Genomic DNA, 137,991 nt, shown 5'->3' with positions numbered 1-137,991 from the left:
GGGGCAACCATCCAGTCGCCGCTAAACCCTTTTTGCTTCTTCATACAGTTCATCGCGCTTCTTGGAGCATGGCTGTATCCCTCGACATGCGCATGTGCGGTTTCACCAGTTCTCATCTATAATGACTCACCGACACCGCTGCCAGTTCTGCTATCTGACGCAAGTCAAGCTCTTTGGTGCCAGCACGTAATCCAGGGCGTCATCTTCATACCTTTGCACACGCATTCACAGCCGCCAGGAGCGACATCTCCCTTCTGGTTCTACTTAAGCAGCTGCCTTTGTCCGGCCACTTTCAGTGGGCACGGGATAACGGCAACCATGCAGTCGCATCTAAACCCTTTTTGCTTCTTCATGCAGTTCAACGTGCTTCTTGGAGCATGGCTGTATCCCTCGACCTGCGCATGTGCGGTTTCACCAGTGCTCATCTATAATGACTCACCGACACCGCTGCCAGTTCTGCTATCTGATGCAAGTCAAGATCTTTGGTGCCAGCAAGTAACCCAGGGCACCATCTTCATACCTTTGCACACGGATTCACAACCGCCAGGAGCGACATCTCCCTTCTGGCTCTACTTAAGCAGCTGCCTTCGTCCGGCCACATTCAGTGGGCAAGGGATAACGGCAACCATGCAGTCGCATCTAAACCCTTTTTGCTTCTTCATGCAGTTCAACGTGCTTCTTGGAGCATGGCTGTATCCCTCGACCTGCGCATGTGCGGTTTCACCAGTGCTCATCTATAATGACTCACCGACACCGCTGCCAGTTCTGCTATCTGATGTAAGTCAAGATCTTTGGAGCCAGCAAGTAACCCAGGGCACCATCTTCATACCTTTGCACACGGATTCACAACCGCCAGGAGCGACATCTCCCTTCTGGCTCTACTTAAGCAGCTGGCTTCGTCCGGCCACGATCAGTGGGCACGGGATAGCGGCAACCATGCAGTCGCCGCTAAACCCTTTTTCCTTCTTCATGCAGGTCTGTGGAGCTCCGTCTATTTACTCTAAACGTACAAGTAACGTCTGTCTGCTGCTTTTCCTGTGCCCAAGTGTATTTTTTGCCTCACTGTCTGAATGTGCGTTTGTTGCAAGGCTACTCAACCTATGTGGTGACGTTGAACTTAATCCGGGACGCGCAACTGACACGCAGTACAAAGAACTTCTCGCAGCCATTCCTGCCCTTTCAGCAAAAATAGATTCACGACACACAGAGGTAATGAGTGGTCTCGCCGAATTAAAAGAAAAGCAAGCTCAATTAAGTAATCAAGTGTCCGATTTAACCACTAGATTAACGACAGTTGAATCACTTGAGCTTAACCCGTCGTCAGCTGACATATCTGCAGTTATAGCTCACGCCGTTAAAACTGAAAATGCCTCCCTCCTGACACGTCTCGATGATCTAGAAGATCGCTCCCGCCGGGATAACTTTTATTGTATTTCTGACACTCCGTCAGAAACATGGACGCAGTCCGAAAAATTGGTATGGGAAATTTTATCTCATCTTAAGCTTGAGGTACCCGAGAATATGGTATGTAGAGCCCACCGACTTGGCTCGTATACTGCTATTAAGACTTGCCCGATTGCAATGAAATTTTCTTGCTCAAAACTAAAGGATAAAATTCTGGCACTAAAATCTAATCTGAAATCCACTGGGGTATCTGTGGGTGAAGATTTTTGCCGAGCAACGCGCCAGTCTAGGAAGAAGCTGCTTGATTTTGCTAAGGCATCGGGCCAGACATAACTCAATACGGCTAAACAAGTTGTTTTTGAACAAGAAGTGCTGCATTTACTGTTCTACCACTGACAATGTATGCGAAGTTAATATACCACGTGCAGCACGCTCTTCAGTTCGGTCGCATCAAGCGGTCGAAGGAAATGGTTCCGCATAGCTAGCACATGCGCAATCTAATAACACCATATCTGTTTTTTTTTTTTCACTAACGTGCGAAGTCTACTAAATAAACGTGCTGCAGTGTCCTCACTGATTATTCATGCGCTGCTGACATCGTATGTCTCACCGAAACATGGCTCTCTGCTCGGCTAAAAAAAGAGCGAAATTTTTGATTGTGAGAAACTGCATTCATGTTATCGCTGCGATCGTGGTGTGCGATCAGGTGGAGGTGTCTTGATTGCAGTTACTGAAACGCTCACTTCGAACTCAGTTTCCATAGAAACACCACTTGAACTTGTTTGCGTGCGCATCGTACTCGAAAACAGAGATATTTTTTGCACATGCTATCGCCCTTCAACTGCTTCGACATCATTTTGCGATGACCTTCATGCCGCATTGAACAAATTAGTTGTCAGATACCCTAACGCGCGCCTTTTTCTTCTTGGTGACTTCAACTTTCCCGATATCATTTGGCTTAACGACACGGCAACGTCCTAGTCTTCTCAGAGTACCCGGTTTATAAACACTTGTTTGGATTTCCACTTCACCCAGCTTCTACTGAAACCAACGTGCGTGCCTGCCTCTTCATCTAACATACTAGACCTGATTCTCGCTGCGAACTCTGACACAGTTTCCCCAATTCTTTACTTAAAAGGGTTAAGTGATCACCTTGCACTCACTTTTCATATCAACACACGGGCTCCTGTTAAGAAAACTACGAAGGTGATCCGCGATTACAGCGAAGCCGACTTGGCTTCCATTACCGCTGAAATGGAAAATTTCGCAGCTTCTTACATCGCTAATTGCGATCAGCACTTTGTTGAAGAAAACTGGTGCATTTTCAAAAATAAATTGTCACTAATCGAACGTTTCGCACTGCAAAGAACAGTCGCTTGCAAGCCACGGTCCCTTTGGTTCAACCCCTTTTTGAAGCGACTACGTAACAAAAAAAGCGGTTGTTTCGTCGCGCAAAAGCTTCACGCAGTGACGTTACTTGGTCCGCTTGCTACCGCACTGAAAGTGACTACAACGCAGCCGCCGCTAGTGTGAAACAGCATTTTTATTCTGTTACACTTCCGTCTATCTTGCAAAGTAATCCTCGTAAATTCTGGACCATAGTTAACGGTACTCCAAGCAAAATAATCCAATTAACATACCCAAATGATGAACCTGTTGCTTCTCAAGAATGCTGTAATGTATTTAATGATGTGTTTTCTTCCCATGTTACCGCAATGCCACATAGATTACCGCTTGTATCCAATTCTGGTTTTTCGCCCATGGATTCAATCTCTATTGACTGGGTTGGTGTTAGCTGCCTAATTAACAATCAAAAAACGTCCTCTTCGGCCGGCCCAGACTGCCTGAATTCAAAAATTTTGAAGTGTACTAATGTGTTTTCTGCTGTTATTTTGTCGCACATTTTCACTCAGTCATTACAGCAGTCTGTTCCTCCACACGACTGGTGCGTGGGAAAGGTGATTCCAGTTCACAAATCAGGTAACACACACTTACCCAGCAATTACAGGCCTATCTCACTAACAAGCATTTCATGTAAAATTTTTGAGCGTATAATATATTCACATTTGGCTGAGTTTTTAGAATCAAACTCCTTTTTCAACCCATGTCAACATGGTTTCCGTAAGTTCTTTGCCCATAAAACACAGCTCTTATCATTTACTAACGATCTCTTTGCAATTTCTGATCTAGGTACCGACAATGACTGCGTATTCCTTGATTTTGCTAAAGCCTTTGACTCTGTGACCCATGATTTAGTTCTGCTTAAGCTGACTGAACTTGGACGTAAATGTACTCGATTGGATAAAAATTTTTCTTTCTAACAGGACGCAGTTTGTAAGCACTAACAAGTGTAATTCACGTTTTTCTAATGTACCAGCAGATGTTCCTCAAGGCTCAGTCCTGGGTCTACTTCTCTTTCTAATCTATATTAACGATCTTTCGAAATGCGTTCTTTCCTCTTCCATAAAGCTTTTCGCGAATGACTGTGTTCTTTACCGTAAAATTACTAATCTTTCAGATTCACAAGAGCTGTAGGACGACCTTAACCGCATGATTGAGTGGTGTCCTAATTGGTGAATGCAACTAAATTCAAATAAATGCAAGGCCATGCGTATATCTCGTAACACTGCCACGCACACGTACTTTGTTAATGGTGCACCTGTGACGTCAGTTGCCTCTTACTAGTATCTCGGCCTTCACATATCAAATAACCTTTCTTGGCACTCGCATATTGACTATGTCACTAAAAACTCTAATCGCATGCTTGGTTACTTGCGCCGTAATTTTAGCTCTGCCCCTTCTTCCCTGAGGCTAACTCTTTATAAAACTTTAGTTCGCTCCAAAATGGAGTATGCTTCAGCCTTTGGGATCCGACTCAGTCTTCATTAGTTTCTACTCTTGAAAGTATTCAAAACCGCGGTGCACGCTTTGCCTTATCTAATTATTCTCGCTATGCAAGTATCTCTTCAATGAAACGAACTCTTAACTTACCTGATCTTTCGTCACGCCGCAAATCTTCCCGTCTCTCCCTTTTTCACAAAGTTTTTCACTTGAACCCCCTTTTAAAAGAAACCCTTCTTGCCCCTCCGTCTTATATTTCGGCCCGCACTGACCACAGACTTAAAATTGGGGTGCCATTGTGCCGTACAAACCGGTACTGTGACTCATTCATCCCTAGGACAAGCACGGACTGGAATCGCCTTCCCGCATCAATCGCACTCATCACCGGCCCTACTAACTTCAATACCGCTGTTCAGAATGCCTTCTGTTAATATTTTGTTAATACTTTTTGTTTGTATTTTTACTGCATTACTTCTTGTTTTGACTCCACTCCTTTCTGTAACGCCTTCGGGCCTTGAAAGTACGTTAATTAAATAAATAGCCCACGAAAATATTCGTTTCAGGCAGGTAAAATAAATTCCCTCCAAAGAGCGGTTTGCTTACATAGATCGCTCCGCACGCTTTCGCGGACGCCGATTTACGCGATAACGATACCAATGGCCACATATTATTTTCCCGAAAAAATGATCAAAGGAAAATATCCGTTTCAGGCAGGTAAAATAAATTCCCTCCAAAGAGCTGTTTGCTTGCCTAGATCGCTCCGCACACATTCGCAGACGCCGTTTTAAGCGATAACGATACGAATGGTCACATATTATTTTCCCGGAATAATAAAAAAACGGGAAGCGCATTAAATATTATTTTCCCGACGAAAAATAAGGTGTCTCGAAAGCGCTGGTTCTCCGCATATCTCAGTCCCCGGGACAGCGCAGACGCTGTTTCATGTGATAAATAAACGATTGGGCACAAAATAAATTTTCCCCCAAAATCGAAAAAACAGTAAGCCTATAGCCTATGAAAATATTTTTCCGACGACACTGCAATTTCAATGCGTGCAACAAAAGTATTGTTGTAGTTCCTGCAGGACACCAAGCTCGCCGAGCGGCTCTAGCGAGGCAACTGTCTCATGTACATAAGCACTCACCACTTCTCTAATCATCATCATCCATCCCAATACTTTCACTCCCCTTCCCTCTTCCCCAGTGCAGAGTATGCAGAGTAGCAGACTAGAGCGCACAAGCTCAGCTCGACTTCTCTGTCTTTCCTATCAATAAATTCTATTCATTCATTCCGACGAAAACTAAAGTGTCCCGAAAGCGCTCGTTCTCTGTATATCTCAGTCCCCCAGACTGCGCAGACGCCGTTTCACGAGATAAATAAACGATTGGGCTCAGAATAATTTTTCCCCCAAAATCGAAAAAATGGTATAGCCCATGAAAATATTTTTCCGACGAAAAATAAAGCGTCCCGAAAGCGCTCGTTCTCTGCATATCTCAGTCCCTGGAAATGCGCAGACGCTGTTTAATGCGATAAATAAACGATTGGGCACAGAATAAATTTTCCCAAAAATCGAAAAAATGGTAAGCCTATAGCCCATGAAAATATCATTTTTCCGACGAAAAATAAAGTGTCCCGAAAGCGCTCGTTCTCTGCATATCTCAGTCCCCGGGAATGCGCAGACGCTGTTTAATGCGATAAATAAGCGATTGGGCACAGAATAAATTTTCCCCCAAAATCGTAAAAACGGTAAGCCTATAGCCCATGAAAATATCATTTTTTCCGACGAAAAATAAAGTGTCCCGAAAGCGCTCGTTCTCTGCATATCTCAGTCCCCTGGAATGCGCAGACGCCGTTTAACGGGATAAACAAACGATTGGGCACAGAATAAATTTTCCCCCAAAATCGTAAAAACGGTAAGCCTATAGCCCATGAAAATATCATTTTTCCGACGAAAAATAAAGTGTCCCAAAAGCGCTCGTTCTCTGCCTATCTCAGTCCCCGGGATTGCGCAGACGCTGTTTAACGCGATAAATAAACGATTGGGCACAGAATAATTTTTCCCCCAAAATCGAAAAAACGGTAAGCCTATAGCCCATGAAAATATCATTTTTCCGACGAAAAATAAAGTGTCCCAAAAGCGCTCGTTCTCTGCGTATCTCAGTCCCCGGGATTGCGCAGACGCTGTTTAACGCGATAAATAAACGATTGGGCACAGAATAAATTTTCCCCTAAAATCGAAAAAACGGTAAGCCTATAGCCCATGAAAATATCATTTTTCCGGCGAAATATAAAGTGTCCTGAAAGCGCTCGTTCTCTGCGTATCTCAGTCACCGGGAATGCGCAGACGCTGTTTAACGCGATAAATAAACGATTGGGCACAGAATAAATTTTCCCCCAAAATCGAAAAAACGGTAAGCCTATAGCCCATGAAAATATCATTTTTCCGGCGAAATATAAAGTGTCCTGAAAGCGCTCGTTCTCTGCGTATCTCAGTCCCCGGGAATGCGCAGACGCTGTTTAACGCGATAATTGAACCATTGGGCACAGAATAAATTTTCCCCTAAAATCAAAAAAACGGTAAGCCTATAGCCCATGAAAATATCATTTTTCCGACGAAAAATAAAGTGTCCCGAAAGCGCTCGTTCTCTGCATATCTCAGTCCCCGGGATTGCGCAGACGCCGTTTAACGCGATAAATAAACGATTGGGCACAGAATAAATTTTCCCCTAAAATCGAAAAAACGGTAAGCCTATAGCCCATGAAAATATCATTTTTCCGACGAAAAATAAAGTGTCCCAAAAGCGCTCGTTCTCTGCGTATCTCAGTCCCCGGGATTGCGCAGACGCTGTTTAACGCGATAAATAAACGATTGGGCACAGAATAAATTTTCCCCTAAAATCGAAAAAACGGTAAGCCTATAGCCCATGAAAATATCATTTTTCCGGCGAAATATAAAGTGTCCTGAAAGCGCTCGTTCTCTGCGTATCTCAGTCACCGGGAATGCGCAGACGCTGTTTAACGCGATAATTGAACCATTGGGCACAGAATAAATTTTCCCCTAAAATCAAAAAAACGGTAAGCCTATAGCCCATGAAAATATCATTTTTCCGACGAAAAATAAAGTGTCCCGAAAGCGCTCGTTCTCTGCATATCTCAGTCCCCGGGATTGCGCAGACGCCGTTTAACGCGATAAATAAACGATTGGGCACAGAATAAATTTTCCCCTAAAATCGAAAAAACGGTAAGCCTATAGCCCATGAAAATATCATTTTTCCGACGAAAAATAAAGTGTCCCAAAAGCGCTCGTTCTCTGCATATCTCAGTCCCCGGCATTGCGCAGACGCTGTTTAACGCGATAAATAAACGATTGGGCACAGAATAATTTTTCCCCCAAAATCGAAAAAACGGTAAGCCTATAGCCCATGAAAATATCATTTTTCCGACGAAAAATAAAGTGTCCCAAAAGCGCTCGTTCTCTGCATATCTCAGTCCCCGGGATTGCGCAGACGCTGTTTAACGCGATAAATAAACGATTGGGCACAGAATAAATTTTCCCCTAAAATCGAAAAAACGGTAAGCCTATAGCCCATGAAAATATCATTTTTCCGACGAAATATAAAGTGTCCTGAAAGCGCTCGTTCTCTGCATATCTCAATCCCCGGGATTGCGCAGACGCTGTTTAACGCGATAAATAAACGATTGGGCACAGAATAAATTTTCCCCTAAAATCGAAAAAACGGTAAGCCTATAGCCCATGAAAATATCATTTTTCTGACGAAAAATAAAGTGTCCCAAAAGCGCTCGTTCTCTGCATATCTCAGTCCCCGGGACTGCGCAGACGCTGTTTAACGCGATAAATAAACGATTGGGCACAGAATAAATTTTCCCCTAAAATCGAAAAAACGGTAAGCCTATAGCCCATGAAAATATCATTTTTCCGACGAAATATAAAGTGTCCTGAAAGCGCTCGTTCTCTGCGTATCTCAGTCACCGGGAATGCGCAGACGCTGTTTAACACGATAATTGAACCATTGGGCACAGAATAATTTTTCCCCCAAAATCGAAAAAACGGTAAGCCTATAGCCCATGAAAATATCATTTTTCCGACGAAAAATAAAGTGTCCCAAAAGCGCTCGTTCTCTGCATATCTCAGTCACCGGGAATGCGCAGACGCTGTTTAACACGATAATTGAACCATTGGGCACAGAATAATTTTTCCCCCAAAATCGAAAAAACAGTAAGCCTATAGCCCATGAAAATATCATTTTTCCGACGAAATATAAAGTGTCCCAAAAGTGCTCGTTCTCTGCATATCTCAGTCACCGGGAATGCGCAGACGCTCTTTAACACGATAATTGAACCATTGGGCACAGAATAATTTTTCCCCCAAAATCGAAAAAACAGTAAGCCTATAGCCCATGAAAATATCATTTTTCCGACGAAAAATAAAGTGTCCCAAAAGCGCTCGTTCTCTGCATATCTCAGTCCCCGGGACTGCGCAGACGCTGTTTAACGCGATAAATAAACGATTGGGCACAGAATAAATTTTCCCCTAAAATCGAAAAAACGGTAAGCCTATAGCCCACGAAAATATCATTTTTCCGACGAAATATAAAGTGTCCTGAAAGCGCTCGTTCTCTGCGTACCTCAGTCACCGGGAATGCGCAGACGCTGTTTAACACGATAATTGAACCATTGGGCACAGAATAATTTTTCCCCCAAAATCGAAAAAACGGTAAGCCTATAGCCCATGAAAATATCATTTTTCCGACGAAAAATAAAGTGTCCCAAAAGCGCTCGTTCTCTGCATATCTCAGTCACCGGGAATGCGCAGACGCTGTTTAACACGATAATTGAACCATTGGGCACAGAATAATTTTTCCCCCAAAATCGAAAAAACAGTAAGCCTATAGCCCATGAAAATATCATTTTTCCGACGAAATATAAAGTGTCCCAAAAGTGCTCGTTCTCTGCATATCTCAGTCACCGGGAATGCGCAGACGCTGTTTAACACGATAATTGAACCATTGGGCACAGAATAATTTTTCCCCCAAAATCGAAAAAACAGTAAGCCTATAGCCCATGAAAATATCATTTTTCCGACGAAAAATAAAGTGTCCCAAAAGCGCTCGTTCTCTGCGTATCTCAGTCACCGGGAATGCGCAGACGCTGTTTAACACGATAATTGAACCATTGGGCACAGAATAATTTTTCCCCCAAAATCGAAAAAACGGTAAGCCTATAGCCCATGAAAATATCATTTTTCCGACGAAAAATAAAGTGTCCCAAAAGCGCTCGTTCTCTGCGTATCTCAGTCACCGGGAATGCGCAGACGCTGTTTAACACGATAATTGAACCATTGGGCACAGAATAATTTTTCCCCCAAAATCGAAAAAACAGTAAGCCTATAGCCCATGAAAATATCATTTTTCCGACGAAATATAAAGTGTCCCAAAAGCGCTCGTTCTCTGCATATCTCAGTCACCGGGAATGCGCAGACGCTGTTTAACACGATAATTGAACCATTGGGCACAGAATAATTTTTCCCCCAAAATCGAAAAAACAGTAAGCCTATAGCCCATGAAAATATCATTTTTCCGACGAAATATAAAGTGTCCCAAAAGCGCTCGTTCTCTGCATATCTCAGTCACCGGGAATGCGCAGACGCTGTTTAACACGATAATTGAACCATTGGGCACAGAATAATTTTTCCCCCAAAATCGAAAAAACAGTAAGCCTATAGCCCATGAAAATATCATTTTTCCGACGAAAAATAAAGTGTCCCAAAAGCGCTCGTTCTCTGCATATCTCAGTCACCGGGAATGCGCAGACGCTGTTTAACACGATAATTGAACCATTGGGCACAGAATAATTTTTCCCCCAAAATCGAAAAAACGGTAAGCCTTATAGCCCATGAAAATATCATTTTTCCGACGAAAAATAAAGTGTCCCAAAAGCGCTCGTTCTCTGCGTATCTCAGTCACCGGGAATGCGCAGACGCTGTTTAACACGATAATTGAACCATTGGGCACAGAATAATTTTTCCCCCAAAATCGAAAAAACGGTAAGCCTATAGCCCATGAAAATATCATTTTTCCGACGAAAAATAAAGTGTCCCAAAAGCGCTCGTTCTCTGCGTATCTCAGTCACCGGGAATGCGCAGACGCTGTTTAACACGATAATTGAACCATTGGGCACAGAATAATTTTTCCCCCAAAATCGAAAAATCAGTAAGCCTATAGCCCATGAAAATATCATTTTTCCGACGAAAAATAAAGTGTCCCAAAAGCGCTCGTTCTCTGCATATCTCAGTCACCGGGAATGCGCAGACGCTGTTTAACACGATAATTGAACCATTGGGCACAGAATAATTTTTCCCCAAAAATCGAAAAAACGGTAAGCCTATAGCCCATGAAAATATCATTTTTTCGACGAAATATAAAGTGTCCTGAAAGCGCTCGTTCTCTGCGTATCTCAGTCCCCGGGATTGCGCAGACGCTGTTTAACGCGATAAATAAACGATTGGGCACAGAATAAATTTTCCCCCAAAATCGAAAAAACGGTAAGCCTATAGCCCACGAAAATATCATTTTTCCGACGAAATATAAAGTGTCCCAAAAGCGCTCGTTCTCTGCATATCTCAGTCACCGGGAATGCGCAGACGCTGTTTAACACGATAATTGAACCATTGGGCACAGAATAATTTTTCCCCCAAAATCGAAAAAACGGTAAGCCTATAGCCCATGAAAATATCATTTTTCCGACGAAATATAAAGTGTCCTGAAAGCGCTCGTTCTCTGCGTATCTCAGTCCCCGGGATTGCGCAGACGCTGTTTAACACGATAATTGAACCATTGGGCACAGAATAATTTTTCCCCTAAAATCGAAAAAACAGTAAGCCTATAGCCCATGAAAATATCATTTTTCCGACGAAAAATAAAGTGTCCCAAAAGCGCTCGTTCTCTGCGTATCTCAGTCCCCGGGATTGCGCAGACGCTGTTTAGCGCGATAAATAAACGATTGGGCACAGAATAAATTTTCCCCCAAAATCGAAAAAACGGTAAGCCTATAGCCCATGAAAATATCATTTTTCCGACGAAAAATAAAGTGTCCCAAAAGCGCTCGTTCTCTGCATATCTCAGTCACCGGGATTGCGCAGACGCTGTTTCACACGATAATTGAACCATTGGGCACAGAATAATTTTTCCCCCAAAATCGAAAAAACGGTAAGCCTATAGCCCATGAAAATATCATTTTTCCGACGAAAAATAAAGTGTCCCAAGAGCGCTCGTTCTCTGCGTATCTCAGTCCCCGGGATTGCGCAGACGCTGTTTAACGCGATAAATAAACGATTGGGCACAGAATAAATTTTCCCCTAAAATCGAAAAAACGGTAAGCCTATAGCCCATGAAAATATCATTTTTCCGACGAAATATAAAGTGTCCTGAAAGCGCTCGTTCTCTGCGTATCTCAGTCCCCGGGATTGCGCAGACGCTGTTTAACGCGATAAATAAACGTTTGGGCACAGAATAATTTTTCCCCCAAAATCGAAAAAACGGTAAGCCTATAGCCCATGAAAATATCATTTTTCCGACGAGGTATAAAGTGTCCTGAAAGCGCTTGTTCTCTGCGTATCTCAGTCCCCGGGATTGCGCAGACGCTGTTTAACGCGATAAATAAACGATTGGGCACAGAATAATTTTTTCCCCCAAAATCGAAAAAACGGTAAGCCTATAGCCCATGAAAATATCATTTTTCCGACGAAAAATAAAGTGTCCCAAAAGCGCTCGTTCTCTGCATATCTCAGTCACCGGGAATGCGCAGACGCTGTTTAACACGATAATTGAATCATTGGGCACAGAATAATTTTTCCCCCAAAATCGAAAAAACGGTAAGCCTATAGCCCATGAAAATATCATTTTTCCGACGAAAAATAAAGTGTCCCAAAAGCGCTCGTTCTCTGCATATCTCAGTCACCGGGAATGCGCAGACGCTGTTTAACACGATAATTGAACCATTGGGCACAGAATAATTTTTCCCCCAAAATCGAAAAAACGGTAAGCCTATAGCCCATGAAAATATCATTTTTCCGACGAAATATAAAGTGTCCTGAAAGCGCTCGTTCTCTGCGTATCTCAGTCCCCGGGATTGCGCAGACGCTGTTTAACGCGATAAATAAACGATTGGGCACAGAATAATTTTTCCCCCAAAATCGAAAAAACGGTAAGCCTATAAGCCCATGAAAATATCATTTTTCCGACGAAATATAAAGTGTCCCAAAAGCGCTCGTTCTCTGCATATCTCAGTCACCGGGAATGCGCAGGCGCTGTTTAACACGATAATTGAACCATTGGGCACAGAATAATTTTTCCCCCAAAATCGAAAAAACAGTAAGCCTATAGCCCATGAAAATATCATTTTTCCGACGAAATATAAAGTGTCCTGAAAGCGCTCGTTCTCTGCGTATCTCAGTCCCCGGGATTGCGCAGACGCTGTTTAACGCGATAAATAAACGATTGGGCACAGAATAAATTTTCCCCCAAAATCGAAAAAACGGTAAGCCTATATAGCCCATGAAAATATCATTTTTCCGACGAAATATAAAGTGTCCCAAAAGTGCTCGTTCTCTGCATATCTCAGTCCCCGGGAATGCGCAGACGCTGTTTAACACGATAATTGAACCATTGGGCACAGAATAATTTTTCCCCCAAAATCGAAAAAATGGTAAGCCTATAGCCCATGAAAATATCATTTTTCCGACGAAATATAAAGTGTCCTGAAAGCGCTCGTTCTCTGCGTATCTCAGTCCCCGGGATTGCGCAGACGCTGTTTAACGCGATAAATAAACGATTGGGCACAGAATAAATTTTCCCCTAAAATCGAAAAAACAGTAAGCCTATAGCCCATGAAAATATCATTTTTCCGACGAAATATAAAGTGTCCCAAAAGCGCTCGTTCTCTGCATATCTCAGTCACCGGGATTGCGCAGACGCTGTTTAACACGATAATTGAACCATTGGACACAGAATAATTTTTCCCCCAAAATCGAAAAAACGGTAAGCCTATAGCCCATGAAAATATCATTTTTCCGACGAAATATAAAGTGTCCCAAAAGCGCTCGTTCTCTGCATATCTCAGTCACCGGGATTGCGCAGACGCTGTTTCACACGATAATTGAACCATTGGGCACAGAATAATTTTTCCCCCAAAATCGAAAAAACGGTAAGCCTATAGCCCATGAAAATATCATTTTTCCGACGAAAAATAAAGTGTCCCAAAAGCGCTCGTTCTCTGCGTATTTCAGTCCCCGCGATTGCGCAGACGCTGTTTAACGCGATAAATAAACGATTGGGCACAGAATAAATTTTCCCCTAAAATCGAAAAAACGGTAAGCCTATAGCCCATGAAAATATCATTTTTCCGACGAAAAATAAAGTGTCCCAAAAGCGCTCGTTCTCTGCGTATCTCAGTCCCCGGGATTGCGCAGACGCTGTTTAACGCGATAAATAAACGATTGGGCACAGAATAAATTTTCCCCTAAAATCGAAAAAACGGTAAGCCTATAGCCCATGAAAATATCATTTTTCCGACGAAATATAAAGTGTCCTGAAAGCGCTCGTTCTCTGCGTATCTCAGTCCCCGGGATTGCGCAGACGCTGTTTAACGCGATAAATAAACGTTTGGGCACAGAATAATTTTTACCCCAAAATCGAAAAAACAGTAAGCCTATAGCCCATGAAAATATCATTTTTCCGACGAGATATAAAGTGTCCTGAAAGCGCTCGTTCTCTGCGTATCTCAGTCCCCGGGATTGCGCAGACGCTGTTTAACGCGATAAATAAACGATTGGGCACAGAATAATTTTTCCCCTAAAATCGAAAAAACGGTAAGCCTATAGCCCATGAAAATATCATTTTTCCGACGAAAAATAAAGTGTCCCAAAAGCGCTCGTTCTCTGCGTATCTCAGTCCCCGGGATTGCGCAGACGCTGTTTAACGCGATAAATAAACGATTGGGCACAGAATAAATTTTCCCCTAAAATCGAAAAAACGGTAAGCCTATAGCCCATGAAAATATCATTTTTCCGACGAAAAATAAAGTGTCCCTAAAGCGCTCGTTCTCTGCGTATCTCAGTCCCCGGGATTGCGCAGACGCTGTTTAACGCGATAAATAAACGATTGGGCACAGAATAAATTTTCCCCTAAAATCGAAAAAACGGTAAGCCTATAGCCCATGAAAATATCATTTTTCCGACGAGATATAAAGTGTCCTGAAAGCGCTCGTTCTCTGCGTATCTCAGTCCCCGGGATTGCGCAGACGCTGTTTAACGCGATAAATAAACGATTGGGCACAGAATAATTTTTCCCCCAAAATCGAAAAAACGGTAAGCCTATAGCCCATGAAAATATCATTTTTCCGACGAGATATAAAGTGTCCCTAAAGCGCTCGTTCTCTGCGTATCTCAGTCCCCGGGATTGCGCAGACGCTGTTTAACGCGATAAATAAACGATTGGGCACAGAATAATTTTTCCCCCAAAATCGAAAAAACGGTAAGCCTATAGCCCATGAAAATATCATTTTTCCGACGAAATATAAAGTGTCCTGAAAGCGCTCGTTCTCTGCGTATCTCAGTCCCCGGGATTGCGCAGACGCTGTTTAACGCGATAAATAAACGATTGGGCACAGAATAATTTTTCCCCCAAAATCGAAAAAACGGTAAGCCTATAAGCCCATGAAAATATCATTTTTCCGACGAAAAATAAAGTGTCCCAAAAGCGCTCGTTCTCTGCATATCTCAGTCACCGGGAATGCGCAGACGCTGTTTAACACGATAATTGAATCATTGGGCACAGAATAATTTTTCCCCAAAAATCGAAAAAACGGTAAGCCTATAGCCCATGAAAATATCATTTTTCCGACGAAATATAAAGTGTCCTGAAAGCGCTCGTTCTCTGCGTATCTCAGTCACCGGGAATGCGCAGACGCTGTTTCACGCGATAAATAAACGATTGGACACAGAATAAATTTTCCCCCAAAATCGAAAAAACAGTAAGCCTATAGCCCATGAAAATATCATTTTTCCGACGAAATATAGTGTCCTGAAAGCGCTCGTTCTCTGCGTATCTCAGTCCCCGGGATTGCGCAGACGCTGTTTAACGCGATAAATAAACGATTGGACACAGAATAAATTTTCCCCCAAAATCGAAAAAACAGTAAGCCTCTAGCCCATGAAAATATCATTTTTCCGACGAAAAATAAAGTGTCCCAAAAGCGCTCGTTCTCTGCATATCTCAGTCACCGGGAATGCGCAGACGCTGTTTAACACGATAATTGAATCATTGGGCACAGAATAATTTTTCCCCCAAAATCGAAAAAACGGTAAGCCTATAGCCCATGAAAATATCATTTTTCCGACGAAAAATAAAGTGTCCCAAAAGCGCTCGTTCTCTGCATATCTCAGTCACCGGGAATGCGCAGACGCTGTTTAACACGATAATTGAACCATTGGGCACAGAATAATTTTTCCCCCAAAATCGAAAAAACGGTAAGCCTATAGCCCATGAAAATATCATTTTTCCGACGAAATATAAAGTGTCCTGAAAGCGCTCGTTCTCTGCGTATCTCAGTCCCCGGGATTGCGCAGACGCTGTTTAACGCGATAAATAAACGATTGGGCACAGAATAATTTTTCCCCCAAAATCGAAAAAACGGTAAGCCTATAAGCCCATGAAAATATCATTTTTCCGACGAAATATAAAGTGTCCCAAAAGCGCTCGTTCTCTGCATATCTCAGTCACCGAGAATGCGCAGGCGCTGTTTAACACGATAATTGAACCATTGGGCACAGAATAATTTTACCCCCAAAATCGAAAAAACAGTAAGCCTATAGCCCATGAAAATATCATTTTTCCGACGAAATATAAAGTGTCCTGAAAGCGCTCGTTCTCTGCGTATCTCAGTCCCCGGGATTGCGCAGACGCTGTTTAACGCGATAAATAAACGATTGGGCACAGAATAAATTTTCCCCCAAAATCGAAAAAACGGTAAGCCTATAGCCCATGAAAATATCATTTTTCCGACGAAAAATAAAGTGTCCCAAAAGCGCTCGTTCTCTGCATATCTCAGTCACCGGGAATGCGCAGACGCTGTTTAACACGATAATTGAACCATTGGGCACAGAATAATTTTTCCCCCAAAATCGAAAAAACGGTAAGCCTATAGCCCATGAAAATATCATTTTTCCGACGAAATATAAAGTGTCCTGAAAGCGCTCGTTCTCTGCGTATCTCAGTCCCCGGGATTGCGCAGACGCTGTTTAACGCGATAAATAAACGATTGGGCACAGAATAAATTTTCCCCCAAAATCGAAAAAACAGTAAGCCTATATAGCCCATGAAAATATCATTTTTCCGACGAAATATAAAGTGTCCCAAAAGTGCTCGTTCTCTGCATATCTCAGTCCCCGGGAATGCGCAGACGCTGTTTAACACGATAATTGAACCATTGGGCACAGAATAATTTTTCCCCCAAAATCGAAAAAACGGTAAGCCTATAGCCCATGAAAATATCATTTTTCCGACGAAATATAAAGTGTCCTGAAAGCGCTCGTTCTCTGCGTATCTCAGTCCCCGGGATTGCGCAGACGCTGTTTAACGCGATAAATAAACGATTGGGCACAGAATAAATTTTCCCCTAAAATCGAAAAAACAGTAAGCCTATAGCCCATGAAAATATCATTTTTCCGACGAAATATAAAGTGTCCCAAAAGCGCTCGTTCTCTGCATATCTCAGTCACCGGGATTGCGCAGACGCTGTTTAACACGATAATTGAACCATTGGACACAGAATAATTTTTCCCCCAAAATCGAAAAAACGGTAAGCCTATAGCCCATGAAAATATCATTTTTCCGACGAAATATAAAGCGTCCCAAAAGCGCTCGTTCTCTGCATATCTCAGTCACCGGGATTGCGCAGACGCTGTTTCACACGATAATTGAACCATTGGGCACAGAATAATTTTTCCCCCAAAATCGAAAAAACGGTAAGCCTATAGCCCATGAAAATATCATTTTTCCGACGAAAAATAAGGTGTCCCAAAAGCGCTCGTTCTCTGCGTATCTCAGTCCCCGCGATTGCGCAGACGCTGTTTAACGCGATAAATAAACGATTGGGCACAGAATAAATTTTCCCCTAAAATCGAAAAAACGGTAAGCCTATAGCCCATGAAAATATCATTTTTCCGACGAAAAATAAAGTGTCCCAAAAGCGCTCGTTCTCTGCGTATCTCAGTCCCCGGGATTGCGCAGACGCTGTTTAACGCGATAAATAAACGATTGGGCACAGAATAAATTTTCCCCTAAAATCGAAAAAACGGTAAGCCTATAGCCCATGAAAATATCATTTTTCCGACGAAATATAAAGTGTCCTGAAAGCGCTCGTTCTCTGCGTATCTCAGTCCCCGGGATTGCGCAGACGCTGTTTAACGCGATAAATAAACGTTTGGGCACAGAATAATTTTTACCCCAAAATCGAAAAAACGGTAAGCCTATAGCCCATGAAAATATCATTTTTCCGACGAGATATAAAGTGTCCTGAAAGCGCTCGTTCTCTGCGTATCTCAGTCCCCGGGATTGCGCAGACGCTGTTTAACGCGATAAATAAACGATTGGGCACAGAATAATTTTTCCCCTAAAATCGAAAAAACGGTAAGCCTATAGCCCATGAAAATATCATTTTTCCGACGAAAAATAAAGTGTCCCAAAAGCGCTCGTTCTCTGCGTATCTCAGTCCCCGGGATTGCGCAGACGCTGTTTAACGCGATAAATAAACGATTGGGCACAGAATAAATTTTCCCCTAAAATCGAAAAAAACGGTAAGCCTATAGCCCATGAAAATATCATTTTTCCGACGAAAAATAAAGTGTCCCAAAAGCGCTCGTTCTCTGCGTATCTCAGTCCCCGGGATTGCGCAGACGCTGTTTAACGCGATAAATAAACGATTGGGCACAGAATAAATTTTCCCCTAAAATCGAAAAAACGGTAAGCCTATAGCCCATGAAAATATCATTTTTCCGACGAAAAATAAAGTGTCCCAAAAGCGCTCGTTCTCTGCATATCTCAGTCACCGGGAATGCGCAGACGCTGTTTAACACGATAATTGAATCATTGGGCACAGAATAATTTTTCCCCCAAAATCGAAAAAACGGTAAGCCTATAGCCCATGAAAATATCATTTTTCCGACGAAAAATAAAGTGTCCCAAAAGCGCTCGTTCTCTGCATATCTCAGTCACCGGGAATGCGCAGACGCTGTTTAACGCGATAAATAAACGATTGGGCACAGAATAATTTTTCCCCCAAAATCGAAAAAACGGTAAGCCTATAGCCCATGAAAATATAATTTTTCCGACGAAATATAAAGTGTCCTGAAAGCGCTCGTTCTCTGCGTATCTCAGTCCCCGGGATTGCGCAGACGCTGTTTAACGCGATATATAAACGATTGGGCACAGAATAATTTTTCCCCCAAAATCGAAAAAACGGTAAGCCTATAAGCCCATGAAAATATCATTTTTCCGACGAAAAATAAAGTGTCCCAAAAGCGCTCGTTCTCTGCATATCTCAGTCACCGGGAATGCGCAGACGCTGTTTAACACGATAATTGAATCATTGGGCACAGAATAATTTTTCCCCAAAAATCGAAAAAACGGTAAGCCTATAGCCCATGAAAATATCATTTTTCCGACGAAATAGAAAGTGTCCTGAAAGCGCTCGTTCTCTGCGTATCTCAGTCCCCGGGATTGCGCAGACGCTGTTTAATGCGATAAATAAACGATTGGGCACAGAATAATTTTTCCCCAAAAATCGAAAAAACGGTAAGCCTATAGCCCATGAAAATATCATTTTTCCGACGAAATATAAAGTGTCCTGAAAGCGCTCGTTCTCTGCGTATCTCAGTCCCCGGGATTGCGCAGACGCTGTTTAACGCGATAAATAAACGATTGGGCACAGAATAATTTTTTCCCCAAAATCGAAAAAACGGTAAGCCTATAGCCCATGAAAATATCATTTTTCCGACGAAAAATAAAGTGTCCCAAAAGCGCTCGTTCTCTGCATATCTCAGTCACCGGGAATGCGCAGACGCTGTTTAACACGATAATTGAACCATTGGGCACAGAATAATTTTTCCCCCAAAATCGAAAAAACAGTAAGCCTATAGCCCATGAAAATATCATTTTTCCGACGAAAAATAAAGTGTCCCAAAAGCGCTCGTTCTCTGCATATCTCAGTCACCGGGATTGCGCAGACGCTGTTTAACACGATAATTGAACCATTGGGCACAGAATAATTTTTCCCCCAAAATCGAAAAAACGGTAAGCCTATAGCCCATGAAAATATCATTTTTCCGACGAAATATAAAGTGGCCTGAAAGCGCTCGTTCTCTGCGTATCTCAGTCCCCGGGATTGCGCAGACGCTGTTTAACGCGATAAATAAACGTTTGGGCACAGAATAATTTTTCCCCCAAAATCGAAAAAACGGTAAGCCTATAGCCCATGAAAATATCATTTTTCCGACGAAATATAAAGTGTCCCAAAAGCGCTCGTTCTCTGCATATCTCAGTCACCGGGAATGCGCAGACGCTGTTTAACACGATAATTGAACCATTGGGCACAGAATAATTTTTCCCCCAAAATCGAAATAACGGTAAGCCTATAGCCCATGAAAATATCATTTTTCCGACGAAATATAAAGTGTCCTGAAAGCGCTCGTTCTCTGCGTATCTCAGTCACCGGGAATGCGCAGACGCTGTTTCACGCGATAAATAAACGATTGGACACAGAATAAATTTTCCCCCAAAATCGAAAAAACAGTAAGCCTATAGCCCATGAAAATATCATTTTTCCGACGAAATATAGTGTCCTGAAAGCGCTCGTTCTCTGCGTGTCTCAGTCCCCGGGATTGCGCAGACGCTGTTTAACGCGATAAATAAACGATTGGACACAGAATAAATTTTCCCCCAAAATCGAAAAAACAGTAAGCCTATAGCCCATGAAAATATCATTTTTCCGACGAAATATAAAGTGTCCTGAAAGCGCTCATTCTCTGCGTATCTCAGTCACCGGGAATGCGCAGACGCTGTTTCACGCGATAAATAAACGATTGGACACAGAATAAATTTTCCCCCAAAATCGAAAAAACGGTAAGCCTATAGCCCATGAAAATATCATTTTTCCGACGAAAAATAAAGTGTCCCAAAAGCGCTCGTTCTCTGCATATCTCAGTCACCGGGAATGCGCAGACGCTGTTTAACACGATAATTGAACCATTGGGCACAGAATAATTTTTCCCCCAAAATCGAAAAAACGGTAAGCCTATAGCCCATGAAAATATCATTTTTCCGACGAAAAATAAAGTGTCCCGAAAGCGCTCGTTCTCTGCATATCTCAGTCCCCGGGAATGCGCAGACGCCGTTTAACGCGATAAATAAACGATTGGGCACAGAATAAATTTTCCCCTAAAATCGAAAAAACGGTAAGCCTATAGCCCATGAAAATATCATTTTTCCGACGAAAAATAAAGTGTCCCGAAAGCGCTCGTTCTCTGCATATCTCAGTCCCCGGGAATGCGCAGACGCTGTTTAACGCGATAAATAAACGATTGGGCACAGAATAAATTTTTTCCCAAAATCGAAAAAACGGTAAGCCTTTCACGCGATAAATAAACGATTGGGCACAGAATAATTTTTCCCCCAAAATCGAAAAAATGGTAAGCCTATAGCCCACGAAAATATCATTTTTCCGACGAAAAATAAAGTGTCCCAAAAGCGCTCGTTCTCTGTATATATCAGTCCCCGGGACTGCACAGACGCTGTTTCACGCGATAAATAAACGATTGGCCACAGAATAATTTTTCCCACAAAATTGAAAAAACGGTAAGCCTCTAGCCTATATGCATTTGTGAGAACCTGTTCCTAAGTGCAATGCTTAAAGCGTTTTGTGAGACCACGAAGCATCCTGTTCACTATTCAGCACCCAACGAATGGTTATACCTGTATGTGGTGATGTGGATTGTGCGGCCGTGACACAAATGAGTGGCAATGCGCCAAACGCATGAAGGTGTACATCACCATCTTCTTCAAGAAATCTCGTGGCCACCAAAACGGGAGCTGCGTGCGGCTAGAGAGCACCGAGAGAGAGAGAGAGAGAGATAGAGAGTAACTTTATTTGGTTCCTTCAAGGATTTAGCGTCTCGATGTCTCCGTCGTCTTCTTGGGCGCCGGCGACTTGGAGCCTCTTCCGGCAAGGGTGGGCCCCTATTCCAGGGCTCCACTGAGTCTAGCCACCTCACTAGCGTGCTGCACTAAGGCCCTTTGGGCCGTGCACCGAGCACCGAACAAACTTCTAGCCTCTGCATCTACGGCCGTGGAGCGATTCGGAGGGCAGCTCGTTAACCGGCGGTTCGAGTCGCGGGCTTGCTGTGACCAGCTGTCCGGCGGCCACGCGGACCTCGTGAGGCCTATGTCCCGCTCAGCGCAGCTTCTCACCCGGCGGCCTCGTGTCGTAGCGGCCTGGTGCCATATTTGATTTGAAGGCCTTTTGGCCAGCGGTGGTCGCAGCGCGTGAGCAAGTAGGCACCCGCCTGTGAACCAGATGATCCGATGTGCCCGTAGATCGCGGCAACCGTGGCTGTGTAACCACTGACCTGTACTGCAGCGGCTTGGTGTTCTGCCGGCCTGCTGTACGCTTCTAAATAAAATTATATCATGGGGTTTTACGTGCCAAAACCACGATCCGATTATGAAGCATGCCGTAGTGGCGGAATCTGGAATAACTTGGACGTAGCCTGGGGTTGTTTAACATGCACCGAAATCTAAGTACAGTGGTGTTTTCGCATTTCATCATCATCATCATCATCAGCCTGGTTACGCCCACTGCAGGGCAAAGGCCTCTCCCATACTTCTCCAACTACCCCGGTCATGTACTAATTGTGACCATGTTGACCCTCCAAACTTCCTAATCTCATCTGCCCACCTAACTTTCTGTCGCCCCCTGCTACGCTTCCCTTCCCTCGGAATCCAGTCCGTAACCCTTAATGACCATCGGTTATCTTCCCTCCTCATTACTTGTTCTGCCCATGTCCATTTCTTTTTCTTGGTTTCAACTAAGGTGTTATTAACGCGCGTTTGTTCCCTCACCCAATCTGCTCTTTTCTTAACCCTTAACGTTACACCTATCATTCTTCTTTCCATAGCTCGTTGCGTCGTCCTCAACTTAAGTGGAACCCTTTTCGTAAGCCTCCAGGTTACTGCCCCGTACGTGAGTACTGGTAAGACACAGCTGTTATACACTTTTTTCGCGTTTCGCCACCGTCGGAATGCGGCCGCCGTGGCCGCTGCTGTACGCTTCTACTGCCACCGAGTCGTGGTCCGGTACAAGCCATCTCGAGGGGTGCTGGACTTCAGATGCCTCGCAGAGCTCCCAGGTCGACAACCACCACGGCAACCATGACGGAACTCTGACGAGTAGGCCGGTCGATGTGTAATCGGGCGCGTCAGGGATTCCAGACGTGCCAGATTATTGCAATTATCATTGTTGTTTTTCGAGTATGTAAATTATCGCGTCTGTGCAATGTAGTCCGTGTTCTCCGTACAGAGCTTCTGACTGCCGTGTTAATAAGGATCCTGCAGGGCCCACATTATCTATCTTATCGCAACGTCCCATTTCTGAAACTTACATATGACGCGTCTTTATTTCAGATTCCAGAGCGGGACCATTGCAGAAGCAGTCAAGTGACCTGGTTGCACAGTTTTCTGGTGAATGGGCTTGTGCAATTCAGAGACAGACATATTTAAGTACCCTTACAAGGCTGTCATTATTTTTTGTTTGAGCCTACCATTTACCTACTATTACTGCATTTCCCAACAATGTTTCCAATTTCTGTTGTGTTTGTATCTTAATAGTTCAATAAAATTCGACAAAAATAACTGAAGTGATAATTTCTCCACAAAGTGCTCGCATTCTACAGTGAGAAGCCAACAAGGACACCGAAGAAAACATAGAGGAAGTTACTTGTACTTACCAACTGAATTAAAGAAATGAAAAATTAATGGCAATAAAAGTAGATGAAAAAACAACTTTCCGCCGGTGGGGATTAATCCCATGTCATCGCATTACGCGTGCGATGCGTAGGAATTGACAAAAGAACGCTGGCCGCAGACAAGCCATGCTGCTGCCGTCGTGGGGAAATCGTCGGCCCGTGTGTCGGCCCAATGCGGCCACGATGATTAAACCGGCTGTGATGACGCTGGCCCAGTGTAGTCGGCCAACCACCTGCCGGTGGTCGGCAAACAGACGGGCCACGTGCAAGAACCAAGCCCGGCCCAACCCAGGTGGCTGAGACCAAGCCGACTACTTATTCCATGGGCGTAGGCCTGACGTTTTTGGGCGTGCATATAAATGCTGGCCGTACATATATGATACTAGCGTCCGACCCAACGCAAGCATTATACAATCCTTGCATGAAAGATTGTAGACACGGCTCAATCAATGCCGCTTAGACGCAAAACCTTGTTTTTGATAGTTAAGAAAGCAGGCAAATGAAACACGCATGTCATTCACAAGCACACTTTTGGCAAAGCATATTGTCGTTGCCCAATTATCCTAGATCGCTATGGAAAGTGGCCAACGTGTTTTTCTTTGCGTTTCGGAGATTTATGGTGTCTAGAATTGCTAAGACGTATACTCGCAATATTCAAAGAGCAAATGTAAATGTCAGAAACGTCTTTAAAAAACAAGCACCACGCACACGCGCTGACGAACAAGCGAATAAAAAAAAAGGCAGGGTGGCGCCAGCAACTTTAGCAACGCATCGTGTGTACAAAAAAAAAAACTACATTTTGCACATTCGAGGTAGCGCCATTGGATCGGCACGGGTGCAACCGAACGTTTCGTGAAACGCTGGCATGCTGGACACACCGAGCGTGCAAGATGCCGAGGCAGTGTCTCGGTCCAAGGAATTGAAGTCCGCACGTTGCTTTCCGCCGGCGCAGAACGACAGGCACGCCCGTCGAAAGAACAGCTGCTTCGAAGAGAATCGATCGTCGTCGGAAGGCAAGGTCATTTCCATCCTGGACAAGAAGGCGTAGCGGATTGCCAAGGCCGTCGCGATGGCGTCGCCGAACTGTTCGTCGTCCAGCTGCCCGTGGAAGGCGAACGATGAGTTCGCGTAGCACTTCTTCAGCTCCTCGTAAGCGGCCATCGTTTGCTTCGACCACGACGCCGAGGCGACCGCCCCGTCAACGAGCAGTCGCAGCGCCTGTCGCGCCATCTGGACGCCCAGCAGCGCGATATTCGCGTAGCTGGCCTCTGGCACGTCGTCGAAAAACACCGGAGGCAGGGCGAACATGTACGGCACGGAGACCAAGTTCCGATTCGCGTCGGCCGAGAGCTCGGTCTCGTACCGGCCCACGTGGCCTCCGGAGAACGCCGGCTCGCGCGAGAACGAGTCGACGTCGTCGGCGATCCTCGTCCTCTTCATTACGGCCATCTTGTTGTAGATCCAGTGGCCCTTGCGCATGCCAAAAGCCGCGTCGAACCTGGATCCACCAACCTCGTTCTCGGAGAGGGAAGAGCGGGCGCCGAAGGCGGTGACTTGGAGGGCTCTCGCCCTGGCAACCGTGGCGCGTCTGTCCTCATCGGTCATCCACGCGCCCAGCACGTCGGCCTCGTCCCCGATCGCCGCCTTGAGGGCCGAGAAGTAGGTTTCCACGGTCTGTGCGGCTGTCGGCGATACGGACAGCACTTTCGTGAGCGATTCCGCGAAGAGGAGCCCGAAGGTGGTCCACGTATCCGCGTGGCAGACGTCCTCGACCAGCTTCCGGTCGTGCTCCGATCCCGAGGCGATCATGAAGTCGAGCTTCAGAAAGTTGGCCGCCAGCAAAGCTACGGGGTAGAAGACCCTCACTTGCGGCACTTGGCTGAGGAGCGCTGATCTTAGGTTGCGGCAGGTGTCGTTGTATCCCGCAGCGATGACCCTTGTGTCACTTGGCAGCTTTTCCAAGCCTTCGAAAGAGTTCGTCACTGTAATCCATTTTTGCGGCGGGAAATCTGCGCACTGGCTCGCGGAAATAGGCAGCGGTTTAGAACCGTAATTTTCCAGGCGTGCGATGCTATCGTCGAGAGAGAGGCAGTCCTCGATGACAGTGTCATTAACATCGTCGTGACCGATGGCTTTTAACACTGATTCGAGGTAGAGGCCACTGCTGCTGTCTTTACCGATGTTTCGGAAGCGTCCCTTGAAGGAGGCCACCCTGTGCACTTCGAATAGGGTGTAGTTGCCGTCCTTCGCAACAGTGACGTTGACCAGGCCATGAACGCGGTAAACATAAGAAAGGCGGAGCAAATGGGTGAATTCTTCGTCGGAGGTCATGTTCAGCCACAAGTGAGGCTTTATGTCCGTCACCTGGGAAGAAAAAATGAGCGTAGTGTTAATTCCTTTGACAGCGTAGAATCCATTAGCACACAAAATACTTATTTTCTATGTCGCCTACGACGGCAAAGCTATTTCTGCGATGTCGAAATTTGTATCGCTTTGCGCATGTGGAGTACAAAACTGCTTGCAGCCACTATATTCGATCTCTATACTCTATGGCCGCTCTGGTGGATCAATAATTAAAATGAAGCACAAGAGTACGCTCCCACGTCTAAAGTTACCACCAAGCATCTCGAATTTAGCGGCATAGTCCCGATCCTTGAGTAAATGTCCCGAGTTCCGACTTAACCCAGTCGGGGACGGCTAAATATTCTTTTTTCTTTTTTTTTTACAAAATAACAATCAATTAGCTAGATGGCTTTAATGCCTATCAGCCCGATTGCACATTCTTCAATTTTGTCTTTCTTTGCATTGTCCCATTAAGGCGCTTTAGTTCTTTCGTGGTTCTAGTTCCGTGCTAGGCCTTAGCCGTTCAAAGTAATTCAGTAGGCACTGGCATCCGAATTAGTCAGGCAAGAACTGCATCTTTCAGGTGGTAAGGGCTGAAAACATTTGTGCAACTCTGTTGCACTCACAAACTGGCGGCTCCTCATGTCTGGCTGCTAAGAAAAGAAAATATTATGGGGTTTTACGTGCAAAAACCACTTTCTGATTATGAGGCGCGGCGTAGTGGAGGACTCCGAAAATTTCGGCCACCTGGGGTTCTTTAACGTGCAGCTAAATCTACGGCTGTTTTCGCATTTCGCCCCCCATCGAAATGCGGCCGCCATGGCCGGGATGTGGCTGCTAAGAGGTGCGCATAAGTTCTTTTTTTTGCTTTTCGTTGAATAGGCTGGAAGTCTCTGCGGTGATTAAGCTTTCACGTGACCTGAGCGTTGCCACGTAATGCTTTAACGTCCGCCAGAACGAGTCACCCGAAACGACTACGCGACGATAGGTTGCCCTATTTCAGATTCTACTAATGCGACAAACAACTATATTTTCCCAGGGTCCCGCCGTCACCTTGAAGAGTTCGTCCAAGATTTCCCCAAGGCTCCGCTTTTCGTACAAGTAGGCGACGCAGCCGTGGTAGTAGTGGGAAACGTAATCGGCAGGTTCCTTCCAATCGTGTCGCGCCATCATCTTCCGGTGCCTCAGGGCAGTGTAGTTGCGAAGCACATCCGCCATGAATGACGACGGTGGCGGCGCTGGCGTCGGCGACGACTCGTCTCGGATCCAGCGGCCGCAAACGTGATGGTAAAAGTCGCGGCAAGGTGCCACGCGCTTGTCCACTATGGCGTCCATGTATTCCAGCACCTGCATGGAGCGAATTTTATTAAATTAATTCAATTATCGGGTTTTACGTGCCAAAACCACTTTCGGATTACGAGGCACGCCGTAGTGGAGGACTCCGGAAATTTCGACCACCTGGGGTTCTTTAACATGCACCTAAATCTAAGTACACGGGTATTTTCGCATTACACTTCCATCGAAATGCGGCCGCCGTGGCCGGGATTCGATCCCGCGACCTCGTGCTCAGCAGCCCAACACCATAGCCACTGCGCAACCACGGCGGGTCGAATTTTATTCAGTTGTATATGAGATACCGTAAATTCCGCAAGCATACGGTTTCCCACACAGCTGACTTGCCCCAACCAAGATGGCCGCGTTCCAGCTAGCAGCAATGGTAAACCCGAGACGCGCGTTTTCGAAGCTTGGATGGTGCGAAGGAGGGAAGGCAGCAGGAATAGTGTCAGCAGCCTTCGTGTTGAGACCTTAATTATCATTCTAAGCCGAGGTTCGCGATCGTGGTTAATGGGACACTAAAGACAAATATTAAGAGGAAGCTTTAGCTCGGGCCCAACTCCGACGCGGCCTATTCAAATACATGTAAAACGCAAAACCCTTTTTCTGAGATAATTCCTGGACTGATTTTAATGAAATGTTTTGCATTTGAAAGAGAAAGTTAAATTCTAGTGACTGTTGGAAGCGGAATTTCGATTTCGAGCCTGAATTTTCTTAAAACGATTTTCAAATATTTGACCGTTTGAAAAAGATAGGAGCACGAAGTTTACAAATTCATAGCTCTGCATCAAGAACTGATATCGCGGTTTTGTAAACGGAGTCCATTAGACCATTAAAAGCGGACAAATTCGATATGTAATTTTACATCTTACGTGAATTTGTTACGTTGGTTACAAGGGTTTTGCAAAAGTTGTATTTCCCTATTATTACATTTTTTTTTATTCATGTGTAACATATCAATTTTGTTAACTTTCGCTGTACTATTAGAAACAATTCACAGAATCGTATTATCATTTTTCGTTGTTGAGTTACAGAGTTGTAAACTTGATAGTTTCCTTCTTGAAAATTCTGAATTTTTGCCAATTTTTAATAAAAAATTGACGACCTAACTCGAAAATTAGAAACCAACGGTCACTACATTTTAAGTTTTTCTCTTAAATGCAACACACCCCGTCAAATTTGGTGCAGTGGTTGCCGAGAAAAACGAATTCTCCTTTTACATGTATTTAGATAGGAGCACCCGAGCTAAAGCTTCCTCTTAAGTCAAGCTAAAGTGATGGATTAGTGCTCGAGAATCTCTAAGGTGTAAATATTATCGCGAGCAGAGCCTTAGTAATCGAGAAATTGAGGTAAATGCAGAACACGATTAGAGACTCCCCCGGGACATTCAAGTACTTGCTCGATGACAAAGGCACTCCTCACTTAAATTCTGTGACTAGCACTCTACTCTTTATAAAAAACATCATTATATTGCATTATAACACGACAGAAAATGCTAGTTATCCAGTTCGATTTCAGTTTTAGAAAATGAAGAACTCATTGACATTACCCTTGACAACGACGCGGACACTCGACAGATTTTGTTTTCGCTTGACTCCGCGCAGCCCGCGCTTTCGCGTTTCGCAAGTTTCGCTATCGCGTAGTGCTGTGCTGGTGTTGCTGGCTCCCAAAAATCGCACAGACTGCATTTGAGTAGCATAGAATTGCATTTCCATCCTATGTCGCGCGATGCCCGAACGGTTCACGCCACTTGACCAAAAGCAGCTTCAGCGGCGAATCCACCGCTCTGCCGTGGCTCGGTTTCTCCATGGCCGGTCGTTCGCGTTTTGCGCAAAATACCGTACCGCCGTCTGTCGGGCGCCATTCTACTCACCGACGGCCACAGAGGGCGGTGACGGCGTACGCAGCGTCACCACTCCGCAGGTTGGGTGGCGGGAGATTCGAATTTTGAAAGAAGTATTCAGACCCTACAGATGCAAATGTCTCGCAAACTAGGTCTTTTCTTGGCACGAAACAAGCGTTGCGAGGATTCTGGAACGGTATGTAAACACTCCGCGTCGACTTAGTATTTGCCTTTAGTGTCCATTTAAGTCAAACGAGGTATGTGGAGAAACGCACCTGCAAAACTTCGCGTATACCCTATTGAACTTTATTGTGTGTAAATGCATGCACACAAATATATAGATACTTTCCGGAAACCAATAGAATTGTTCAAGGATCCCGTTCTATTGTAACTAAACATTTTCAGTGGCAGTTGTAACAAACAAACTGGAACTAACGCACCAAATAACACAATAACGATTGAAGAGACAGACATACAATATAAAGCGGGGAACTGAGCTAATCGGTGTCCCTTTATTTTTATTTTTTTAACTGTGCTGAGTGAAATTATTCACTTACAGCGCATGCATGGACGAGGGACAAGAAAGGACGACGAAGGCAAGCGCTTGTCCCTTGTCTATGTATGCGCTGTAAGTGACGATTGATACCATAGAATACCAACTAGCCTGTACCCAAACCTTGCTTCTGAAATTAATCACCGGCAACTAACTACCATGTGCCAAGGCACTGAGCATGATCTCAGAAGCAGCACGTCATCGAGTGCACTCGCCCAAATGCAAGTCCGCTGTTCCTAGAAAACGATCCTAAACGAACATAGACGGACGATAAGGCTTCGGTAACAAAGCGTTGTACCCGTAGAAAAAGAAACGATAAACTATTAAGAGCGCAAGCCCTGGGTTTTGCTACGATGCCTATCTGCTAGTGCACCGAGCGGCAGGCTTAGATTAGTGGAGCGCTCGACCGGCTATCGCTATCCCTGCCTGAGATACACGCTTATGCGGACCTCTGACATGCCCACGTTGCCTAACGTCGGTTGTTTCGGATTGCCAATTTTCCCTTTGAACCAAAAACCAATCAAAGAAATTTCGGTTTTGCTCCGAAAGAAAATAACAAATAACGTTTCGGTTACGTTTTCGTTCCGGTCGAAGATATCTTTATTGTTCGATTTTCATTTTTGTTTTCGTTCCGTTCGACACATTGGACACACCAGAGAGGACGAGAAAGCGTAAACTACCAACTGGTTTTTTCAGTTAGTTCTAAAACCAGGTGGTAGTTTTATCTCTCTCTTCCTGTCATGTGTGTCTATTTGCATTAGCTGATGGTGACTTATCAATGCGAAAGCATCATAGCTGCTCCCGGACCACCGAATGGCCATTGCAGTGATACCGTAAGCATTTACCTTGGGAAATAAAAAGAATTATGGGGTTTTACGCGCCAGAACCACCACGACCTGATTATGAGGCACGCCGTAGTGAGGGAGGGGAAGTTGCTCCGGATCATTTGGACCACCTTTGGTTCTTTAGCCTGCACCTAAATCTAAGTGCACGAGGGTTTTCGCATTTCGCCCCCATCGAAATGCGGCCGCCGTGGCTGGGAATTTTGGGACTTTCATCCGTTCACCGGAGTTTTTAGTGACTATTCTGAAATGAAAGAAAGGTTTGCGGGGCCATGATGCTGCCGAAACTGCTGACTCATGAGCCAAAGTTGCAACTTCGGAAGACGGCGATGAATTATTGTAACGTAACCGGCGACGAAAGTTGGGTTTGCGAATACGACATCGAGCTGAAGTCGCTGAAGAGCAAGGAGTGGACGGAAGACCGAAAAAGGCGCAAAACAACAAAGCAAAAAAGCAGAGTCGTGCAGATCGCGTTTTTCGTTTTTTTTCTTTTTACTGCCATGAAATCGTCCACCACGAAGTTGTACCTGAATATCAAACTCTTAGTGCCTCTTTCTACGTAGAGGTCCCGAAGTGTCCGAGAGATCGATCGTTTGAGGAGAGTGCGACCAAATTTCTCGGAAAAAAGTTGTCCTGGATCCTGCATCACGCTAATGCCATTGCGTACCCTGCATTGACGATGCGCGAATTTTTTGTCACGCAGTTCCATCACTGTGCTGGGACACCATCCATACATGCAGAATTTGATCCCCCGGCAATTTTTTACCCCACTGTTCCCAACTTGTTGCCAATTCCAAGAGAAGGGAAGCGTAGCAGGGGGCGGCAGAAAGTTAGGTGGACGGACGAGATTAAGAAGTTTGCAGGGACAACATGGCCACAGTTAGCACATGACCGGGGTAGTTGGAGAAGTATGGGAGAAGCCTTTGCCCTGCAGTGGGCGTAGCCAGGCTGATTATGATGATGATGCCAACTTGTGCTACAGCGGAGGAATTTCGGCGATGCGACTATACCTTTCAAAAGGAAACAACATCGCGGCCGGAGGAGCGTTCCCTGGGAGAGGCCTTCCAACTGTGCTTCCAGCAATGAAAGAAGAGTTAGAACCAGTGTATTGTGTCTAATGGGGAGCACTTTAAAGGTAACCATATTAATATACCATAATGTCTGTGAAATGATTTTCCAAACGTACTGTGTGTGCTTTTAGGATAGACCTCGTAGATACACTTTAGACATCCAGTGCATAATTTATTTTTACGTGACACGAAAGTAAATATATGGAGTCTGCACGTAGGCGGTCGAATAATGAAAACAAAAACTCTCTTTTCTTTATAATTTATCTGACAAATTTAACCAGCGTGCGCACTAACAAAAAATATGAATAGCTCGGCGTCGCTGCGACCAGTACGTAATCAGTCATATTCGTCTACCATTCGCTCCTATTTGTCTTATAAGTTAACTTCTAAGTTACGTAATACACGCTGCATACGCGTTTTTGCTCATTTTCGCCCTATGAATTGTCGGAAATAGCGAGCAAATACAGAAATCAGGCATAAACGTATTCTAATATATTTGTGTCAGCAGATGCTTCTTTTATCATTCGAATAGTCCACATTAACGAGCGCGTTAATAACAAGGCACAAATGCAGCAAGTACGAGAATATAGTTGTGACTTACATTTGATCTATAGACTCCTCAATGATACCTGATAAACAGGAACCGATCACAAGTCACACCCTTTGTTTCTGCAACTGTCAATCATTCTCAGCAGTCACGCTGCCACCAAGCTGCTTCTCTGCATTTTTTTTATGTTTGCTTTGTTTTTGTTTTAAGCCACAATATGGCACTTATCGGGCACTACCTCTAAACTTGTTGTACACTCAGGATGCACATTAACTCAATTTAACATCATTACTGCAAGACGCTGCGACCTTTTGTTAAGGACTACATGTATCCACAATTCAACTAATCTACCCGAAATGGTTAAACACTGCTATCTCTGGTTTGGTTTGCTATCTCTTGGAATTGGTTGAACACTCCTATGTGTCCGCAATTCAGCTAATGTAGCTGAACTGGTTGAACACTACAATCTGTTGTGCAAGAAACGCATGCGTCCGCCATTCAACTAACCTAATCGGTTGAACACTACGATCTGTTGTGCAAGAACTGCATGTGACCGCGATTCAACTAATCTAATCTGTTGAACATGTGCACTGCGATCTTTTTGCGAAATAAAGGCATGTGTCCAGGATGAAACTAATCAACCCGAACCGGCTGAGTAGTGTAATCTTTTGCGCGAATACTCTGTTCAGGATTCTCACAAATCAAGTATGACCGCTCGAACACTGCGATCTCTTCTGCAAGTACAGTGTCTGCGATTCAACTCATGCACCCGAACCGGTTGAACACTGGTTTTTGTGTGCATGTAATGTCTACGATTCCTCCGAACAAGTGGATATATCTACTAATACCTACCACGGGCGATATTGTTTAAAACGAGGTATATATGACTTACATAGGAACAAGTCGAAGAGAAATTCACACGGGCAGTACAGGAGTGTGATGAGTGTAGTGCGGGAAACCTGGCGCAGTTGATGGTGTACGCAACGAAAAGATAACAAAAAGTGTGCGCACGTGCGCGAGTCCAGTGTTTGACAAAAGGCCACTACGTCGATGAGCGTAACGTGCACGAGAACACGCGAAGCAAGTAAGAAATAAAAGAAAATGAACCAACATTAAAAATCCACGGAGCTCCAAAAAGGAACCAATCTGCAAGAACGCGGAGTTCCGAAGATATTAACCAATCCTAGATGGACAAGGGCCAGAGGAGAAGAAAAAAAAGCGGAGTGCCTGCATGGTTGGAAAGAACAGTCGCGGGGAAACCCACGGAAGAAGGTCAACCATCGGTCGGACCGTCCGTGCACAGAAAAAGCGCTGTCGAGTTGCGGGCCCGAACCACCCAGTCTTTCACACGACCAGACCGTGAACAACAAGGCCTGTGGACTCACCTGCTCGTGGGCAGATAAGGCAAGCAGTCGGGCTACTAGCTCGAGCTGACCGACAGGTGCCCGGTCAGTATGTTACTATACTCCTTGCCGAATCCTTTTGCCGACTTCAAAGCGCTACCGGCGTCTCTTCAACAGGAGCTGCCCTCTCCTCAGCCTGACTGGTTGCCTTGGTGGAATCAATAAAGAAAGAAAGAAAGAAAGAAAGAAAGAAACTTCCCTCCTCGCCTCGCCCACCGTCAGGTCAACGGTGAACTTGTTTAGTTCAGACTATACCGCATCTTTCCTTCCGAAATGTGTATGTGCCGCTACTTTTTTTTTTCACGTTTTAGTACAATGCGTGTTGTCATTGGCTCTCGTTAAAATGTCATCATGCGTTTATTAGCTATGCTCACGTCCTGCGAGCATTAAATGTACTTAGTGTTTTCCTGGGACGAACGGCTTTGTCCTTGATTGGGTACTCGAGGTTCTGCCTCCACGACACCGTTCGAAAGCTTAAAACGAACCTGCATCTCGAGGAGCAGCGTGGGAAAAAAAAAGAGTGAAGAAAAAAGGGTTCGCGGGATTCTCACCTCCACGCATGCCCGACTGAGGCACGTGGCATTGGACCTGGGGAACGCCCGGAAGACCAAGACGCTGAGAGAGACGGCAAACAGAGCCATGAGGGCGACCGCAATTATCGCCACAGGGGTCGGGTTCAAGGAGAGCTCACCTGCATGCGTGTACAGAGCGGTGTTGCAGGTCTAAAGGGAGGGAAGAAAATGTACGACAGATATCCAACGCGCTTGATCGTCAATGTGTGGCAGAGCTTTCTTAGGACGTTTGGAGTGAAAAGCGAAGAAGACGCGTGCTGCGTGCAGTTATATTTTACGTCCTTGTATATACTCGCAAGGAAGTGTTATCGATTTTCTCTCATAGCAAATTTATTTACTTATTTGGAATGTTCACGAAATGCGCACTACGAGTCACCGACTGCTTCATAGCGTTCCCATCGCCAGAACATGTTGTAATTTGGTTTTGGCGGTAACGTGCATACTTGTAACTGTCGGCGTTCCGAGCCGCGTTCTTTAGCGTAGCGAGTATACATACGTTCCCGCCTGGCCAGATGGCAGGACAACTTTTTTTTATTGTGTCAATATGTAAGAACATAGACAGCCACCGGCACATTTGTGTGAGGGAGTACAGATGACGACAATGAAATCTTGTTAAACGAAGTTAAAGGAGGAACTAAAATTGCTGCGTTATACGTCATTATTACATGTACTGTAATATGAATCTCTATGGGGATTTCAAAGGGAGCTTCATTTGCTTCTTTATATCCACTGTTTCGCTACATCCTGTTTCGATATAACGAGGTTTGTCTTTATATATATATATATATATATATATATATATATGTATTGGTTGTACGAGTGCTGTCCTGCGTGTGAGTTATTCGACCAGACGGCAGCAGCAGCCACGCTCAACAAAGTCCGCAAGTTTTCACTATCGTTGCATCATTCGAAATGTGTGATGTCGGCAGGATACCGTGCTGCGCCGAAGAAGGATCGGTAAACGATAAAGGCGGCTCGTACATCTTCACAATATCTAAATCTAGACAATAGGCGAAACTGCTATATAAACTGCGCGTGCCTCAAACCAAGACAAGTTTGATACAAGTATAGTTTTGTTTGTTCCAGTGGGCCATGTTTGTGTAATGTTTACGGAAACCGGTCTTTCTTTTTTTCGGGGGGCGGGGGGAATGGGAAGCCGAATTCTCGCGAAGCCTCGCCAGCATAGTCTGAAATATAAGTTCGACAAGGCTCAAACTCAAAATTCAATCTTTTAGCCCTATTATGAGAAGTCAACAAACATTGACATCAGGGAGAACACAGGGGAAATTACTTGTGCTTAATAAATGAAATAAAGATACGATAAATTAATGGAAACTGAAGTTGATGAAAAAACAACTTACCGTAGCTGGGGAACGATCCCACAAAGTTCGCAACAGGTGGGGATCGTTCCCGACCTGCGATAAGTTGTTTTTTCATCCACTTTCATTTCGATTAATTTATCGTTTCTTTATTTCATTTATTAAGCACAAGTAATTTCCCCTGTGTTCTCCTTGATGTCAGTGTTTGTTGGCTTCTCATGATATGACTAATAAAAATCGGGCCCCTCGGTTAACCCTCTTTCTTCTCGTTTAATCTATGAGGTTGTAGTATAGCGTTTGCAACCTATGTATACAAGAAAGTGAACAAACATATCTGATAGTGTGATTTTCTGAGAAAAACTCATTGCCTACATTGCTAGGCTATCAGTTACTTTTCCCCCTTTGTTTCCCCCAATATTGTCCGCTGCTGCTGCTTAGGGAACAGAGATGGAAAATACTTTATTTCTGTTGCCGTGTCGCTCCACTTCCCTTTTTGTTCATTTCGCGGTGCCCACTGTTGCCTACATTTACGAGTTAGCGTGCGCGTGCTTTTTCTTACTTTTTTCTTTATTATACCTATAACAGACCTGCAGTAGCATGCCAAAGCCTCGGCTAACCTCTCAATGTTATTACTCACTAGCGCACGCTTGCATTCGTATTATACCGTTTCATGTGAGCAGTTTTCTTGCGATACATTCTTTGAGTTATGCGCAAGTAGCGTGTGTGGTGGGCAAGCCACGTGGTGCAAATCACGTGACGGTGAGCGTTCAAGATGCTACTCGGCGAGGCCAGTGGTCTGCCATGAAGCAGCGCAAATTTTTTGAGCTGTTTTCTCGGCACACGCAAAATGCAAAATAGCGCTTTTTTGTCCGCTGCTACGGGTGAATAGAAACGTTCGTTATCCTATCTTCCTGATATCGCGAGCACACCGCGCGACAACATAAATGCGATAACGCGCGTATCACGTTTCACCTGACAAAAGGTGCGGGGTAATCTCGAGTGTGTATACTTACGTGGTATTTGTCCACTGGGGGAGAGTCCACGTGATCTCCTGGCAGCTTTCACTCCACCGTCTGAAAGAAACCAAGAAGCATGCAGGGGGGAAGGAGGGCCAGTGAATCTATGAAACGACGGGGAAAGCGCTGTCCGGTACGTATTCGACAGCCGCACCCTATTAACAGAACGTGTGGCTATCCCCGTGAATTGATACTTGCAGGTTTAAACAAGCGTACGCTCAGCATGCACGAAGGAGACAAACATGCAGGACAGCAACCGCGCTGCATCTCTCTGTCCTGTGTCAGGATATTGATGTCGACCCTGTGTTTGACAGTAGTTTATGCGCGTATACTTGCAGGTACGAAAACGCGCATGCACGTCGCAAGAAGAGAAGGGGAGGACAGCGCCTGTTCTGTCTGCCTGTCCTTTGCCAGGACAGCACTCTATTGCGTTGGACAGTCGAAGTATAACAAATGAACGTGTTTGGGACTAGTGATCCATATTTGCTGGTTTAAATAAGTCCACACATTAGCATGAACAGGGGAGACACCCCAAGACAGCACTTGCCCTATATATCTCCCCGTCCTGTGTTCGGCGCCGCAGTGAATTATAAAACGCATTGCTGGGCTTCATACTTAAGCACGCATACATGTACATGCACGTAATGCGAAGACGTGGGTTCGTATCCCACCTGCTGCCAGTTGTTTTCTTCGTCCACTTTCATTTCCATTAATTTATCATTTCTTTAATTCCATTAGTAAATGCAAGTAACTTCCCCTAGGTTGTCCTTGGTGTCTTAGGTTGTTGCCTTCTTATGATGTGGTTAATAAAAAAAATCGGGTCCCTCGGTTTCCTTTATTCTCGTTTATTACATTAAAAGGGTCTCGAATCCGGCAGCATTAATGCCTTCAGGTGGCATGTGTGGGTTTATTGAGCTGTTGCCATCGCCCAAATAGATCATGTACCCTTGACGCCTGCGGCACAACGGATGTTCCATATCTGCCGCCAAAGTTTGTGAGTGGTGGCGATGGCTAACACTCCCAGTGTTAAGTTCTAGTAGTAAAAACATAAATACCCCAGAAAGTGGATGGGAAAACGGCGCCACGGTAGTTCAATTGGTAAGAGCATCGCACGCGCAATACGAAGACGTGGGTTCGTATCCCACCTGCGGCCAGTTCTTTTTTCATCCACTCATTTCCATTCATTTATCATTTCTTTAATCCAGTTAGTAAGTGCGAGTAATTTCCCCTATGTTGTCTTTGGTTGTTGGCTTCTTACGGTATTATTCATACATGAGGTTTGAACAACCGCACACTTCGCACAAAAATGAAAGATACGGGACCCTGCCTGTCCTGTGCGAGGACCGCACTCTCCTGTACCCGCGAATACGCGTAGATTACCTCGAGCGTCCACTTGGGCGGCCATTTTGCGAGTGTTTGCGGGCTTCTTTCACGCTCGGTAAAACACTTTTATGGAGCACGTATTCAGCAACAGAAAGCTGTATTGGGAGGTTTTCATGTCGCTCTACAATTTTTCCATCGACGCCTTTAATCTAATTATAATATTTGAGAAGCTGATTAATTAAAACTGTAACTAGGCGGAATGCAGTAAAATAATCTGAGTATCTCCAAGTGACGGCAAACAACATTACCTTGGCTCTGCTCAGCTACGTGGCATTCGCAAATATTTTAATCTTGGTGCCCGATGGTTGGGACAGCCTGTATATGTCGTGTCATTTCCAAATAGTTTTGTTCGCAGTACACGGCTGTGTTGTGCAACTACGTTATTTTTCCACGCTCTTTGTTTTAGCGGAGCAGTACCAACCAACCCAAGCTTCCACCCTTGTCTGAAAAAAAAAATTCTACGCGCCAAAACAACGATATGATTATGGGGCACGCCGCAGGGGGACTCCGAAACAATTTTGACCATCTGTGCTTCTTTAACGTGAACATAAAGCCAAGTAATTGGAGATCGTTGGGAGAGGCCTTCGTCCTGCAGCAGACATAAAAAATAGGCTGATGATGATGATGATGATAAGTATGATGATGATGATGATGATGATGATGATGAAAGCTAAGTAATGACTTGGGCGAGTTGGTTCTGGATAAAAAAAACACCGCACGACTGATACGAGGAGGAGGAGAAACAAAAAGCTTGCGATGCAGCTCTGTGTTTCTTCTCGTCCTTGTCTCGGTCGCGCTGCGATTTTTTTTTATCCAAGTCTAAAGTTAAACACACGAACGTTTTTTTTTTTTTTTTGCGCTTCGCCACCATCGAAATGCAGCAGGCGTGGCCGAAATCGGAGCCGCGACCTCAACCTCGGAAGCGCAACGTCATAACCGCTGCTCTACCGTGATTGATCACTGCTGCATTAGCTAAGTGCAGCAGATGCTGCGCGTATGGCCCACTCACCTGGTTGTGCACCTAGTTGAGCTGCACCCACTGGTTGCATAACCTGATGCGGCTGGCGCTGTAGCTGTTCCCGCGACCCGCCTGCCTTTGCTTCATGCTTCCAATGCGATGGAATAACATGAGCATCCGAGGTAGCCTGCACCTCTTGTCCAGCTGGAGCTGTTTGGTCCTTCTGCTGCTGCTGCTGCTGCTGCTGCTGCTGCTGCTGCTGCTGCTGCTGCGGTTCCTGTTGATGCGAGGCCTGCGCTTCTTGTCCCGCTGTTTTCTCCGGCTCCTGTTGTTGGCTTTCTTGTTGGAGCGGTTCCGTTGTCGAGTGTGGCTCCTGAAGTTCTGCTGGTTGCTGTTGCTGTCCCCGACTTGCCTCTTCGTCTTTCGCCGGCTCCGCTGCCGCTTTCGTCGCGTCTTTTTGTTCGTCGCGCGAGACATCCGGCTGGGGGGTGCTCCATGAGCTTCCCGTTCCTCGCGAATCTGAGCAACGAAGTAGAATCAAGGTATATACTCAAACGTGGCTTTCCCGGTGTGCGAAATTTCCTGTTGTCGCATAGTTGTTACTGCATCATTAAGATGCAGCAGCAGTCGTAGTATTGTGCTACAATCGACTTCCGTTAATCTGACCCTTGCAGCACCGCGAGTCTTGGTCGAATTATGTGCAATTTTGTGCACACTGTTGCGCTTAAGCACGTGATGCACACCTCGCGCCTTTTTCTGTTAGATGCCTTCAGTGGGTGAAATCAGCCTACAGTACATAAATACATACATAAAGACATGCTTGAACGATGGCGGGATCGAGCCTGTCTTCAAGCACAGCAGCCCAATTTCTCTAACGATTAGGCCACGATCGCACGCATGCTCCTGTAGTGCCAAAGCAACGCTTTGAAACGCTTGGCGCGTTCGTCGCGTGCCACGTTCTCGCATTCTTCCCTCGCGAAAGCTAGCGCTTTGCGACAGTGCGTTACACTGTAATGCCTTCGGTATCGTCTCAAGAAAGCAGTTAGATACAAGTAAGCTGGTCGGACGATTCGAAGAAAACTATTCGCTTTTGAAACAAAATTAGCTTTCCGTCCTTGCCCTGCCAAAGCACACGTCCAGTGAAGCTGTTGGAAACCATCGCTACAACTGCTGACGGGCAGTACACCACCGCGTGTCGTATTGCGGTTTCCTTTTCCCTTTGCCGCTCCTCGTATTCATGCTGCTCCTCGGCAGTCCCAACTATACGTTGCCTACCCATAGCGGTGCTTCAACAACAATGAAATCAGTTGCTAGGCCGGTTCTTTTATATATGAAAGGCTTGCGACGTCACTCCCAACGTCGCAAGCTGCCGTCGCCACGGCAACTTGCGCAGCAGTAATCTTTGCCGGGAAATGTACGCAGGGAGCGCTACGTGGTTTGCATTGTTAGCAGGAGCACCTTATCATAGATTATGTGGTTTGGGTGCTTGTTTTGCACTTGTTCTTTAGTGAAGCGAATGCTGTACTATATTGACACGTGTACTTGTTTGTCTTTATCGGGCGACACGTTTCACCGCCGAACAAATGTTATCGCACAGCGCAGGACGCGCCTTCATATATTGGAAATTTCTGGAATGTTATCGATGCTTCCATTTGCTGTCTGTGACCGAAGCTTGTGTAATCTGATCGCATGTGTGCGCGACGCGAATAATGTAGAACTTTGTGGAAGGCACGCGGGTCCCAGCGATTACTCTGGAACATTCGACGACTGATGTATAAAAGCCGACGCGCTTGACCCGCTGATCAGATTTTCGACGATCGCCGACCGTGTTCGCCGCTATCGTTGTGCTATAAGTGTAGCCTGTTTTTGTGGGCACAGGTTCGCCCAATAAAAGTTAGTTTTGTCTTTCACAGTATTGCTACTGTGTTCTTCAACGTGACCACCACGTGACAACATGTTGCATGCGTGACACCAAAGGATGTTTGCACTTTTCGCTTTAATCGCGAGAGGCATTCTTTCCTCTTTTCTTTCCCCCGTGAGGATGACGCCGCGAAAACTCCTGACCAACTGGAAGCTAACAGCTTCGCCGTAAAAGGTCATGTACATTCCGTGTGCTGTGAAAATCCGCGTAAGCAAAGCTTTGACGAGTATAGACAAGGCGACATGGTGTATCACTACAAGAAAAGCGCAGCGGATTTCGGCAAGAAAGAAGTAAATGCTATTTAGGGGCGATATATTCTCCAAGCATCACATTCGGTGACGCCACTGTCTTCGCCAGATTGCGCGTGACTCGACGCCGGATACGTCGAAGAATATATAACCGAAAGCGTTCCTGTCATGTGCACATACACAGAGCGAGCCTGGAGTTAATAGCGCCAGAATCACTTTCGTTCGTATACGCCGACACATATAGATATAAGGCGCCGCGTCGCGTGACCCCCCCCCCCCCCCCCCCCCGAAAGTGATCGCATCAACGACGACAGCAACCGTTTCTACCATACTTGGCGAGACAGTCGTCGAGAATCACGAATCGCTTTCGGTCGTATATACGGACACATAGATATACGGTGCCGCGTCGCATTACCCCCCCCCCCCCCCCCCACCGCCACCCCGAAAGTGATCGCATCAACGACGACAGCAACCTCTTCCAACATATACTTGGCGAGACAGTCGTCGAGAATCGCGACATGCCAAATCGAGGAGAAATGGTATCGCTTGCCGTGAGGTTATACTTCATGGCAAGCGATCTTTCGCGCGACAGCGACAAGCTACGCGATGGAGATGGCTGTCGCGTTCGCTCGTCGCTTACAAGTCGTACCCCATGCGAGCGATGACTTCGATCGAGCGACGTCTCCCCGGTGTTTCCAGTATTAGAGCAGCAATATAGGCGCCAGAACGAGCGCGACGCGTGCTTTATTAACTCAAGTTGGTGCGTTTTACTGTAAAAAGCAGCACAAAATATTTCTGAAGGTCCTCCAGTAGGTTCTTATCCTTGCACTATAGAAATTCAATCGTTTGCTCGTTCCGTGCTACAATCGGTAGTACTTGAGTGATGTATACATCCAGTTCCGGCTTCGCGCTATTGGCTAGTCGCTCATGGCACTTCCTGGCGACGAGCGACGAATTCTAGATCTGTAGAACCGAGCGATCTGTTCAAGCGACGGCCCGAACCGTCGCTCGTCGCTGTCGCGCACGAAATCGCACTCATGAGGTTTAAGTATAAACCCCATGCAAGCGATCTTGCACGCGACAGCGACAAGCGACGCGATGGAGATGGCTGTCGCGTTCGCGCGTCGCCTACAAGTTGCACCCCATGCGAGCGATGACTTCGAGCGACGTCTCCCCAGTGTTGCCGGTATGAGGGCAGCAATATAGGCGCCGAAACTAGCGTGACGCGTGCTTTGTTAACTTAAGTTGATGTATTTTACTGTAAAAAGCAGCATAACTATTCCTGAAAGTCTTGCAGTAGGTTCTTATCCTTGCACGTATAAAAATTCAATCGTTTGCTCGTTCCGTGCGACAATCGGAAGTACTGGAGTTATGTACATCCAGTTCAGGCTTTGCGCTATTGGCTAGTCGCTCATAGCACTTCCGGGCGACGAGCGACGAATTCTAGATTTGCAAAACCGAGCGATCGCGCGACAAGACCGAGCGATCTGTTCAAGCGACGGCCCGATCCGTCGCGCGAACCCGTCGCTCGTCGCTGTCGCGCACAAAATCGCGCTAATGGGGTTTAGCCTTTAGGCTTACCTGAGGCGCCGCTGCTCATGCTTACAGGGCTCGCCAATCCGACCTGACCGTCCGGCACGGTGTGGTGGTGCTTTCCTGCGATAAGCCCAGCGACGCGCCGCAGCTTGTACATTACAATAAAACATAATACGTACAATAAATAGAATAAAATGCAACTAATAATAAAATAAAACACAATAAATTAGCAGTGGGATCACCACGATAAGACCAATGTTCAGTCACTTAACGCAAGTCAAATCGAGCCAAATCAATCTCGCTTTGAGAGCAGTGGCAGTAGAGATTATAAAAACTCTCCACTGCGGACAGCACACGGCATGCAGTCGACAAAATGACAAAATGCAGCAGAACTGATAGTTGGGCGAGTTGGTACGAATTCATAGTAAAATATTTGGCGCGCACAATTGACAAGGACAAAGTGAAGGGGGACACACGAGCGCTTACTCACAATTATTTTATTTTCGGAAAGGTACAGAACATATATACCCCAGCTATCAACGCTAAGCATGTGCAACAAGAGTCGTCAGTAAAACAGAAAGAGATAAAAAACAGATTAAGAAGGTTCAACCAGTATTTAAAAAAGCAAATTCATTTTCAATGATTGGGGTATATATGTTCTGTACCTTTCCGAAAATAAAACAGTTGTGAGTAAGCGCTCGTGCGTCCCCCTTCACTGTGTCCTTGTCAATTGTGCGCGCTAAATATTTTACTATGACATAAAAATGATGCATAGAAGTACATTTTAATACACGAAAGTGCATGAAATACAGAGGGCGGGTATTTCAAACGAAATGTAGCATGTTTCGCTAATGTCCCCCTTCACACACACACACACACGCACACGCCCACACATACACACACACACACACACACACATATATATATCATGCACTTGCAGACATGATCAATGCATCAAGGTTTTGAACATGTCGCCTTCGCCGGTAATTTTTCTTTAGAAAATTGAACTTGCAGCGAAGAAGTGTCGGTCAGGAACAATAAGTATATATTTTTTCAAGAATCCGACAAATTTCGTTTAAATCAAATTAAATGCAGCCAAACAAAAACCTTCCTGCGTTTGGCGTGCGTTTTACGGCTCTCAATTTTTCTATGACTTAGCCTTTAGCTGTTTGGTTGTGAAAGCTCGTCGCGCTACATCTGAGCAACTGTAATCAGACAGCATTTTCAAGTTCATCCCTACCAACGTCTTTGATCGTGGTGTACAGTGAAAGCGAGAACCTGTGTGACGCATTGTGACTGCACTTGGTCCCACGGCGATCACCTTGCGCTCACCTGTAGCGCAAGAGCTCCGAGTATCGCATTTCAGTCACTTGCGTCACTTTGCTTCGGTGTAGTTGTTCCAACGTTAATAAAGGAGCCGTTCATACGCAAGAGCTTCGTGTCCCACGTGAATTGGCTGTCTTCGCCTCCGCAGAGGTAACGGCTCCGGAGCTTGGGCACCAAAGGCGAACACTCAAATCTGTAGTCGTAACTTTGCCGTCTTATCAGTGTATCAGTCTTCCTATTATGGTACGCTTTCCTTCCTCGCGCTTCCCAACTTTGCACGGTTGCGTCCGGCACACGAGTGTTTGCTGTGCATCGACAGCGAACGCAAACGCACGGCTCTGCTCACACTCGCCGCCATACCGTCGGCTCTCTTCGCGTTAAGCTGCGTGAAATGGGCCATGACTGAATGTTGGGCTATAGTTTCGAAGACATTAGGAAGGGCGAAGCATTGCAAAGATAAATATAACTACAAGGGGCAGAGAACGAGAACTTACCGACACATGCGTGATCAGCGAAACAGCTCAACAGAAAATAAATGTATGTCTGCTTTGCATGCCACTGGCTCAGACTTCTGCCGTTGACGGCGCTGTTCGCCAACACGACGCTGGCGACTTACGACGGCCGCCCGGTGCGGTGCACCCAATGTTAGGGCACGCAAGAACGCAAAAAGATATACAGTGGAGCGCAAAACGAGTGCAAAATGACGCAAGCGGGGTGCGGGGCTTTTGGTATCTCAAAAACTCTTGGGTCCGCTATTTCTAAGGCTGCCTAATGTACCTTACGAAACACTGGTTTACCAGGGCCGTGGAGGATAGCAGCAACGCTGGTAGCGCCATCTTGTATTACTTTGTCGAAGTACAACGCATTAAAAAGGCGTTCTTGTCGAAAGAAAAAAAAAAGCTGCGTGTTAACGCCTATATCCCTGCCAACTGTTTACGCCAGCAGCCATGTATGATATGGTTGATCACTGCAATAAAAAGTCGCAGTTTCGACCTAAACGAAAAACACTGATAGCGATAGCGAACTATTAGACAGCTACACGAGGTAAGATTCGCAGAATGAACTGCAATAAACACTGGCTTACTAACTAAATTATCAAGCGCGGGGTCACGCGCGCACAGGGCACCGTGATCTCACTCGGTGACCTGGAGCACTCGCAGTACTAGTCACAACGCTGGCGTGATGAAGAGCGACGGCAGCAGGGAGCGAGATCTTCGTGTTGCCGCTCGCTTTACCGGAACTTGGGTCTCCATAACTTGATATTACGGAGCCCCATCACAAGGCGCGCGAAACGACGGCACGAATGAAGCCACCGGGCATCTATAGGCTCGGCCTAACATTTGCACCCGCCGCAGATTTCCTCCAATAAACGGTATGCTGGCGGGCCGCGTACACGCAGCTACGGCCGGGTTGAGGAGGAGACGCGCACAACGCGCACTTGATCACGTGACCTCCAACTTTGGACGAGCGGGAAGACGGCGCGCACTAAGCCAACATCCCTCTCGCCTCCCCCTCGCGCGCTCTCTCTCTCTCTCGCAACCGCACTATACGGCACGCGGGGCGCTATATTATTGGACTTGGACTTCATAGGAACGTCGAGGTGACGGCGGAAATTCATCTGGAGTGTCCATATAAGTGCTAGTGCAATAATAGCTTCGTGTCCACTCTAGAGATTTCGCACACAGAGATCTCAATAGCTAAGAATATACCTTTATGGATAGCATTTCTAAATATTAAGGGAGCTTACAGTAATGTAGACAGGGAATTGCTATAGGATATTCTCAAGCACGAGGGCATAGACGAAGATTTCTTGGAGCTGTTGATGGAGGTACACAAGGACACCCAAGTACTTATATTATGGGAAGGCGGGAAATGCAATGAAGTTGTAGGAAATTCCCCAAGAACTGAAGAAAGGATGTCCTCTGTCTTCACTGCAATTTACGCTTTGTGTTAAGGGCGTAGAAGGATGACTGGGAAGCAGTGAATTAGCTTTTAATTGATCTATCTACCATCCCTAATGGACAAAATGGGCAACAGAAAGCCACTAGGCTGGTGTATGCGGAAGACCTATAGCCTTACTACCGGACTTACAGAGAATTGCGAATGTAAATGGCAGTGCGGCGATTAATCTAGGCCTCAAGTTTAGCACAGAGAAATCGGGAATTATGATCTTTAATGAAGAGACGAGGGATGGCCTGTATCAATTCAACAGGAAGTCGCACCCATAGTCAAGCAATATAAATACCTCGGTGTATACATAAACGGAGAAAAGACCTACTGAAGCATCCACCAAGATAACATAAAAATGAAAGGGATCGCAGCGGGACGCAGCAATAACGAAATATAGAGCACTTTAGGGCTACCATAACTACGAGGTGGTGCTAAGAACTTGGAAAAGTGTAACTATACCAGCGCTAGCGTTTTCAAATGCAATTCTCTGTTATACACCAGAAATCTTGTCAGGATTGGAGATTAACCAGGGGGCGGTGGGCCGACTGGCTTTGAGTGCCCACGGTGAAGCCACAAATGAAGCATTGCAAGGTGACATGGGTTGGACTTTTTTTGAAGTCAGTGAATCGCAGAGCAAAGTTAGTCTTGAAGAAAGACTAAGGACACGAATGAAAGGAATGAGCGCCTAAAGTACCCAAATATCTGTACCTCAATACCGTGAACACGGGACGGAGGAAGAGGTTAAGAATGTTGACAACCAAGTGCAGGGTAATTGAAAGTGTAAATAGACAACCAGGAGTGATAAAAAAGAAAGTGAGATGAAGAGAGATGGTAAACTGGATGGAGAAACAAAAAAAAAAAAACCAAGGAGAGTTACAAAAACGGCAAGAAAGAAATCGGGAATAAAGATCTGTGAGATAACGCTAACGGGAGTGGCTTACTATTGATGCCCGAGCTGGCTGCCTGAGGACAAAAACATACCGGGTCATGTAAATGTCACAGGGTTAGGCATGTGTTTGCTGCTAAAGAAAAAAGCACGGAAACGACTCGTCATATAGGGTAATGGAATGCCAAGATATCAACCCACAAGACCCGTAGGGAGTTTCCACCTTCCAGAAGCGTTGTGATTCAAAGAAGGTGGGAGGATAGTCAAGATAAGAGACGATGAGTGCATTGGTGGAAAAAAGAAGGGAAGAGATTGGTATAGAACCGGTGTTACGGCAAGCGTATGTAATGGTGCAATATATTGATAGAGGTGTTCAATGCGAAAGCTAAGATGGGGATCAGATGGGCAAAATACTCGATGGCGATAGATGTAGTCAAATCTGATTAAACAAAGCAGGCTAAGCGACCATTCATCCCCGCCCCGTTTCAAAGGGGATGCCTATAAACATAAGCATTATCATCTCTCACAAACGTCTCCGGTTATCCGGGGGACGTATTATCGGACGTTCACTTTCGGCGGTATCATTTTCAGTGCGCGCTTATTGGTTCGTTGAGCAAAACCGCATGAGCTGATTGGCTGGTTGAGCCAGTCATAAAGCGAATGGGATAGTATCGCCGAAAGTGGTCGCACGAGAATACGTCCCCGTTATTCCGCAAATTGCAACTGGGATTTGTATGCGAACAAACTAAAACACTGCATTATTGCATTGCTCGGTGGTCCACGTTGTGCATACTTACGTCGGATTGATTTCGACCTGTGTCGCTTCCCTGTCGAGAAAACACGAAAAGGTAATTTCAGCTGCGATTGTCTTACTGCCGAAAAAAAGCAAAACAAATTTCATCATCGCTCAAGAGCCTCTTCAACTTAACTGCGATGCCGAGGTGACATTGCATCATGCTACAATGTCAACAGTTCGTGCAAACACCCCCATTATTACACGAATAAAATTATTGCCGCAAGAGAATACGTTATGTTGGTATTCGGCGATATGGCACAACGAACCGAGCGACGGACTGATGGAGCGACACTGAACGCCTTTAGTTAACATTTGGGACAGAAAACGTAAGCACATTTTTTATTCTACAACGCTTAGCGATTTTGCAGAATAACGTTACAACGTATCGCGCACGTTGCACAAAAATATCGAATGAATTCAAAAAAGGAAGCTAAGGTTTACAAAGCGCTGCAGTGAGAGAGAAGGAAAAAATAGAAGGCAGGCAGGTTAACCAGGAATGAACCTCGGTTGGCTACTCTACATTGGGGGAAAGGAAAGGAGGAGGAAAATATTAAAAGAAGGAGAGAAAGATGAGTATTCTTGCCGTCGACGTAGTGAAAATGCTCAGGATTTGTATCACAGACGGTCGGTTAATCCAGCTGCCTTCACAGAACACAGCAGCGCTTTTTTGGCCTTCGACGGCTGTGGTATATGCAAGATCGTGGTTCGAAGATCTTGTCCAGTGAGAAAGGTCTTCGCAGTGAGTTGGTTTAGAGTGGCGCAGAGGGCAAGTCTCATATTTAAAGGACGGGTATCAGCACAGAAGGTGTTTTACAGCACCTTCGCCACCACGAGCATTGTATTCGCCGTTACTGGTCATTCCAATAAAGGATTGAGCATGTATTGGTGAATGCAACGTCCAGCCGAAAGCGACGCAATTCTGCTTCTTCACTTCGGGTGAGACTTTCACGGTTGTTAAACAGCTTAATTGCGAAAAAAATAAAATACATGTAGATTGAAAACATGGTTTTACGGAACTTCGTGCCTAGTTCATGTTGGTACAGCTGTTTCGAATTTCCAGCCTTTTTGTTTTCTCTTGATACCAGATTTAGTGTGCCTTGTCATAGCATCGTTGTTCGAATTCGGTATACGCTTTTGGGTTGTATTGTGAAGGAGTATTTTATGATGACATGAATGGTGCTCACACTATTCATGCTGCATTGCTTTTTCGTTACTCATACTAGGTGTTGTAGGTCTTGCTTCTTTAACTGTTCTATTGATATAGTACAGAGACATCGTACGTTCTGTCGCTGTTTGTATTGCATCGAATGTAGGCCGGCATGTGCCTCTGTCGAGCTGCTATATTACTGCTTGCTCCTGGTGTCATGCACCTAGGTGAGTGATGTAATAAACATTATTATTAGTAGTAGTGTAGTAGTAAGAGTAGTAGTAGTAGTAGTAAGAGGAGGAGGAGGAGAATCCGTGTGGCTGTTGCACTGACACTGACTATGGATCCTGACTATGGATTCCTGACCGTCGGCCAGCCTACGGCTTGAGTTTTTGACTCTGCGCTCGCACATGTGCCGCATCTCTTGTGGAATTATCCCGGACTGCGCACATCAAGCTGCCGCTACACGATGGTATGCTTGCGAAATTACCCTTTCTTGGTGGTTCTACTTTAAAATTTTCGTCTCATAAACCTCTAACAGTTCTCTCCGGGCAGTTTATTGGGACGTTTCAATGTACATGTGCTGTTTGTCCTTAGACCTCCTATGAAGAAAAAGGGTTATTGGAGAACGTGCACTCTTGTTGTACGAAATTAACCTACAATGGCGAAGAGGACAAAGTGCGATAAGGAACATGAACTCACTTTTGCTGTCGTCCACTGAAAAAGATGTAGATGGTATGTTTAGTCGACCACTTGCATCTCTGTTGAACAAGTTTTTACAGAACAAGTTGACAATTATTCAGTTAAACTACTTAAGAAGAGTATTTAACATATTATGTAGCAGTTAAAGAGAGCAGCAGTGCTCAGTCATTTTCTTGGACACCAGTATAACTAGAGACACTATATATCAATCTAAATGAAAATTGCACAGCAGCTCCCGTTCGCGGCTCGACGATAACTCAAATTTATCGCACCTTGACTTCAAGTGTTCTGCAAAGACCGTGTCCCTAAATAAACATCTTCACGTTGCCTTGAAGCACACATCTTGAAGCCGTCAAATAAGAGCCGTCTTGAAGACGTCTACACTATTACTTGACTCACCAGTGGTGGCATTGTTTTTTTTTTCATGCTAAAGTAGCCAGATTGCCCTTCCTGGCCCACATGCAGTATTACGTTTCATTCACAAGGAAGGATTATTGTTTACTGCTTCTAGAAACGATTACCTATTGGAACGATTACACATGTACTGAAGTTTTCAAGCTCAAATCAATTTTAGAATCATCCACAAAAACCACACTGTTGACGATAAAAACGGCTGAAAGCCCCTGGTATGCTGATAGCTAGGGCTGGACGAAGCTCACTATAAAAAGGAAAAGCTTACGTACCTGGTATGGAACTATTCATCTCTTCGCCTTGATGGGGACTTCCCGCATCTGCGTTTTAAACCGTTCAAAATGTGTTGACGTACCACGGGTTTAACCTATCCGGCGCGCCATGCCAAACAGCACTATCATCTTAAACCTTGAACGTTAGACACAAATAGTTTACTCAGTCTTTATCCACATCTCTATTTCTTCTTAAAAATTCATCCCTATTTCCATGACAAGTCTCATAATTAGCTGATGAAATAATCGCTGAGCTAGCTACGCATCTCGAATTTGGCAGCAGCTAGTCGTTGTCTTTAAGGGTTAAATTAGCATCTAAACAATAGGAACGAAGACATGTGACACTTTAAGACAAGTAGACCTGAGTGGTGGCCAGCAAAAAAGGAAAGGTGAAATTAGACAGGGAGAGAGGAAAAGAATAGAGGAGGAGATGAAAAGGCTATTTGCATTTCGTATACAAGGTTTCTGCCGAAATAGGCACTCTCTGTTCATTTGCCTCGACTAGGTTGCTAGGCTCCGCAAGCGATACCTCTTCCCTGCCTTCTCTTATCACCGAAGCCGAGGAACCATGTCACGTTCACGCCACGAGATCCGCCTCTCTTTTTGTTTTCTTCGTATACTTCGCAGCGTGGCATACTTCCAGTGTTAGTTTTGCGCTTTCTGCATTATAATATTTACCAAAGTCGCATACGCCATAATATAGGTGACGTTGCAGGCAGCGTGTCTTACGTGGCCACGTATGTGTCTGTGACCTTGATTCACCGGCAGGAAGCGGAGGCTTCCTCGAGGGAAAGGCTGCACGGAGTTTCGTTCGAAAAATTCGGCGGTTTTGGCACCCCATAGGCCGTTCCGATGCTTTGCAGACGCGATCATCAGCGCTTGTATGTTTGCAATTCCCGAAACAACGTGAAGACCCTTTGGCACAATTAAGCCGCTCACCCTCTCGCCTCTTGTGGTGCCGCTCCTTCCTGTCAGATTTCTCCTTTGTCTCATCCTGGTTCATGTCGTGTCCGTGCGTCGATTCCATAGAGGGTCAAATAGCGCCAACCTATGTACAGTTCTGCAAAGAATGCCTATTTCTACAAAACAACGCGGTGCTACACGGAGATGCAGCTGGCAGTCAGCAGTGTGGGCCAAAGTCACGCGAGATGCGAGCACGATACTGTGATGATGATAATCATTGTTCTTTTTTTTTTTGCGAAACGCGAAGAAGCTGCGGGCCAATGAACCAACCTGCACTAAGCGATCGCGTCTGCCTCGCGTATCTTCTGCACTTGTACCGAACAGTTCGTCTGAAAAAAGCTTTGTCTGGGTCCCCGGACACAAGTAGAATATTAATTAAATGAGCTCACTGACTGTCTCGCGTCGTCGTCGCTCAATTATCCAATTTTTGTTGTTCTTCCCAATTTTTATTTTACCACGGGAGCTCAATTTCAACGCCTTTTATTTCTAAAGAGCAATGAATCGTCACACCTCAATTCCTTTAATAATTTACGACTTCTGGAATTCCCGTGAAACACGAGCGAATATTTTTCACGTACGACCATTGTCTGACATTATCAGACATCCGCTGTAGAGTTTCGCGTCTAAATTCACACCTTCATAGATCTGGTTTCTCTATACCTAACCTCTGTTCTTCTTGTAACAAACCAGAAACAAGATTACGACATGGACCATGCAGTCTGGTATAACCATCAACTCAGAAGGAAGACAGGAAGAGGCAGCAAGCAATTGCTGGAGAACGGGGGAAAAAAAAGAAGACTGCGGAAATTAACTGCCTTCTGGCGTGACACGGCACTAATTAACCCCGGTTTTCACACTATGTACAGCAGGCTACCAGACGAATTCGAAGTATCCTTGAAAATCTGACGATCCTAACTTCTAGAAGTCCTCTACAAAATCCACAAAATTGAAGATCTGGTCTTTTTGGTGCCCCACCCAAATATTAACGCCAGAGAATATTATCTGAAACTGGATTAAAACCAGAATGCAGAAGTAAAAAAAAGACATCAATGAATTTTCATGATGCGAAGTGCTGCTTTCACGCACTCTAAAGCTGTGCCGTTGTCGCAAAAATTTTTCACTGCCACCATGTTGAAAGAAAAATGCCCCGAACTGTTCAAGGCACAAAAAGATCAACTTCAAAGAAACTGGACCGCGTAAAAAGCCTAGTTTAAGTTAGTGTAAATATAGAAAAGCCTCCGTGAAAAATTCGACGTTTGAGATATGAGCGGAAGTGCCACTAAGAGCGCGCAATATTGCCGTTCTTGATACCGAAACTAAAAAGAACGCCACCATTTCCGCTTTCCAGAAGAGACCCATGACCTAGAATCCCCGGCGCCTTAGTATGACCTCCGAGATAAGGAGGTGCTAGCGGATGCCCGCGACACGCTGAAAAATCTCGGAGATGGCGTATTGGGACTTATGTCATATCGACAGACACCAGGTGCAGGCGTCGTCTGCTTAGGTGTGGTTTAAAGCCTGATAACAAAAAAAAAAAACTATGCAATCGCCAGCCCTACGGCTTTGCGAAGATTGCTTCAGTGGTGTATGCTACCATGGTAGAAATTACCCGTCGTGGTGGCGTAGTGGCTTTGGCATTGCGCTGCTATGCCCCGAAGCTGCGGAATCATATACCGGCCGCGGCAGCCGCATTTCGATGGGGGTAAATGCAAAAAACACCCACGTACTGTGAATTTGGTGCACGGCAAAGATAGCCAGGTGGTCAAAATTATTCCGGGGTTCCCCGCTACGGCATGCCTGATAATCATATCGTGGCTTTGGCACCTAAAACTCCAGAATTTTACTGTTTTAATGTATAACAAATTGAGCCAAAGTGATTTTTTTTTCGTGGTTGGCCTTTAGCAGCAGCGTCAAATACGAAGCTGTGTCTCCTGGGCCGTGTCCCCTACCTAATTACTATCCTGCAAAGTCACATCGAAGAACTCCTCAATTATTGTTTCTATTGTTTCATTCCTGCAAGTCTCCATATCATCGGTGACGCTGGCTTAGCTGTTTAACGTCCACAGAAACTCCATTTGCTCGTCGTGTAACGCGTGTAGCCGCCAGAGTCACCTCCTCCAAGTCTGCAGATTCAGCCTATCACTGATATCCGAGTAACAGCGGGCTTGTCGCGTGGGTCACACATGTGCCTCGCACTCGAGACAACACGGACACTCAAAACGCGCAACAAGTGTCCGTATAATTGTTATTGCAATGACCACGCCATGAGGTCAAATCCTGCAAGCCGCTGGCGTTTCTTCCGGTGCCCATAGTAAAATGGCGCCCTTGACTTCGTTCTTTTTTCATGTTTTTCGGCGAAGCTGTTAGCCTCTAGTTGATCGGGATTTTTTGCGACGCCGTCCTCATGGACAGCAGTTGCGACATGAGGAGTGACGTCAGTAGCCTTTTATATGTAAATAACCAACTGATTCCATTGTTGCAGCACTGCTATGGTTAGACAACGCGTAATTAGGACTCCCGAGGAGCAGCGTGGATATGCGAGGAGAGGCAAAAAGGGAAAAGAATACGACCAGCGGTCACGTGCTGCCGCTGGTCGTATTGACGAGGAATTCCAGCACAGCGGAAGCCCGCTAGTCCACATTCTCATGTGGCTGAATAATGCGCCGGAGAAGGAATTGAGAAATAGCATTGCATAACGCCTCCCCCCAGCCGTTGTAGTGGTGGGTTTCAACAGCTTCGTTGGACATCCTTTTGCACAGGGTCGGGGCAGCGAGTTATTATTATTATTTTTTTTTTCAGAACGTATCTACCATAATTTTTCATATAATATGAACATCTGTGCAACAGGAACCTTCTACCCAGTTAGCCACCGTAATCCAGTCTCGAATATCTAAAAGAATATCTAATTTTAATTCACATTTGTTCGTATTATTACGGCAGATCATGTCGTCTGTGATGGAGAAGGTGACTTCTGAGTGCAGCAGCGAAGGCAGGGCAGTGTGCTTTCTCGGCTGATAGTGCATGGATGCGCACGCATGTACATCTCGACACTTTCAGGTTTCTTACCTTCTAAAGGTCCTTAGAGTCAACCCACCGTTGTAACCAGCTGATGCAGCCTCACAATATTCTGTCTTCCTTTGCATATTCGCGTACTCTGCCGCTACCTGGCCCGCTAAACCTTGCACAACCTTGCTGCAGCTGGCATAGAGCTGGGCCCAGGTGAGGTTCGCGATGGTAGCGCCGCATTTTCCCGTAGTGACGTTTAAATAAGCGCGTGTTTATTTTGACGGCTCATCAAAGCGCGAAAAAAGCGTGCGTGCGTGCTGTAAACATGACCTGCAAACTAGCGAAAATTGTTCTGTGATTTTTGCTTACGCCAAAATGTTAATGCTTCAGATTTCGTGAGGAATGATCAACCGTTCTATAGCGAGTCGTGCGAGTAAGTTAGCGGCGCCCTGTGATGCGGCGATAAGAGTTGCTCGAATCGGTGATAACCCATTCGATAACCCACGCGGCTGTACAACATCCAGCTCTTGCTCGGGTAAGGTGAAGCATATCTATCGCTCTTTTTTTGTGAAAGCTGCCTTTCGCTTTTCTTTGTCTTAAAAAAAAATAGTAAGCCAATCATCACGATCAATGCTTGAGAAGCCGTTGTGTCTGATGGATCGTTTTCTCTATTGTAGCGTTTGCAGGAACGTTTTGCAGTCTTGCTTACACCTTTACCTAAAAGATAGGACGAGTGATTGCGCAATTAGATTGGGAAACAGATAAATTGTACGACTCCGAGTGCCGTGGCAACCCGTATTTATTGTCAGAAGCAGCCTCTAGGAACCAGCGAATAACTAGATCGCATCGTGTTTCGCCAGAAATTGCGTAGCTGCGTTTATCGTATGTTGCCGGCGTCTCATCTTTTACCTTCCGATGTATGATCAAGTTCGTTGCAAATTGGCCTCGATTTCGTGCTAGTAAAAGCAGCAGTAAACGCTATAGAGTGTTCTGACGACCTCTCGCAATTCCTTGTTTATGAAGAGAGTCGTCGTTTACTAATCGTCTTTACCGTAATATCAAGGCTGCACGAGCAGGCTCTGATCTTAACTCACGGAGATATGTTTCGTACAAAGGCGGTGTCTTAAACTGCCTCTCAAGAACATCGAGACTTCGGTTGGACTTGCATTGAACACACCGTATAGAACATACGCTGTATCAACGCCTTAATTTGGCGTTAGAAGCGCATCGCTATTATCTTCCTGGGTATGCACATCGGTATGTTGTCGCCTTAGCATAAGCACGGAACTTGGCTTTGTTACAAAATCCCCCTGGCCTTGGCAACATTCAGGGAAGACATAAGTAGTTTGTGGTAACGACTCATTGCGGTAATGTATGGAATGTCAAGGAGCAAATTCTGACATAGTGAACATGTATATGATGGTCCAATATGTTCATTCAAGATGTAAACTAAAGCCGTTTCTGAGGCCGACACAGATGTTGGTAGGCTGAGTCCCTCACATTGGTAATATGTTGAGATAAGTTGAACATACTGAAATGCATTACCAAAGGAAAATAACTATAATGACTCTTGAATGCTGGCTCACTTAGGAGCCATGTTAATTGATGGCTATCCCGACAACACTGCTGGCTTATGTGCACTCAAATTCTTCACAGTCAAAGCATTTCTTGAATATCATGGGGTGCAGTGTTTGTCGAAGATGAATTAAATTTGTTTATCTATTTTGTCAAGAAGTAATCAGTAGACTACTAGCTGAAGAGGACAGTGTTGCCAGCTGTTGCTGCACAGTAAAACACCTTCTACATATACGCAACAGAGTCTGGAAAGTTCCAGGCTCCCCACAACAGATGATGCCACGCACCCTGTCACTAAGAAAATAAACTTTCTTGGTTTGGCATCACCACGGAATTCCATCCCCATGTAATTTAGAATTCCTGTCTGTTCCAGACAAATCAGGAAAGGAACATGATTATTAAAGCAAATTGCACCAATAAATGCCACTTCTGTGCAGCATTTCACCACAAGCAGGCCAATGGTTTCGAATGGAGCCACTGGCAAATGCCTCCCTGAACGGTGCAGAGCATGTTAGAAAAGAAATGTTTCTTGAGAAATTAGCTGGTCTTGAAGTGTTGCGGACATCACATTTCCCATGCGTTTTTTTTTATTTTCATTGAATGAAGGTGCAAGCCCTCTTGAAGGTACAACCTTAGAAACAATACCTGTGCTTGCAGTACATATATTTTTTCATATTCACCATCACCATACCTCCTAGCCTTACTGGTACATGACATCAGCAAGTTTTGTTCTATGTCATGACCATGGTAATGTTGGTGAATCCAGGTCTGGCATTTTGAGGTCCCACCCGGCCCCCAACTTTAGTATCAAACTTGCAAGTGTTTCCCGACCTTGAGGCAAGGTAGTTGTCTCTACAACTTCGAAAAATATGCTGGTACTGCTTTTGCCAGTTGCGTAGGAGAGAGAAAGAGGGAAGTTTAACGCTCTCTGGGCCAATGATTCCTGTAGGAATCATAATCTTTTGTTGGAGAAAATACGACACTGAGAAAAAACAAACAAAATTACCCTCTAAAACCTGGGTGTCAGCGACCGTCTATATGCAAGTCTGAATAACCACGTGCTGCTTACACCACCTCGAGTTGTTGGCCCTTCGTGAGAGAAGGTTCTAGTGGGATAATTTTTTTTCTTTATTTTTCCCTTAGTTTTGTTGTTCAAATGTACATATGAAATAAATTTTCACTTTGTCAAGAAATCTCAGACCAGAAAGGGTTTAGAAACGGCATAGAGGTCAACCTGAGGTTGACTCCTCTACCCTGCTACTCTGTGTTGGGATAAAGGGAAGGGGGGACTGAGAGAAAACGGGGGTCGCAAGCGGTGACGATGCAGACAAAAGCTGTAAAACTGTATTTGACAGAGCAACCAAATAGACAGAACTAAGTGCAAATTTTTGCAGCTGACAGACTCATGGGTCCTGCCAAATCCCAACGGCGATGCAGTTCCGGCAGCGAGCGGCCTGGGTTGTGCTCTTCCTCTACCTCGGCTGCGGCTTCCTCTGCCTGACACCCCTGTTCCGACTGACAAACCGCGACACTTTGTTGCGCATTCGAGGGCCCAACAGAGCTCCAGCAGCTGCATTCATCGTGAACAATGTTCCGGGCGTGGTGCTCGTCGCCGTGGCAATCCTCCTTTACGTTCAGGGATTCGCGTTGTTGCTGGCGTGTACGAGGACGGACTTCAAGTCGCGCGTAGTGAGGAGCATGTTCCCGTTTCTGCTGTGCGCTGTGTGTGCAATGCTTTGGAAGAAACCGGAAAGAAGTGACGACTGCAAGAAGTTGGACGTCGTTGGGGAGCCACTTGTACTCTTAGTGTGAAGCCCCGATCACATGGTGCACTCTAGATTGCTATTGAGCCCAGTCGGGATAGAATTTATCGCGATTGGCTGCCTTCTGAAGCTCCTTCAAAGGAGCCAATCACGATACAGAAATTCACTTGTGATCGAATGTGCCCGTGTGATAGCGGTACAAGGTGCGTCTGTGTAATATGAACCGAGGTATGCTGTTCTTGGCCCTTGTTGAATTCCGCCATGTGTTTTCTCGTTCGAGCCAATAGCTTAATTGCCCGTTCTGAGCCTATCAAGTGGAAGAAGCACAGGGAATTCAGGAACAGCAAAATATGCGCTATGGCACCTAGGATCTATACAGAAAAGTGCTGGAACATGGAAAAAGTGCTCGACATGCATACATTTTGCTGGATGGAAAGATTCAATCTTTCCATCTGACGGTCAGATTTGCATTTCTGGAGCCATAGGACAAAGTGAAAACTGCTTAAGAGACAGCATTTAGAGAAAGTTTGAAGGCCACCATAACAAGCTCACTTGTACAGAGTGCTGTATTCCAAGAACACTAACGTGCCTCATTTTAGTTATTTCTGTGTGCCTTTAGCAGTGCAATACATGTTCTTGTGTCCTGTCCTAGAATGAGAGTCATATGGTGAGAGGTTCAGAAAGCCATGACAGGAACAAGTCACATGAATCCATGAGAATAGTTTTATTCTCTCCAAATGCTCAGTTTTATTTTTATTCTCAATTGTGCTTCACTAATGCCAAAGGAGTCCTGTTCTTGCGTTGTTCAGAGTGTGGTGAACAGAACGTCAGTTATGTGCAGTCAGGACAGATGAGATGGCTTCTCCGAAATGTTACTCAACATGTACAAACAGATATAGCGCAGCTACAGTATTGCACACAGAAGATATGTTTTCATTTCGCACGTTTCTTCAGCAGAAATATTATTATAAACCAAATTTCATGTTTGCTCGAGAGAACGTAAACACTTCTGTTCACTACTTAACGTAAGCTAGTCCAAGGTGCTGTCAGTTTGCACACCTCAAAGGGAGCCTGGAACACTTTCCTAACTAATCATATAATGGCCTCACTACAAAAGGATGTTGTCTCACGAAACTCGTACTGACAACATTTTTTTAATCCTTCAAGTGGAGTTAGAGGTGGTTATCGCACCGACGAGTGCCTTTCTCTTTCGTCTCCACTAGCATGCTGGAAGCTACACGGGGAGAAGCTAAGGAGTCAATGCTCTGCCCAAAAGTTGAGTCTCTTGACGATGAGAGGGCTCGTTGCAGCCCCTCATGGTGGCTGCGCTAGACTACACTTCGCAGCACGCCGCTGCTATTTCAGAGGCCACATACAGCAGACGCAGCTACACACAACTGTCATGTGCAGACTGGTAGTGCAAAGATGGAATGATTTTTTTGTATTTCTGACACTGCGGATACACATATATATTTTGAGTTATTTAACTAAAAATGAACAATGATAGTATTACTTGAAATGTTCTCGCGATCACAAAATCGTCCAATAGCTGTTGGTGGGCATCACTGCTCACAGTGACACTGCGCGACAACATTGCGGAGGCGAGAGCAGGCGATCTTACGCCGTTTTTGGCAAGAGATTGTAAATTCCCTGCTGCATGAAGTGCAATGATAATTGGTTCACATGTTCACAGGAACCTCTTCTACAAATTGGCATTGTTTTCTTAGTATGTTCAACAAGTGTTTAGGCGCCGCTTCAAGGCAACTGTATGTCACCATGACAACTCAACTGCTAATACTACTAGTGCGCATATATATTAGTTTAAATCCATGAAAAAAGTTGCCTTTCCAATGGTGCAGCTGGGGGCATTCAGGAAAGTAGAAAAGCTCCGCAATGTGTATTAAACTGGCTTTACAGCAACGTGCCTTGCATTACAGACAAAGGCATTGCGTCATTGTCTGTAGCCCACACTTTTCGCTTTCCGAAATTTACTGAAGCTTAGTTAAATGCACGAAAGTGTGATATACTGAGCTAAGCTGATTGACTTGCACTGTGCATATCTGACTTTTGTTTTGTCAATGTTACGACTTCTTTTGCAGTTAGCACGATTTTCTAACCTCCGTCTCTAAAACATGCACACAAAAAATACTTTGCATATCAGTCCTATTCACTCTCACTCATGTAAACTGCCATGTATGGAAGGAAAATGTACCATCACCTTGCAGAGCACTTTTTCTTCAATCGCAGCTCTGTTTAAAATGCCCCTTAACAGGAAGCTTTAGCGTTGGGCCCAACTCCGATGGCACCTATTCAAATACATGTAAAACGCGGAAATGCTTTTCTAAGATAATTGCTTGGCCGATTTTAAGGAAACTTGTTGCATTTGAGAGGGAAAGTTAAATTGTAGTGGCTGTTGGAAGCAGAATTTTGATTTTTGGCCTTTTGTTTTTTGCAAAATTTGCCAAGAATCGGTAAACTTGAAAAAAAAATATAGAAGCACGGAGTTTGCAAACCTGTAACTCTGTACCAAGAAAAGATGCTGCAGTTCTGTAAGCAGCATCCGTTATATAAAGCGGACAAATTGAGTATATTCATTTACAGCTTACATGGATTTGTTAAAATGCTTACAAGAGTTCTGCAAAAGTCCTATTCATCAATACTGATTATATTTCACAGATATATCAATTTTTTTCCGCTTGAGATCTATTATTGTGATGACCTTATTCAATGTCAAACTACAGAGTTGTAAACTTGATAGTTGTGTTTTTGAAAATATTGCAGATTTCAACAAATTTTATTAAAATATTGACGGCTTAAATAAAAAATCAGCTTGCAACAGTCACTACATTATAACTTCTTTCTTTTGAATGTAACAAGTCTCATCAAATTCAGTGCACCGGTTGCCAAGAAAAACGATTTCTCCTTTCCTATGTATTGAGATAGGAGGCCCCAAACTAAAACTTCCTCTTAATATTACCTTCGGACGACTTGAAGCATTTCCTTCGGATCAGCTCGGCACACGTAGTTAAAGTTACATTATTTCATCACCAGCCTCCATCTTTCACTTAAAATAATCACACCAATCATTACAGCCGAACTTGTGATACTTTGCTTTTGTTGTCAAAAGACAAGAAGTCTTTGCAACATCTCACTTGTTACCGTTTGCAATTTGCAAGACATCAGTCATCAGCGATTTTCCCTTTATTGTCATGATCCAAGCAACAACATGACTTCAGTGCTCTTTCTATTTTTTTTTCTTGCCATAGCTTTCATACCTTCTCGTTCTATATGAAAAGCTGACTTGCCATACCCTGAAAGGTCACCTATTTTTTTACAAGGCTCGATTCGTAGTATTCCACACTGGGTCAAAGCAAAACTGCACGTTTTACAAACCACTACAGAAGTCGGTGTCACTCAAATGCCAAATACGTCTATGCCTAACCCGTTTTGATGTACAGTGAGACCTCGAGATGACAAACCCGGATATAATGGAGTAAATACAATATGTTTCTCACTGATATCAACTTGTGAAGCATACACGATTATAATGAATATCAGATTATAGTGGAGTTATTTTTACTTCTGATATTAGTTGTTATAATGAGGTCCAAAAGTACAGTCATATTGTAGTCCTGCATTTAGTCACGTGGACTTGCAGAGTGTTTGTGATATTTGATGCTTGTCATTGCTGAAACCAAATAAAGAACCTTGTCATGTCTTGGAATTCATTCCTTAAAGTCTGCGTCTTCGCTAGTGCTCGAGACTTCTTGGCACAATTTTTACAGCCGTGACCATTGTCGGTACTTCAGCTCTCAATAACTGCCGGAGACGTGCAGGCCACTTGAATGAAACCACTTTTACCTAGTGTGAAGACGGAAATACTGTAATTAAAAAACAGCCTTATCGTCTTGACGCGGAGATACTATAATGGATGTGGTATCTTAAAATGCACTTTGGGGTATGCTGCATCCACTGATCCTGAATTATATATGCCCATGCATTCCCTGTGTTGATTTGATTATTCGCACCTATAAGTTGATTTTACTATCCCCTTGTCCCTGTATAATATAATATAATATGTATAATAATACCCTCACAAAAAGATCTTTAGGGTTGTCTTAAAATAAGCCTCCGCAGCTCTCTTGTAATAACAACTGCCACAGAAGTTTTCACTCAAGGGATTCATGCACTCTTGTACCACTTGGCTTCTTTGATATCGCAACATCATGGAGGAAGTGCTTACTGTCCAATTATTTAACAGTATCGTGTAAGTGCCGACAAAAAAGTACATCAATGCCTTGCATTGAGAGGAACATGGAGAAATGTGTGTGGTTAAGTGCATGCACTTAAAGCACACACAAGTCGCAGTGTCGTCTTTTAGGCTGTTTCATTCATGGCAACACATCTGCCCTGCCACAAGGACACGACTGCTAGGCTAGGCTAGGCTGCTAGGCTGTTTAATGCACTGCAACACGTCTGCCCTGCCACACAGTGATGATGCACTTTTTGGTTGATGCTCGTATGATATTATTTAAAAATTGGGCAGCTGTACAGTGACATGCAAATTTGCACACATATATTTACTCTAATGGAGACACGGGTTCTGTTCGAGCAGAATTTTTAGTTCCACGATGGTGTACACAAATTTTCCTGTAATTAAACAATTCATTATAAGCAAGGCATTACACATGCAAGCGCTGAGAAACAAATCAACACGTGCAATGCATGCCCACTGTGTGAGGCTGCATGAATAACTTATTCATTGTCTTTCTTGTATTGAGCATCCTGGAACTCTGGATTGTTTCAACTTCACAAACATGACATACTGATCCTACAGAGCAGCTTACTAATGACCTTGCGTATCACCATTTATAGAAATCAGCAATATGCATGATTTGTTCATGTTTCTTCAACATGCTTATCTAATTTCTTAAGCAGCTTTGTGCTGTGTCCTTTTTTTTTTTTATTCTTTGTCTCATAGATTTATAAGCTTGTAATGATCAAGGCATGAACGTCTGACCGATAGATGTCACTGTATATTACATCATTAAAATGCACCATGGTTTCACACCACGTTTCAAGTAAATAAAATTCTTTATCTGCAATTAGAATTAGAGTGACGTTCAGTGGTACCACTACTCGTACAACAAACCGCCATTAAACATTCTACAAGATGTATGCTTAAATGGACTATACGCCTTATCAGGGGAGCGTTCAGCAATGCTCACTAAGGCTGATTCCTTGAAGGAAGTGCAATGTTTTTCTAGTGTTTGACAAATGATGCAGCATTTTCACATAAAGCAATAATATACACTGCCACTTTCTGTATGTCAGTACAAATTGTTAAGTACGAAGCACATAACTGACACATAACCAACATTTTTGTATCAGGTCAAAATCACTATCGTGGACAAGTGAAACAAAACAAAGATTCGAATGAGAAAATAAAAATCTGAAGATTGCGTTTGAAGGTGGTAGAAACGTAGCATGTATAATTAGAACTGTGATGTTCGATTCACCATTCTTTGCAAGGGAAAATGGAACTGAACCCTTGTGAAAAATCCATTCACAAAATTTTTGCATCCTGTGCTCATATGTAAATTGGCTCATTTGAATCTCATTCATGCATAATGTTACACGGTCAGCAGGAATGCAGCTTATTATCATACAAGAACCGTCACCTAACACTTTTACAGTGACACATTAAAGGACGCACATGTGTCCATGACACCATGATACACGCAGCGTAATTGCACATCGGACACCCACAGTGGCAGCCACTTAGCAACATGTCGTTACTTCAAATTGTGCTGATCAACATGACGGCAATCGTGCACTGCTATGAAGACAAGGTTGCTGCGTACACACACTAAGGAATGCCCTGTGACAGGACAGCTGTCTTTCCACAGAAAGTGATCAAGACGTAACTTCCACCTCGCAGAGCCATGTAGGAGCATGTCTTCATATCACAATCATGCCCCCACCGTCTTTGAAACAGGGGTGTGACCACTGATTGTCATTTTTCGCCGTTCACGGCAGAGCCGCATGGCACTGCGAGCCACTGCCACGTGGCAGACCTCTTCTGAATACTGAAGCTCACAGCAGCAGTGATGTCAGGCACAAACACACAACGTTGGAAAGCCATGCTGCTCCTGTTCTGAAGTTTTTTGCTGCCTGAAGCTGGCTCAGTGGGTACTCCTGAATAGCTGCTCGTAAAGTTCTGGCTGCCCTTGTGGCTGTTGGAACTTGGTTGCTATCTCTTGAATCTTCATTCGGCGCCTCACATGTGGTGGTGGACACCTGTTGTGAAATGTAGACAGCACCTAATGTCAAGCACTGTACATACTTCTACAAATGAAGTTCTATTGCAGATATAACATAAGCAATAACATTTAACAGCTGGAAAACTTAAAATTTGTTATGTCTTGTGGAGCACATGTGAATGCATAGAGTGATAGCTGAGCACATAGTTTTTACAGCAACAGCCAAGCATGTGGCTCTTATAGCGATAGCCAAACATGTGGTTCTTATAGTGATAGCTGAGCACGTTTTTTTTATGGCGATAGCTGAGCATGTTCTGATGAAAGAGCCCAGAATAGTTGCTTCTGAAATGCTTTTATGCTCAACATCAGGTACTATAGCTTTCTGCTTTGTTTTCAATCGACACCGTGAGTACTTTATGCACAGTTGTGATGGAAGCACTGATGATCCACAGCAGTGCTATGGGAGCCCTTGGCACAGAGGCCCTAATGTTTGCGATTGTTGTATAACCTGGTGCAAGGCAACCATTAACTGAGAAGCCAGGCCACTTCACAGCTGCATCACACGGACACCTGTGGACTCTTCTGAACTTTTTGTCTTTATCTCAGGGAAGATGCACTGGGTGTCACATGATTGCCCTTCCGCTTTTGGTGAAGGGAGCTCATCGACATCCCTTGACAGCTGAAGAAAGTACTCTTGTTTGCACAGTGGTTGAGATAGAACTGAAGTTTTAATTTTTGTTTGTCTTTAATATACTGTTGCTTGTATATATATATATATATCAATTTTGTTTCCATAACAGACCAGTTCAAGCAATGCTTGGTCACATTTATGCTTGCTGCTTCATTATACTCTCGACCCAGAGCACCCCTTAATTGTACACACGTGAACATGATGTACACCCTCGGCCCCTGCATGGGAGAAGGCAGAGAGTACATGTTGCTTGCGGACACTAGTCAAGGAAAAGGAGAGTGTCTATGCTGGAAGTGAAGCTCATCCCCTGGCAGCATGGCAACACGACATTTCCATTCCCCCTATCTCCTCTAATAACAAACTAGTTTAAGAAGTTTAAAATATTATTTATATAAAATGCTCCCTAGATGGCACTTTACAAGTTGTTGAGTATAACCAAAATTTAAGGTGGGGCCTGATGAGAGGCCCTTTAAAGTAACAAGACAGGCCTAGAAATACAGGATCTCACATCTCGGCTTCTAGCCGCCGTCTCCGGCATATGTTGACAGCAGTCTGGCGGATAAGGACACCCAGGACACGGCGACTGACGACCATTCCGTCCACCAGTGGCAACGCCTGCATGGTTCTGGAAAAGAATGCCAAGTAGCTGTGGTGATACACTGCTCACAGGACACACTACCAAGTACTTAGCAGCACTGTATGTCCATAATCCTGTTTGACTACTTTCTGGTATACTTTGTCACTTTGTGAGATCACTTTCTGAGATACTAAAGTAGTACGCGCAGGGACTAGTCATGAGTGGAGTGCCTGTATGGTCATGGAAAGGAGCACCTAAATGTAATTAAGTTAGCGTTTAAATCCTCACTACGAAGAACTTGAAGGCAGATCCAAAATTGCTTTGTCATGTCCATTAGTTCATTGTAACTGTCTCCCACGGTCAACAATGCCTGCCGAAGAGTGGCAGATCACAGCGAGTTACTAGTACAGTCGAACGCCTTTATAACAAAGTGACTGAGGCCTCCAAAATAATTCGTTATACAGGTCACTTCGATGTAGAGGTCACGCACCGCATATCTCGAAGCAGAACTGCGGCAGAATTATTCCTTCTTTATACAAGTCATTTCGTTGCAGAGACTGTATTGGGTAAGCTGAATGGGAGCTAACTTTTAAGCGCAGCCAGTTCAGCACGTTGGCAGTAGCTGACAACTTGCAAGTGTTTTGCACTTACTACTTTCATTAGCAGTGCCTCACGCCGCCAAGTTTTGGTGCAATGAACACAAAATTGTCAGTTAATGTTGAACATAAACTAAAAAAAAGTTTGTTAAACCCATTCATAGGAAATTATGCTTTCTTAGACTGTAGTTTTAAAGACATGGATTTCTATTAACGTTCTAAGATAACTTCAAGAAGAAATTACGTACTTTCTTCTATTTATTACTTTATTACAACCTGTTCAATAATGCATCTGAATTGCAATGCACTAAGTGCACCAAGCTGCACAGGAGGGGTCTGCATAGGTACCTACTTGGTTCCTCGGCTTTGTACTTTTATGCGAAACAAGCCACTCTGCAAAGCATGGACGAATATCACAAACACGTCTCCGCGTCCAGACGGGGTTTCCTGGCCGGTATTTGTGGCTGGTAGCAATTCGCCTGCAATGCAAAGAACGGGCCAACGACAAAGCATAGGCCATAGACAAATAAGCCAGTTTCACTGCACAAGAAAGAGCAAAAAGCACTCTTAAAGCTAACTCTTCTCTCAATTGCACTTTTTTTTTTTCACATAAGATTTGCCATCCACCTAATTATAGCTTCATTTGCAGCATATTTGGCTACATCAGGTTAGTTTAGTTGGGCACAGCTTGCCTTCTTTTGTTCATCTGACCTACTTTTTTTTTTTGATGAAAATAAGAAAGGAGAATTCACCAACCTATAATGATGAAGGCTGCCCCTTTTACAATAGTGATATAAGGAGTACAAGAAGTTATTAACACAAGGAAGAAGAAAAACATGCTTACTGTGTTGTTTTTTATTGTATTTTTTTATTACTATGTGAGTGCTTAGTTTGCATGCTCTACGGCATTTTCATTTCCGGGAGCCTGCCTCATCCTTGTGAACTTAGGCATGCCTGGCAATACACACAGTATTTCGGCAGTGCAATTTCCCCACGGAAGGCTGCTAGCCTCTCGTGGCGCTGCTGTGCCTTTTGCTGCTATTTTCATCGGCATTTTTATGCACAAGCTTTACTAGTCACGGACTTGTGATTTCACCGTGGCGGTGCTCCGAGGAGGCACATGACGTCAGACCGCATTCCTCGTCATTGCGTTCGCCTCCGCTCGCTTCGCCAGCTGCGTCGCATGCCCGATAACATGTCGGAGGATTGAAAAGAAGAGCTCGCGTGCACCGCAACCACAGTTGAGGTGGCAGTATGGGCGCCGACAATTCTGATAAGCAGGAGGATGCCTGGAATCGACATCGGAACGAGATGAAGGGGAAACGAATCGCCCAGGAAACAGACGAACAGCGCGCCGAACGACTGGCTAAATGCCGCAACATAGCTAGACAACCAGACTAACCTGGACTTGCAATCAAGATTAACCAAGGCTAACCATGCTGTACCTTAGCTTTTGCTACATATATCCTGGCATAGCCAAGTTAAGCCACTGCCAATTTTTTTTTTTACTTTCTAGTGTTGCAACACTGCAAACGCAGTGAAGTCACTCCGCTTTATGGATGCCAATTAAAGGGCCCTGAAATACTTTACTAACTAATGATAGATTGACATCACTGTTAAATTATGTCACCTCACGAATCTCCTGCTGCGAAAATTTTTCAAATCCTTCAAGCACAAGCGAAGGGAGGGGAACGTCGTCGGGCTCCGGCAGCAACTGTGTATTTCGCAACCGGGTGGAAGGGGAACTGACAATTGGGGCTCAACCTCGCATGTGAAACGAAGGAAAGTGGGGGAGGGGGTACTTCTACTGTGCCAGCAACTGCGTATGTGATCTGCAGACAGCTCATACATTTGTGCGTGCTGTTTCCTCGTGACTGTTTGCGTTAAAGTGATAGACAGCACGAATCACTTCGCTCACTGCTGCTGCTATGCTTGCTCATTCCAGCGCTTTGACAGCGAGCGTCCGCAATCATCGAGTGTGAGGTGTTCATCAAAAAAAATTAAATTATGGGGCTTTATGTGCCAAAACCACAATCTGATTCTGAGGCACGCTGTAATGGGGGACTCCAGAACTTTGGGCCACCTGGGGTTCTTTAATGTGCACCGAAATCTAAGCACACAGGTGCTTTTGCATTTTGCCCCCCTTGAAATACGGCCGCTGTGGCCGGGATTTGATCCCGCGACCTCGTGCTTAGCAGCCCAACACCATAGCCACTAAGCAACCATAGCGGGTGCTGACACCATGCTTGTTAATTCAGTTAGTAAGGGAATGTTTCCAAGTTTATAGGGCCGATAAACCTACTATCCTACCTTTGTATAACTGTACTAATATGCTATCACAATTGACGCTTCACCTTTCGAGCAACACTGGACCTTTTTTAAAACTTATTTATATCAAATGAGCAATAATTGTATTTCTGAGAATGTTCGCGCGTCATGAAACCAGCCGATATAGCTGTTATGGGCCCAGCTGCTTGCGACAACGCTGCATGATAACACTGCGAAAGCGAGAGCAAGCGATTTTTCACCACTGCTAACACAAGAATGTAAATTCCCTAAACTCCCTGCTGCATGCAGTGCAATAATAATTGGCTCTCATGTTCACAGGAGCCTTGTTAGCAGATCGGCATCATTTTTTTACGGTGTTCAAAAAGTGTTTCAGGGCTCCTTTAACCAAGATGGAACTCCCACCTGTGAATCTGAACAAGTCGAGCAGGCATGAGTCACAGTGCAAGTCCCAGTGAATTGAGACTTGTGCAAGTCCGAGGGAGTTCCAGTCAGTCTTCTCCCATTCAGTTGTCAAAAGCAAGCTTTCAAAGCTCAGATGGCACAATGAACGCAGGTTGACCAGGATGGTGGTGTCAGTCCACACACCAATAATTTATCTACAATTCTAGCTTGAGGTCCACCATCTTGGTGATCTCACTTGATTTTACTTGATTAGTTTATTTCATCAAATGATGCTGAATCACCTCTCCATTCTTTTATAAACAAAACTGCCATCTACTCGACAGTAGTGGGAAGCTACAAAGGAAACCCATACAAGCTTCACAGTTCAAGAAAAAGGTCTTTCAGAGATGTATGCTGATCTCACAACTGATATATCAAAGACCCTATGTGCCCTATGTGCTAGTTTTTACACCCTTCGAAAGTACTAAGGGTCTGTTTGCTGGCTCACATTCAAGCACATTCATGACTGGCCAATCTAAGTGACAGCAGCAACACACGAGGGGTTGGAGCTAGTGCTTCCAAATATCCGTCAAACCGGCTGTCCGGTTTAACTAGAGGGAAATGAATTCGGTCTCAAAAACCGGTTATCTGGATGCCAAGAAATGGATATTTAGGAGATCCTGTTTAAATAACCGGTTAGCCTGATATTCAAATATTCGAACACGAATATTTGGTGTTGCTCACAGCTTATTCAAATTTTCAGTTCTATTGCATGTATAAATATTCCAAATATGTTACAAATATAAGAACAGAAATTACAATACAAGTACAGGAGAACAAATGCCAGGCTATCCGAACATTTGGATACTATAACCGAATAATTGTTAACTCCGGTTATCCGGTTTTGAAATTTGAATAACCAATGAATCGAATAAACAGATAACCGGTTTTTCCACAAAACCAGTTTGATGTTGCTGCACTGGTTGAAGCATGACGACGTTAGCTTTTACTACCGCAACCGTATGAACTTCCTGCTTAACTTCAACATGGAACTGGTACAACGTGACATAAGAAACACAAATGAAAGATTACTGGTTAAAAAATCTGTACATATAATTTGTTGTCTATTTGAATGAGATACTATACGCAACGCAACTTTCATTTTACAGTCATTGACCATTTCATTTCAAAGCAAATTCGGGGTTTCCACATGCATCGCATTGCATTTACATTTGGCATCGACCATTCTATTGCACATCGGTCTTTGCTAAATGAAAGTCATCGTGGAATTTCCCTCAACAGCATTGCTGTAAAAGAAAAATTCATCCTGGTCAGTGTTTTGAACCCAGAACGAACACATTTCCAAGGCTCTATCACCTGAGCTAAACAGGAGGCTAGCAGATTGCAGAGAGAGGTCAATTTAACTGCCAACTCTAAGTGCAGTGACATTGAATAATAAAAAATTAGCCGCACAAAAATCTGCAGTCACTCAGTAAATTTGGTCAGTCAGCTAGTAGACTGAAGCTATTATAGCTTCCTGCTACTACTGTCAGATGAATAACAATTTTGCTCTTATGAACCTTCTTTGAGGATTTCTGCAGAACTAATTCGTCATTCCTTAGTTTTGTGCATTATCTGTTATTTTCTTGAGTGCCGTGACAAATTCCCCCCAAAATTTTATGAGCATAACAATATATTGGCAAAAGTTACTATGTATTATTTTCTTGTCAAAATGACAAAAACCTAATCACATAGACATGCAAACATCGCCAAAAATTCACAATCCGCTAACTTGCCATCGGCACCAGAGGACGCTCGCTGTGATGCCGTATTATCTTGTCACTGGCAGTTAAGCGGTTAAGTAGCTGAGGGACTACAACTTACTCAGGGGAAAGCAGACGTAGTCCTCGAAACTCTCAAGCCACACAACCAGCACCTTGAGTTCGGCCAGTGCCACATTCGGCATGCGTGCCGGTCGTGAGCGGGCAGGACGCGTCACTGTTTCCGGGGTGTCAATGTTGAGAGACATGGCACGTTGAACCTTCTCCGGCGGCCCCTCGGCACCTGCCGTCATGCCGTCGTACACTGGCGATCCCATCATAGTTGTCGTCGACCGCTCGGGGAAGCTGTCAGCTACATGGGAAAAGGAAGCACTGAAAAATATGGCCTCAAGACTTCAGCTCTCACTTTGTGCATAGATTACTAAACCTATAGCCAGGCCTAGCAAGAAGAAGTTACCATTAACCTGACTGTAACATAATTCAATTTATTTCATGTTCCAATATCGCTGGAAAACACAAACTGTGTGGGTTCCTCATAAAGAAAATGATGAAACTTGGTTTACATAATCAAGGTCAATGAAGCAATGCAAACAATTAAACTGACTGAAAATTTCGTTCATTGATTGATTAACTGACAACTTCCTTCTTTGGTTGATTGATTGATTGATTGATCAATCGATTGATCTATCAGGTTTAACATTCCAGAGTAACACAGGGGCTACGAGACAGCTGTAGTGAAGGGATCTGGATTAATTATGACCACGTGCAGTTCTTAAATGCACGCCTGAATCTAAGTGAGCATTCCAGTATTCTGCCACAATCGGCATGCTGCCACCACGGCAACTTAGCCACCACGGTGGGTACAGACGTGCACAGTAATGCCTCTTCACTGTCCCCATTTTTTTTTGCGTGCTGATCCGCAAGAATACAGTGCCAACATGCCCGAAATTCTTTCTTTAAAGAAATTTACGCGCCAACTTGTGAGCTTTCAAATTTGTAACATTCCTGGACATGAGGGAGGGGGGGGGGGGGCATTTGCATGGAGTTTTCTTTATATTTTTAAGCCTGCTTTGAGCACATACCTTTTGTGGGACGCACACACGCTTCTTTAAAGTAGTACCGACAGAAATTTTTTGTGCTATTTTTATTACTTTATAGGATAGCCGTCGACCCAGTAATTTACATTAGGGAGCCTCAATTCCCCAACAGCACAGCAAATAACTAATTACGTTAGCCTTTAATAGGCCCATTTCAAAATGCATGCCAAGAGCACAGCCGTTGCAGATGTGAGAAAGGTTACCTATTTCGCCACCGAAACCTGTTGTGGCGGTCTCGTGGTGCCACATACCACTGATCCATACACACACACTGTGGCCGTCACGCCTAAAACCGAGTCCATTCAGAACTCAACAGCAAAATAGGGGAGAGAGCGTCCTCCTGCGTTCCCAAGAGAAGAGAACAATTGGGGAGGAGGGGGGCCGCGCAGTCTGGCAGCTTGCGGCAACGCAGTCTGTATGTCCTGCAACCACCACACCTCGCCACCTCTGCTTACGGTGATGTGAGAAGTAACCTCTTTTTACGTCCAAGGCTGCGCTGCACTTGAGTGCTTTGGGCAGGCCATGCAAGGTGCTGTAATTATTCATTTGCAATTCTCTCGAGGAATTGAGGCTTCGTACCATAACTATGTAGTCGACAGCTACCTAATAAAGCAAGAAAAGGGGGACACCAAACTTTCGTGTCGGGACTCACTTAACAATATTTTACCTTTAGATGTAGCAGAAACGCAGCAACAAACTTGGTACAGCAGAGATGGACAAGTAACACACTGTTCACACTGTCACAGTGGCTCTACGTGCAAGTTTGTTGCTGCCGATTTCACCTGGTTCGGGAACTTGCTCGAAGCAAGTACCCCTCTGGTGTCCTCCGAACAAAAGGTTTGGAGACCAACGAGCTTTCTCATGAAGATAATTTCTTTGTAGTAAAATTTGAGGCAACACTTGTAAAGCTGTAAAACGAGCCTGAATTCGTAAACTGTATGACTAATTTTGGAGGAATGGCCCATATGAATAAAGGACACTCAAACAAACCTTTGGGCCTCAGGGTGACTTCACCAGATGCGACGTCTCTGGGGAGGTTCTTGGGCGAAGGGACCACGAAGACTAGCTCGGAGAGCACGTCCGACCAGTACAGGACCTGGTGGTGGCCGCTGTATAGGCTCCCACCGTGGTCTGCTGGCAAGTCAGCTGCACAAAGACAGTCTTCATTTGCAGTGTGCCCCTATGGTCGAAGCTCGACTAAACACGGATATAGCTCATTGTCAGATACAACGAATTATCGGATATAACAAAGCAAGTGCAAAGTTTGCAGAAGGAGTGAAAAGCGGGCAAGTTTCTTCCAGTATATACTTTCAGTTGTGAGACTTTTTCATTCTTTCTCATGTTTCGTTCTTATGTATGCTGCCCAAGAACGTAAAGTTTGGTTGGCCATGGTTGCTATAAATGGCATCATCATTAGCCCAATTTCAGTCCTAAACTTTAGGCCTGAACTTAGTGCCTAACCCTTCAATTGCCAAGATAAGAATTAGCATGGGAATGATCTTCATGCTGCCTTTTTTAAGCACCTCAAAATAGACCTCTAGCAGAACTCTGGGTGCTCAGTAGGTTCCTGCTGCCATCATGAAAGATAGCAGGAACCGCTAGATTCGTTTTCCCGTGAACACCATGAACTCAGGTCCAAAATGTTTGTGTGAATGCAGGTCTAAAATGACATTAATCGAAGCAACCACCACCGGTATTTTGATTATCTGGAAGCCTTGAACCGGTCCTCTCACATGCCAATTCCCTGGCAGCCCTAGCCACCACCGCAGCAACGCTAGGCCTAGCTGCTTTGACGTTGGCTACCAAGCTTCCTGCTGTTCGCTGCACAGCAACAAAGCACAACGCGTTGAATAATGCCAGTTTTGAAGTCAGCTTCGCCGCAATACATCGAAGTTACACGGTGAAGCCTACACAATGTATTGCGGTGAAGCACACTAAGAGTAGAAAGAGGCAATGGTCACGAAACACTATTTGCATTCTTTAATTATACATGCGTGCAGCTGCCATCTCCGCTCAACGTACGAGCACTAATATGGCTTATAAGTGTGCCGGCAAGCCTTCAGAGCGATTTCGGTGGTGCGTGTGATGATCTGTGCCCCTCGGGGCAATATGCACTCATTTTTTAGTGTTGCTCGATTTCTTGGATGTTTTTGCAGACCCTGGAAGTCTGAGAAATCGGATGTTGATTGTAAACAAATTAACATGATCACATACTGACACCGAGAGCAAACACCCAGTCATATACTTTCTTACCAATCTTACCTTACATATATTATTCAAAGAACCAGCGCAAATCCAATCGGAAGTGCTTTAAGATGGATGCGAGATGCTTAAATATTTTCATGAGTGCTTCTTGCTTTGAATGCAACCTTGTCATGTACAATTGGCAACGAAAGGGTTCAAAACACTTCAAAAGTCTCATACACGTAGTTCTGTTTTCAAGAGATCCCATACCGGAAAGAGCGTGAAAATGGCGTCAATTGAAACCACTAATCATAGCTTGATTCGACTATGAACTGCATCCAATTTGCTTGCCCATCACAGTGCAACAAAGCACCCGTGCTAAATGAGACAGAGGCGCACGCTTTCAGAAGGGTGAAACGGTCAAAAGCCATGCCTCACCAATGTTGAAATCCCCACTGGTGACTCGCCACGACGTGGCTACGTTGCCAGTCCAGCCGGTGTGCATTCCCACATCTACCGGCCAGCCCAAGGACCGCAGGAACTCGAGGAACTGGGGGTGCACGTTTCGGCTGCTCGTCTGCATCAACAAAATAAATCCCGGCAAGACCGACCTCGGGTTGACACCTTTGTGACACAGTGCACATTACGACAAGAAATGCGCTGCCAATTTCAGTGATGTGCACGTCCCTTGGCCATCACGATGGACCTTGCAGAGAAATTAAAAGGTGCTGAATCACAAGACACAATGTACTTCACCTTGTACAATCGTGCCGCAGCACCACAGTATGATGGGAGACGCACAGCGTATTTCAATGACTAACTCATCCCCTAACTTCTATTTTCATTGTCAGCTAGAAGATGTGTGTGCTCACTTTTTATAAGTAAATTGTTGCTATGCAACCCAGGCTAAAGTGCCAAGTGTCTTAATGCCTCATTTTGCACGAGGGAAATTCGTAAAGGTGTTTTATTCTGCCTTTTCAGGCATGGCATCCGTGGCTTAATGGTTAGAGCAGTGGGCTTCTGTGCTGGGGGGACTCCCCAAGTTGGAAACCAAGTTAACCAATTTGGCCCATAAACGGCCATAAACATACAAACCACAAGGTGGTAGGAACAATCAAAGAAAGCTCTTGCTTTAGAAAGAGGAAACTGCGAGTGCAATCCTCCCAAGAGCAAAGATTGTGGTAAAAGCTTTTAGCTCCCTTTCCAGTTTTTCCCGTAAACAAATGTGTTTCAGCACACATTAATAGCACCCCGAAATGGAAAACTGTCATCCACCTGACTGTAGCACTAAGTTATTATTGAAACTGGATTGTCCATTTCATAAATTTTCCTCCACCTTGTGTAAATTGCTGCAGAACTGATTTGTCATATTCAGCAAGCAGCTTACATGAAATCGTTATAACACTCACACGGCTTTTGCAAAAGCACTTGCAAAGTGGAAGTATATTTCAGCACTGTATAATACCATCAATTTTATCCACTTTACACGTCTCAATAAGTGGAGTAAGCAAAACAGTGATATCACGCTTTACTCCTGAGTTACCGAGTTGTAAGCTTGATGCTTCAGTCTTCCTTTCTAATTTTGCAATATTCAACAGCTCTTGTAAAAAAAGAAAGAAATTGACAGCCTAAACAAAAAGATGTTTCTACAGTCGGTAGACCTTAATTTTTTTCCCTCTGAATGCAACAAACCTCGTCAAAATCGGTGCAGTGAATGCCAAGCAAAACGATTTCTCTGTTGCCACCATACTGTATTTACTCTACTATAATACAGCTTCAATTGTACCAGGCACCTGTTTTTTCAGACAAAAATGGAAAATTCATTACTGTCGATTGTAATGTGCACCTTGACTATTGTGCTTTAAAAAGCTGCTTCTATACAGATGCACTGACGTCCGGGCCACATTTTATTGGATGACAGTGATTTTTAGTGAACATGATGAAGTTCCAGCATCTGCAGTACAGAAAATAATGGCCTTCGAGATCTGTTTACATTACTCTGAAGCCACTAGAGGCGTGATATGGTGGTGGTCTGTGACAACAAACTTCCAGCACCCACAGTATGGCAAAGCACAACTTTCAAGGCTGGGCGGTGGGATACAAGATTAGGGGTGAGATTTAGATCTATAATGACATTTTTTTTTATTTTGTGCTCTAATCAGATATGCATGCCATGTTGTGGAAAGAAAACTTTTTCCTGAAAAACAGAAAGTGCGAGCTAAGGAGCTTAAATACGGTACAGTCTACTTCCGTTAATTAAACCTTAACGAAGCCGTCAAAACTGATATAATTATCCAGTGGGTCAAATTAAACAAGATGGAAAAAAATGCCAATACACACTGCTGATTCATTAGGCAGTATTTACCCTATTCTAACAATGCTCGCAAATCAAACAGGTGCCGACTTTCTATGTGTCCAAAGTGCAAAACTAACGTAGCAACAACATTAAAGTTCCTAAAAGCAGAAACCAACGCGCACTCAATCTTTTAGCTAGAAAAATTGCTGCGCAATGGCAACCAGCTTCCTAAAACCACCTTCACCACACAGTTTTTTTATATTAAGCTCCGCCACAGGAGATCCGTGTTAAGCGGTAAAGCATATGACTATAAGTATGAAGCATACGTTGCAAAGGTGGTTTTGGTTTCATGCCTCATTGCACCACGCTGGCAATGTTCGGCCCAATTTTGTTTTACAAAAAGGAAGGCACATTAGAATCAGGTAAATACCATAGTCAGACATTGTGAGCTATGGTTATTGCTTGAAAATCTTCCTAGGGCAGGCCGAAAGTAACATTTTCGACAAGAGGTGACTTGTGTTCAATGCATCCACTGCCCCCTAGGCTCCGCTGAGAGGGACAGTGGCACTAAAGGAGTCACTTTTGGGGTCCCTATAGTGGTCAGACGCATGCGTGCTGACTAGTGAAGTTCGAATTATTCGGCAAAGGCCAATTTTAGGATCGAAGTAAAAAGAATTAGGGCCCATAGAAATGCATAGGCGCCAGCCGGCACCTTCGGTCGGGATCGAATTAACTGGAGTCGAATTAGCGAGCGTTCACCGTATTTAAGTAAAAGCTTCTGAGATAAATCTACCTTTTAAATGTAGCAGTAGCACATCGCAGAAACTCACCACGTTGCCGAGGATCTCAAGCGGGGTCACCTGACCCTCCTTGACATAGAAGACGAACACGGTGTCATTGGTGCGCGATGGGATGCGGTCAAGGCTGTCGAGCGCGCTGTAGAAACCTGCCTGGTTCTGGTTCAGGGCCATCAGGGGCTGACCATTTCCCGTACCCACCACCTGAGGTCCGAGACACCGCATGAACAGCAGCCGAGCTTGGTCAATATCATCACATCAGCCTAGCTTATGTTCACTACAGGACGAAGGCGTCTCCCAGCAATCTCTAATTACCACTGTCCTGTGTCAACTAGCCCTGTCTTACGCCTGCGAGTTTCTAAATTTCATTGCATCACCTAGTTCCCTTTCATCCTTGACAGTGCTTCCCTTCTCTTGGCAGCCACTCCGTATTGATTGGCCGCTACTGATGCAGTGTATAAATGGGCAGTACACAGTTCAGCTTCATTACAAGCAGCACGGCAGTTCAAGCCAAAGGTAGTAAGTGCAACACAGCTTGAAAGAAGTTCAGTCACAGGCGCAAACACAAGTTGGAAGAGATTCCGTGGCGTCAATACCTTTGTGATGTCATCCCAGAGGAATCCCAGGTGAGACAGGAACAGGCGGGCAGTCTGGAAATCTTGACAGACGCTGAAACATCAAAGAAAAATGTTTTAACACTTAGCAGTTCAAAAGGTTGCAGCTAAAGATTTACATTTCTGCTTAGTTACTTTTTTGTGAAAGAGCACTGCAAAGGAAAGTCACCAGTCTTTGTTGGCTATGCCTATGCAAAGCTTCTGCCAGAGGTGATGCCAAAGGTAGTACAATCAAAGGCATGATTAGGCTAATCCTGTGCAATATGTATCCTCGAAGTGGTTGTAATACAATGTAATGTAATGCAACGGAGACACCACGAATGGAAGATTAGGTGTAGCATTTAATCACGCAATTTACATATTGAGCTGTACTTGTTGTGGAGCTGTGTTACTGATGGACTACTTATAGTGGTACGTCATAAAACCACTCTGATAGACATATACGCAGATATTGCTTCGTAACTTAATAGACAAGACCACCAGATCACAAGGTCGTGAGGAGTAGGCAGGCAGTGTCAGCAGATCAAGGTCATAAGGTGTAGGTAGGCAGCAGTACATAAGCCGTAAGGTTGTAATAATTCACAGATAACAATGCAAGAGAGAGGTAGTTCATGTGTACGTTGATCAGCAACCATCAAAACGTGGGTAGCCATAATGCCACTGCAATGCGGTGTCAGCTGTAGCATGTCAACCCGTGAGATTTTTTTTTTATTGAGAAAGATCAATACCACAGCCCGTACCAGATGGAGGCAAAGCATCGCTACAGTCTTTTGCTGGATATTTTGTGTAAAGAAATAGCAACTTTCTAATGTTAACAGGAGAGAGTTGTGAAGCTGTATGCAGCCAGTAGCAGAATCTTCCAAGCATGTTGAGAAAAGAATGAGAGAAAAGCTCTTATCCAAGAAAACATATGCTTCAAATTGAATTTGAGATTGTAGAACCAGAGTGTCACAAGTTAGTAGCTCTATACCCAACTTGTTGCAGCAATTCTTTCTCTATAGCAAACGAGCTCCAGCGCAGCCAAACTTTGTTGCAGCAAGAAATAGACCCGATGATGAACAAACACAATTCTATCTGATTTGCATTGAAACCATTACAGTCGACATCCGTTAATTCGACCATGCCGGACCAACAAAGCTATCAAGTAATCTGGAAGGTCGAATTAAACAAGCTACGTAACAAATGGAGACCGAAAAAAAGAAAATTAGAATAAAAGGCAGAACAAACTGCAGATTCATTTGGCAGTATTTGCCAGAGTCTAACATGCCGCGAATCAAACGCGCACCCACTTTCTAAGTGTTCAAAGCAAAAACTAACATAGAAATTACATTAAAGCTCCTAAATAACGTAGAGATCTAACGCGCACCCAATTTCTTAGCAAGAAAAATATGCACAATGACGGCCATGTTGCTAAAGTCAGCTTCGCCGCACTACACTTGTGTTATGTGGTAAAGCATGCAAACGCCGCGCACGCCGTTTTGGTTAAGTATGCGATTGACCGCGCAGGCAATTCTCGGCCCAATTTTAATGAAAAAAAAGGCGCGTGTTAGAATCAAATAAATGCTGTAATCGGTCATTGTGAGCTATGGTTATGGCTTGAAAATCTTCCTAGGGCTGGCCGAAAAAAGGAGTTTTCGACGATTGATGACGTATGTCCAACGCAACCACTGTCTCCTAAGCTGTGCCGAGACACACACATCCACTAAAGAGGTCGCTATTGGGGTCACCATAGGTGTCAGGCGCCCAGTTATGACTTCTAAAGTTCTGACTGGCCAAGTTGTGCCTGGCCAAGTTCGCATTATCTGGGGAAGGCCAATTTTAAGATCGAAATAATAATGTTTGGACCCATGAACATGCATGGGCGTTGGCCAGGATCTTAGGTCAGGATTGAATTCACCAAAAGATGACTAATTAATCAGAGTTGAATTAACAGATGTTCGCTGTATAACATAACCCATTCTTTAACGTTACGGGGAAGGAAAAACAACTAGGTTCCGTCATGAAGACTTCTTTTCTGACAAAAGACCTGGTTTTCATGTCAGATTAGGACTTTAACTTTTGCCCAAATGCTAACTAAGCACCCTCTCTAAGAGTGGACCACACTGCACTATCCCATGCAGAAGTTTGTATGGCAGCATCATCATGCCTGCATAAAACTATCACCCTACAACATGACAAGGAGGCACAGTAAGCAGACCTTACCAGCATTAATCTATGCTGAAGTTGTCAACTGAAAGCATGGTATACTCAGGTCAGAATAATGTAACGATTCAATATGTGCGTTATTTAATTTTATGCTTCCTAAGTGAGGCAAGTGGCCCTCTTACCACAATGGGGGGTGCCAGTTAACAGCTCTGTTGTTGATAGAATCATGCAATGACAACAAATGCTAGCTAAATATCCTTACTGCAACAAACATACGCCATCAAGTGCACCATTGCTTTGCTTGCAAGTCCTTGCTTGAAACTTTCTTCAAGCTCTTAATGAAGCTTTCTTGATGCATTCGGCTATGTCCTTGCATTTACAATCATTTTCTGTGGTTTCCCCACAAGTTTCTTTCCCACCCCGTACAGCGTCAGCAACAACATTATAATGGGTGATATGGCTCGCAGGCACCAGACAATGAACAGATACATGAACACCCTTCCATCGTTCCCTTCAGCCACATACGAGCCAACTCGAAACAAACCTCGGGGCGTGGCAGTCCGTGGCCGGATCTGGGAAGTCCTGCTCTAGCATGGCCTCTTCCCATCGCCGGCAGATGCTTTTCTCAACCTTGGCCTGCTGGTCGAGGAAGCCCAACATTTGGGCCTCATCGCGCGTCAGCGTTTGCGACGTCGGGTCCGGTATACTCTTGTCGCTGGGGTTGAGAAAAAGAAAGCAAATGATACAGGAACGAAAAAAGATGCACTCAATGCAGGCAGCATGCATACCCAAGCTCAGGTTAGCTGAAGTCAACCACAAGCGAAGGTTAATAAAAAAAAAGAAAACATGCTGCAGCTTATTCCCTTTCCTCTCCTGTCTTTATTTCTGTAACAGAATTTCTTCTATTCATTAGCTATACAACTGAGCCTCGTTACAGTGAAACTGCATCCGACACAAAAATATTTCTGTTATAGCCACCATTTATTATAAACATATAATACTCGTTGCACACTCTGATACTGGTGAGATGTATTTTAGGTTCATTTCATTACATCCAATAATTTGGTAGTATATGACGATTATGCTCAATGCACAATATACAGTTTATACGAATGTGTTGCTTGAACAAGTTTGTGTATTCTAACACACATTGAATATTTCTGTCACCTTCTGAATAAGCTTGTTTGAAGTACTATGTAATTTTCGTGTTGGCTTATTGTTTTAGCGTGTCATATGCCCCCTTCATTATTTCTGCTTGAACGAATCTCAACTAGCCACTGGCTAGGCATTCAGATACAGCATATTTTGCAATATGTCTATCGTGAATAAGAGTAATTCAAATTGGAATGTAAGAATACTGATTGCATTTAACGTCTAAAATCAACATAGGGTTATTTAGAGACATTTTAGTGGGGGTTGGTTCAAATAAATTTCACCCCAAACACAGTATATGAGCTTTTCTGCATTCTGTCCCCATCGGAATATGGCCACTGTTGGCTGGTAATCAAACCCTCGACCTCACGCTTAGCAGCAGAATGCCATGGCTGCCGAGTCATCAGAGGGGCGTTTGACAACCAAAGTTAACTATAAATGAGGCACAAGGCATGACGAAAACCAAAAAAAGATAACCATGCAGATGCTTATATATTCTTTCTCTTTTTTTTCTTGTGTTTTCTGTTATTTCTTCCTTCATACAGAAAGATTGCATGTCTCTATTTGTTGGTCTCCCAAATTTATAACTAAGCACATTAAATATAGCTTTAAAGTTAAATATAACTTGACGAAAAACTTTAAATTAGGTTCTGGGGTTTTCCGTGCCAAAACCAAGATTTGATTATGAGGCACGCCACAGTGAGGGACTCCGGATTAATTTTGACCAGCTGGGGATCTGCATCTGCAGAATGTGCATCCAAAGCATGATACACAGGCGTTCTTGCATTTCACCCCCATCGAAATGTGGCCGCCGCAGCCAGGATTTAATCTCGGGCTTAGTAGATCAAAACTTGGCAAAACATTAAATGCAACTAAACATATTATCGCAAAAATAATTGTCTGAGTTATAAAACTGTGCTCCTCTCTCACCATTTAATGAACATAAACTCCCTTGCATGTCACAAAAAAGCTCCGACAGATGTCATGAATTACATTTCTAACATTCATACAGGTACGTTAACAAAGTGAAGAAGCACGAACTTGCAGCACATAACACGAAATAAAGCTCCAATAGATGGCCAGTGTTACACACGAATTAAGACATCTACTACAAGAAAGCATGAACCATCAACAAACATTGTCATCAGCCACATAGTACCTTTAAAACATGCAGGTCACAAGTTATTTTGATGGAGGCGAAAAGAAAAAACACCCATGCATTCAGATTTAGGTGCATGTTAAAGAACCCCAGGAGGTAAAAATTAATCTGGAGTTCCCCACTATGACGTGCCTCATAATCAGATCATGGTTTTGAAGCATAACCTCCACAATTAAATTTTTCTTTTTAGTTCCTTAGATGGTGTTTTAGTTCCTCTTTCAAAGAAAACCAAATAGAGATAAGTGATGGCAAAGGGTGAACAAGTGGTGATTCAGAATCCAGCCAGTTTTAATGTGCTCAGAGGGACTTACATTTCGCAGGTCGGAATTTCGGCGATGCTTTCGGGAAACAGCGACGGAGGCGGGTTGGTTCGATCCGCCGGTTCGTAACAGGGCATCGGCCTGCCCGGGTTCGCAGCAGCACTTCGAGCATTAGACTGCGCAGCGAGTAAATCAGCTGTTGAAGGTGACACAAACAATCTTGGGCCACCCACCAAAGTACACACTCCATATTGTTCTTCACAGCAAGCATAGTTGCCAGGTCTCAAGACTAAAAAAAATAGCCACAAGAATATACGAAAGTAGCCAAAAATTCTGATTACTATTTGCTGTGTTGCACTCGACGTTGCTTTTTAACTCTCTAAGGGTGAGATGTATATGAACACATGTAAAAAATATTTATTTTGCATCTAAATGTGCAAAATACACCGAGAATAAGCATAACGTACAAAAAGAAATATTTCGCATAAACTTCTCTGCATTGGGGGGCAACACCAGGCAGAGAATTGGAAGTGAGGTACACCTTACAAACTGGCACCCCAAGCCACCTGTGCTTTGTTTGGAACTTGTACAGACATCTCTTGTCATAGGTGAACCATGGGTGTAACATTGCATTTGGTTTACGCCACATGTGTGATACCAATGCAGCCGGAGATCTTGCATAGGTCTGTCTCCTCCGACCATGCTTTCAAAAGAAAGCAAGCCACCTGCTAAACTTCTTCCCTCTCCTATGTTCCTGCTCTAAACCAACAAATGATGCTTGCCTGTCATACAGTGTTGGTTGAGGACATTCAGCCAGAAACTCTTTACTCAAGCCTGAAACTCGGCAAAAAAACTCTTTTTCTTCTGAGTGTTGCAGCAGCACTCCATCCATAAAGGGCAATAGAGAAGGCAGATAAAGCTTGTTGGTGCATCTTAACCATAGAGTGAGGAAATAAACTAGGAGGGAGCCTATGTAATGCAGCCAGCCTTGGCAAGCCAACTCTCCGCGGAACCATTCCCGTCGCTGCTTCCCTCGAAAAGTTAGCCCGACATGTGACCTCTGGGACTAGAGTATTGGCTGAGAATGTTTGTTTCCTGGTAGATTTTAATTGGTGAGCACTTGCTCGGCTTTCCTGCCGTAGCTCTGCCTGCAGAGTGGTAGCACTGAGGCCTACCGCGTGCTCTGACATGACGCTCACATATTAGGCTGATATGTTTGGCTTCAGTCATGTTGCACTGTGCTCCCTCCTTGCTCATTCCTTCCTCCATAATCTTAAAGTAACCTTAAACCCGTCTAGCTTGAGAAGGTTTCGTGACATACCAAACTTGAGCTCCTAAATCTTAATGGGATGTCTAAACGATAGAAAGCGTGATTTTCGTGTCATGTGCAGTCACATAACAAAAACATGACGGGACGTCACCATTGCCGACTCGAAAGACAATGCTCTGCACAGGGAGTCCACAATGTGAACAAGCACTCCAGGAAACTTGCACGACTGCATCCATTTAGGTGCAAAAATTTGCAGTCATCACCTCTGCGAGTGTTGATTGATTTAAAGGCTGCCACAATGTTGCGAGATGGTTACCCTGCCATATAATAGCTTGTATGGCACAAAGATGTGTGAATATAAAGCCATTCTATCATGCTATACACAGTTGTTTTTTTTTTTTATAACAAGCCAATAAATTTCATCCAGAGGTAACAGATGGTGTAAAAACTAATTTTGGATGTTCTAACCTCACATAAAAGCGTATTTTTACCTGGCAGTATACTTCAACATAAAAGTACACTTCTAAGTTCAAGTCAAATGTGTTTTTTCTTATTATCTTCTATCGTTTTCCTTCTTTCAAATTATCTTGCAGAATCTGAGCGGCTGCAGGTTGCGTTTATTAGATGGGATCTATTAGATTTGCTACGTCACTCAATAAGTCGCAATAAAGCACAAAAAGTGAAGCAGTCCAGAAAAGATATTTAACTGTACTAATTTTTAGCCTCTGCTATGTTACAATGGCAGAAAATAACAAAAATGTGGCAGCCTGTCATGTGAAACATTCTAAGTCATATAAAAAATGCAAAATGCTAAATAACAAATCACTAATTACATAATCAAACATAATAGAAGAAGAAAAGTTGCCACGACAAAAATGCTGCAATTTCAGTTCCAATGACTCGGAAGAAACAGTCCGAGGCAGATAAAACCTACCTTGTGGCGTGGAAGTTGACGTAGCTGCATTGTCCACGCATGCCTCCCGAATGGGACCCTGACCAAAATTGTCACGGTTGGAAGTGCACCTGCATATCAATCATTTCATGAGGCAATGATGCAACAAAGAGCTGCATTCAGAAGCACGTTTTGTGGTGCTACTGCCAACTGACTAGGTTGTTCTACAATACACCACGTAATATGTTGGGGGGCGGGGGGAAACAGATTTTTAAGTGATTGCATGTGAGAGCACTTTAATGCTTTCTCATGCAGATTTCTGAAAGAGGCTGCAATTATGTGCATGAGAAGTCACAATGTCCCAAATATGTTTTGTCAGCAGTACCGTCGCATGACTGATGTCATAGTGGCAGGCTCTGGATTTAACTCACTCACCCTGGTCGTTGCCGAGGTTTTGTTCCAGCACGGCGATGACGGCGGAGTTTTGCGAGACGAAGTAGCGAAAGTGCTTGCCAACGGCTTCCGGCAGCGATGATGTGGCGTCAGCGTTGCCAAATTTTAGCAGTGCCTCTTCGTCAAGCAGGGAAGACAATGTCTCCGGACCGGCCATCTTGGGGAAGTAGCCCTGTGACAGGCAATGGCAGTAATGGTCAACCAGCAATAATGGTAATGTTTCATTTGCTTTAACACGTACGCATGGACACTCCAGCTCAGAAACACAGCATTTCTCTTTCCTGTTCACAGCCAAGAGGAATCTTTAACTGAGGAGTGACTATGCATGCACACAGAAACGAAGAAATTGTATTTCTCAGCATGCACTGCATCAAATTCGAGGAGGTTTGTTGCATTTAAAGGAACATTTGAAATCTAATGACTGCAGAATCTACTGGCTGGAGCAGATTTCTCATTTAGTGCTGCAATTTTCCAGAAATTTTTGACATTTGGTTAGGAATATTTCCATTAAGAAATAGCCTTTCTCAACAAATGGCAAACGTGTTGATAGTATGTGCACATGAAAACGGTGTTTCAAATGTAAGGGTGCTTTTTACTTATTGCGTTACATTTTCATGTTATCCTTTTCTGTGATTATTGGAGAAATATGTTTTGCTGCATCTTCAACAAAACTTTAGTTGTGAATTCAGTGTAGATGTGTGTCTACTCTGTCTCCATCCATGTAAAAAGTCTAGATGTTTTTTTCTACCATGTATCTATAATTGTTCGTCCACATGGGCTCTAACAGATAATAGGCTGCCACGAGAAAAGCGTGCGAGAAACTGCTATGCTGTGATCTTTATAAGCAACTTGTTGCCATGCAACATGGTGCACACAAAGAACAGTGGTAAGGTTCACAATTATTCATGCACTCGATTCTTGCACCTCTGGCTTAACAAAAACTGGCACTTGGGCACATGATCTTTCGATTTTTTTAAGTGAACTGCTACTATGCGACGTGACACATGCGCCAATTCTCTCAAAGCGCAGATGGCACTGGTATGAGAGAAGTACAGCATGCACGTGTATGTGGTCTAATGGGTACAGCATTGAACTATCGCCGTTGAGGGACCGCGGTGCTAAGTTCGCTACCATAGGACACAAATTTTTTTTATTATTATTATTACTGTGGAGACCCAAAACAGCATGAGACAGGAATCTACCTGCCCACCACAAAGCACCAGGCACGAGGCAAAGAATGCTTTGCCTTCTAAAGAAATAAGGTCAGCTTCCTCACCACATGATCCATCATGCATGACAAGAGAGCTTCGGCAGCATCTCGAACCCGAAGGGAGGAAGGTTTGAGTTCCTTTTCGGCTTTCAGCTGGGGTACATCAGACACCTTCGGCTGTAATATACAACAAATGGCGAGAAATATTTTTGGCATTTGCAACAATGTATAGAATAATGTAGTGAGGGCAAACATGAAGGGGAACATTAAATTTGTGTTTCAAGATTGTAAGCTGCTGTTTCAACAGCAAACCCAAGCAAGTACAAAGAGATACAAAGGTATAAAGAGATATAGCAGTTAAGCAAGAAAGCTAGCTACTCAACAATCACTGTCAGTTAAGATCTGAAGCCAAACTTTAGCAGCAGCCATTTCTTTAGAGCCAATTCAGTGCATCATTTCATATTCGCACACCTTGCACATCAGAGTAGTTTGTGCAAACCTTGTAACTGCTTAACTCTGCACTGTTTAAATGGCCAGTAGTACTATAGGCCCAAGGAAGTATACAGAATTATAGTATTGAACATTCTCTCAAGCACTTTAGTCGTGTGCACCAAATAGTATGATTTAGAGTTGAGCAAAGCTTACCTACAAACTAAAGCTACATTTATTAATTGGCAATTTGCGGTGCAACATTACACTCTCGCCCTGAGCTCCTCCTTCTCCTTTTGTGACTCCTCCCCGAAACTTCATAAAAACCGAGCAATAGCTCGAGCAAGCACACAACGAAACTTTGATAATTTCCCGCAATGCCCATTATTTCATAACTCCCAAACTTAATTCCACGCAACACCCTCACCGGCTCCCATATCGCAGTTGTAACATGCTAAGACTTCTGGTTTTTTAAACAGTTTTGGATATCTTCAGATCCTGCACATTCAGCATTAACGCATATGCTTCTGGGTGGCTCCAGTTGCAATAACAGCTTCACTGCAGAATCACTGGAGTTGCGCTTTAGGTACCAGTGTGGCAAGATGCAAAACTCCACGGGGAGTACCTGCGACTTGGATCCCGATATACCGAGTTCGACGACCTCGAGCACATGGTGCACAGTCTCCTTGTCCTGCATGAGGAGTGGGTGCGCCATGAGCCACGCCGTCAAGCACTGGAACGCTGCCACGATGGTCGAGTGGAGGTCGCGCGAGTGGAACGGCGGCGGTCGCTGACACTGGTACACGATGAAGTCGCAGATCCACTTCACGGCGCGCGGACACTCGAGAGAGTCTGCGTAAAAGAACACGCAGAAAAACAGAAGTTATGAATTGCGTACGCACAGAAGACACCGACTGCGATGACAGCGTGTGGTTACTTACATGGTCGTGCTGTTAAAAGGACATTTAAGAGAAACGGTAAATCATTTTGGACTTGAAGCGTTACTTCAAAACTCTTTTTTTGCTTAATTTCACGGTAATACATTGTTTACTACACAAGAGAAAATAACGGCTAAGGTTACACTTCTTTTAATTTTGTACCGAAACCTGAGCGCCAGTAAGTCAGTTGTGATATCATGGCTTTCGGTGTATTGCGGCTGTTGCATCTCAGCAAAAGTTCTTTAAACTTGCCAAGTTCATTCTTTGCCTCTTTTGGAATATAATGTAGTTCACCGTTACCGATAACAATTAAGCAGGTCTGAACATGAGCTACATTATCATGTGTTAAGCTGTGCAACCTTTATGAAGCAGCCTTCGATTATCTGCAGGCCTTGATCACTTCAGCAAGCCACAGCACATACTTATTGCTATAGACACTAATACAGTTAAACATTGATTTAACAAACTCCATGGGATGCAAGAATTATTTTGTTAAATTGAGAACTTTTGAACTGAGAACTCCTAAAACAACAAGGGCTGTTTGTTAGTTTGAATAGGTGGCCCATTGAGGCAATGGATTTGCCTACGAACTAGGAGTTTTATTAGCATATAGGTGAAATTTGCCAAAGATGTTCCAAAATGGATTGACACATCAATCAGGTCTAAATGGATAACGGTGTTTCTTGAAGTGATTCCATTTTCGTAAACTCCGATGGACATTCAGTTATGCAGCTGACCCGCATATAAGAGGTTCAGGTATCAAATGTTCTTAACAGATCAAAGAAACACATCACATAAATTAACAGCTAGCATACCGATATTATCCCCTTATTTATCAAAAATGTTTGTTGAAATGGGCAAGACACTCAGTTTACTTTGTTGCATTTTAAATGAACATGCCTCTATGAAATGATTCAACAAACAAGTGTTGAATAATTCGAAGCAATTATAGAAGGGTAACTGTTGAATGCTAATTTCTTAATACAAAAAAAATAATTGTTCTCTTCAGTGTCCGGCTGCAGTAATGAACATAAGCTGTCCCAGCATCTTATATGTACATACCTTAAGGTATGTACATATAAGATGCCTTGAAGATGTCAACACAAACACTATGTTGTTTCACAGATTCAGACTTCAAAGCAAAGTAATTGTCACCTTGCTGGGGCTGGCGGATTCTCGCAAGTCCCGACAACACCTCGAGCGCGGCCAGTGAAACGTGGACGTCAGTCTTCCAAGAGGAAATCAGCCGGTGGCAGACGAGGTAGATGGAACGCACAAATAAAGCATTGGCTGAATCTAAAAAAGAGAAGCACAGATGCAGGTCACCATAAAGAAGGCATTCATAGAGAAATAAATGAAGGAAGGCATCCTCATAAAGAAACCAGTGACATTTGATGGACACACTGACATCTGCTGACACAAACCACTGAGTGGCGTGTGTCGTTAATGAACACAATTAACAACAGTGACAAGGATATGATAGACAATTACTTGCTATTTGCAAGCACATGAGGACAGAGGCCAAGCAAGCGAGAAGTACAGTGAACATTAATACCAGTGGAATGGCAGACCCATAAATGGCCATAGTTCCATGCATACAAGCAGCCCATAGACTACACACAGACCAAGCCACAAATCACAACTTTCGGAAAAGGAACAAACAAAATTAAAAAAAAGCAAATAATACAGCTTGTATGACCCATACAGCCCATCTGTACAACAACGTGTATAACTCGTCTCTTTTTTTAATAAAAGAAAACAAAAATGCGCAATTATTTATAAACCGGGATGCACAACCTTATGATTATACTGCTTTCATCAACATGAGCAATTGGCTTGATTTCATGAAAGAAAAAAATTACCATTCACCCTAGAGTAGCCTGTGAGGCTATGAAGAAAACCTATATGGGTTTCTTAAAATAAAGGCTTTGCAACTTGAACCTTTGTCCCAGTTTGTGAATCAAACCCAATACCAACAGCAGTTTATCCCAGACTCATTAAAACATCACAAGAATTTTTTTCCCATTCATGCTTTGATGCAGAGGATCATGTCCAATGCACATTCAGGAAACGGTTGTGGATCAATATTGCATTGTCAACTCGAGTGGCAAAACATGAAGCAAGTTTGCGTTTCGTTCTTGCTAGATAGCACACATAGCACACATAAATGAAAACTTTTAAAGTGAGGCTGAGTAGTGATAACATTGTCAAAAGCAAGTGAAATGCAGTCAGCAGTGATAGGCGTACTATATACCCTAGCAACAGCAAGTTCCAGAGGCCCGTCGTATCTTCCTTATCATAAAAAATGACATGCAAAGCTTAGGTGTCATAGTGGCTTCTCTGTAGAGCTCTACCGCCACTAAAAAACTCAGACGCAAACCTACTTTTGCATTTACATACAAAATCAAAAGGTGAATGTCATGTGGCTTTAATATTTCACTGACACTCTCAAAGCTGCTTTATCAACTCTGATAATTATGCTTAACAGAGCAAAGTGTTAGTAAACATCTCGAAACTAATAAAACTAACAAAGTAAATGAGATGCATGAAAAGCACACATGCTTTTCTAATGCAGACATGTCAAAAACGTAGCTCAAGCTTGGGCATACATTTTTTCCAGAAACACCGCATGGGTGTCACAACAGGACCAGAAGATGACCGTGTGGAACACGTCATTCATAAGCCACAATTACAAATGCGACTCCAACAGCAAGCACTATGCGTGATTCTTTACGCATAACAGCCATGAAAGAAAAGTACTATTTTTTTAAAGAGCACATCTGAATACGATGTGTTTTTGAAGAAAAGGTCACTCAAGCTGCTAAAGCTATGCACACATTGCTTTAAAGCATGCTGCAGCACCTACAACAAACAAGTCATGCAATATGTTTATTGTTTAGTGAAGAGAATTAGAAAACACGTAACACAAACATTTCCCACTTCAATGTTTATGCATGATCCACATTACGTAGACACTTCAGAAAATGTTTAGAATTTAGTTTAATAAAGAAAATCAGAACACGGACATCAAAAAGGAATTCATATTTTACATTTCATGCCTCACTCACATTAGAAAGACACTTTCAGGCTTCCATATTTTGCACCAAATGTAAACCACTTTTGAACACCATACAGAAGTTCTTTAAACTTATAAGATCATAGAACAACAAACTTATTGCTGATATATTTAAGTACTTAAAGCCTTACAATTCACAAGTGCCACCACCAAGCGGGCGGAACTATATCTCAATAATGTTTATACAGTAGATTTACGTTAATTCGACTCCTGTATTCGACTTTTCGGTTAATTAGTTCTAGACCGAAAATCCCGGCTGGCGATCATGTATTTCTGTGGGCCAAAGCTTCCGTTATTTCGATCTCAAGATTTACCCTTACCGGATAATTCAAACTTAATTGGTCAGTTTCGCCGCAATACAGTTATGTTATGCGGCGAAACATACCAAGAATGGTAGGCTGTGGTGCGTGCTATGTCACGGGACACAAATACGGGTTTCTTAGTTATACACGCGTGCACGTGCCGTCTCCGGTCACAGTAAGAGTACCTAGATGCTTAATCAGCGTACGAGCAGCTATTCAGAGCCGTTTCTGGCGTTGCTGTGGCAATTAAAGCCCTCGTTTCGCCCACCATGCATGTCTTGCACGTGAGGCCGTTCCTAGCGCGTATTAACTATACGTGCACGCACACATTGTGCTCCGAGAAGCGGAGAAGTGTATTTGGGAAAGCTAGCGAACGGGAAGGCGTTAAGATGAAAAGCTCCGAACGTCGAAGGGACGTTTAAAGCCAACAAAAAGAGCAGGGGTCTATCTAAAACACTGAAGACCTGCCAGTAAGCTTATTAGGCCTCCCGGTGCTCGTACTATCACCGGAGACGGCGCATGTGTGTGCGAATTAAGGAACACGTGCTATGTCCCGTAACAGTGGCGTCTTTTCCCGCCTAGTATGCTTCACCGCAAAGCACCGTTGTGTTCTGGGGAAGCTAACTTTGAAAGCAAATACCGCCAAGTGAATCAACGGCGTGCTTTGGCGTTTTTTTCTTCTGCCTTTTGTTTCATAAGACCGGCCAGATAACTCACGTAGTTTCGTCGGTCCCGTCAGGATCGAATTAATGGAAGTCGACTGTATGCCCAGTGTTCTTTTTTTTTTCAACAGAACTTGTGAAAAAAGGTCACCTGTGGCAGATGGAACAATTCTATTCCTTGCATTGGATTAATCGAAGGGGTGCACTGACTGATTAACAAAATTTAGTAGTTTAGCTTTCCAACAATTATTTCAGGGCACATGTTTCAATTTAAAAATTGGAGCCAGTGAGTTTTCAAGGCACATTTATTTGGAACAAATGTTAAGGGTGTTACCAGTTTCATGATAGAGGTTTCTAAATTATGTGACAAAATGCATTGGTGCTCCAGTTAAACTTACAGTTCCCTGCTTAAGAAGGTTATTTCTGATGAACTAGACAAAAAAAAAGCTTTTGCCACACGTATGACCGTGCTAATGCAAAAGCGGTTGCTAGTATTGAAATTTCATTTAAACGTCTCTTGAGTACTTACTGACTTTAGTAATTGCAACATGTACCCTAAAGGGTAGTTAAAAGGCTAATAGATAAACATTTCGTTAATTAGTTAAACACCTACTGCAATTTCTCATGCAATAATTGTCAACCTCAAATCTTCTACGTCAGGCCTATGATAGAACTATTTTACCTGCCACTGGTGATATTTAAATTTGTTTCAAAAAAAGAAACCTGGTAATATCAGTTCTGGTTAGCCTTGTGACAACAGAACACTGGCGACTTCCAACTGACATGGCTACATAGAAAGCTAAATCACATCTGCAAACTTGAAGTATTAGTAAATGTTTTAGTCACCACAACAAAACAATCGGTCAGTACCAGCAAACAGTACTGTCCACAAATGCATGCATCAACAGGAGCAGAAAGGCATACACTGTCACAGATAGGCAGCTATCAGCATTCACAAGCAAGTTGTCCCACACCAGATTGTAAGTAGTATTACACTCCTTAACACTTTTTCACCACACATTTCTCACTACACAAGTAGTACTCCTGTGCCGAATTTCTCTCACATCACAGCACCATAACTTCGGTGTTGCGATTCAGACAGAAAATAGTTTGTCTAAATAGAACATGTACTAACTTTTCCACCATTAGAATCAAAATTAAGTCAAATTAAGTTGTAGGGAGATGCCATATCAATTTCAACTACCGGGGGGGGGGTGTTCTTTAATGCCTACCAAAATCTAAGTATACACTAGCATCATGTGCCAATTAGAAGTGATACTGGTCTTATAACTGCTGTCACAGTCAAGGCTATGAATTGCTGCTACAATCAAACTATTTTTGCAATGCCAACCTTATGCATAGCGGGAAGTCAAATGGGGAGCTGCTTCCACTAACAGAAGTGCTCAGGTTCTGCTTCCATGATCCATCATTTCTTGCTAAACTAGCTTTTAAAAAGAATGAGTGTGGCATGGTCCGTGTGCCCTTCTATTTCGCTGCAGTACAGTTATGCTTTTTACAAGGTGAACAGGTATGTGTCCTTCCATTAAAATCAATTTTGGGTTCTATTACCCGAGAGTAGACCAATGATGCATCCTCTGATATCACTTTTACTCTAATGCCACCATTATGATATCAAATGTAGAACCCATCTTCTCGGTAATGATGATGGTAGGTTAAAAGAAGTACACTTACACTGTAGTTATTTATTGCTACTATTCATACCTAGTGACTGTTACGAGTGTTTTTCAAACACTTAAACTGCCCGTACCAACTTGGGAGGTTGTGTGAAGGGCAGATAGTTTTGCAGCGAAGCTTGTACATTCAATTAATTATACCACGTGGCTGCTGCTTCGAAGATGAAAGGCAAGATATCCAAATCACGAACGACGCAGCCATTCATGCACTGCCTTGAAAGCCCCATTCCTACACCTTGCATATTGTAAGCAGCTTGCATTTAGACAGCCGCAGCAAATTGTTCTTCGACGTTCACAATGCCAGAAATTTATTGCTCAGTTAACTATGGATTACTTTGCTGCCTCATAGTGCAGCACTTCAAGCAGATTCTACTTAAACACAGACAACCTTTACAAGCCACTGCAAACTGTTCCAAAATGCGTATGCACACACAAAAAACATGAATAAGCCAGCGTACAAGTTCTTTGCTGCTAGCCATGGCAGCAGGGCACTACGGTGACAGCGTTGCCACCTATGAACAAGTACTCAAAACACATTCCACTCCAGAAGAAGCTTTATTTCAGGATCGCTCCAGCTTAAAATACTATATAAGAAATGCAAAAATCCTCTCATTCGGCCTCGACTGAAGCCATTTGAATGAAGCTATCTGTATTTAAATGAACAGATTCGGTTATAGTGCCTGTCAGAGGCATATTGTTACAGCGAAGCTGTATACCTCTACCCTCCTATGCATTTGTCGTGTTTGTGGGCAAAAATGTGAGCTTGTCCCAGAGGTAGTACATAGGAAGATATGTAATATAATGAGGTAGAAGACAAAAAAAAGAATTGATTTATTGTGAAGTAATACTGCATCGTACTGTAAGTTACGGTAGCCCTGTGAAGTGTCACTTCAAGGGGCAGCTGCATAGCTTCACTGCAATGCTCCTTCCGGGAAGGCTTGAGTCGCTTTTATAAGCTGGCAGAAAAAAAATCGGGTCCCAATAACCACTACCATAATGGGGATGTGAGTTACACAATGACTTCGACTAATTAATGATAGCCAAGTTTGCAATGTTCAGATGGAATGTGAGCAATATTTAAAAACTGGGATGTTGACAAAGACTTGATGGTGTCTTCTAAATTCTTTGTGATTCAAAAAGAGGCATCACCTTGAAAGGTATCAATTTAAAGCCTCTCATCTTTAGCCTGCATTTAGTGGACACTGTAAACTTCTCAAAGACCACTGCCATCTACATGAACATGTTATCTTGTGATCACAGTTGCCAGCTGCCCACTTCTTTGATGGATTGTACGGCCTTTTCAATATTACAATAGTCTCAGTAGAACCACTGAATATATAAATGCATAACATGAAAGCAGCTTGTCTTTGGTAATGAACAATCCTCTTCCTGGCACGAACAAGTTTAGCGCATCTACGCTTCATAAATCCATGCTTTACACCCCTAAGTTCATCACTGTGGAGTTCTTAAATGTCACAAATTCATCTGAAGGGAGCCTACTGCACTTGAATATAAAAACCAGAGTTACACCCCATAGTAAAGCTTCCTCTTAAACATGCACGCCTTTGCAGACATTGTGCAAACTGCTCCAAAATGCACGGCGAAAAATCGACGGACAGTCAGAGAGCTGTGTTAAGGCTAGTCACTGCAGCGTCTCACACCAACGGCACAGCCTGCTAGAGAGACAGCACTTCAAACAAGTTTGTTTGAATGCACACGCACACAGGCACACAAGATGTAGGCATACACGTACAGACAAACGGTACACATCTGGCCCAAGTGAATTTACCACAGTCTTCTGAGCTTGACCAGGATTCAGCATCCGAGTCAGATGACGCACTACACGACTTTTCTCGTGCTGACACCTCGTCATCTGTAGGGCAGAAGGTTTCTGTGATGGCAAGACACTCGCCGAACCTGCATCTTCCCTTCCAAAACGGGCGTAGGTTTACTGTTTATGGTGGCTGATGTCTCCACTAAAAACCAAACCACACTCTATTACACAGAGGGAACCCTAAGGTGTTCCAGCAATGAAAATTGAAATTGGCAGAAATCTTCAGCTCAGGTCCAACCTCGATTTCCCTATTAAAATACATACTAATTGCAAAAATGCATTCAATGCACTTGAGACAACCACAGGACCAATTTGAATTAAGTTTGTTGTGATTGTGAGAGAAAGTGAAATTCTAGTGGCTTGAGGAGGCAGAATTTTGGTTTAGCAGCTGAAATTTTTTTACAAATACAGTAATACCTCATTGATACATTCCAGTTACGTACGTTTATCCCGGCGTCAAAGTTCGCAACCGAGGACACAAGAAATGACCCAATAAAGTAATGCTCATTTGTTACTGGTTCATACATTCCCAGGAAACATGATTTCTTGGCACCAACGTTCAGTATGCTGCCAAATTGCGATCGAATATGTTTTCCAGCCGCTAGATCCCATGCAAACAAGAAAATGCGCGAGGCGCACTTAATGCAGAACAGTATATAGCCACCCGCCGCGGCAGGTTCATCGAAATATTCTCCCGCCCATCTTACGTGAAAACGACGGCGCGCACTGTTTTTCACTTCAGCACTAGCAAATCTTCTCCAGGGTCTTTGCATGCAGCATTCACAGCTATCACCACCAATCTTATTGCGATAAGGATCTTCACCTATCTCTTTCACAGTGCATGATGCCGCCAAAATTTTAATAAGCGATAGCCAAAATGCACCGGTGTTTCCTGCTGCAGACTGCAATCGTATATGTTTTCCAACCGCTTCATCCCACGTGAACAAGAAAAGGCGTGAAGCATGCGCAATTGAGTACAGTACATAGCCGCCCATCTCACGTGAAAACGACGGCATGCACAGTCTTATTCTTGCACCGCCCGGGTCATCGCACGCCGCATTGACAGCTATCGCCGCCAAATTTATTGCGATAAGCATCTTCACTATCTGTTTTACAGCACGTGGTGCGCAGTGCCATTGGTAGCGTACTGCACGCATTTAGTAAGTGATAATCCAAATGCGACGCCGTTCCCTGCTGCAGGCGGTGCGATGTGGGCATCACGTTTTGCTTCGGAGGCATTCTGCGTCGGCCACCACCTTGATTTTGTTTCAGTTTCCCGTCACCCTCTTAAAACACCATGCAATAGAAGAACAACAAAATGCATCCCGGGCCGTCAGAGCACCACAGACCCGATGCACGTTGGTGCCTCTTGGCGGAATGATCCGCGTGACGCTTCGCATTACGTAGATGTCAGCAATAGTTGATTGAGTCTGTGAAATTCTTTTGGTTACTTGGGATCATACATTTTCGCGATTAGTAATTTTTTTCTCCCGGCTTCATCCAACACGTATGAACGAGGTTCTACTGTATTGTCAAAAATTTATAAATTTCAATATATATAAGCATGAAATTTACAAATTTTTAACACAGCACCAAAAAGTTCTTCAGCTCATGAGTTCTGTAAACTGCACCTGTGAAACTATCCAAAGCAGACAAATATAATAGATAACTTTACAACATACAAGAAATAGTTGCAACATTTACAAGGGTTTTGAAAAAGTCCTACACACAAATTAGTGGTATATTCTATGCAAGCCTGCAGCCCCAAATGGTAGTAAAACAAACTGAAAAGGCACAGCGCGGGCAATATGGGCAGGGGGGGCTTTCATCTCGACGGGCTCATTGTGCACTGACGGCACTTGAGTAAAGGTCGCCGACGGCTAACACAGAGCGTTATCTTCCATGCATACAGAATGAACACGCAGCTGGCACTCCTAACTACCGCAGAACTTGGGGAGCGCAGAAAACTACCAGAAAATTACCGGTATCACATTAGCAATCGCACTTGACAATGACGAGGGGCCTCGAAACCCCTTCTGCGGTGTGCTTTCCTGGCATCGCCGCAGGCATTCTCGTGCGCAGCAAGCGGGTGGGTGCGAGCAGATTCACAACTTGAGGTTGCACCAATTAGTTAAATGGGTGGCCTTCCCTAACAGGCAACAATTGGCCCTGTCCTGCATCTGACTTCCGCACCAGTGCTCTGGCATATAGCATTAGAATAGGTGTGATTCGGGTCTCAGCACAGGGCAGTTTGAATCATGCGACACTGGCTGGATGCATGGCTACCATTACATTTTATGGGTGTGCCACCATGCACAGACTGGCATGAGGTTTCTTAGAGCCATGCGAAGGCCTATCACTTTTATCTCGGATCTTAGGCATCGAGAGAATGTTTCCTTCATCTTACGGTCTAGACTTGGGGTCGCCGTTTGGCTAGAGAATAGTTAACCTGTTGGTTATATAGCGCTTGTCAGAAGCATACCTTTACAGCAAAGCTGTACAGCACATTCCACTTACAGCGATACCACATATAACAATATATAAGTTATAACGATGGGTCAAGGTAACAGTGTCATTTTATGTGTTAGGTCTATGGGGGAAAAAACCACATGTAACGATATGTTATTCACCACATATCGGATATAACGATCCAGATTTTGCCATCAAGAGAGTGTTTTTTCCATGCAGAGTAATCCTGACATTTGCGTTGCTTGGTTTCTCTGAAACGAACGATGCCGAGATGGCACTATGTTCCCCTACACGAGTTCGTATCTGTCGCCATTACCGCGCAGCGCGTCCCGCCTCGCCCATACCACCCACGCACCGGAGAGGATCGTGAGTTGACGCAGCGCATCACAAGATGGCGCCAGCTGCTTCACGTTTTTGCACCTCAAGCGTTACCCACAATCACACCGAAAGAGAGAGAGGAAACAAGAAAACAAAGGTAAAAAGCGAAGCAAAGCGGTGGCGCCCGTCCCCCAACTCAGTCCCTCTCGCAGCGAGCGCGATAGCTTCACAGCTGAAGCCACCGAAGCAGAGGACAGCCCAGTTCGAAGATGCCGCCGACAAAGCGCAAAGCTATGTTGCTTGACACAAAGATGCAAATTTTGTAGGATTTTCAACATGGCTTTAGAGTGAGCCCCCTCGTGAAGAACTATGAACTCGCTCAGTTGACAATAGCTACAATTCTGAAAACCGGGAGCACCGCAATTGCGAAGGCAGGAAGTATTAGTGTCCATGCCGATCAGCGAAAAAGGGTTAGGGACCCTTTGTACACCGATGTGGAAAAGTCGCTTTACCAGTGGTTTATCACAAGCCGCGCACATAATCTGCCAATCAGCGGGCCAATACTTGCTGCCAAAGCAAAGAACTTCATTTATTTTCTGGAACAGCCAAATTTTTAGCCAGGAGGAGGCTGGATTCGGCGTTTTAAAGAGTGGCGTGGCATCGTTTATAGAAACATGGTAGGGGAAGCGCCGTCCTTGGATACGCAGACGAAGCAGCACTGGCTACTGACAAAGCTGCCTGGTGTGCTGGAGCATTACGCGGACAAGGATATTTAGAACTGTGACGAAACTGCTCTTTTTTTTTTTGCAATGTTGCCATCAAAGATGCATGCTTTTAAAGGAGATATATGCCCCGGCGGGAAGCACTCTAAACTTAAGGTGACTGTGCTGCTGTGCATTAGCATGGATGGGAACCATCACCTCAAGCCTTTCATTATTGGGCGATCCAAGAAGCCAGCATGCTTCAAGAATCAGCACATCCCTATCTGCTATCGCAGCAATAAGAAGCGGTGAATGACTCGCGACTTGTTTGAGAAGCTGCTGCTCAAGTTGGACAGCCTAACTGAAAGTCAAGGAAGAAGAGTAATGTTGCTACTGGACAACTGTAGCGCACACAGCGTTAACCCAAAGCTGACATCGGTCGAATTGATGTTTCTGCCACCCAACATGATGGTAGGCATGCAGCCATTGGATGCCGGCGTGATAGCCAACTTTAAGGCTTTATATCGGCGGCACATGCTTGAGTGGCTAATCTTAGTCATTGACCACACAGCTCCTGGCACGTCGGGCTATGCAGACTGGCCCCCAGCCTTTTGAAGGCCATGCGCTTCGTCTATGGTGCGAGGTATGAGGTGAAGCAGTCCACCATACAAAATTGCTTCAAAAAGGCGGGCTTTGAGCGCCAGGATGAACCTACCCCTCCTACTGATAGTGAGACCAACACGGTGGATGCCACCGACTTAACCGAGCTCTGGGAGCACGTTGCTACTGGTGACACAGGTGGTGCGTCGATGGAGCAGTTCTTCACTGCAGACAGTGCTGCCTCATTCTGCGATGAGATCACCGACGAGGCGATTGCTGAAGGTGTGCTGTCACGAAAGACGGTAATATTGTGCGATGGTGGCGAGATTAACAGTGGCTCCATGACCTCGACCTTGATGTCCATGCAAACTGTGTTGCCGTCGATTGACTACTTTATTGATTTTATGCATTCCAAAGGATTGCCACCAGTGTTCGTGCAGCAGCTGGAAGCTGCGCATACCGCAGTTGTGAATCTGAAACTGCCGCAAAAGCAAGTGCAGATTTCAGATTACTTCAGCGTGCCTAATGCTTGACACGATCTTTGGCGCTAGAAATAAAGTTTTGTTTTTCACAGCCTACTTTCTACGACATCTATTCTTTAGTGCAAGTGGCAAATTCGGCTTCGGAGCTACGAAGGTACGTTCGGCGGCATTTCTTTACAGCAGTCCAGATATAGCGATCGTCGTTTATAACGATCGCATTTTTCGTATTTCTCGATATCATTATAAGTGGACTGCACTGTATAGCTCTGCCCCCCGATGCATTTGTCGTGTCCATAGGCAAAAATGTGGGCTGATCCCGTAAATAATACATAGGAAGATGTGTAATATAATGAGATAAAAGTCAGAACAAAGAACTGGTTTATTGTGAAGTAATATTAGAATTCAGATCACCCGAGCTTCTTCAACGCAGGCCCGAAGCATGGCATACAAGCGTTTTTGCATTCCCACCGTAAAGCGGCTGTAGTGGCTGAGAATTGAACCCATGACCTTAAGCACTGCGCCAGAACACCACAACCAGCTGAGATGCTACAGCGGGTTGCCAAAGAAGTGACCACAAAATACCACACGAGCACCACGTGACGGCTGTGCTGTACATTTGCTGTGATTAGAGGTGTCTCTTTTTGTCTGTACAAGCACGCACTACTGCCAAGCGTGCCAAAATATAACACAGTGGTTGAAACCTAACAGTCCTTTGTTGTGTGCCTTTTATGTACTGGTTCCAGTGCTGAACTCCCATCCCTACTGAAATTGTACAACAGCAGCCTTGAGGCCATAAGATTCAGCTATGTGCTGCTACCAGCAAATACTGCTGCTATCATTAGCAAAATATGCCACAGCGGTTGAAACCCAGTACACAAACACATGCAAAAAGAAGCTACCATGTACTCAGCGCTTGTTTCTGTATGTGGCGGTGAAATAAATATAATTCCAAGAAGTGATGCTTTGCCACTTCACGAACATTTGCTTCTCATTCCCAAGTGCAACCAGATCCTTCTACTTTTGCCCAGATTTCAAGGTTTGCCAACAGCAACAAGGCAACATGGTACCATGTGACCATAGCACTAATTAAGTCCCTCCATAGTGCAGAGATACGAGATATTGAGGGGCTCTGAGGTCTGCAATTAGTAACAACCATATAGTAAAGCCAACAGACACCGATGCAGGGAAAGCGTGCTCAATGTCACGATCTTGGGTCTGGGTTTTCTATGAAGTGCAGTGCTTCATTGTTACTGGGGCAAGGGGAAGGCGTTCGCGACAGGACAAATGATAAACTGAAAAAATCGTATTACGTGATTCCCTGGCATCAACGTTCGAAGCAACCATCACTATCGAGCCATTTCAATTTGTTGGCCAACATATGGTGGACCTCCTCTCGGTGCCCTTCACTTGTTAGTCATTTAGACTTAAACAACTAATTGTAACGGGCACCAGCAAACATTCACATTTCTTGAAAAGGTGTCCAAATCTGTTATGTAATTTAATATAATGCTGCATATTACTCAGCCCTAGAAGTACTGTTCGTAAACTACAATCACAAAAATAGGTGCATAAAAGTCACTTAATATCAAACAGATAGAAACATGAGTTAACCTGCCAAAATCCTTGGTCTATATCATATGTCTATATCAGAAAAGTCATAGACCCCACTAGAGAAGAATTCAGCAGCAGCTCTCGTGACCTATGAAGGTTGCCTATAAGCACTTCCAGGAGAGAGGGAGATAAACTTATTGAGAAGTGCTCAGAGGTCGGACCTCCAGGAGAAGTAGGCGTACCTGCAAGCCAGTCACATTCAGGTGACCCAGGCGTAGCTGCAGGACACTGAATGTGGGAAGGAGGTAACTCACGTAAAAGTTTTCATACCTTTGGACTCTGTAGTTGCCGCCAAATTTAAGTTCTCAAAGCTGCGTCGCCTGTCAGAGCTTGTTTCATCACAAGTGTAACTGGTTACATGCAATTGGTTACTGAAAATGTAATTCATTACAAGTAATTAATTACATGTAATTCGTTAGGTACAAGCCTGTTATTAACCTAATAGCATTATTAGGTTTCTTTGCCTGGAGATGTACGCGCGACGCCCATTACAGCCCCACAGTCTTCATCCTAGTTCAAGCACAAACCACTGCACTGTCAGTGTGTTACGAACTACTACTGCCCAAGACAATTTTTCCAGGTAAGATGATGGCAAGGAATTTAGGCCTTTCTATATCACGAAGAAAACTTCGGCTAAAGCTGTCTGAAAAGGCCAATTTCTGAAAAATAATTGAACGATGAATCCAAGGCCCACCACTGTGCTGAAGGGCAGGGGACAAGACCCAAGATGCCACGTGACACCGGCAGAGCAGCTCCAATATAAAGGAAGGCAGGCGAGGAATCATGCTTTACCGTGGCCTCGCAACATTTCATTAGCTTTCATCTCTGCTACTCATCATCAGGCCATTTTACACCCGCTGCAGGAGGAAGGCCTCTACCAGTGATCTCCGATTGCTCATGTCTTGCACAAGCCGACACAATCTTATGCTTGCAAGTTTCCTAACTTCATCACACCATCTCATTTGCTGCATTCCCTGGCTATGTTTCCCTTCACTTGGCATCCAGTCTGTAACCCTAACAGACCACCGGTTGTCTGACCTGCGCACTAGATCGCCTACCCAACTCCATTTCAATCTCTTAAGGTCAACTAGAATATGAGCTACCCCCATTCACTGGTATTCTCCCTGCTATTATTACACTTTACAAGATATTCTTCACGTAGAATCTTCCCTGGAACGGCACTTTATGGAATCTAGAATATAACCTAAATTTCAAATGGGACCACGGCAAACTACAAAGAACTTCAGCCACGCTATCCGTTATTCAACCGGCTCCCCATCTCCTACCCCCTTGCCCTATGACCATGTTACTGCCCTTTCACGCTACGACGGCCTGAGAGAGAGGACGTAATCCGGCGCAGTCCATAAAATCGGACGTTGACTGCATCGATAGTTAAAGAAAGCTATAGATACTATCGACCGTCAATTCATCAATAGTTTTGCATCGCTACCAGGTGTTCCTGTCCACTTTCCAAGTTTTGGCAGAGCTGCCCTGGTTACTCTGCCAAACCATCTTATTCAACCAAAAGGAGGAAATATTGCTTAGCATCACTATATCATATATAAGTTCATGCTGTACCACACCTGAGCACAGAAGGTTAGAGTAAGTCATGCTGGCATTGTCCTGGCCTCCGGAGGGTCCCGGTTGCGTGACCTGGTTGGCCTCCTCATAAGCCGTTGCATCTTGGACGCAGAACAGCAGGCCACCTACAAACGGGCAGAAGCCAATGCTACTTGTGCAGTGAAAGCAAACGCAGAACACCTAACAAAAAAGGCAGCTGAAAAATGTGTTTCGGCTGCTTTTAAAAAAGCCCTCTTCACCAAACAAAAGGCTTAGGTAACTTAGGTAACTTTCATATTCCAGAATATTCCTCCCCTCAATATTCCACCTCAACTGAGCAATGATGACTGCTAATGGAAACCCCTGTGAATCTGGCTGGCGACAGACACTGTTAAACCTCGTTACAACAAAATTGCATACAACTTAAAAATAACTTCATTATATACATGTATTCAATATTCATTGTAAGCATACAGGCTGATATGCAGGACACGAACAATAATAAATTACAAACATGCTTTGCACGATTGTTAGTACACAACCATACAATTGGCTTACTTATATGAGACCAACTTGTTGGCCTAGCTGGCTGTGTCTGAAGCAAACCACACAGCTGGACGAAACACGCACATATGTCCAGAATATGTAATTATATTAAGTTTCTCTTGCCGGGTACTCTTGCAAACCGATCTTTTGGAAGCAGAAGATGCAGCCTGCGGACCAGTACTATGCTAATACAGCCATCAGTCCAGCCAGCAAGTGTGACCTCTCGTTAGATTGCCGACAAAGTCTATTATTATGAACAGCTTCCTGCAATGGCATATTGCCAGCCATTCCGCCAAGCAACAGCAAATTTTTGTCAAGGCAGTACTGCCTAGGCCGCTAGGCCTAACAAGCACTGTTTTATCACGAGTCGGTGAGCAAAGTTGTGGTTTGGTGCTACGTCAACATGGCAGCAAATCTGTCACCGGCCACCATGTTTGCGGCACCACACATGAGTCATGTCACAAATCGAGCAGCAGGCAGAGCAGCGTCTGGAATTTTGCAGGGCCGTGGCAAAGTCCCAGTAAGCGAGCATGTCCAAGAAATCAGAAAGAGATTAACTTTAGGCAAATCTATGAGCTAGCAGCCATAACTGCAGCTCCCGTAGACACTAGTGCAAAAGCTCCCTCTAGTAATTACTGTAGGAAGCTCTAGGAGTGATACTACACTGTAATCTAGCATTCTCCCTATCTCTTCTTTATCTCTTAAAGTTACCCATGGTTGTACGATCTCTTCCCGGCATTTTCTTTTCCTTTTCCCAGTTGTCTCCTGCTGATCTCTAACCAGTTAACAGCCATATCAGCTTTGAATCCCAGCGCTTCTGGAAGGCGGACATTCTCTACAATAAAATGTGAAAAGAATGTTGATGGCAGCGTTACTCCTCGACTGAAATGGCCACTGCACTTCGATGACACTTTACATTGATTCTTTAAAAAAAAATACTTTGTAGTCAGATGTTCAGGATGACTACGCAAATGCAGTGAAATAAAGGTGCATATCCCAAGCCACTTGTCTCGGGAATTGTTGAGAAGAGTTTTGGAAGTGCAATGTCATCTTTAGTCAAGTGACAGAACTGTGCTCTACTCAGTGGAGTCGAGGCAGATCTTCAAGACGAGGCTTGTGTTGAGAATGCAGGAGTTAACAAAGTGAGCTTGAGTACATCGCAAGGACCGTGCTGGATATCTTGCATGTTAAGGCGGACAATCACAGTAAGTACGCATCTTGTCATGCAAGATGGAGGTGATCCTCTAGGATTTCTTGATGCACTCAATTCTGCTAACTTGTAACTGAAATGTTGCTCAAAGAATTCCGCAATATCAATGCAGTTGGTTATTGTTGCACTTCATCCATAGATTGCGTGGTGTGTCAAGCAAAATTCAATTGAGAAAGTTAAACAAGGAAACTAAAGGTTGGCAAGATTTCCCTGCCACTAATAATCCGCTATATCATGGCGTTCAGTATTCAAGACACAGGCCTGGTGTTTAGATTTATGCATACACCACGCAATAGCGTAAAACTACATGCAGTTGATAAAATTGATTAAACTGACAGTAGACAAGACTTCTCCCATTGGATATATGTTTAGAAGCCACCGCGCCACGGCCTTCAATATGCAAGATGCAGCATTAAGCCACTTTAAGAACCTCAGAAGACTAGCACTGCAATAAAGATCAGAGCCTATGCTGATTAAACAAAGCACCAGCAGAAAGCGGTCTTACCAAGCAACATCTGGGTGTTGGTCGAATCCGTTTCAATCTGCAACGCTCCAATCAGCAGGTTCATAAGCCGTGCTCGCAGTGACTGAAATGTGATGGACTGGTTTGTGCCGAAATCTGCAATAAAATTTTGATAAGCTGCAATGAGCCCATGATCCACAGTTCCTTGTTTTTCATCTAACTGCCTTTAGACGGCAAATGGTATTCGTCACTGTCTCAACAGCGTTGCTGATGTGATGTCAGGCTATTTGAGAAATGAGCCACATATGAAAGTAAGATTACAGACAACTTATCACACACACACCACATTACACAAGAAAAGTTCTTAGCCATATGAACAACACACAAGTTCTTTATTTGCCAATATAACTGTCTGTGGATGACTGACAAATTTCTCAACTCTTTCTCCTTTTTCTTTGGCCTTTTTTCCTTCCACCTTCACAAAAGCATATTGGTCACCACAGCAACTGCGAAGGCAATGTCAAGAAGTTTTCACTTGTCAAACAATGTTGTAGTATCGTCACACATTAGCCAGCGCCAGTTTTTTTTCTTCCTTTATTATGCCAAGAGAGCGTAGGGAGTTGCATAATTTTTAATGCTACTCGCTCAGCAGCAAGAGAATTCTTTCACTGAGCACGGAAAACTCACCTTTCAAAGTAAGGTTCCCATAGTGCAACGGCAAAGGCAACATCGACAGCAACAGGTGCGTTGAAGCCCAACGCAGTTCAACCTGGGGCACATTGGAGAGAGACCTACCAGGACACAGACACAAAAGAAAAGAAATGTGAACGATGCCACGTAAGTGGATATGAACACCACGGGAAACTAGCCATTTGCACTGACCTAATCTTGGAATCCTTATCGGCGCAGAAGACGGACTCGAGAGCTTGTAGGAAAAGTGGCAGCAGTACGTTGACTCCCTCCAGATCTTGGCGGAAGAGGTTGCATGAGTTGAGCAGGATGCTGGCCACCACCTGACTCCGCAGCTGAAGAAGCGCAATGGGACACGCTCGTTTCATGTTCAACATTTTGGATTAACGGCACATATAAAAGCAGGCCTCGACTCGAAAACTCTTCTTAGACTGATATGGCAAGAGGGCAACGTCACCTCTAGAATTATCTTCACTGAAGCATCAAGTTTACAATTCTGTGTTTCCACAATAAAATATGGGTACAATTTTGCAAACCACAATATCTAAAAGGCATCTGATAAACATCTAACAGATGTCTAAAAATGTCTAAAAGGAGGATCAGGATGTATAAAGTAGACAGAACTAGTTGACTGATTGAATTAATAAGTCAAGCTAGATCAATAGACTATTGATCCAGAAATGCCAATATATTAGATTATTTATCCTGTGTACCAATGTATCACTTTATTGTGTAGAAAGTTGTCGCTGAAGGTTCCACTACGGCTCTTCAATTTGAACTGCCCAGGCCAAAACAGACAAGCCGACGTAATTTCCACGTGACCTCCCTTCATGCCACTTTCTGCAAATCAGCCAATAATGACCTCACATGATAGGTACCATAGTTCACAAGAGATGGCACCACTTCGATTTCTTCATTTTCAGAATTTTCTCATTTAGGAAAGGTTTGTGCCCACTAGAAATCATGAGTTAGATATCACAGTAGCCTAATCATTCAATCTGGCTCTACTTAACGTTTTCCTTTAGTGTCCATTTAATGTCCTACGTGTGTCCTGCAAACTAAATTCAGGTTTGGTCTGCAGGGAGTGGATGCATCATGATGTCATGACAGTTCGTCTCATTCCATTCTTACAATTGTTGTGGCTACTACACACACGCACAGCCAGAAGCAATTAGCAACAGAACGCTCATTAACTTTGTTGTTATCAGCAACATCACCATACCAAGCGTTATTGATGCACGATGTCAGCAAATTTCACTTTGTGCCATCCCATCACAATCACGTCGATGATGCCAGGTCTGATGTTTAGCGACCAACTTTAGCATCAAATGAACTAACCCTTTACCTCCCATAGATGAGCTAGGCATGTCTACTTGTGCTGCCCACCACCTACCATGGATGAGCTGAGCTAGTTCCTGGTAAAAAGCGTACATTTATATCGCCAGAGACAATCTGAGCATGTCCACATGTCTAGTCCTGTTTTTCAGTCACAAGTGGCGCTGCACAAAAAGAAATTTGAAATCTAGGTGTATTTTTAGAGGTGGCAACATGAAAAACGATGTTGTCATAGGCCAGCACACTAAGTGAGGCCAAGCCAATGAAGACCACAATAAGTGAGGCCTTTCCACATGATTGAACGTGATTCCACATGGCAGTCGGCTGCGTCACAGCTGTCATAGGGCAAAAGTCATGTTTGGGACAGTCAAATTTTACAGCGAAGCTGTATATGGCTAGTTTCAAGCAGATCAATGTCTGTAAACCAAAAACCGTGGGCCAATCCTGAAAATAGTGTAATACCCGGCTGACCTGTGGCAAAGGTGAAACATGCTTCAATCACTTCGCCAACTTGCAAAAATAAGTTTAATATCTTGGGTCCAAATACAAACTGTACGAGATATTAAGCTGATAAGAACAGATACTACACTTTGACCCAGTCGGTCATGTCTATGTTCGCACCGCCCTCTCTTTGCCTGCGTTCCAAGCGCTTGCGTATCTCCTTTCCTTTCCTCCCACTCTCTCGTGGTGGCGGTCCCATCAAAACCTCACGCGTGTCTAGTTTTCTCCGGCTCCTCAAGGCCATCCCATCATCCATGTATAAAAAAATCATGGTAAATGAGTCCGTACCTATGTTCAAAATTCTGTGTCAGATCTGTGGCATATGATAAACAGCTTTGCTGGTTCATCTACCGTCACAGAGTGCAATGGCTCATGATATTTATTTTTTTTACTTAATTGGCACTGAACAAGCCAACTTTAAGTAATGCAGCAAAGCCAACTTTTTTTACCATTAAAAAAAATTATTTGTGCACTTGAATCTAAGTGCATGAGCGTTTTTGCATTTCGCCCCCATTGAAATGTGGCTGTGACGGCCGTGATACGAATGCACGACCTCAAACTCGGCAGTGCAATACCATAGTCACTTAGCTAATGCAGTGGATACTCCTTTGAGTTTGATTTGAGTTTATGCATAAAAACAGATATTACAAAATGTGTGTACATAGGAGGGTCCCAGAGCAGTGGTACTGAAAACGCGACTCTGGGTCAGAAATTAAAACAAAGCATCACAATTCCCATAGGTCGATAACACAACAGAACATCAGTAGAACGAACTAATATCAAAGAGAACACAATACACAGGAGATAAAGGTCATCAAACAATGCTGCACTGGAATAAAATATAACCATCCAGAAAATGGAAGTGGCAGAAAGTATATGCCTCTAGAAGAACCCGAGAAACTGACCTACAAGAATAAAGAAAAACGAACAAGAAACCAGCGGGGCAGAGTAAACACCGAACTGAAACAGAATGCAACAAGCACCTCGATGCTGCCGAGGCAGTGCTGCAGGGCGAGGTAGAACCGGGAGAAGTAGACGGGCAGGATCTCCTCGCCTGTACGCTTGGAGCAGAAGAGACGGCAGAGCGTGCCCACGGCTTCGGCCTGGCCGGCCTCGAAGCTCTCGACACTCAGGCAGGGTGGGAACTCGATGGCCTCGGGCATGCCCGGCAAGGACGTCGAGCCACCTCCCGAGGCCGAGACCGCGCTGCGAGTGCTACTGCTTCCGCTACCGGCAGACTCGAGAAGCGAGCCCGAGCGCGAGTGCATGCTGCTTTCCGTGCCTGCACGTTCGTGGAAAGCGATGCTCGAGATGGTTGTTTTGGTCAAAAACATATATGAGGGGCAATCGTAAAGTTTGTACTATCGGTACCACACATTTGGAGCGATAGGCATCAAAATGAGAGCACTGTCACTATAGCTTTAGCGGAATATAAAAATCTTATGCATGAATGGATGCCGACAGGAGTCAAATTAACCTAAGTGGCATGACTTTAGTTCGAGCGGAACAAATTTTTATTTCCTAGCAATGTATAGTTTCTCACCAGGACATTCCAGTGCGTTCGAATTAAGCGAAAAGTTTAATTAGGCATGATTGATTGAAGAATAGTCAACTATACAGTAGACATAAAGGACAATAATGATAAAGCAAGCTATCAACTGCCACCAAAAGGGCCACCACATCTGCCTACTCTTTAGGAAGGAGGGCACAGAAACATTGTAATTAGAAGAAGGAAAGTAACGCCGGAAGAAATACGTCAAAAACATCACAAAAACAAAAGTAAAACAACTACAAATAATAGAGTATGATGTCCTATGAGAAATCTGCTAGGTCACATGGGAAGCTCGTCTTTGTGTCGAGATTCCTGCCTGTGAAAGCCAAATTAACATTCTGATTGTCAAGTTTGATTATGAATATCTTGGAAGCAAAGTGACATACGGCTGTCTTAATGAAAAATGTTCATTATTACATTGTTACGAGCATGGCATTCAAATACTGTAATTGTTTGCACAATTTGCGTCTGTCAAGGAGCATAAACGCTGTGTGCAAACAACATTTGCATAGCCAGCATAGCCAGCCTTTTTATTAAAGCACCGATAGTGCAATGTTGAAGGCCCTCAAATTAAATTAATTTCCGAGGTTTAATTCTGTGGTTTTATGCACCCGAACCATAATATGATTATGAGGCATACTGTAGTGAAGGACTGCGGATTAATTTGGACCACCTGAAACTGGACCACCTGTTCCCATCTAAATGTGGCCACTGCCGCCAGGATTTTGGTCTCGCACCCTTGGGCTTGGCAGTACAACGCCATAGTCCCTATGCCACTACGCCAGTCGAAGGCCTTGCATATCTACACTAGCTGAAACTAGGTTTTTTACATTGTTTCACGTTCTCATTGCAGTTGCCCTACATAGGATTAAAGTCCACCAGGTCTCCTCACCTTCAGCCTGAAGGAGGCCAGAACTGCCCTGCGCGTCCAGTTCAGAACCCACCAGTGCAGCCTCGAACAGCCACGCACCGTACAGGTGCAGCACCGAGTTGCACCGCGGACGCATCGGTGCAGGCGTCGGCCTCAGCTGCTGAGACGCGGTGGAGGCTGGTGGTGTCGGAGGCGGAACCAGAGGAGCCGTGGCTAACGACGCTCCCGTCACCGCTGCGGGTGCCAAAGCCGATGCCGTACTCGAGCGGATGTTGGAGAACACCCCTGGCTTCGACATGCCTGGAGAGAAGTAGCCATCAAGGGTGATGCACATGTTATAGTAGTCGTTAGAGTAGTAGTCGGTGGTCCTTCAGGAAGGCACTGCCTTGTGAGGTATACAGTGCAGTACGATATCAAGAAGAAGGAAAAATCCGATTGTCATAATCAATCAACGCTATATATGGACAGGCGTAAAAAAAGAAAAAGAGCTGCCAAACATACCTTTGTAGCTCCGAAACCAAATTTGCCACTTACAATAAAAAACTGACGTTTCAGAAAGTAGGCTGTGAAAAATGAAATGCTCATTTATATCTTTAAACAGCATGTCAAGCGTTAGGTGCTGAGACAGTAAAAAATCTGCACTTGCTTTCACGGAAGTTTCACGTTCACAACTGCGGTGTGCATCGCATCCAGTGGCTGCATGAACACCGACGGCTGCAGAGTGCATGAAATCAACGAACGACTCTATCGACAACAGTGCACTTTACGTGAACATTGGGGTCAGTGTCAAAGACGGGCCACTGTCAATCTCGTCATCACTGCTGTTGCTGTCGTCGCCTCTGTCACACAACGTTACCGTCGGTCGCAACAATGATCACCCTGTCGGAGATTTTTTTGCAAAACAAGGTAGCGCTACCTGCACTCAGAAATTCCTCCATCAAAGCACCACCTATTTCATCGCCAGTAGCGATGTGCTCCCAGAGTTCGGTAACATCAGCAGCTGCCACCGCGTTGGTTTCACACATGGGGAGTTTCACCCTGGCACCCGAAGTGCACCTTTTCCATTGATCGGTGTGGTTATTGGTTTTAGACTTCATGATTATGGCGCTCGTGGTTTTCAGAATCGTCGATATCATTGACTGCGCAAGTTAATACCCCGAGTCTTGCATAATTTGTAGTTTCGTCTCAAGTGACACAGCTTTGCACTTTGTCAGCACACCTACCGCTAATCACTAGTGGGTAATTTGAGGAGTATCTTGGAATATGAGCTCTCAAAGGAGCGAAGCTCATTTCATTCTTGCAGTAGAGCGTCTAGAGTATATCAACTGATGATAAAAAAAGGAAGAAACACATGAGAGTACAAATATTTCAACAGCAGAAGTGGCTTCCACGTGCCCTGTGGCTGTGTCCATAAGCAGGGATTCATTTCAGAGGTACTAAACAGTGCAAACAAAACAAAAATAAAGGCAGAAAAACGGATGACACTAGTGCATACAGTGAGAGACAGCATGCGTATCAGTCAACCAGCCAGTTCGATTGCAGATGGTATTGTGTGGCTTTACTTGTGCTTTGAAAGGGAGACCTGGCGAAGCTGCTAACAGTAACACTGGTGCATTTTGCAATATATTTTAAGGATAGATATCTAGAAAGCACGCTAGTCTTAATGATTTCCACCAACAAGTAGACATACTTCATTATGTCTTAGCTTCTGTGTCGCAACTTTAACACATGTCCTAAAAAGAATAACTGAAACTTAATTAGTGACTCTCTTTTTCATTTACAATCTCCACACTGCAATTCACCGTGCAAGTGATCTCCACCTCTCCAGGTAATCCACCTGACCAGACTGAATTGCACTACGTGCTCCAAGAAATTTCTTAAAGATCTGTTCAAACACGATATATTGGAAGCATGTCACCAGCAGCTCGAAGCATAGGCATCATTGACTACACACCTTTCAAGTTTGAGATGGCAGTGATGCGTGTGGCCCCCCTCCTCTGGTGCGGGGGAGTCGTGGTTGTTCCGGACCCAGTGTTTGTACTTGCTGATCCACTGCCCGTAGAAGAGGAACTACTGTGCGATGTTAACTTCTGGTGGTCTTCGTCTGCCGCAACAGGGCTTATGCCTGGAGTGACAAAGTCACAGGGAGCACCAGGTTTAAAGGAGAGAGAGCACTGTTCTTTTACGGGAGTCCTCATCCCTGTCCAACCAAAATATTCTTTCCGAAATAGGAATTGTAGGACGTAGTAAAGAAATTATTTAAAATTGGGCAGGAAACTGCCTGCGTGGTGTAATCGTATACGATGCCAAAGCCACCTTTGCAACGTTTGTATGCTTTACAGCACAACACAAATGCATTGCGGCAAAGCTGACTTAAGGAATCATGCGGCAAAGATGACTTTAGGTAACCCGAAACTGACTTTAAGCTGCCGTGGTGCAACACATATCCGACCCTTCCCCATTTTACTTGATAAAAGGTCGCGTGCGGATTAGATTTTTACTTTGTTTAGAAGCTTTAATGTCATTTCTACATTAGTTTTCTACTTCAGACATATAAATATTGGGTGCGTGTTTAACTCAGGGGCTGTTAGAATCGGGCAAATACTCCAAATGAAGCAGCAGCGTGTTTTGCTGTTTTTTCTGCACCTTGTTCAATTCGACTGGCTGAATAATTAAATCAATTTTGTTGCTCCCGTCAGGGTCTCATGAATGGAAGTCAACTGTATCATGAATACATCACAATGACCATAGTGAAGAGATCCACGTTACCATAATGTTGATGTGGTTACATCAGAATGATGGTGTTTATGTCCTTTATCATCATCAGCACGAGACCCTCAGAAGCAACAATTAAAATCATTATCGTTATGGCTGCAAAAATGAGTTTGCTATGGTAGTACCGTTTATTGTTATGACGGTAACAAAATGATGGTAACCAGTGTTCTCAGACTGTCTTCTCTCAGCCAACATTTGTGTTGTTTGATGTATGCTGATATAGTCTACTTCCATTAATTTGACCCAGACGGGACCGACAAAACTGATCAAATTATCCAGCGGGTCAAATTGAACAGGATGCAGAAAAAACGCTAACACACCGCTGATTCATTTGGTTCATTCTGTGTGTCCAAAGTAAAAAAACTAAAGTAGAAATGAAATTATAGATCATAAACAAAGCCTAAATTAAACGTGCACCCATTTTTTTAGCAAGAAAAATGGGCAAGAGTCCGACGTGTTGTAGAAAACCAACCAGTTTCTTAAAGTCAGCTTCGTCGCTATACAATTGTGTTATGAGGTAAAGCATACAAACGCTGCGATTGCAGTTTTGGTTTGGTATCCAATTGCACAGCGCAGGCAATTTTCGGCCCACTTTTCTTGGGAAAAAAAACAAAGGCGTGCGTTAAGCTATATTCACACTTCACCCGGTGATAAGAGGTGGGGCCATCTATGACGTTTCTGGTGAGACTCCTCCCCTGTGAGCACCAAGGGTTGCGTGCTGCCTACGCCAAGCAGATGCATGTGTTGTTAAGAATGGCCGTACGGGCCAGCTTTCAGCCCGCTGCACGTGTTCCAAGCCCACCAGACAGGGATCCATTCCGAGAGCTGCGGACGGCCGGCAGCCACGTGGCGCGCGATCAACTCCGGAAATTGGTACTTGGCCGAGCCACCCGGGACAAAGCAGTTCTACGAAGCCCTCTGACGTCGGCACTGAAAGCTGGGCGGTACCGAGAACTGCGGATAACCGGCGGCCACGTGGTGCGCGGTCAGTTCAGGAATGTGGTACTCCGCCGCGCCACACCAGACGGAGCACAGTTCTACGAAGCCCTCGGTCGTTGACTCCGGAGCCTTTGTGTGTATGGGCTCGAACTTGTGTGCATTGGGGTGGGTGAGCCATAGTGCGAGGCGGCGGCAAGTTTACAATGCTTGGACGAACCTTCCCGACCCTTCCTGCTCCGTCCCCGCCGAACGATGACGTCGAACTATGACGTCAAGCGGAGAGCTTATAAGCAGCGTTTGCCGGCTGCTAGAGTGTGCTCGTGTCGTGATCGTTGTCGGGAGCTAAGTGCTCTGTCATACTAGAAATGTACTAGTGAGCTGTGTGCTCGTAAACTGTTTGCTGTATGTTAGTTTTGCGGGTTCCATATGGGAGTCGCGCTAGTCTGCCAATGTATGTCCTGTTTTAAATGTAAATCCTGCAATTAAATCCTGCTCGCCTAGCCCTGTCGTCTCAAGTTCATCCCGACAGCTACGTCTGCCAAATCTAATAACTGAATGGCAGCGGTGAGATCCGACTACGGCTCCTAGATCGGCCTACGACTCGGAGACAGCAACGGCAGCTGACGGACGTTGGCACATGGTGACCGACCGGCATCCTGATCAAGTTGGAGGCGACTTGAGATTGACCACCTCTTGCAACTGACTGGATACGGCGGGGAAGGACTGGTGATATGGTGCTGCTTCAGTGGGTAAGCGTTTGGTTTTGGCTGTAAGATTTACCAGGCTTCAATTTCACTGTGTTTTTGGATTTGATTCGCTGGGATCTTTTACTTGTATTTTGATTTGCGTGGGTATCGCAACAAGTATTGTGTGACAGCAGAGCCAAAGCTTAAAGTAGCGACCATGGTCCTAATGTGTTTGACGAGAGCTGACCTGTTGTGGTTGCGTGAGGAGATCGAGGTAAACGTAGATGAGGACTTGAAGGAATCAGAGATTCGTAAAACCATTCTAGAAAGTAACAATGATTTGAAATTCATAGAACAAATGGGCAAACGAATTCTAAGTAAAAGACAGGAACCACTGGTGCGTGAGCGTCGTGAACGTAAGAGTGAGCGTAAGCGTGAAGAACGCGAGAATGAACGGAAGCGTGAGCTTCAAGAACTTACTCTTAAGTGTGAGCGTCACGAATGTGAGAATGAACGCGAACGTGAGTATCAGGAACGTAAGCGTGAGCGGGAGCAAAAGTATGAGAGAAAGAAGGCAGCACTGATCAAAGAGATACAGTATTGTGATCAGTTATTGGCACAGAGACAACAGCGGCTTGAGAAATCTGTAGGCTGGACGCAGCGAAAGTGGCAGGAAGTAAATAGCAGATTTTGTTCAAAAGCCGAGGAAAGTAGTAGTACCTGTGAGAGCAGCAGCACGTTCACAAGTGAATTCGAAGTGCTAGCAGCTAACGAAGCTTTAGTGGCAGCAGAGGCCGTTAAAGGCCAGAGTGAGAGCGACGAGGTGCTGTGCCAACAGATGACTATAGAGACAGCTAGGCCAGCTGCGAACAAATTGGCACAGTTACCGCGCGTGTGCGTCGCATCTCATGGTAGCGAGGTCGTTAGCGAGGTACAGAATACTACGGACTTGACAGACGCGAGCACCCATGTCGAGTCAGATCTGCGCGCAGAAGTAATGTGCCAGCTGGACGATGCAGTTGAGAGTAGTTCTCGGGGTGGCGAGCTCCGTAGCTCACGAGAGAACAACTGCATTGTTCAGGGATCGGTGCGGCTCTCCGCCAGTCTAGATAGCCTAGATAGGGATGATTCAGTTGTTAATCATTCGGACTGTGCGCGTGAGACAGCGATCGGTACCGACGGGCTGTGTGCAGATGCACAGCGTGAGCTGGGCAATGTAGTAGAGGGCAGTTCGCAAGAGTGCGAGTTGTCGAACTCGAGTAAAGCCTGCTGCATTGTTTCAGAGTCGGTTGGGCTGTCCGCCAGTCGAGGCAAAGTGAGAGTAGATTTAAATGTAAATCACTCAGACTGTGCGGGTAAGAGACCGATCCGGGCCGACGAAATGTGTACCGGCCAGCACGAGGCACGAGAAGGCGACATGAAAGCGAGTGCAAAGAGAAAGCGCCGCAGAAAGAAGCGCCGAAAAAATCGGAATGCGGTGACTAATGTAGCGCCGCCAAAGACGGCGAGAGACCCAGAAGGGCAGGGCGCGGAGAAAAGACAGGTGCGGTCATCAGGGACGATGTTGACGCATCAAACACGTTCGAGCCACCGGTCAAAGGGGGACCGAGAAGCTTGTTCTGCACGGACGCGGACAAAGGGCACGGGGCAGTCAAATTCCTCGTCGTTCCGTCGTTCTCTTCGAAGCTCAGCGTACAGTACAAAGAAGCGCAAGGTGGCAAGACGAGACCAGGTGGGGAGTAGCGACGCGGTCAGTCGAGGTCATGTTGAAAGCGGGGCACGAGGACGCAAATTGGCAGGAGACCGTAACGTCTTGGGGGAGCTGATAGTGAGTCAGCCCTTTTGTTGTTCCTCTGTAGCCAGAGTAGCTTTTAAACCGCGACCACCTCGGGTGCGGCTGAAAGTATGAGTCAGTCGTAAGCAATCGGGAACGGGAGGCCAAGAGAGCTTCCGTAGTAGTGTTGTTTTGTTTTATTTTTGAACATTTGCAGATTTTCGCGATTTGAGACTAGGATTTCTTTCAATATGTAAGGTATGAGCTCTGTTTATGTTTTGTTTGAGAAGCTCGAGATTTGAAAGACGCGTTTAAAGTAAACCTGTAGTCTCGCGAGGTGTTCATTAATAAGTATATAGGCTTTCTTTTTGTGTATGCGTGAGTAACCTGAAGGTCAAGGTTATCTGTGAGAGGCCTATCGTAACGCGCGTGTGTGTTATTTAACCTTTTCTTTTTAAGTGTTTTTGAATTTTCTAAGGTTAAGCGCGTAGATTTTCAGTAAGTGCGTGATTTGCACTGGGAAGAGCTCTTAAGTCCATTAGCGCGTGTCCTGCGTGGACGGAAAGAAGCAGATTTATGTCTGGGTTGCTCGTGTGTGTTGAGGGCAGCCGTATTCTGACTTCTCTGGTGCGCGTGCGAAGAGCTAGTTAGTAAAAGACACATTTGTTCAAAGGTTCCTCTGTGTTGCGTAAGTTACGCAAGTGTGGTTGTTTGTTTAAGGAACGTGTCCTGTGTGGACTAAAGGAACAAATGTGAGTCAGCGTGATGAAAACTTTGTTGGATGCAAGCACGTGTTCGGAATAGGGACCACAAAGCTAGCGCGATTGTGATTGCGTACCTGTGGAGTTGGCCAGACGGTTCAGTGGCAGCAGTACATGAGATAAGTACGCCACTGTGATAGGGTAGGAACAGGCTGTTCGCGAAGTTAGGCTGCTGAAGTTATGTTTGAGTATTGGTGTTTGAAAGGCTTCGGTTTAATTCTGCGTAAACCTTTACTCTTGTGCAGCGCGACGGTCGGGTTTGGTCGAACTCAGGAGGAACGTGAACGCTCGCTTTGGCGGCACGAAATTTTGGGGCAAAATTTGGGATTCCCAGTTGAGTGACTTGCATGGAAATTGTGATAGGAGGCCTGGTGGGTTAGCAGCTGATTCTGGGCGTTTGAACGCTGAGCGGTATTGTGTTGCCGGGTCGGCTCTTCTGTGCCAGTTGTTGTAAGATGGTTGAAGGCATTCCAAGTACGCAGGGGTTGCAGAGAGCAAAGCCATCGTCTTGCTCGCCAGCCATTCTCTTCCTGCCCAGCGGTTGCCAGCACTGGCCAGGCGAGATTTTCCGGGCCATGGAGGAGCTGGTAAGAATGGCCGTACGGGCCAGCTTTCAGCCCGCTGCACGTGTTCCAAGCCCACCAGACAGGGATCCATTCCGAGAGCTGCGGACGGCCGGCAGCCACGTGGCGCGCGATCAACTCCGGAAATTGGTACTTGGCCGAGCCACCCGGGACAAAGCAGTTCTACGAAGCCCTCTGACGTCGGCACTGAAAGCTGGGCGGTACCGAGAACTGCGGATGACCGGCGGCCACGTGGCACGCGGTCAGTTCAGGAATGTGGTACTCCGCCGCGCCACACCAGACGGAGCACAGTTCTACGAAGCCCTCGGTCGTTGACTCCGGAGCCTTTGTGTGTATGGGCTCGAACTTGTGTGCATTGGGGTGGGTGAGCCATAGTGCGAGGCGGCGGCAAGTTTACAATGCTTGGACGAACCTTCCCGACCCTTCCTGCTCCGTCCCCGCCGAACGATGACGTCGAACTATGACGTCAAGCGGAGAGCTTATAAGCAGCGTTTGCCGGCTGCTAGAGTGTGCTCGTGTCGTGATCGTTGTCGGGAGCTGAGTGCTCTGTCATACTAGAAATGTACTAGTGAGCTGTGTGCTCGTAAACTGTTTGCTGTATGTTAGTTTTGCGGGCTCCATATGGGAGTCGCGTTAGTCTGCCAATGTATCCTGCTTAAACTGTTAATATGTAAATAAATCCTGTTCACCGAGTTCCTGTCTACGACCTTCATCTCCTTCAAATGGTGGCAGCGGCGAGATAGTCCGACGACTCCTACATCTGGTCGACAGCGGTAGGACCGTCCGACAAATCTAATAGTGTGAAGGCTTCTCCCTCTCCCTGGGGATGGGGGAGTATTTGCAGCTCTTGAGCAAATGCTTGCTCCCCCATCCCCACGGAGAGCTTTAAGGGGCTACGCCGCCTGACGTAGTGGTCCCTTGGTGCACTCTCTGTGCTGCAGGGAGGTGAATTTCTCCTGTGCTGTAGTATGTGTGCTTAGGTTAGTCTACTGTACGTCTTTCCATTTTCTGCGTTTGCTCTATTAGCATAGAAGTGCCCTTTGTGAAGACATGCAGAATTCATAATGATGCCGCTTTTAAAAGGAAAGTGGTCATGCATGCGGAGACGAACGGAAATTGGGCTGCATCATAGGCGTTCGGAGTTCCCGAAACTTGCGTGCGGGACTGGTGCAAACAAGAGAGGTGTTCTGCTCCAGTGGCTGCTGTGTATGGCTTTGGGGCTATGATAGATGCCGTAGTGGAGGGCTCTGGATAAGTTTGTGCACATAAATGTAAGTACACGTGGGTTATTCCTCTTTGCCTCCATTAAAATGAGGCTGTTGCACATGGGAATCAAGTCCAAGAAGTTGCACTCAGCAGCCAAACACCACAGCCACTGAGCTACCGGGTGGGTGGCTGTGAAGAACAAGGCAGCGCACACATACCCAGAGTGGCATCGACGAGGGTGGCAATGCCCATCATGGCTCTGTGGAAGATGTGGGGCAGTGCGGCCAGGCACGGGTTCTGGAATGGGTCGACGATGGAGTCGCTGGCCTCCAGGAGGCTGTAGAACCCCGGCGTCTGGCTGACGATCTCGGGACGGCACAGGTCCACGGGGTTGCCAAGCACGTGCAGGAAGCGGTACCACGCCTGTGCCAGCTGCTCGCCGCTCAGTTCTGCGGCGAGACTAACCGCCTCGTCCTCTGCATGGCAACCATGAACAATGCTCATGGAGTTAGTCTGTCGGGACACAACAAATGATGATTTGCTCTAGCTCCATACATGAACATCCAAAGGGAGGCGGCAGCTGCACCACAGATGAGAGACACCACGACGACCTAACCCAGCTTCAGAACACAGTGTCAACAGAGTTTTAGATTGTCCATAAATGCATTACCGTTTACGGAATAGTGGGTCGCTAGAGTCGTGGATGGCAGTAGCCACGTTGGTAGTGGCATCTTGTGACACTTTGTCCAACCAGGAAATGTTAATGAAAGACAATTAGTCACTGCAATAAAATCTCTGCGGATTCTATGTTTAAACTCTGTGCCACATGATGGCGCTACCAGTGCAGCCACCCATGTATATGACCCCGGTAACCTGGTATACGATAAACTGCAATACATTTACAGACAGGCTGAAACTTCCTAACGTACAATATCATTGCCTATTTCTGAGATATAATTCAAGCTAACCATTTTACAACCTAGACTGAGAGACTCCTCAGCCATACAGAAGCCTCACCCATTGGGCCATTGAGGGTTTCTACTCAGCCCATTGAGGCTTCCTACTAGTCTACATCCTTCAAGAAGCACAGGTTTAAAAATGACATTTTTTAAGTGCTCTAAGCTTCTCTATGCTTCTTCCTGTGCTCTAACCCTCATACTCAGAAATGCATCTTAACTTGAAGCCCATGCTTGGCTTGATCTAAATGAAGCTTGGCATGAACTTACCCAATACACTCTTTGCATTTCCTTCCGCGCGTTCACGACAGGCGTCATTTAAATCAAGTCAAGCACGGACTTGAAATTAGGATGTATTCACAAATACGGGGGTCAGCTTTTAGCAATAAATTTTTCAAAGCAATTATAGCTGGCAAACATTTCGTTGAGGATGTGACAAATGACGGCTCACCCAGCTTGAGTTCCGGGTAGTGGTGACCATACATGAGGCGCAACACAGCGGCCGTTAGAACAAGGTTGATGCGGTTCCACTGCTCAACGAGCGCCCCGCGGTGCCTCCAAGTGCAGCACAGCTCACGGAACGTCTTCCACAGGTTTGGTGATGGGAAGCAGCGGCTGCATGCCAGCAGCCACACCTCGAACAGAGCCGTCAAGATGCGCTCACACATGTGGCTGCCCATGTCGTCTGCAACGGCCAGACGCAATCACAGTCTGTCATAATGTGAATCATTCAGATGTACACCATAAAACGTAAAGACTCTGGGTATGCGGCTCTGACTACCTTTAGAGTCAACTTCGTTGAAACGAAGCTACGCCCAGCCGAAAACACCTTGATTATTTGCCATATTCATTATAAGCATATATTAATTATGTGCTGATATTGGTGAGATACATATTTAGATTTTCTTCATTATGTCCAATAATTTGTTAAATCCACGTTCATTATATCCATGCTCAATTGTACCTCACCGTCCATGCGACACGCAATTTCTCAACAGCAACAAGAACGCTTTGCTTTCACATTACGCAGGGTTCCTGTAAAGTGAAATGGTGACGAAAAAAATTGATAGAAAGATTACCCCTATAACTAAGCTAATTGAACCAAACAATGAGGTCTAACATCCGAAACCAACACACAAAGGAAGATGAGCTTCGGATTAATTATAGATCACACAAGCTTTTTTAACATGCACTAAAATCCTAGCACATGAGTGTTTTTTGCATTCCACAACCACTGGAATGTGGCCACAAAGGCTCGGAATTGAACATGTCACCTAGCGCTCAGCAGCAAGATGTAAGAGCTGCTTGTAGAAAAAAAATTCTGGTGTATTGCATGCCAAAAGCATGATCTGATTATGAGGCATGCCATAGAGGGGGACACTACGGATTAATTTTTGACCACCCGGGGTTTTTTGACATGCGCCTAAATCTACACTACACGAGCAGTCTTTTAAAATTTCATCCCTGTCGAAATGTGGCTGACATTCCCGGGATCGAATCAACGACCTCGTGCTCAAGCAGCATAACCGTGGCAAGTTGGCTAGCCGCTAGGCTACCCCTGCAGGTAGTGCAGAAAAATAAATGGAAAATACAACCTTTTCTGGACGGTGGTGCCAATAACACGTCGTTGACAGCCAGTAGGAAGCGAAGGATCTCATCCCACGTCTCCTTCTCAATCTTTGTCGACTCCTGGGCGACTGTCTGAAGCCTTCTCAGCACTTGGTGGCAGAGCACTGCCTGGCGACTGATCATGTCGGTCTCTGAAAGAACGGACGAGGTTTGAGCTCTTTTCAGAAGGGACCGTTTCCTTCAAATTTTCTGCGTGCCCAAAAGGCTCCAACATCGCAAAAGAATAACGAAAAGAAGCCCCGACTGTTAACTTGACATTTCCTAAGAAAAGTAGATGAAATGATGTGCAGTTTAGCAAGGCAACAAACAGCTCTGACTTCTTTAAGCCCACAGAATATGTTAGGTGCAAAAGAAAAAGCGCTAACAGCATGACAGTTATGGCAAGTTGGCTGACCCCTTTGCCAACAGTTACTTTAAGCGTGAGACATGTTCTTGCTTTTTTGGTAGTAGTACAAACACTAATTGATCTATTTACTTTAAACTAAATTATTTTGCTCTAATTGCTGGGCATGTATGTATTGTTCTAGCTCACATATCATACTGTGTTGATGTGCTTTTGTATTATTTACGTTTGATATACATCTGCTCATACTTGCACATTTTTTCTTTATTATTATTATTTTCTCTTGTTTCTCTTTCTTTTTTGTCTTTTTCTTTTTTTGTGTATTTCTTTTCAACATGTCTTTTATTTCAGTTCTACTTTTAGACCTGTTTGTTAATCTCATGATATTGCTTTATTTTGCTGCCATGTAGTAATTCCACTCCCCACCTAACATAGACCAGAGGTCCCAATACAGTCTTTGACTAAGGGACCCCCTTTTGTATTTCATATCTATCAACACATGTAACTACTCTGAAGCAATAAACTTTGAAACTGGCCATGACCGTGGACAACACAGTTCAGCATCTGACTAGCCTGCCGACAAGGAACGAGCGGCCAGTGGAACTAGCCCAACATCAATACGAGTGAATAAGAAAGGTAAATGTCAAGAGATAGCTTTATGGTATACCTGCTAAGATAAGTTGCTGGGACCCTTTTTGGTTAGCTCTACTGGCTAGTGCGCTGTGACAGATGCGGGTGCTGTGAAATACGGACATGTCAGAGTCTACTTGGCAGGTAATCTTCAGCCTCACTATGGTATGAGACAAGAGACACATTAATTTATTTATTTACACTGTACATATGGTTACACCATCAGATGCGCTGTGCCAGCATTGTCTAGTACTGAAAGGTGCTTTTTTTATCTTTTGCACAAATGTGCTGTTGGGCTAGTTGGTTAGACATAGAAGTGCTCCACCTTGCCTTGTCTATTTGGTTGTCCAGTTTTTTGTGCTGTCAAGTATCACTATGCTTTCTTTTTTGTCCTGCAATCCTGTGCCAGTTCTCTAACATAGCCCATTGAGTTAGGGTAGAGGAATGCCATGCACGGTGCATGTAAAAACACAGGCTCTCTTTTGCCATCTGAAGCAGCTTGTAGGTGGGCAGGACATGACACTGATGTGCAGTTGCAGTGTCCGCATTACTGTCATCGCTATGAAACTTGCGCAACTCACGGCTGTCCTCGCGAGGCTCGAAAAGGTTGTACAGGTGGCGCAGCATCCTCCTGAAGTACTGGTTGGCATCGTCTTGGACTGGCTTGGGGACGCACGGCTTCGGCTGCGTCAGGGCCTGCATCCACTCGCAGTAGACGTGGACGCAGTCCCGGATGGCCTCGTGCTCTGTGAGTGGTAGCCGTAGCCCAAAGCAAATGACCTGGGAGGAAGGCGCGCGATCGTCAACTCTAATCTGCTTATTCCATTTCAAACACTTGTCCATTTGCCTCTTGTCAGTACCTAATTTTCCACAACTGTTAACTGGAGTATCAACACATTTCGGTACAGATTTTGAAGACGTATTTCTAGAAATTGGTGCTAAGCTGAGGATTTAAGCTAAATGAACCTTGCTTTGCCACTGCATGGCTTTAACTGTGCAATTAGGGCATGTGCTCCATGGTTATATAATCAGATGTTAATTCGCTATTTTTGTTAGTTAACTCTCATCCCTTTGCAATTTGTCTTGCAAGTAGTGTCCACCGATCCAAGTAATCCAGGTGATGTGACAGAATTGCAATATCTACCACAGGAGATTTTTAATAAATCTGTTTCCATTCAACCAGTTCCCCCTATATATATGCGCCTTTTTCCAGCAAACTATTTGCGAAAGTCGGTGCTTGTGTGGCTCCCTTCCTGTCCACCTCTGCAGTATTGCACTGTAAGCTTAAGTATCCCGTGCGCTGCACCGGTCGTTACCTACCTCCATGCACCAGTTGACCTCGATGTCAGACACCAGAGTGCTTGGTTCACACTTGGCAATGTTGATCCCCAGGTTGCTCGCCAGTGAGTGAAGAACGGCGGCGACCACATTGCGGCCAGCCGCACACGGGAACTTCTGGAGCACACTGGTGCTGCGCTCCTTCGCATCTTCCGTGACGGGCAGCACGAGCCACTCGGAGTACATTCTGGAAAAGGAAATGGTGAAAAGTTGTGATAGAAATCATCGAAGGTGTTTGTCAGAGTCAGCGGCAGCTTTGTTCTGTAACCTCCTGCACATCCCCATGCCATCCATGAATCATGAAACCTTATGAGCACACCAACAGACACATGAAATTGGCAATCTAGACACCAACCACGAAGGCGAAATGATGCCACGACATTATATAGTACCTTGTTGCAATCACAGCACCCCACTCGAAACTCAGTAGCAACACTCACTATACCTAGTACCCAGCTACAACTTCCTAGCAATACATTTCTATCAAGCAGCCATGCTAGACTGTTGCAGAGAGCGTATTCACAGTTGGCATGGACTCTCCTCATCCCTTACTCTCCTCTTCCTGCACATCTATGCTTTCTCTCTCCCACCTTTACTCTCCTTCTCATTGCTCGTGTCACCCTCTCCAGTTCTTATTGTGCAAGATTGGCCAATGTCCATTTAAAGTGGGCGAAGTAGCTAAAGGAAGCTATCACTCTAAAACACATGATCGTTAAAGGAGCACTGACATATATTTTGAAAGTTGCTTCTCGCACTTAAAAGGATCACACATAACAAGTACAAAGGTTGAGAAACATAAGGTATCTTATTTGAAACTACAGCCACCTCGAAATGCCAGACCTCGCATCATCATTATTATGACATCAGTATACAGAGCTAAATATACCAACATCTTAGGAATAGGGCTACATGTAATGGTGCTGTTCATAGCAATAAAAAAAAACAAGAAGAGCACTGCACACATTTATTCTGGATGTGCTCGTGCGTGGCAGCCACAGCGATTGCAGTAACATAGCCCGCCACTGTATTGTGATGCATTTACACTTACACCTGCCAGGTAATAAAACCAAAACTGGCTTGTAGAAACGAACACAGCTAATTATTTAGGGCACTCTGGAACCTGCCAGTGCACTTGTTGGGATTTTAGAGCATTTGGACCCTCACACAATGTAAAGCAGTGACAACCTGAATGTGCTGAGTCAGTACTTCTTTTAAAATAAACAGAAAAGTTTCCTTCCCACAACGAAAAGAAGCTGACTTCTTCTGTAACTCCTAGTCAATCACTGCAATTAGCAGCAACAGGTCAGAAAGTAAAGAAGTATTGGAAATATCAGGCACTTACCTATGAAATAACTTGGAAACTAAAGCGTTATGTATTCTTTTTTTTTTTCCTTTGCAACAATGCACCTGTTATGTATATGTATGCACCTGTTAATATAAGCGCCTGTTAGGCTTTCTCTAACGCATAAACTAACTGAAAAGCCTGAGAAAGCAAAGCTTGCATTAATCCTGGTTATTAAATAATTCATTTTCTTGGCATTTACAAAAATACTGGACCAGAAGTAAGCAGAGGCTGTCTGTTTTGTGCACTAGGAGCAGTGATTAAAATGTGAACAGTTGAGCGTGTGACTTTTGCACAGCCCAGAAAAAAGTAAAAGGCACAAAAATGTATGACCAACTCCTATTGATTGCAGTGACATCCAATGGAAATCGTGTGAACATCCACTGCCATGACATGGATATCCATCGTGTGGAGGTCCCACTCACTATCATTTAGATGCACTTCCAGTGTTCCACATCCACAAGGGACATTTACGGACATCACACATGCATTTTACGGACATGTCAGGGCCATTTGCCATGCCTGCTATATATGTATATTCCATTCATAGTGCATGCTGTGTGACAGCATTTTGCCAAGCACAAATGGCATAATGAACTAGCTGAAGTTTTCGAAGTAAATTACATAAAAAATTCACTAAGTACGACGTGCACACAAGCCACAGACTTGATAGCTTTGGATTGTAATTCTAACTGACAAGAAAACATAATTCACTAACAAAAAAGCTCAGACAAACCTTTTTGAAGGACTATCTATTTATGTGTAAGCCAAAAAAGGCCCTTGTGCAATATCCTTAGGACATTTGCGGTGGGATATCGAAAAATGCACATCCGGCAGATGTCTTATCTGTCTCCAAAACAGAGCGCGGACATTCGGACATGATCTGGACACCCTACGGATGAAGTGTGTCCAGTGATGAAGTGTGTCCAGTGATGAAGTGATGAACTGTGTTCTGGTGTCCATGACACAAGCAGTGTCATGGACACTGCTTAGGCGTACATCTAGGTGGCCTTTGCTTTTTGCTGGGCTGCGCAAAATCCATGCCCCCAGCTTTTAACATATGATTGACTGCAGATAGCACAAAAATTCCCACAATTTGTAGCTACACAATGCTACTAATTCTATTTTTGCTACACTAGGCCCCCGCTAGCACGAGCAAGCAATTTGAATGTACTTTTGCAAGCACAAGTACAGCCTGGAGGGCCTTCAAAAGCTGTGGTATAACAAAGCATGACGCTATTTAATCCCCAAATATCAGCACAGATGCTGTGTTAGACCACCGCTGAAAGGTCTATGTACTGTCACGGAAGCACATAGCACTCATGGTATATATTTTTGGAAGCCAGTGCCGGAGACCTCCCACCTAGAGTAGAACCGCGGCTTAACCCAGGACACTGTTTCGAAAATAAACGTTTATTCCTCCTCCTCCTCCTCCTCCAGTGCATGAAAACCACCACTGCCAGTCACAACCTGCTAGCACATGCTAAAGTAGTATGTTCAAACATGGACTTCTAGAAGATACCAAGTCCCAAAATATACCATCTAGTATTGAATTAGGTATTTCAGTTACCTTGCGTTCTAAACTCAAGGCAATGCGCATGGCTGATGGAGAATGCGGTCGAAATAAGCATGTGCTCCCGTCAGCACCTTAAAAGCGATTGCTGTGACTGAAATAATTATACAATAACTACAACCATAGGTCAGCACACTCACTCATGAGTGCACTGGCTCCTATTTGGTCTTTGCTGATTTCACAGAGGTGGGATAGAGTGTGAGTTAGTGAGTTAAAAAAGATCGGTTTGGATGAGGGTATAAATGGCGATGAGTGTCGGTGAGTATGAGCGGATGTGAGTGACTGTCGGCAAGTGTGAGTGGTGGAAGTGAGTGCTAACATGACTAAGTGCCCATGAGCCTGGGTGGAGGCAGCTGTGAACGTTGACTGGTGCTGGAAAGTGTATGTGAAAGCGAGTATGAACGCGAGTAAGCGTTGGCAAGTATCTGTGGACAGGAGCAGCAGCGGTAGTGAATGCTGATGACTATGAGTACACATCAGTGCGAGTGAGTACATGGTGCAAAAAGATTTTGGTGGAAGAGTATCCAATTATTGTGCCGACCTTCGACTACAACACAGAATGTTGGAAACATGCCAACCGATACAAAATCCCAGAGTTGCAAAGAAAGGTGATGCTCTGCAACTCTAGCTTCAATGGGTTCATGTCTAATGACACAGCATCCCTACTGTTGCTTACTGCAATAACAAATTTCATTAATATCAGGTTTATGTTTAAGTGCGACAAATGCGATACTCGTATAATTACGCTGGAATTAGACGCACCCTTGCAAAAATGATGGAATAGCGGCTTCTTGCTGAAAACAAGCATGTCGAAGGATCCAAAGTTGTGTGAAGCTGTGTGTAGTGTACAAGGATAACTGTACGAGACGGCGATCTTAGCTCGACTTTTCATTAACCTGAGCTCGCATGGCTCATGGAAGACGGAATTTTTGTTGAATCGCACTAACATATGAGTTGCAAAGGCAGCAAAGGCGACGTTTCCGCGAACATATTAACTCGGAATTGGCAAAGAATACGGCGGAAGCTACGACGGCAGTTTGTTGTAACTCATCGCACGTCTTCAGGACACTATGGAGCAGTTTTCGCGTAAGCCTGCGAGTGCAGATCGCAGTAGTTCAAAGGATGCGTCAGGAAAACATTTAAACAATGCATTGAAGGAAACACCTCACGCACACCAACAAGAGGGTGTCAGCGTCGGTATGCATCGGTGGTTGAGTGGCGGTTGCTGCTTGATTTCTGTCAGTCAACGATAGGAAGCTCACCTGTCTCGTTGACGAACCATCTTATGAACTTGTGCTGGCTAACGCATAGCACTTGCCACGGAAAATACTGCCGCAGGCGTCAGATCGCACAGTGGACGGTGAGGTGAGGCGACACACCTCCCCCGAGTGCCAGACTCGCGTCCAAACTCGAGGCGCTGTCCGCTGACCTCGAACTCGTTCAGGAATGGCGAAAAATGTTGCTGCTATAACGCAGTCTTCGCGATTAAGTAAGAAATTGTCCATAACATAATCGCGTTTTCTTGCTAGGATCAGCTGGGACACGCTGCCACAAGCGAAACAGCGTTGACGGGAGCGATTCCTCTTGGGCAACAACTGATGATGATGATAATGCTAGAATTTCGAAACTGAAACTAAAAGTGTTATAAAATTTTCCCTTGAAATCCCACCGATCGTGCTTCTATTTGTTACAGCTTCCCGATTACATATGTTTTGTTTTAACTGCGAAGAACCGGTTTCCTTGCCTGAGAAACAGAAACAAATCCCTAAGACTGTGACGTGTTTCTGGCTTCGCTTTTGCCCTATGCAGCCCGCTAACTTTGAGATTCGGTTTTCTTCTGAGAAGGTGCTAAGAGTGCTAAGAGGCAAGTGTTGCTCCACGCATAGTAGCAAAACTCAATGCTCTGGCTCTCAAAATCGCCTCCGCCACATCCAACCACCAAAAGCATGGATGGGATGGATGCTATAAGCGCCCCTTTGAAACAGGGCGGTGGCTGATGACAATTGACATAACATATTTTTGCACCCTGCATTCGCTTCCGGCGCTTGAATCGACAAAAACAAAAGCGAACTTTTGAGATTTGTTTTTATTACTCTTCACCTTTCTATAAGAAATGATGTTGATGGCGTATTTTTGGCATAAAGTTAATATAACTAACTTCAGAGTTAGATACAGTATAGTTATAGGGACGCTTTGTATACATGGGCTTTGTATATATTTGTATATTATATATCATCAATCAACGCAAACAACGCAATCATGAACCTCCCTCAGTATGGTGGCGCCATTCACTTCAGCGGCCTGCAAACGCATGCCTTCATACACCGTAAGTTGTACTATAGAGGCTAGAAGGTTATCCTTCTAGCCTCTATAGTTGTACATGATATTTTTATACATCATCATCATCGGCCTATCTTGTGTCCACTGCAGGACCAAGGCCTCTCCCTGTGATCTCCAATTACCCCTGTTCTGCGCCTATATGTTCCAACCTATTTTTTATTCTTCTGTGAATTTCCTTGTAATGACCAGGGTTCCCTGTGAGTAACTGACCTAGGTAAACGTACTCCTTCACAGACTCCAGATGCTGACTGGCGATTCTGATCTCTTGTTCCCTTGCCCGGCTATTCTTTATTCTTGTCTTCTGCATATTAATCCTCAATCAATCATTTCAGGTCCTCAATCATTTGTTGTAACTCATCTCCGGTGTTGCTGAACAGGACAATGTCATCTACAAATCGAAGGTTGCTGAGATATTCTCCTTCAATCCTTACTCCTAAGCCTTACCAGTTTAATAGCTCGAATATTTCTTCCAAGCACGCAGTGAATAGCATAGGAGTGATTGTGTCTCCTTCTCTGACCTCTTTCTTTATAGGTCTCTTCCTTTTCTTGTGGAGAACTAAGGTAGCTGTGGAATTTCTGTAGAAACTGCCCAATATATTTACGTAAGCGTCCTCTACTCCTTGATTACGTAATGCCTCTATGACTGCTGGTATTTCGACTGAATCAAATGCCTTTTCGTAATCTATGAAATCCATTTAAAGAGGCTGATTGTACTCTGCGGATTTCTCGATTACCTGACTGATGACATGGATTGGATCCATTGTAAGGTATCCCTTCCTGAAGCCAGCCTTTTCCGTTGGTTGAGCAGTCCAGTGTTGCCCTTACTCTGTTGCAAATGATCTTGGTAAATATTTTATATAATACTGGGAGTAAACTAATGGGCCTATAATTTTTCAATTCTTTAACGTCTCCCTTTTTGTGGGTTGGTATAAAGTTTGCATTGCTCCAGTTATCTGGGACCCTTGAAGTCGATAGATACTTCATATAGAGAGCCGCCATTTTTTCAATCATTATGTCTTCTCCATCTTTGATTAAATCGACTGTTATTCCATCTTCTCCTGCCGCTTTTCCCCGTTTCATGTCTTGCAAGGCCCTTCTGACCTCATCGCTAGTTATAGGAGGAGTCTCTGCAACCTGTTCATTACTGCTTCGAATGGAGGTATCGTGGCTCCTCTGGCTACTACACAAGTCCGTATAGAATTCTTCCGCTGCTTTTACTATACCTTCGAGATTGCTGATGATATTACCCTGCTTATCTTTCAGTGCATACATCTTGTTTTGTCCTATGCCAAGTTTCGTTCTCACTGATTTTATGCTGCGCCCATTTTTTACGGCTTCCTCAGTCTTCCTCACGTTATAATTTCGAATATCCCTTTTCGCCTTGTTGATCAGTTTTGACAGTTCCGCGAATTATATCTTACCTCTTGAGTTGGACACTTTCATTTTTTTGTCGTTTCTTTATTAGGTCCTTTGTTAATTGGCAGAGTTTGCCTGCTGGTTGCCTTGGTGCCTTACCTCCAACTTCAGTTGCTCCCTCTGAAGCCAGCCTAGTTATGGTTTTATTAATTACCTCTACGTGATCTTCATCTCTCTGTTCTAGGCTGCATATTTGTTTGCAAGTACCAGCCTGAATTTGTCTGCTTTAACCCTTACTGCATCTAGGTTGGCCTGTTTCTTCTTGACCAATTTTACTCTTTCTCTCTTCAAATTGGGTGAATCCTAGCCCTAAGTTCTAGCATCAGTTCTAGCAACATGGCGGCACCTTTGCGGTTGCCGCTAGGTTCGTCAAGCTCTTCCTGTTAGTAGATAGCATACTAAGCTTATCATTCCTGCAGGGCCCCTAAAATAGTTACGTTATTTTTTTCTAAAGAGGTGCTGAAATGATGCTTTAATTTTCATAATTCATAATGATATTTCAAACACTTGTCATTGCATTAAACGAACGTCCTAGACCTCTAAAACCTAAAAAAAATAGTGACATGCCTCAAAGCGCCGCAAATTTAATATATTAGATTTTCTTCTATAGCCAGTTTCGGTTTCGTTCCCCAAGATGGTACTTTGTCCTAACGCCGCGACACAGTATATATATATATATATATATATATATATATATATATATATATGTGGGTGGTCCCATGGGAGCAGGACATTGAGACGTTTTTACGCTTGCTCCGGCTCGCTCGGTCGCCTCGGGTTTTGCTACTCATTGTGAGGGCCGAATTTTGCAGCAAGATTGCATTGCATGGTCCACACTCATTCATTTGTTTTTATTTCGGCATTTTGGTACGTTTGTAGCAAGCTCAAAATGCTGGGGGCATAATCTAAAAGCCACAACAACCTTGCTGCATCTTTACCCGATAATTGCACTTCGACTGGGGCAAAACAAAATGTCCGTACGCGACAAATATACAGTAACACCACTATGCGCGTAAAATACAATACTGGAAGTCTAGGAACGAACACTAAAAAGAAAATGCTTTACTTTTCTGCAAGTCATCAAAATTCATCAAAAGTTGGAGAAACAAAAAGCAATAGCAGCACTGCAGAAAACAATGCTGGTGGTTTCAAAGAGTAGGCAACGTACAGGGTCCCAAATATTTCGCTGCGCGCGTTCCAAAAAAGACGTTGCGCTCATCGCTGCACTGTTCTAGCTAAAATTTTGCAGAACGATCGCATTTCGGCGTCGACCTCGTTGAGTATAACACTTCGCACAGTTAACGTACTGCCTAGTTTTTAAGAAAAAATGCAAAATTTTCAGAGGTTATGGGAATGAGAGCTGCTGCCGCGACACCGCAAGCATAAACTTGTGTCGCCGCTTGGCGTCAGCTGCAGAAAGCAGCGTTTCAGGAAGGGCTGCCTCGTGTTGCCCGCTCCTGGAACGGCGTGTCACACTCGAACGATGCGTGTCTACCCAAGCGTATAATCACAGTCATGCCCAGCCACCGACATAGGCCGAGCCGTCATACCTGGCTTAACGAGGAATATATACATAAATATAATGATTACAGCTAACTCATAGGTTAACCAAGTGAAACCAAGACTTGACCTGGCTAAACCAAGCTTTCGCTTTGCATATCCAGGGTAAACTGAGCTAAGCCACAGCCAATTTTTTCAAAGTAAAATGCGGGAGAAAATTCGTAAAGTCCAGCTTACACACAACTTACAGGCATGATAGCGTCGGACTGCAATTTGAATATACGAAGAAGTAATTTGAATATACGAGAAAACATAATTCTCTGTTACGCGGAAACTCAAACACAAGCCCCTTTTTCCTTGCTTACGGGGGTACGAACCATTGATGAGTCACTGCTTGTAGCCTCTGTCCTAAGTGGTATGAGCCATTGACTCGCCCTGCACTACCGCCGGGATCGGCCCACAATAGTTTTCTATCGGGCTCCGGGTCGCAGAATATCCGGTGTCGGCCTCAGCGGGGCACGGTAACGCTATCGCGTTCCCCTCTTAAAGACGAAGCTTAAGCGTTCTCCAAGTTTTGTTTTATTGTTAGTAGAGCATTTTCCACTTTTTGCCTTATTTGTGTGTGCAGAGCGTCGTCATTTTTTAAAATCTGTTTTCACCTTTCTTGCGAGCACGATTTCGGACTGTTGAATTATTTTGCAATACTGCAGTAAGTCTCGTTTAATGCACAGATTCTACTGCTTGTCTTCTTCCTTTCTTTTGCCCCCCCCCCCCCCCCCGCCACTTTAATAAGGCAAAGGCGCTGTCGGTACTCAATAAATACGTAAATAAATACTACCTGCTTTCCATTGTTTCTCTCCCTCTTTGATCAATCTGTGTGATCGCCCGCTTCATAGGCCAGCGGCTTAATATCAGCATCATCGCTATCACTGCCTTCTCCTCCATCATCATCATCATCATCATCTAGAGTCCAGTTCACTTTGCGCATGGAGGAAGGAAAAAGGTAAGAGGGAGCACTACGTCACGGAGCCAGCCTTGGCAAGCGAACGCTCCGTGAAGCCACAGTGGTGGCCCAACACGTGACCTGTTGCGTCGACATCACGGAGCAAGAATCGATATTTGCTGAGACGTGTTCCCAGTAGCTATGGATGAATGGATGGAAAAACTTTATTGTGAGTACCAGTAGCTATGTCAGTAGTTTTTATTCGGTGCGCGCCTGTTCGGCTGCCCTGCCATGGCTCTGCCTGAACAGCGGGAACACTAAAACTAACTGCGCACTTTGACGTGCGATCACGTGCTGGGCCGACAGGTTTGGCTTCAGTCGCGTTCGGTATGCCCCTCCTATCTTTTTCCTTCCTCCATGACTTTGCGCGTGGCATTCGAGGAGGAGCATTCGACGAAGACAAAAAGAAGTACGATCACGTAGCGCGTTGTCGCGTTCCACGATCTCTCGCGCTTTCCCTTCGCGTGACATTCTTCTCGTGGATCCTTCCTTGTTCACCAGGCTGATCGTTTAACGCATACCATGGAAGACAACGCGGACAAGAGAAAGAAGTCCTCGCTCACCAAGAACCGGCCGCCATCAAACGCCGGCGCCAAGGCGACAGGTGCTCCCACAGCGGCAGCAGCGGATGCGCACGCCTTCAATGCGTCGTTGCAGAAACAAGGCTTCCGTGGCAGTAATCGAGGGTCCGATGCAAATTCCGCGCCCGGCGTCAGTACGGGGCAACCACGCGTCACTCCCGTGGCCGATGGCACCGCTTTTGGCCCGTCGTTATTTTTGTCCGGAAGCGCGGCTAAAAAGCACGCTGCTGAGGACGTGACCTTCAAGCCAAACACTGATACGAAGTTGGCCTCCGCCGCACCGTTAACGCACGTCTACAGACCTCCGAGTGCGGGCGCGTCGAAGGCTCCAAATACCACGGGCGCACCCGTAGACACGTCTTCTCTAGCAGACCACAGAAGCGTTGCTGCGACCCGGACACCTTCGGATGCGTCGTGGGCTCGAAATTCTGGTCGAAGCAGAAAGAAGCGGCGCAAGCGTAATTTGAAGTCGTCGTTGTCGTCTGCGTCCTCCACGTCCAGCAGGACGTCGAAACAAGGACCTGGCGAAGGTGAACGCAAGGTCGGCGATGCACCCTCAACATCGACGCCAGGCCGGATTGCAAACAGGCGAGTATTTATCCTGGCTTAGAAAAATACATTCGAAGTCATAGTTGACGTTCTGGACCGTAGTCTCCAGTATATATATATATATATATATATATATATATATATTCAATGCCAGCGGAGTAACCGAAACCAGCGGTAACTTTGAGGGAGCCACTCTTCGAGTGGTTGATTAGAGTCGACGGAGCTTGGTCAGGGTCACGTCAGCTTCTTTTCCTTGCACATCATGCTGAAGCAAAGCAGTGGGCACGAAGCAGCAACGGCACCCTGCGAAAGCTGTGCCTGCTCGATATATCATTAACAGGTTGATAAATAGGTGAAAATGTGGTTTCACCGCACCGGGACCACTGACGTCTATGCACTGTGGATCTGACTGGACAAGCCTAGTAAAAATACAGGAGGCTGTGTCTGAACACCATGAAATTCTGCCATCTTGTCGAAGTATTTTCCTTTAAATCAATTAGCGCGCAGCCGCCATTAATTGAGCCAATCAGTGTTTACAAGACTACGAATTTGACATAATGGCGAATATAGACAGTGTCTATATAGCACCGTGGTTAATGTGGGATGCAGTGATACTGACTTGTAAGTGCACACCTTTTACGGTGCAGTATTGTCACGCGTACAATAATTGTCGTTAATCTTCCACTCATGTTCCTTCTTAGATGCTTTGCGCTCGCTCTTGGAAACTACCTAGAAGTGCGGGGATCCTGACTGTGATTAAGCTGAGCGATCACTCGGCTTGTCGGCTTTTCCTTTAAGATCAACAAAACTCTGTTGAACTTAAGGGAAAAGCTGACTATGATTCGCCCACGCAGCCACCATATAATTAACCGAAGAAGTGCTGCTAGTTTTCTAAATTAAAGCACTGCCTAACTTCCAACTGCTGGTGATTGAGGTTCGTTATAACCGCGGTTATCCTGACGATGTTACCAAGGCACAATTGAGTGTTTTACTTTGGTAACATATGTGCCAAAAAGGTGCTTGTGCACAAGTCAAAATTTGTGTCTTCTTTTTGACTCCTCGTCACTGTCTCCAGAGCGGCACCCCAGGACCACGCCGCCGGCATCACACTTTCCAGTCACCAGTGGTCCACTGGGACGGGCGGCGTGTTCACCGGTAACTACGATGACTCTACGCCGATCAAGCAAAGGGGGACAAAGGCCAAGAACTGGGCTGACGCCCAGGGCAGGAAAAGATCAGCCGACGACCCGATGACTATGGCTTCTTACAAGCAATTACGAGCTTCCTCGGCTAAAGAACACTCAGCTCCAGAAACTGCGCCGGCGAGCCAGCGGGGAGTCGACGCAGCAGGACCGCCAGACGGCAAGGCCGGTAACTTGGCGGTCGTCCCGGGAACCTTCACGAACGAAGGAGAGACTTCGCAGCAGCGGCACGGCAACGTATTCGCAACGATGACCGCCACGTCGTACGGCTCCGTGGGCGAGAGGTCCGCTTCCCATGGTGCTGTGCCCGCAGAATCTGCCGGCGTCGTAGCTCCCGAAGGCCATCTCGTTCCAGAGGCACCGCTGGGCCAGAAGGTCGTCGACGCAGCGGTCGGTCCTTCAGCTCGCAAGGATGGCGACTCTGAGGCTGTTCTTCGCGCCGTGCTTCCTACGAACCCGGCGCTTCCCAAGGCGGAGGCATTAACGTCGCCGCGGAAGGTCATCGAGGAGCGGGAACCAGACCAACCGCCAATGGCGTTTACCGGCCAGCAAGGAACATCGCACCCGGCGCCATCGGGTAGGGAGCAGAAAGACAGGACCGGCTGGAGGAAACGGTGGCGAAGCGGGAACAGGGCGATGGAGGAGAGCGGGGCCAGCGAGGTTCACGCGGGTTCTACGCGAGGCGCGCGGAAAAGCAGCTTCGGCACCCAGGGCCAGTCGTGGTCCTTCTACCGTGAGTTCAAAGTATCGTTGATGAAACTGGGAAGATTTGGGTGTGAGTTTATACGGAGGCGGACACAGTTGGCCGTACCCACCAAACGTGATGGATTTAACGGGCGTCGGATCACGTACGCACTGCTTGTGCGACGCTGACTCGAGTTCTGCCGGTTTCTAATTTGCATTGTAATTATTTGTATTCTACGCATAAAGTATATTATACACGGCCGCTTGTGGTATATTGTTGCCATCGAAAGCAGGGACGAATATGAAAAAAAAAGAAGATATGTCGACTATAAACTGTCACTACTGATTGTACGGTCATCTCTGTGCGCGATGATGCCGACGTACTTTCTGAAACGGTTCCGCAAGTATTCCATACATTCCGAATACTTCCGTGTAAATGATACAAAACACGTCCGACAAGTTGACATACATGCATATGCGAGCTTCTATGGAAAGACTATCGGATGAGTGTGACATTTGTCAACCTGTGGAATGCTGCATACAAGTGCGGTGGTGAAACATGCAGTATACTCGTCCGCCCTTCGCAGTATACGAGACAACAGGACGGGAGCTTACACTGCACTCTCACCAACTGAACTTAGGTGTCCGAATACTGGAAATACAGAAACTTCAAGGAAACCTAGAAGAGTCACCGTCATTCACCCGCTGCTATATACCTACCATGTTTAAAACCGTAGTTCACCGATGAATGGCAATTCTTTGATGCAGGTATGCGAATGTTCGACATTTCGAATATGGAAACGAATAGTCCGCGCTATTCGATTCATATTCGATTCGAGAATACACTATTAGAAGTCGTCAAATAATCGTTTATTGTCGGACGTATAAAGGGTAGAAACGGTTACTGATGTCTCGAGGGAGGCAAAACGATGTATGTGATCACTTGGAGGATATATAACTACGGAATTGTTGCGCAGGAGCGCCAGTTCCTAAGCGAAAGCACGGGACAGATAACTTCTCGCTAATTTCGAGTCATTAAGTCAGAAATGGTCTATGTTGGGCAGCCCATATACGAATCAGTTCCGATTTATCATTTCGCCAGTCCCGCCGCGTTTGCGTTTCTTTAAGCGAATGGGCGGTGTTGCAGTACCGCATTTAATTCTCTCCTTCAATCAATGCAACAGTGTATAGTACGTGTATCTGGTAACATGCTGTTCCTTTGTATTTAGTACTGTCATAGTACGTAATGTCCCAGACAATTCGAATTAGTTAATCATTTACGTGCTCCTCGGTTGCCTGGAGGTCTGACTCCGCACGATATTATACATTCATGGTTTCATTGTATGCAGATTTCTTCTATCAAACTGTCGTCGCGCAAACGTCGTATTTTACGTCGCTTTATAAAGGAGATAATTTAGTCGACATTAGATTTGATAGTCGAGGGTCGGCTTTCCTGGAATATTTGTACTATATGAGCGATTCGGATATTTCCCTGTTCGCACGTTATTTAATGTCACCAATTTCATGCGTTCATTGTCCGTATGCCATTTAAATTGTTCTAAACGAAGTTGTGTGAATACGGAATAGTTTACGCGTAGTATCTGCAATAGTACTGAAAACTATCGGTAAATTTGGACTGCGTGAGATTACTTTCCACTTGGGCATAGTTTTCTTAACATACTCGCCTTCTTTATGCATTAAATAAAAAAAAACCTCCATTCTCTCACGCGCTTCAGTAACACACAAACACACCTACACGCACAAGCACTGACAACGGCGCACGCTTTAACGAAAAGTGCAAATAATTAACAACAAACTGGCGCATCGTCACAAGTATACGTCAAAAATACGTCACCGCCTATTATAACGATCGACGTATTTAATTTCCACACTTTTGGCTCTCTTTCTGATTTCCTCGGACGTTGCCTTTCACTGCCGGATTCGGCCACTGGACTCAGCGGATGATAAAAGGGTGAAAAAAAAAAATTGTACCAATCGTTACAAAATACGGCTTCCTGACGATACTCTATCGACATCCCAAAGCCCGACGTATCATTTCTCATATCTAGAGTTTGATTCCTCAAAATTGCGATTTCACCGCGGAAGGCAAAACGTGAAGCCCATATTACATAACACGTTTTTGATACGCTAGAGCAAAGTTCCATTTGTGGACAGTTCAGAAACCCAATTGGTAAATGCCATGTGAAAACATTTTAACGTGATATACCATTAAAGGCCCGTTGTCGCAGAAAATCCGGTGTCGGGTGTCAGCGTCGGTAGGGTTGTCCATGAGAGAGAAATGCCGTATATATATTCGGTGGGTGATATGCCACGCCTTGCTATGTGACATGCGGTATACGCGGGTTATATTGCCAAACCATTCTATCACTAAGGTTGCTCATACCTTGTCTGACATTCATGACAAAGTTATTCCTCAGAATTTTGAAAATGACAGCCCACAAACAAATGTCATGAAACAAGACAGCGACAGCGCATGCCTGTGATGTCAAATCTTCTCAGACTGAAATATTAAAAGTGCGAAAGAATAATGAAACCATGAAAATGACACAATTTCATGGCGCGCCTGCGTGCTACCTCTGGGGTCGGCCCACACAAGAGGCCGCACTTCTACCAGAAATCTCGCCTTTGTGCATAACGTTCGGTGCCAGTGTCTCCTGGTAACCATTAAGGTTACATAAGCTTCACTTGCCGGGAAGCGTGAGAAGCAGTCAGGGATCTTTGAATGCTATCGCGTTCCACTCTTAGGAGGAAGCTTTAGCTCGGGCCACGGAGCAAGAAATATAGGAGTGGAAACTCCGCTGTTTGCGGCGACCAGAAAAGGTCACAAGCCCGCGGATATATTTTCATGCTGGCGGCACCTGGCGGCATGGGAAGAAATTACCGCCGTTTCGGTTGCCAGGGCAACCGGTCGAGGGTGTTGCTCCCGTCGGCCGCGCGCGCCTGACTTCTACTGAGGGCACTCTCGCGCGCTTCTTTACCGCTTGTAGCCCGAAGAGCAACTGCTGCTACGCTTCAGCCATTTGAGCACAGTAAAAAATAAAACGCGTTTTCCATGACAGCTATAAGATGATACGTAGCTTCTGGTTGTAGCCAGGGCTATCTTGCTCCGTGGCGGGCGGTTTTCGGCTTTTTGCGCTTGCGAAACTGATGGCTACCTCGTTCGTAATCGCTCAAAGGGCGACCG

At 44.7% G+C, this 137,991-nt stretch overlaps 3 protein-coding genes, 2 long non-coding RNA genes and 2 pseudogenes across 7 annotated transcripts in view; 3 read left to right on the top strand and 4 right to left on the bottom strand.

The window, feature by feature from the left end:
• Positions 1-23,805: 23,805 nt before the first annotated feature.
• On the bottom strand, positions 23,806-27,152 carry LOC126544741 (uncharacterized). Its single transcript, XM_050192202.3, has 2 exons — positions 26,735-27,152; positions 23,806-25,702 (listed from the first exon to the last, which is right to left on the bottom strand). Exons 1-2 carry the CDS (start codon positions 27,032-27,034, stop codon positions 24,131-24,133), a joined length of 1,872 nt encoding a protein of 623 aa, XP_050048159.2. The 5' UTR covers positions 27,035-27,152; the 3' UTR covers positions 23,806-24,130.
• Positions 27,153-33,772: 6,620 nt separating this feature from the next.
• Positions 33,773-38,695, bottom strand: LOC129380304 (uncharacterized). The gene is made up of 3 exons (XR_008608309.2): positions 38,574-38,695; positions 36,179-36,238; positions 33,773-33,965 (listed from the first exon to the last, which is right to left on the bottom strand). It is a non-coding gene; the product is annotated as an uncharacterized lncRNA (long non-coding RNA).
• A 15,287-nt stretch (positions 38,696-53,982) lies between these two features.
• Positions 53,983-60,748, top strand: LOC129387955 (uncharacterized). The gene is made up of 2 exons (XR_008615095.1): positions 53,983-54,221; positions 56,656-60,748. It is a non-coding gene; the product is annotated as an uncharacterized lncRNA (long non-coding RNA).
• On the bottom strand, positions 60,208-127,084 carry LOC126544740 (ral GTPase-activating protein subunit beta). 3 transcript variants are annotated; one of them, XM_050192198.3, is made up of 29 exons: positions 126,774-127,084; positions 122,579-122,783; positions 121,840-122,038; positions 120,252-120,416; positions 119,108-119,341; positions 117,919-118,176; positions 110,930-111,100; positions 108,997-109,275; positions 107,536-107,834; positions 104,909-105,051; positions 104,714-104,817; positions 104,069-104,182; positions 101,831-101,953; positions 93,986-94,105; positions 87,654-87,794; positions 86,186-86,412; positions 85,198-85,308; positions 83,904-84,093; positions 83,511-83,599; positions 81,358-81,482; positions 79,280-79,450; positions 76,573-76,645; positions 76,010-76,180; positions 73,322-73,460; positions 71,690-71,845; positions 69,706-69,954; positions 65,504-65,630; positions 64,487-64,603; positions 60,208-63,324 (listed from the first exon to the last, which is right to left on the bottom strand). In XM_050192198.3, exons 1-29 carry the CDS (start codon positions 126,791-126,793, stop codon positions 63,210-63,212), a joined length of 4,635 nt encoding a protein of 1,544 aa, XP_050048155.1. In that variant the 5' UTR covers positions 126,794-127,084; the 3' UTR covers positions 60,208-63,209. The 3 variants fall into 3 exon arrangements, with proteins under 3 accessions (XP_050048155.1, XP_050048157.1, XP_050048158.1); XM_050192200.3 differs by having other exon boundaries at positions 94,022-94,105; XM_050192201.3 differs by lacking the exon at positions 93,986-94,105.
• LOC140213681 (tigger transposable element-derived protein 4-like) lies at positions 97,123-98,687 on the top strand (annotated as a pseudogene).
• LOC126546480 (U2 spliceosomal RNA) lies at positions 106,480-106,658 on the bottom strand (annotated as a pseudogene).
• Positions 127,085-132,292: 5,208 nt separating the features above from the next.
• Positions 132,293-137,991, top strand: part of LOC126544739 (uncharacterized) — a 15,190-nt gene continuing 9,491 nt past the window's right edge. The window contains exons 1-2 of the mRNA XM_055078128.1: positions 132,293-132,939; positions 133,976-134,835. Of these exons, the coding sequence (XP_054934103.1) occupies positions 132,293-132,939; positions 133,976-134,835 (1,507 nt within the window). The remainder of the gene's footprint in view (positions 132,940-133,975; positions 134,836-137,991) is intronic.

The sequence above is a fragment of the Dermacentor andersoni genome, chromosome 10 (assembly GCF_023375885.2).
Source record: "Dermacentor andersoni chromosome 10, qqDerAnde1_hic_scaffold, whole genome shotgun sequence".
Classification (NCBI taxonomy): domain Eukaryota; kingdom Metazoa; phylum Arthropoda; class Arachnida; order Ixodida; family Ixodidae; genus Dermacentor; species Dermacentor andersoni.
This window is presented reverse-complemented; position numbering and strand designations above follow the sequence as displayed.

Bases quoted from the DNA above. Each gene is read 5' to 3' on its own strand.
- LOC126544741 (XM_050192202.3), bottom strand. From the start codon at position 27,034: ATGCAGGTGCTGGAATACATGGACGCCATAGTGGACAAGCGCGTGGCA. The intron at 25,703-26,734 runs GTGACGGCGGGA...TTTTCTTCCCAG, and splicing joins TCTTGGACGAACTCTTCAAG to GTGACGGACATAAAGCCTCA.
- LOC126544740 (XM_050192198.3), bottom strand. From the start codon at position 126,793: ATGGTTCGTCAACGAGACAG. The intron at 81,483-83,510 runs GTAGGTTTTATC...CTCGCTGCGCAG, and splicing joins GTCAACTTCCACGCCACAAG to TCTAATGCTCGAAGTGCTGC. The intron at 64,604-65,503 runs GTAGGTACCTAT...ATTCTTTTCCAG, and splicing joins GTACAAAGCCGAGGAACCAA to AACCATGCAGGCGTTGCCAC.